Raw genomic sequence first — 144179 nt, 5'->3', positions numbered from 1 at the left:
ATAAAAAAAAATGTTTGGAAAAATAAAGACGTACCTAAATAATGATTAACGTAATTAATGACTTTACTTGTGTTTAAATAATATTCGAAACACGTTTCATTAAAAAGAATGTTTCCCTTATGTATGTTCTGGTTCATAAAAACTAACACATTTTCGTTCATATTTTGAATATAAAAAACTTTGTGCTGAAAACTTTTATTTCAACATTCCTAAAAAGTTTAAAGTTTGTAGTTACGTTAATTTCACACCGAGCCTTCGGACTGTTACTTGTTTATAATAATCGGACGTTAGTTATCTTGTATAATCAGTTTTATGTTAAGTCTAGATGATATCCTTGCTGGTAGAATGTGTCCTACGTCTCCTTACGACATATGGGGAGTGTCTGTTCAAACGGCGCTATTTCCATCATAATAAAGTTGCAGGAAAAAAGCATAAAGCGTAGAATAAAAGACACATGGAACGTACCATGAGCGGGTATGGTACAAATTTTAAGGAATTGCATCTTTTCTTTTGTCTGGATTGCTCATGACATTCGATAGTATTCAACTACTACAAAGCATAAAGAAGAATTACTTATTTTTATTTTGAAGTGGAAATAGTACCTTTTGAGCAGACATTTCTTATATTACAAGCCGAGTTGTTCAGCAGTAAAAGTATTTCAGCTAGATTCAGCAAATCATGAAATCTGAAAAAACTCTTCTAATAAGGTATCACAGGTTTTCCCACGCTCTCACTCTCAGATTTAAGTCCGCAGTTGATCTACGTCTTTCATTTCAAACTAAGTGTGACTGCTCGTAATGGAGCTAGCGATTAAGTGACTGGATTCACTTCTGTGTCTGAAGGAAAGCACTAAAAACAGCTCAGAGAAAGGATAACATCTGGACTTTGACATATTTATATAAAGGCTGTACAGTTTAAAACATAAACTATTGTCAAGAAACTATTACGAGCAAGAAATATACACTATAACAAAACACCATACGATGATAGACTGAATCTTCACTGTTCCTGCACCAGTCCATACGTTGAAAAATTTTCTTCTTCTTCTTCTTCTTGGTCTTTTCTTCCCATTTCATAACGTTGGCACATAGTGTAGACTTGACCCAGTTTTAGAACACAACAGCACCCCAGCGCTCCGAAGCATTCAGTCCACAGCGCTGTCACTCACAGAACTGAACAGTCTCGATCGCTGGCAGAACTGAACCCAAACTAGACTACTGAATCTCGTCCGACCGGTCCTTCCAAATACTTCACGAGGAGTAGAAGCCGTTGGAATTCTCTGGAATCGGAAATCTTTGGGTTCATCTCATGCTGTCAGGGATGCCTACACGGAGCCCAGGGATACATCTTCTTTTGCGTATTCTTTGAGGTACTTGCTAGCGTGATATATTGTAGGTAAATGAAGAAGTGTATTAAGTGGGGACCTACACCTTTGACTGACCAAAAATGCTATTTTTCATTTTTTTCATTTAAAATTGAAATTTTTCCTTATAACTGTGCAAAATTTTTGTTAATATCTCCAATACTTTCGAGTTAATGACCGGAAAACGTGAGTTCTTGTCACCCAAGCAAGGCCTTTATTGGTAAGTTTGTTGCTCGTAACTTTAGTTTTTCAGAACCGTTTCCCTGACAACTCTGAAAGTTTTTAAGATGTTAAGATGAAATTTTGCATGCATCTATATTTCATAGTAAAGAAGAAGAAATGTTAGAATTATTAAGCTAGCTTTATTCGTTAAGTTTAAAAAGTATTTTCATATAAAAATTAGACCACTTGAAAACAACTTCGTGAAAAACATATTCATACTTGATGACTTCACTGATTCTAGTATATGTTGTACTTGTAACATAACTAATCATAATAAAAAGAATCATAGAAAAATATTCATGTGTCCGGAAATTATCAGGGAAGCGGCAAAATAGTGGCCATGATACACCGCCATTTTGAATAATTAATTGTATATTATGGCATAAGTTTATAATTATGATTTCTAAATATGTAGGCATATTATTAAAGAGTACGTTAATGAGTTTGTTATACTAAGTTTACTTTTAGTATTCATTTCCATTGCCGCATAGAAAAATATTTAAAACATCCCATTTTTCTGTGTTCAAATGTGTAGGACCCACTTTAAGACCAACACAACAACCCAGTTCCCGAGCTAGATGAATTAACCATACTCCTTTAAAATCCCCGAACTTGTAGGTAATCGAACTTGGATCCCTGTAAACCGAAGTCCACAACTCTGACCATTCAGTCACGGAGTCAGATGAAGAACATTTTCTATAACCATCAAAATGAAGTACGGTGGTTACTGGTTGAACCACACTTCGACAGCAGCAGCAGCAACACCTTGATTTGTGTTGAAACACTCACTCTTCAGAGTTTTCTTCGGCAGACCAAAGACGTGGTTTCAAGGGAAGAGATTGACCGACCCGTTGGCTGAACGGTCAGCGTACTGGCCTTAGGTTCAGAGGGTCCCGGGTTCGATTCCCGGCCGGCTCGGGGATTTTAACCTTAATTGGTTAATTCCAATGGCCCGGGGGCTGGGTGTATGTGTTGTCTTCATCATCATTTCATCCTCATCACGACGTGCAAGTCGCCTACGGGAGTCAAATAGAAAGACCTGCACTTGGCGAGCCGAACCCGTCCTGGGATATCCCGGCACTAAAAGCCATACGACATTTCAAGGGAAGAGATCGTGGCTGTAAGTCGACTGATCCATAAAACTCCCGTGAGAACTGCGCCGACTGCCCATGGTCGCGTTGTATGCTTGTTGACGTGCAAACACGTTCTGTGGCATATTTCCCGGTCAAAGCACCTTTCTTGCACAAGAACTGAATCCTGCCACGTTTTATTTGTGTATAACATTAATTACGAATGTTGTTTAAACATTTTCCTCTACTTGGCAGACGTATTGCTCAGACTGACAGCATTCTTAGTGTGTTACTAAATAAACAAAAATATCCAATGCTGGCACATTTTTGTTGTACCGTCAGTTATGTTCAGTGTTTCCAGCTCTGTCTTCTTGTTTCTGTTGAGGCCCCTTGAACCACTAACTCCAGTGAGCTCTCTTCTTATCCTGGTATTCCTGATGTTATGCAGCACTATGGGCTGCTTTCCTTTCTTGAGTCCACTTCATTCCCACTCCAGAACGTAGTGTTTTGGAGAGTGTCGGATGTTCTGATCAGCATTCTAAATGTATCCCTATTAAATATATCTTTTTGGATCAATTTAAAAAAATTCTAGGTCTTTTCGAACTATTTTCGTCCATTTAGAAATGGTGCTGAAGACTCTTGACGTCAGTCTCTCGTTGTCCATTCTGACTATATGACCGTATAAGTCTCCTCTGTCTCATGACTGATGCTATGCTCTCTAAATGTTTGTAAAGCTCGTTGTTATACCTAATTCTGTATTCACCTCTCTCTTTAATGGGGTCCATGTTTTTTTTCAGGATCTTACGTTTTTTCAGTTCCAAATTCCTGAGTTGTCCCTTTTTGACCATGTTCAAGTATTCTGAGCCATTTAGTACCGAAGGTCTCATTACGGTTTCGTAGTGTCGAAGTTTGAGGCGAAGAGAAAGGGATTTGGACTTGTAAACGTTCTTACAGAGAAGGAAAGCTCTCTCCAGTTTGGTACACCTGGCTTTTGTGGCTAGATCTTCACTAACGTCCGAGGTTATCCATTCACCGAAATATGTGTAGCTCTGTCTATATATTTATTCAAAGAATCAACAGCTTCCTTCAATTATGGGTTGCCACAATTGACAACGTATAGCGTGTCAAGGTACAGAAATGTTCATCTTAGAGAAATATAGCGGTAGTACGGCTTTAAAATTGTGGACGTGCGAACAAGTGAGATCTCAGAATGTTTACAGATCCACGTATGGTGATGGCAACCGTGCTTTTTATGCTGTTCATAGCCAGCTCGAACTATTTTCCAGAATTCCATGAACAATGCAGTGCCACGATCCCCAGCCATTAAGCCAATAATCTCTACTTCATTCAGCACGTACTTCTTTTTGTAGAATGATATGGTGGTCGATGAAATGCTCTGCTCCTCAAGCTGGACTTCAGTATGTTGGCCGACATAGTCCTCGAATTGGATGGTCGGATCGATAATGAAACCTTTCTTATCACTATATTTTATGCAAGTATTCCAATTCTTCTTGTACTTCCCCTCATAGACAAACCGTGGGCTTCTGCATGTACACGGAATATTTTACTGCGAAGTTCTTCTGAAATCATCGACGTAATCTTCTGGTGACTTTAAGGTTCCCAGTACTTTGCCGTAGGGGCAAGTAGCCAGTAGGTTCCTTTCTCTGCAACGGAGGTTTCCGTCCTGAGTTCTTCTCGGAACATTTCGTACTAAAGAAACATAAAGAAACATAATCTCTATAATACAGTCCTTAAGGATAGCTGTGAGTAAATTTGATTGAATTTCATCCAGGAATACATTTCTTGTAGTCTGATGAACCATGTTATATGTCTGGGGTCCTATTCAGCTCACGTTGCTAATCTGTGTTAATGTAGAGTCCTCATTTGATTTGGAAGCAAACAGGGATACTGTGCGGGTGAAAGAGCTAGAATAAAGTAGATCAGAATGGTTAAGATATCACAAGAAGATCAGAAGAACGCACAATGCAAGATGATGTTCATCTGTCTATTTATCAAAACTGATTTCATTTATGCCTCTCTTCTTCATAATAGTTGAGGTACAGTCAATGTGCTATGCCGTTGCTGTGGATCTGGATTTCATATATAATTTTCATTCCCTTAAAAATATATATCATGAGGTTCACTCACCCTACACAAAAATTGAGTACCAGTTTAATTCGTGGGGGAAAGGTGGCCGAGAGTAGAGCTAACCATTGTACCCCATCAAGAGCCGAGATTACGGATAGTGAAAACCTTAACCTTCTACCCCTTCCAGGGCCTTCATGACCTGTACCACCTCCTTTTAAAATTAGATATCTGGTGTGCGGGAAATGTGCATTAAAATTATTTAAGCCAAAATGTCAACATTAATAATTGCACCTAAAATTATTATAATGTGCCATGGATAGTGGAACCTACAGCAAAATAACAGTACAATATTACAAAATTAGTTCCACATGGAACTTTACAGAATAACTAAGGTAAGGTAAGGGTGTATTCTGCCCGAAGGCAGGTCCGAATCTCCGCAGAGGTGTGCCTGAGCCGGGAATAACTAATATATGTATAAAATATTTGTTAAATCAAGACACATAAGAGAAATGTTCTTGAAACTTGGAGAGTATTCTCATAAACCTGACAGAAACTAGTGCTAAAATTGTTACACTTATAGAATGAATAGTTCGCTAATTTCAAATTTAGTCAAGGATAATTTTAAATATGCATCATATTTATGTTCTTCTGCACTGTTCAAAGATAACAGGTTAGAAATTACATCAAATACAATAAATTTATAATTTTTTAATGATTACAAACCACTTTATCTTTACATTTTTCGCACGTTGGTAAGGGGACCGTCTAATAGGGGAAGAACGTTGATTTTTCGATGAGAATCACGACGAACATTTCTACTGAACGATAATGGATCCGAAACAACGTACAGTACGTAGATTATTACGTTTCCCACACATCAGTAGCTCTTATGAACAAATTCCGTCCGTCTAAAGAGTTTCCACCACAACTATCATCTGGTACTGCCACTGACGTTAATTAGAATGGAATAGAAGAGAATAACATAGAATAGTATGTAAGTGAATAATTTTACTTTCATTAAATAACAACAAGAAGTTACGAGTACATAATGCAATACGCTATCTACATATAGACAAATTAATTGAAAGGTATGTTCTAGAAATTACTGAATTATTTCAGCTATTAAATCCGTGGTTAACTTTGAGGTTTATAATGTCGATGAACGCTGTCATGAAAGACAGCACAGTGCAAGGAATTAATGAAGGAACAGACGCAAGAACTGAAAAATTATCATTTGAGGAAGGAGAGGAGTCCAAAAGCAGCATGATGCATTAAATGAGAAGTTGTAAGATTGAAGATATACGAGACCTGTACATTGGCAATATTGATAGAACGCAATATTCAATGAACTAACAAATAAATTTTCATTACATTCCTCCAATTTAGTTACGTGCAAATTCTACTAGAACCATTGGCAAGGTGTTCTCTGTTGACGACAGCGACGGAGTACAGATGCCTCTATGGATAATTCCCGGTCAGTTCATCGATTGTCTACGGAAACGAGACAAGTCACGATGATAAGCTGATCTTGACGATTGGAGGGAAGACCTGTGCGGTGCAAATCCGTAGTCTCATTCCGACCCGCTCGAAACGTCTAGACCCATCGTGCAACCGCCCTATACGGTAATGCATTCTCGCCACAGGCTTCGCGTAATCCACGATAACACTGTGATGCATTTTTGTCACGGGCAACCTTTATTTTAATCCACAAACGCTGATCACCTTTTGAAAACATTCTTTAGACCGATGAAATCGACACTCTTCACTTCAACGCCACACAGCAACAACATTCCCAACTGCACACTACACATCGATAACAGCGCCACCTGACCGCTCCCATACCCTACTTGCGCATGCCCGTTCTCCTGTGAGAGTCTGGACTATGTTGCCACTTCATTATGTTCAGCTCTCATAGACTCTGCGCGGAGAAAAGCAAGAAAGATGTGATTGACAAGAGTAGGGGCAGAAAGAGAAATTAATAAGAGGAATAGGAGGTAAAATATATTTTCGTGTAATTATAAAGTGAATTACAGGATAATTCAAGACTGGGTGTTCTGAGAACCAACAGAAGATATCACAGGTATATTTTCGCAGTTTTATTGCGTTGTAGTTTACGGCGATTCTGAATGCACTTTCAGTCCCGCCATTACCTACTTTTATTGTGGGAATCAATTGTGAATCATAGTCTTTTGACAACAGCTGCAATAATAACGCAAGTAAGTGGCATTACAATCATAATGATATATTTAGCTATTTTTGTGGCCGTTCTGTCTATACGAGGTCGCTCATTAGCGCTGACAAGAAGGCATATATATATACAACCACTCAAACAGCAGGGAGGACGAAGTGCTTTCTATACTGAAAGGGATATATCAAAGAGATTTCTACTTGTTCCGAGAAAATCAATAAAAGGAACTCGACAATCAGCACAATCTGCCATTAAGACCAATTTGTTGGCATTGGCCAAACTTTTTACTACATTTCCAGTAAACTGAATCCCTTTCTGCCACTTCATACCTTTCCATGTAAACTATAAATAACAAACAACAAACTGAACAACAACAAACCCCGGTAAGTGCCTCGAACCAAGAACTCATTCTACCATCAAGTCTCACCGCAGCCTAATTGTCAACATAAATTCTTTTGATTACTTTTAATAATATGCAATTAATCCAGCAGCCCCCCATTATGGCGAATTAAAATTAATTGCGATAAAATATGAAATGCGAGAAACATGCAATAAAATGTGCATATTCATTATGAGTGACAATCATCACCATCAGACCCTCTACATAAGCCTGGGGACAAGGACGATATTGTCCGTAAAACAGGGTCAGATTCGTACCCAGGACTTCATCAGGATTTGTAAAAGTGGTGGAGGAATAGAAATGCAATTGTGTTGCCTGTATTACCATAGTCTACAACCTCCACTACACGACAGTAAGATAAATTCGATATGACACACAATAAGAGCCATGTTTTGCATGCTTCTCCCTGTCAACAGAAGTCTCCCTACGGAAGATATATATATATATATATAATTTTTTATTTATTTATTTATGTTTGTTTTTTTTTTTTTTTTTTTTTTTTTTTGCTATTGGCTTTACGTCGCACCGACACAGATAGGTTTTATGGCGACGATGGAAGATATATTGTGCTCCTTATATTCTCCTTCAATATTTCGTTCCAAATATTATAAATTCCCCTCCCCCCCTCCCTATTTAGTTTTCTATTACTGTATGACAGGCGACGACTGGTTGTTAAATATTATATTTTATGTTATGAGTTTTGAACACATGATCGTTCTTCACAACCTTAACTTGTGAGATTAATATTACGAGAGAGATCGGTAAATCGGATCACTCACAACTGAAGACCAAAGATGGAAAAGGGATAAATTGCCAGAAACATGTTTTCGAGAAAACGCCAATAATAGAGTCCCCGAGCACAATGGCACTTTCAGCCTTCTCTACCAAAGGAGACAAGGAATTAATGATTACCTTTGAAGTGCAAGTATACTACATCCAATGCATTTTATATAGTTACACGATTATATTTAGCTTCTATAAATTTCATTTCTTTAATTAAGTGGCTTCGAAATTAGAATATACAAGCGTGATAGTACACTGACACAATGGACAGCACAGAAGAGTTGCAGCGCGAGACGCTGGCACATTCACATTTCCCCACCAAACTCAGTTGGGCACGTTGGACTGTGGCTTTACCTATTGAACTTCCTACCAACTAAACTAACGACCTCAGACACATGCACACGTTACTACCGTAAGCGGCATGGCTAATATATCCCCTTATTACCAAAAAAAAGACCCTCATTTTTCATAATTCGGCACTTTCACCCTTTTTGCACCCTTGGTCCTCATTTGGTGTGCGCAAGTGTGTGGTCCTAGGCATTCACTGTATACTATCGAGACCTTACTCTGAGTTCGGGGAACATTTTATTTCCTAGCCATAAAGTAATTGCAGGAATTGCATCACAATATTTTATGCTAACACTCAAATTCCCCAGTAACATTCTCAACTTTCAAGAGTTTGCAGCGCTTCCCTTCTTTTGCGACAGATTTTACAGGAATGTATTGTCGTTTCGGTACAATACAAGGATTAATAAACTAGATGTAATTTACTTTCAAAATCAATAATCGGTGATTTAGTTATCACCCAAGTTTTCTTATTCAGTACTAGATACCCATACCTCAAGGTGACAATTCTGAGAGTGTTTATTTTTGTATCCTACACCAAAATGGAAGGAAATCTGGAGTGGAAACTTCCCTGGTGTGTTGGGTCAAATTACAAACCACATCTCCAAATAATTACTAACAGCGACCCAAGCAGTCCAAAAAGAAGCATATTAATTCCCTGCCCGCCAGGCTTAACTTCAAAATACTGCTCCACAACTGATTTAACGTAGTGGAAAAAATGAGAGAACGCAATTATATCAGGCGGGGTTGATTCTATATAAAGAAGCTGTCAAGAATTAGAATGTTCAAAATTGTATTCAAAGTAAGTTTGAAATATTTCTAAATAAATCAATTAAAAAAACAGTGAATAACCCTTCCAAGCCACTCTTAGCCTCTTTCTGCTTTGACTATCATGCTAAATAACCCACAATCTAAGTTAACGCAGTTATTGCATAATAGATTCCAAGGTCCCAAAAAGTATACCATTACTATTTCCACGTCATATTCGAATAAGTAAATGTACACACATGCATATAGACAGATAGATATAAAGTGAATAGTTGTCTCTAGGTTCTTTATATAAAGTGAAAAGGTCTTATTTACCAAACACAATAGTTTTTTCACGAACCGACAAACCGTAAATTTTATTCATCGGCATTTGTTGTTTGTGTCTGTATTTTCTGTAAACTTCGCATATATTTCCACTGCTTTTCCTTTATCTAAACGATGTCTCCCTTTGTACAAGATCGTCTAGTATAGGGTACATTAGTTGATGTTCTCTTCAGTAGCATAGGGCATTTCGATTAGATGAAAAGAAGTCTAATGTCTCGAAATTTATTTTGCATCTCAATACTCCCACTAGGAAGTAAAACTTGAGATTCTCTGATTACACGTAGTTTGGAGGAGAAAACCATGAGAAAAATGTAAGACTTCTAGGGGAGAGATTACCACGAACCAAAGAGTTTCATTATCTAGGATGGAATATCATGAAGAATGGAGGAATGGAGAGAGAAATTAGTCACAGGACATAGGGTGAATAGGGGATTTGCAAGAAGATGACTGGTGTGTTCAGTGATTAATATATTAGGAAACGGACAAAGGGCAGATTTCTCAAATCGGTTGTGAGGTGACGTCAGCTATGATATAGTGTAGTGGACCAGTAAAGAATGTCCAAGAGGAAAAGTTAAATGTCATGGGAGTGAGGATGTTGAGGTAGATGATTAGAGATACGCGGTATTGTGGAGGTATCAACGTCGGTGTGTGGAGGACGTAGCTCTACCACTCACGCACATGGAGCACTATAAGTAAAGGAGAAGAGATTTTAAAACCATAGGTTGAGAAACTAACCGTTTCAGAGATGACATAACCACATTTGCAACTTTTACAAGGCCTTTTCTTTCTAGTAGCTTTACGCCGCACCGACACAGATAGGTCTTATGGCGACGATGGGATAGGAAAGGCCTAGAGTTGGAAGGAAACGACCGTGGCCTTAATTAAGGTACAGCCCAAGGATTTGCCTGGTGTGAAAATGGGAAACCACGGAAAACCATTTTCAGGGCTGCCGACATTGGGATTCGAACCCACTATCTCCCGGATGCAAACTCACCCTTTTACGAGACTCTTTGTGATTTACATTACCCAGTAACAGGTTCTACATTGGATTTCAAGAGTGGCTTATATTTTTAGCAGTAGTATTAGAAACAATTATCATGGTACCTCACACGTTACCGTGCTACATAGGAAATGGATAAACAAGATGTAATTTGCTTTAATGTAATTCACTCGAATGAAAACATATGCACATCAGTTCCACCTGAAGAGTTAGAATTCTTGAAACGGCCAAGAATCGAACCCGATGCCTCAAAGTAAGAGGCAAGCATGCTACCTCTCCGCCATGGGGCTGGTGAGCTATGTATCCAACGCACTCGTAATAAAGGCTGGAAAAAAATACACCAATGTTCATAAAAATCAGAACACTTTGTAAGATTACAGATAGGAAGTTCATATTCACAAGATATGTTCTTTAGTATGTTTTCCAGAAACGATTACCATTTCAGTCACCTAGGTTCAGCACGTGACATGTTACCTAGTAGGCACTGGGTCCTCCATGGGCACTGATAACTTGTTCCATGCGTGATGGCATCGACGCGTATAAGGCGCTAATGGCATCCTGGGGTATCCATCCATGCTGCATTCACATGGTTCCACAGTTCATCTTTGGTGGTAGGCATTGGACCACAGCGCCACACCCGTCGTTTCACCATATCCCACACATTTATTTATTGGCGATAAGTTCGGCGATCGGGCAGGCCAGGGCAACGGTCGAACATCCTGTGACAACAAGAAGGCACGTGTTTGTGCAGTAACATGTGGTCGCGCGTTGTCCTGCTGATAAATGGCGTCTGGGGTGTCGTGCAAAAAGGGTGTGGCTACGGATCGCAGGATGGCATGGTCACAGTGCCCTGGAAAAGCACCAATTGTGATTTGTGGTTGTACCCAATAGCACCCCACACTATAAGGCCTTGAGCTGGCACTGTATGTCTTGTGAGAATGCAGTCCAAGTGACACCTCTCGCCCTGCCTGCAGCGAATCAAATGCGGCCATCATTTTCAAACAGACGGAACCTGGATTCGTCCGAAAACACTATCTGCTGCCATTTCTGTCCCCAGTGACGTCGTTCAATACACCATTGCAGTCTAGCATGTTTATGCACATTAGTCAAATGTGGACGGCCGGGCTGAGTGGCTCAGACGGTTAAGGCGATGGCCTTCTAACCCCAACTTGGCAGGTTCGATCCTGGCTCAGTCCGGTGGTATTGGAAGGTGCTCAAATACGTCAGCCTCGTGTCGGTAGATTTACTGGCACGTAAAATAACTCATGCGGGGCAAAATTCCGGCACCTCGGCGTCTCCGAAAACCGTAAAAGAGTAGTTAGTGGGACGTAAAGCAAATAACATTATTATTATTCAAATGCGGACGTAGTAAACGGCGACGGACTGTCACTCCTGATAGTGTACGATGTGTTACACTGTTCCACTGTTGCGCCAGAGCCGAGTAGGACGCAGATCTGTCCTGCAATGCCATTCGGATGACGTGTCGATCTTCTTGGGGGGTGGTGTGGGTGGTGCGACCAGATCCATCTCGTCGTGTTCTACGGCCTTCTGTGAACCATTTTGTTCACACACGTTGCACTGCCAACACACTCCGTCCCACATGAGCAGCAATTTCCCGGGTGGAAACATCACGGTCTCTCATGCCAATAACGCGCCCTCTTTCAAACTCACTCATTTGACCGTACGGTCCTTGCATATATCTGCAAGGCAACCTGCACGTCTGCTCAAGTCACACTGATCTATTACCTTCGGTTTATAGCGACAAGGAGAACCGCAGGCACATTTTACCAGTCGGTGGTGGTGCGCCGAGATAACGATGTGGACCTTGAACCTGAAGGTCAACATGGTTCAAGTGCTAATCATTCCTTCAGAACATATTAATACACATGTTCTGGGAATATGAACTTCCTATCTCTAGTCTTTCAAGGTGTTCTGGTTTTTATGAACATGAACATTTATATTTAAAATTTGCTTTACTTCGCACCGACACAGGTAGGTTTTACGGCGATAACGGGATAGGAAAGGGCTAGGAATGTGAAGGAAAAGTCCGTAGCCTTGAATAAAGTACAGCTCCAGAATTCACCTGGTGTGGAAATGGGAAACTACGGGAAAAAAAACATCTTCAGGGCTGCGGATAGTGGGGTTCAGCCCACTATCTCCCGAATGCAAGGTGACAGCTACGTGACCAAAACCGTACAACCACTCGCTCTGTTTAAAATATTCTACTTTCCCCACATAACTTTATATATTTGCTGTCCGGACAGCGCAATGAAAGTTGAGCAAGGAGAGGTCAGAACGCAGAGATGAAAAAGAGGAGTCAGCCGAAAGCATTCCCAGTTTCAGTTCTAATCGATCAATCAATCAATCAATCAATCAATCAATCAATCAATCAATCAATCAATCGGTCAATCAATCATTCAATTAATTAATCAATCAATCAATCAGTCAGTCAGTCGGTCGGTCTATAATCAATCAGTCAGTCAGTCAGTCAGCAATCAATCAATCAATCAATCAATCAATCAATCAATCAATCAATCAGAGTGTCGGTTGGTCAATCAATCAATCAACCAGTCAGCAATCAATCAACCAATGAATCAGTCGGTCGTTTGGTCAATCAATCAATCAATCAATCGATCGATCGATCGATCGATCAATCAATCAGTCAGTCAGTCGGTCAATAATTCAATCAGTCAATCAATCAATCAATCAGTCAGTACGTCGGTCGGTCAATCAATCAATCAGTCAGTCAGTCAGTGAGCAATCAATCAATCAATCAATCAATCAATCAATCAATCAACCAATCAGTTGGTCGGTTGGTCAATCAATCAATCAATCAATCAATCAATCAATCAATCGGTCGGTTGGTCGGTCTATAATCAATCAATCAATCAATCAGTCAGTCAGTCAGGTAGCAATCAATCAATCAACCAATCAATTAGTCGGTCGATCAATCAATCAATCAATTAATCAATCAATCAATCAATCAATCAGTCAGTCAATCAATAAAGCAATCAATCAGTCAGTCGGTCGGTCAATCAATCAATCAATCAGTAGGTCGGTTGGTCAATCAATCAATCAATGTCCGCAATCAATCAAACAATCAATCAATCAATCAATCAATCAGTCGGTCGGTCGGTCGGTTGGCCAATCAATCAATCAATCAATCAATCAATCAATCAATCAATCAATCAATCAATCAATCAATCAATCAATCAATCAATCATCTGTATTTAGGGCTGTCGCCCAGTTGACAGAGTAAATTGTTTACCTCACATTTACATGTATTTATGATTGTTCTCGTAGCCTTCCCTTAAATATTTTCAATTAACTTGGACATTTATCGAACATTTCCCTTGATAATTTATTCCAATCCCTTACTCCTCGTCCTATAAATGAACATTTGGCCCACCTTGTCTCCTCTTGACTTCCAACTTTATCTTCATATTATGTCCTTTCGTACATTTAAAAGCTCCACCTAAGTTTATTCATCTACCTATGTCATTCCACACCAACTCACCGCTGCGCGCTGACAGCTCGAAACATATCACATAGTCGAGTCTCTCGTCTCCAAGTCTTCCCAGCCCAAAGTTTGCAACATTTTAGTAACACTACCTCTTTGTCGGAAATCACCCAGAACAAATCGTACTTATTTCCTTTCAATTTTTTCCAGTTCTCGTACCAAGTAGTCCTGGTAAGGATCGCATTCACTGGGGCCATACACTAACTACGATCTTACCAGAGACTTATACACCTTTTCCTTTACATCCTCATCACCACACTTGTCGACGCGTATGTATCTGTCGCACCTGCCACATGTATACATAATTATTTTCATCCCTGGTGAAATTAGTATTAAACAACCCATGGAGCTGTCAACACAAATAGAGTCAACTTAAAACTATTATCACACTCTGAATTTGGAATGGCAGCGCTGAAGAAAATATTAATCATGAGTGAGTTATTTAATTACTAAGGCACGGTTTTAGTTCATATTTTGATTGTTAATTCTATTAAATATTTTTTTAAGATATTCAGTTTGTGCGGCGGTGACTTTGAGCAGTGAGAGATTGTACCAAATTAATTCTATTATAAACCCTGGCGATAATTACTTCACCTGAAGCGCTCTAGAGCGTCAGTAACGACGTCGCTCTTAATTACTGTGTTAATCACTTTAATACTCGTCACACCTGGAGATCCCACAGATTCAGAGAAAATTTTAAGAAAATCTTTGGTTTTCATTTCATTCCACAGTATTAAATTTGTGATGTGATGCATGTGTTTACGTGCTTCACCTATATGCAACGTAGGTCAGTCACATACAACTTAGTAAGCTGGATGGCCTAAAGTAACAGACTGTAGCGTTGCTACTTTATGTTACTGCCCTCCCCATGAGGTCGCCACATTCTTTGACAGAGGAAACACAGTGTGCAGCACTCTCCGGCCGACAAGGAATAACAAGCTAATATATCTGTGTAAGAGGTCAGAAATGAACAAGGTAGCACGATAATGACTTGATCAATATCGACATTTAGTATCTAATCCTCGAGCCGTAACAGCACAGGAAAACCACGCGTCTGCCACTCAACTGAGGACATAAAACAAAGAATTGTTTCCCAAATATTGGTCCTTTGGTTAGTAAGTTCCTCACACTGTGTTAGAAATCAGACTCCGCAGTGACCTTGGCTAGCGATGATACCGCGTATGTTGGCAACACTCCAGCTGAGCCGAGCGGAATGCAATGCTGTTGGGGGAGTTGGTCAGTAGTGTGCGAGACTTACGATGCTTACTACGGAGGAAAGAACGTTTTTCTGAAAGGTAACAAATACACAGACGCATTGAAAAGAGGATTTCGCGAACGGATTCCCAACTCAGTTCTACTGCATCATGATACGGTGCGATATTTAATAAGTATATTTTTGCTTGCAGTTCTGTATTTATTTATTTATGTATAATGTATTTTTAATTGGGTCCGACTCGTTGGCTGAATGGTCAGCGTACTGGCCTTCGGTTCAGAGGGTCCCGGGTTCGATTCCCGGCCGGGTCGGGGATTTTAATCGCTTCTGATTAATTCTTCTGGCTCGGGGACTGGGTGTATATGTCCGTCCCAACACTCTCCTCATCATATTCAGACAACATACTACACTACCAACCACCACAGAAACACGCAATAGTGCTTACATCCCTCCATGGAGGGTTGGCGTCAGGAAGGGCATCCGACCGTAAAACAGGGCCAAATCCACATGTGCGACGCAGTTCGCACCCGCGACCCCACAGATGTGGGAAAAGCGGCAGGAAAAGAAGAAAGAAGAATGTATTTTTAATTGGCGCGGTTAAGGCTATAGATCTTACTCTTACACTGAAACAACCGAGCTCGATAGCTGCAGTCGCTTAAGTGTGGCCAGTATCCAGTATTCGGGAGATAGTAGGTTCGAACCCCACTGTCGACAGCCCTGAAAATGGTTTTCCGTGGTTTCCCATTTTCACACCAGGCAAATGCTGGGGCTGTACCTTAATTAAGGCCACGGCCGCTTCCTTCCCACTCCTATCCCTTTCCTGTCCCATCGTCGCCATAAGACCTATCTGTGTCGGTGCGACGTAAAACAACTAGCAAAATTACACTGAAACAAATTTAAATAGCGGTACTCTACAAAATGCTATGATCCTAACTTCCATGTACACATATATTTACATGCGTCTAAGTCAGGGCCTCTCAAACGCCCAAAATCTCACGCGTGCAAACTGAGGCGCAGACTTCCTGTACACAGTGCATCGGTCCCACTCTGCTCGGCTCGGACCAATGCTTCGTCTCTGGGCTACTCGGCTAAGATTGGCTCAACTCGGCTCGAATTTGGCGCGCTACGGAACAAGTGAGGAAGAGAGAGACTGGCGGAGCGAGCGAGACAGGCGTGGGGAAAGAGAGAGACAGCGCTAGTGCTCCAAATCGAGGAGTGGGGGTCTGCACTCTGGTCAACCAAGCGAAGTCGTCTCTTTCACCGTGCACAGTGCATTCACCAGGTGCATGCACCCTGAGAGGCCGTGTTCTAAGCAATTATTTACACATCAATTATATAAGCAACAGAAATAAACTTAGATTTAACCTATCATAATACCAGTATCAAGTATTTAAATGCAAGAACTCAACAGAAATATGCAAACAATTACGAACGATGGGTATAGGTCGAAAGTTATTAAAGCAGGCGCCGAATGTACCCCTTGATGATTTAAATTTACACTTCACGTCGGCCGAACCCACTGTAGCAGCAAATAATAATAATAACAATAATTTATAACTGTGCAAATAATAATAATAATAATAATAATAATAATAATAATAATAATAATAATAGGTCTAATAATAATAATAATGTTTCTTCTATGCTAATTCAAGATACATTTGTGTTTAAAGGGGTTGATATAAATGACCTAAAACGAGTTATGTATTCTCTCAGATCAAATGCTGCTGGCCACGATAACATACCTCTGTCTTTCTACAAATACACCATTGGCGCCATTCTGCCGATCGTAACACATATTATTAACTACTGTTTAACTCAAGGAATTTTCCCTGCTGCTTGGAAGGATGCCCTCGTCATCCCAATCCCGAAAAAGGATGTAGCCAGTATTCCTTCAGATTACCGACCAGTTTCTATCCTACCACCCCTGTCCAAACTGCTGGAACTCCTGGTACACGAACAAATCCTTACGTAATTACATAAATATGCTTTATTCGACTCTTACCAATCAGACTTTAAGAAAAAACATAGTACCCTGACAGCTTAAAGTGACAGATGACATTAGATATGCAATGGACAACAAATGTGTGACAATACTTACTCTTTTAGATTTCAGTAGTGCATTTGATACTGTCGATCCTAGGTTGCTTCTTCCCAAATTACAGTCCTTAAACTTTAGCCACGAAGTGCTGGAATTTTTCTACTCTTACCTCACAAACCACCGGCAGTGTGTGGTTGCAAATAATAATAAATCAACGTGTCTGTCTGTGTCTGTTAGGTCATCAGCCCAGAGGCTGCTTGGATCCTCAAATAGCACCACCAAAGGTTATGCGGTTATAAGGAAACCGCAAAAACCAATGACAGCACCAAAATGAGGCGTACTAGGCAAGACGAGGAGTGAGGTAGTTTGCCATTGCTTTCCTCACTGGGTCAGAAAGTGCTATTGCAGCACGACTGACCCTACGAGCAACACCTTTCATAACACTCAGATGCACTAGTCGTGCTCTTAATGTCATTACTCAGCACCACCCATGCCCCAGCAGCTTCCATATTGTCACAGCCATGGATGAGACTGGGACTTCGGTGGAAGCTACACTTTACTCTGGCGTGTGCCAAGAGATGGATACAAAAGTACTGTATCCATCATGAAATGGCAGCAGGCAATCAACGTGGCGAATAAAAAATACTGATGTCCCACAAGGGTCAGTCCTGGGCCCTCTCCTATTTACTTTATATAGATAAATGATATCACCAGATGAATTAAGAACTGTAAGTACCATCTTTATGCTGATGATCTGCAAATGAATTACCACACTAGAACTAATAATATATAACGAGCAATATATAATGAAAATACTGGCCTTGAGCTAATTAATGGCTGTGCAATTAAAAACAACCTTAAATTAAACCTCCATAAAACGCAAGCCATTATCATCGGTACATCAAATAATCTTCACATTTTAAAACAAAATTTCATTCCTCCCATAACTTTAAATAACACTGTTATACCTTATTGTGAACGAGTTTCTAACCTTGGAGTTATTATAGCGGAAACTCTAAACTGGTCAGCGCAAGTTAAGAATATCTGTAAAAAGGTGTATTGTTTCTTGCACCCCTTAAAACGGTTCAGAAATATATTCCCTAGATCACTAAAAATTTAACTTGTTCAGTCATTATTATTTCGCATTTTTGACTACTGTGATGTAATTTTTACGGATATAACAAATGAATTAAGCTTGAAACTACAACGCACTCAAAATGCTTGCCTTAGATATGCTATGGATTTAAGGTATGAAGCTCGAGTTTCCCCCTACTATAAACAATTATCTTGGTTACGACTAGACGACAGGCGCAAACTACATTCAAATACTCTTGTGTACCTGGTACTTTCGGAAGACATCCCTGCTTATCTCTCCACCGCTATCACCGCTTCGGGACAGTGGAATGCTCTTCCCAAAGACATCAAGGATGCTGCATCCAAAAGTATATTTAAAATCTCTTACCAGCAGTTCCTCGTTAAGTGCTTCCAGCAAGGTACCTGCATGAGTGGAACGAGTGAGTGTGTGGGAAAATGATGTTTTGAGTTTATTGTACAATAAAATATTGGGTTAATATGAAAATTTAATTAAATTAAAACACCCGTACTGTATTTACCAAGTATAAGTTAACATAGCTAGTAGTAACTAAAGTATTTAATTTAGATCTAGTATCGCAAGGATAATACAATTAGTTAAATTTCATTTAATATTTTTATTAAGTTTACTAGTATTTTTTACGTTCGTATTTCTTTCGTTGTGTATTGAAATGAGTATTTTTTCAAATATGTATAACGTAGGCAGTTCTTTTTTCTTTCTTTCTTCTTTGTGTGTGTATATTCACATTTTTTCTCAAACGTTAGTGTTATTTGTAGTTCTTAGTATTTTAAGTTTATAAGTGTCATTGTATTAATAAGTAATTTTATGTGTGCGGTTAATTGTAAGAAAGGGTCAAGAGCTCTAACTTCGCCACAGTAAACAAAGGCTTTTATCTAACTATATAGCTATCTACCTATCTATCTATCTAACAATAATGACAAATAATTCTACTTTACAGTCACAAATTGTCTCAAGAATAATAACATATTATTATTATCATCATCATCATCATCATCATAAATTACGCAAATGTTTCTTATATTGCCCCTTGAATGACACGCCTCATGTAATCTGATGTAGTTCTTCAGGTACGGTAATGTGTTCCAATGGCTTGCCGCAACAACGGTAGAAAAGGAATTTGCGTAGTGCAAGATGGTGAATGTTGTGGAGTACCTAGGGTAGTGTTATTTTGAGAACGAGTATTAAGATTATGAAAGGAGGATAGCTTAATTAGAACCGGGTGAGTTGGTCGCTCGATTACGGTCAAGCAGCTGTGAGTTTAAATTCGGGAGGTAGTGCTTTCGAAATCCACTGTCGGCAGCACCGAAGGTGTTTTTCCGTGGTTTCCACTTTCACACCAGACAAATACTTGGTCTGTACCTTACTTAAGACCACGGCAGCTCCCTTCCCACTCCCAGCCCATTCATGTCCCATCGTCGTCATTAGACCTGTCTGTGTCGGTACGACGTAAAGCAGCTTGTAAAGAAAATCTCGTGCTCAAGAATTGAACCATATCGATTCATGGTGATAGAGATATTACGGTATTTAACGCATCAGAAATGCGGTACCGGGAGTCGAAACTGGAAAGGCGCGAAAGAAGCTTGGAGCTCGAAGGGGGGCAAAGCAACCTAGACTGGGCGTGACGAGATGTGTGAGAGAATGAAGAAGCCAGAGGAAAGGATAGAAGGACTCGAATACTCTCTGGAGATTCACAGATACCACACTTATATGAAGAAAAGCGGCATGAAGCAGACATGGCAAGGTATGAAAATATAACGATAATTACTCCTGTGAATAAATTTCGACAAAGTTAAAATAACAGAAATGTTGTAGTAATTTACTGTGTGCTTCGAGCTGATCCGATGTGCTAAGTGTAATTGCCTTTCTTAGTATGATTTGAGCGGGATGAGCATGGGGACCAAGCTTTAATTTGCACTGTTACGGAGATATCCGTGGTAGTTATGCGTGAAAGAAGGTGCGGGCGTGAACGGGTCTCAAACTACGGAATCAAAGTTAATGTAAAATTTAACAAGGTTATATTTTCTTTTCAAAAACAAGGAAATAACAAGCATGGCAGGTACAAAGTAGCAAATCAAAAGGGTAGTTACAATATTTACAGAATTTGGGCTTCGCGCCCTGACTTTACACTGCTTGGGCAATCAGCTCAGTTTTACCCCAAACACAAGTTTCAACAGAGGGGCAGAAAACCCCATTCATGCCTAGGAGCCCTTGCTCCAAATTACACTGAAAAGCCTCCACGAGGCGTACAACACTCAATTTTCAAAAGAGCCACTCGCTCTCAAATTTAAGCCTCTCCCAGGCCACACCAAACTCCACCTTCAAGTTGTCCTCAACGGACATAAACACAGGGGTAAAATACCCAATCTACTGAGGTCTATTAAATGAAAAGCAGGTTAATTAAATGACCTCTAAAATAACAATTTGAGAGGAGGCGAACTTGCGCTCCTAATACACTTTGATTAAGACCTACTTGGCACTAGGCCGTTAATACAAGGGCTAATCCCATACTAAAGAGGTGACTTAAGAAGAGAACAATTTGTTTTACGTTATCGAAGAATAGGTTGAGAAAAATAAGTTCACCTCAAAAGAATATGAGTGGGAGCTCGAGAGGGTTAGCACTCTCTATCCCAGTATGTAGCTTTAAAAGAGAATAAATGAAAAGAGTAGTTACATTTAGGAAACGGTTACATGGTGGAAAGCTTAGAACCCGCCCCGAGAGTTAAACTGCTGAGCTAGCAAAGAAAGAAGATATTAATCGGCCATTACCTTGTTGTTGACCGCTGCCGAGGAAAGAGGCGCTTCCCGCCTCCTGCTATGTACTTAATACACTGAAAGATGGAACAGAAGTGGCCCGGAGACCCTAAAATCAGCCGTTTATATCCTCTCGCAGAAGTTTCTAGGCGTTAGGGGAATGAAAACACCCTCCCGCACATTCTTTATTGGCTAGGGTACAGAAACATATCCAAGTAGGGGGAAGATACATCGGATTGGTCGAGAAAAAACTCAAAGAAATTCGGGATTGGATAAATCTAAAAGAAGGGGAAAAAGAGGGGTATACAGCCAACTTAAACAATAACAGAAAGAAATTTAGCAAAGAACAAACATTTGAAATAAAAATTTCTCCAACAAAATAGTTCTTTGACTTCGCACTAGGTTGCACTATTGTTGATCTTCAGTAGTGTCCTCTAGAAGAGAAAGTTCACACTTCTTACTTCAAGCAAAACAAAAACACATCAAAAATGACACAGTTCAAAAACTCAAAATTTTCCACGTGGTGACATCTTTTGAGAAGGTAGCGAATTAATAGCGTATATAAAGTTCAGACTTCCTCCAGCAGAGGAGTTTCAACAGGCGCAAATTTTAAATTAGCGGCGTGGAGGTGTACCGCCCGGTACAGACCTCCCCCCCCCCCAAAAGTTCCTCCAGGGGTGACACATAAAATTGTTTGAAAACAAGGTCCAAGTTTGATGTAGATATGGAGATTAATTGCCAAAAAAAAATTTATAAGACTTTCTTAATTTGGTTTGATTCAGTTTCAAAATTTTGTTGTTGCAGGTGAAGTACAGTCTTTATGTTTGTAGAAGTTGAGTTCTGAAGATAAACTTTTAATACTTAAAAGTGATGAAAAATTTTGCAATGTCCACCAAATATTGCTGTTGAATTCCCAAGTGTAGTCAATGCTTATAGTAACTGTTCATGTAGTTGATGTTGATGAAGTTGGATGGCCAGACCGGCCGTTGCAGCTTGCGTCCAAAGGAGGCCGCTCGGACCCCTCAAGTACCCTGAGATACCGCTCACCCGCACTATGAGGGGAGCAGTGGTGTTGAAACACGCCGCGCCCGCGGTGAAGGAATACAGGCTGCGGGCAAGTAGCAGGTCGTGCGCCGCACATCAGCCTTGGCCGGGAGGAGAGCTCCGGCTCGCCGTGCACATGTCGTCCTCGCTGGGGCCGAGGGGGCCCGTCCTCGAACCCAGTCGCGGCACAGCGCCGCGCGGCTGCGGGGGCACTGAAACATTAAAGCTAGGCGGCAGAATTGTGTTGGACCATCATCTTTTTGAGGGCACAGGCTTGGTGAAGAGGTTGAGGGGTCAGCGGCGTGCAGTTGTCCATGGCATTTAATGCAATCAAGCCACAGTGTATATTGGAGCAGGAGACGGGAGCGTGGTAATGGCCGAGGCAAGGACAGGATGGCAGTTTAACAAATCGGGGGAGGTTTCACACAAATGCTTACATATAAAACAAAATATTATAGAAGGGGCAGAATGCCTTAAAAGTGAAACTCAAAAAAAATATAACCTTCATATTCCTTTCAAAATAATATGAAGCAAGTTAACACAGAAATTACACCGGTTTCACCTGGGACAGGTGAACTCTAAATATCCTCTCGGTGGCTGGATTACTTAACAATAAGGTAACCGGCGTAAGGAAATCCAGAATAATGCATGGCCCATGGAATCTGGGGGCAAGCTTGCCCGCGGGAACAAAGTTCTTGACCATCACCTGGTCACCTACCTTCAAAGTGGTGGGTCTCCGTCCACGATCATACCTTTCCCTAACCTTTTCATGAGATACCTTAAGATTGGCTTTAGCCTTCTTCCAAAGATCTTTAATGTTATCCGGATCTATTGTCTCGGGTAGAATGTCACTCAGAGACCAGAGGTTAGAGAGCGGCGAGTTGGGAACAAACTTGAACATCAAAGAAGCTGGAGTAAATTTATGTGATTCATGAACCGCCGAATTCAAAGCAAAAGCTAACCAATGCAGGGACGTGTCCCACCTGGAATGATCATCATGATGATAGGCAATAAGTGCGGACCTGAGATTACGATTAACCCGTTCAGCCAGAGATGGTTGAGGGTAATAAGCAGAAGTAGTTACATGAGAGATGGATAAGTCAAAACAGAATTTACGAAAAAGATTTGATGTAAACGCCTTAGCATTATCGGACACAATATATTGGCACGGACCAAAAGAAGCAAAAATAGAATTTAGGCAAGTAATGGTGGACTGAGCGGTAGCCAGCTTAGTCAGAAATAACCAGGAAAATCTTGTAAAACCATCTACACATACAAAGATGAATTTGTTGGCATTTCCCTTCGACTGGGGGAAGGGTCCTACATAATCAATATACAGGCGTTCCATGGGGCGCCATGCTTGATGCGAAGACAAAAGGCCTACCTTGGTGGACATGGTGCGTTTACTGAGCAAACAAGATTTACAAGCTTTTACAAGTTCACGGATTTCACCGTCCATACCTTTCCAGATGAACATTTCACGAATCTTTTCACGAGTTTTAAATATTCCCAGATGCCCCCCCAATGGGGTCTCATGATAGTATTTGAAGATCATAGGCACAAGGACAGCTGGAACGACAACCTTCATCATCTTGTCATGCCTCGAAGGGCAACATAAAACACCATTCCTCAGAACATAAGGGACGACATGTTCCCCAGAAGAAAGGGTTTCCATTATCGGAGCCAGCGTCGGATCTTCACGTTGGTATTTCTCAATATCCCTAAAGAGCATGGGGGCATCCGTTAAGATGGCATTAACATCAGATAGTATGGACTCGGGAGGTGATGAACTGTCGACCGGTTCTTGGGTCTCGACGTCGTTTGAAAACATACGGCTGAGTCCATCAGCGACAATATTTTCGGTACCTCTGATATGTCTAACATCAAACTGGAAGGCAGAAATACGGATGGCCCAACGGGCTATACGACCAGTACGACGCGGCCTACCTAAGACCCAGATTAAGGCTTGATTATCTGTCTCCAGGTCGAATTTAACATGTTCCAGATAGAGACGGAACTTCTCTAAGGCGAATAAGACTGCCAAACCTTCGAGCTCTTCGGCTTCTTGAGCCGACAAGGTCCTAGATGCATAGGCGATGGGTCGCCTCCCTAGTTCAGTCTCTTGAAGAAGGACTGCCGCTACTGCTGACGACGACGCGTCGGTTTGGACGATGAATTTCTTCGAGAAATCAGGCATAGCAAGTACAGGGGCATTACAAAGAGCTAATTTAAGGTCTTCGAAAGCGGCTTGTTGAGAAGGTCCCCACTCGAATTTGATGCCTTTCCTACGAAGAAGGTTTAAGGGCGCCGCTCTATTAGCGAAGTTAGGAATAAACTTCCTGAAGAAATTCACCATACCAATAAACCTGGCGATGCCTTTGATGTCCTTGGGAGGTTTAAAATCACGGATGGCCTGTGTTCTAGAATGATCGACGGCTACACCATCAGGTGACACAATATGCCCTAGGAAAGACATCGAGGGCTTAGCAAAGGCAACCTTGGACAACTTAACATTTAACCCAGCTTTACGAAGGCGATCGAGAACTTCTCGCAGATGATCTAGATGCTCTTCAAAAGTCTCTGAAAATACGACGACATCATCCAAGTAGTGATATAAGTACTCAAATTTGATGTCAGAGAAGACCCTATCTAGCAGCCTAGTGAGTACAGCTGCTCCCGTGGGGAGCCAGAAAGGCACGCGGTTGTATTCGTATAAATTCCAGTCCGTGGCAAACGCTGTAAGGTGTTTAGACTCTTCGGCAAGGGGAATTTGATTATAGGCCTGATTCAAGTCCAAGATAGTAAAGAACTTGGCCTTACGAAACCATGAAAAACAAGAATGAAGGTCAGGAAGGGGCACAGAATGTAACACCACCTTCCGATTGAGAGCCCTGTAATCAATTACAGGCCTGAAGCCTCCTTGGGATTTCGGAACTAGAAAAATAGGCGAAGAATACGCCGACTTAGAGGGCCTAATAATACCATCCTTCAACATCTGATCGATGATTTCTTTTAGAGCCTTCATTTTAGGTGGAGATAGCCTATACGGTGGAAAACGGACAGGAATCGAATCCATGACCTCAATTTTGTATTCGATCAGGTCAGTAACACCAAGAGTATCAGAGAACACCTCGGGAAACGACTGACACAATTTGCGAATATTATCAGCCTGCTCCTCAGGTAGATGTCTAAGGTCTAACAACATCTCATCCTGGGTAGGCGAAATAGAAGAACATGATGCAGAATTACACTTTAATAGAGGGATATTACAATTAGAGGCAAATTTGAAAGTGCAAGACCTACTCTGAAGATCGAGCACAAGACCAGTGTGAGAAATAAAGTCCGCTCCCAATATAATGGGGCAAGACAAGTGCTTGGCCACAAACAATTTAACTTTCCATGTGAATTTAAAAATACGAATTTTGACATATAAGAAACCGAGAATTTCTAATGGAGAGGAATTAGCCGAAACGTATTGGATCGCCGACAAACAATAGTTAGGAAGCTTACAAACAGATTTCAATTTTGAATACCAATCAGCCGAAATAATAGAACAAACACTACCTGAATCTAAGAGAGCTGTTATAGGCTCGTTATTTAACTCAATTTTGAGAAAGGGGACCGGTGCGGGGGTATCCGCCGCAATCCTAAGACACTCTTTGGGACCTTCAAAAGATGAATTTGAAAATTGCTCGATCCCTGAATTTACAACCTGTTTACCAGGGGCTGAGTCTCGGGAAGATGGATTAGTCGACTCAGCCGAAGCCACTAGTCACTTTTTATTATTGGCATAGGTGGAATTTGCACCAGAAGTTGAGCAGGAGGGGGTGCTATTTGAATTGGGACAATTCTTGGCAATATGTGAGAAAGCCCCACATTTAAAACAGCCTTGTGCTGAACCAGCTCCATTATTTGCCCTACTAGTTTTGACCAATGGACATTTATTGCGAAGATGGTCAGACGACCCGCAAGCATAACATTTACGGGGTGTGACTGGTCGGCGAGGTGGAGGCCGAGTATTACTAAACGAAGGAGGGGGTTCTTTTGCCACACGCAAAGAATCGGCGTACCTAACTCCTTCCGCTGAGACGGCCAACGCTTCAAGTTCAGAGAAAGTTTGCGGGCATGCCGCGAAACACAAATATGACCTATAAGATGGTGAAATGCCTTCTACAATGGCTTGTACAATCTGGTCCTCAGGGAAGTGCAGAGCAAACACCCTAGTATAAAACTTAATGTCCTGTATGAAATCAGCCAAGTTTTCATCCAAGCGTTGTACACGGTAATAGTACTTCTGAATAAGGGAAGACCTGGCCCTAGCCGGGATGAAGTTAGCTAGCAAATGGGCATGGAAATCCTCAATAGATGATTGCTCGGCAATGGCTCTTACGATTTTATCTGAGAGAATACCAACAGCATACGGATAGATAATTTGCAAAATTTGACATGGAGAAAGAGAAAACACAAGTGCATGATCCTGAAATTCAACCAGAAATCTTAAAAATGAAATTACTTCACTGGTGGTATTAACCGAAAACTTAGAGATACCTCTGAGCAACATTGCCAATGGATGAGGCAAGCTGCTAAACCCGGGTGACATAGTAGGTAAAGGTTTCAATGGCAAGGAAGTTAATTCCGAACGGATGTTAATCAACGATGCACGGCGTTCAGATTCGTTGTCCAATGGGGCAGAGATAGTTTGAGCAGCAACGGTTATCCTATTAACTTCTCCCTTATGAGGCTCTTCCTCGCTACCTACATTCACTGTGGTGGGTAGATCGCTTTTGGGAGGCACCTCCCCTGTTAACAATTGAGTGACCTTGCTAGATAATTCAGACATATTTTCAAGCAGCGTACTAGCTTCCTTCTTCTGAACGTCATTCAACTTTAGAGACAACAGATCGTTAACTCTATTTGAAAAGTGATATAGCCTGGCTTGCACACGCTTAATTTGATTGGGAGAAGGATCATTTTCATCAAAAAAACTAACTACAGAAGCTAGCCCAGTAATATTCTCCGTGATCGTGGAAAGAGAGTCGTCAATTTCTTTCTCTCCCAAATTGGGGATGGAAATGGGCAAATCTAGTGACTCTCTAAGCTTGTTTGTGTCTACTGCAACCGTGCCTCCAGATTGTACATTTCTAATAGTCAATTCATAGATCAACTCCTCCTTGCGCAAATAGTTAAGATGGAGAACATCGCGAGGGCCGGGCATGATGACAGAACAATTTTGAAAAGGTAAAAAAAAAAAAAAAAAAAAAAAAATCCAGCAACTGAGAAAATTGTTAGAGTTCGGAACAAAACAATGTTTAGCCGTCAAAAGGGGCTAAATTGAGACCCATTCAACCACGCTCTGCTACCACTTGTTACGGAGATATCCGTGGTAGTTATGCGTGAAAGAAGGTGCGGGCGTGAACGGGTCTCAAACTACGGAATCAAAGTTAATGTAAAATTTAACAAGGTTATATTTTCTTTTCAAAACCAAGGAAATAACAAGCATGGCAGGTACAAAGTAGCAAATCAAAAGGGTAGTTACAATATTTACAGAATTTGGGCTTCGCGCCCTGACTTTACACTGCTTGGGCAATCAGCTCAGTTTTACCCCAAACACAAGTTTCAACAGAGGGGCAGAAAACCCCATTCATGCCGTTAATACAAGGGCTAATCCCATACTAAAGAGGTGACTTAAGAAGAGAACAATTTGTTTTACGTTATCGAAGAATAGGTTGAGAAAAATAAGTTCACCTCAAAACAATATGAGTGGGAGCTCGAGAGGGTTAGCACTCTCTATCCCAGTATGTAGCTTTAAAAGAGAATAAATGAAAAGAGTAGTTACATTTAGGAAACGGTTATATGGTGGAAAGCTTAGAACCCGCCCCGAGAGTTAAACTGCTGAGCTAGCAAAGAAAGAAGATATTAATCGGCCATTACCTTGTTGTTGACCGCTGCCGAGGAAAGAGGCGCTTCCCGCCTCCTGCTATGTACTTAATACACTGAAAGATGGAACAGAAGTGGCCCGGAGACCCTAAAATCAGCCGTTTATATCCTCTCGCAGAAGTTTCTAGGCGTTAGGGGAATGAAAACACCCTCCCGCACATTCTTTATTGGCTAGGGTACAGAAACATATCCAAGTAGGGGGAAGATACATCGGATTGGTCGAGAAAAAACTCAAAGAAATTCGGGATTGGATAAATCTAAAACAAGGGGAAAAAGAGGGGTATACAGCCAACTTAAACAATAACAGAAAGAAATTTAGCAAAGAACAAACATTTGAAATAAAAATTTCTCCAACAAAATAGTTCTTTGACTTCGCACTAGGTTGCACTATTGTTGATCTTCAGTAGTGTCCTCTAGAAGAGAAAGTTCACACTTCTTACTTCAAGCAAAACAAAAACACATCAAAAATGACACAGTTCAAAAACTCAAAATTTTCCACGTGGTGACATCTTTTGAGAAGGTAGCGAATTAATAGCGTATATAAAGTTCAGACTTCCTCCAGCAGAGGAGTTTCAACAGGCGCAAATTTTAAATTAGCGGCGTGGAGGTGTACCGCCCGGTACATGCACAAAGGAGAAGTGTTTGTATCATAGGCCTTCCCTGTATGTGGTGTCTCTGTCGACCATATAAAGGAGCCTAGAGAGGAGATGGCATTCACTGGAAGACAGACGATGAGATAGGGTGCGTCGTGAGCTTGTAGCAATCACATAAAGTCAGTGTTAGAATGTATAGTATTCGTCAGTTTTTATCATCTGTATCCTGGAGAAATAGCAATTACACGAAGCTAAGAAAGTAATATTTTAATAAACTTTGATCAGGAAATCAGTGGTCAGGTGCGTGCTTCATTTTTTAACAAATAATTTCTACTTATGATTAAGAGCTCTACGGGACGAATTATAAGTCCGGATGGGAGACATGTTCTATAGTTTCTTATGTCCTAACCCACAATATTCTGAACTAGGAGTGACGGGAGTGCGCAAACAGGCATATTAATTGTGAGCGTAAAATTGTACTTATTGGCGGCACGGGAATCTACGGCAATAGCTGATTAAGCACGAGACCTTCCTACACACCAGCACTCAAGCAGACGACAGCGCGATGGACCATACCATGGAACTGAACCGAGGACCAGCAACCCAAGACGACGCTAGCGAAATGTTGGGCTAAATCCATACACAGTCCAGCATGGGGGAGCCGTGAGGTCGCAATGTAACAGGTAAATTTAAACAGATTGTTTTTGTTTTTTTGTTTTTTGCATGAGAGAGGGACAGTTCAGCTTGGCATATTTCTCCTTGTATATAAACGTTCATTATGCTTTATGGCTATCATTTAAATATGCTTAGGACTAATGCATGTGTTCTCTGTGTTTTTACCTTTGAATCAATTGTGCACAGTTACGAGGGTGTAAGGATTAAATTAGGTTTGCTCTACAGTCATGTAAAGTAGTATTATTCTTATTGAGGATTAATTTATGGAAGCTTATATAGCTAGGATCATTGAAAATTAAAGGACGGAGGTGCCTTATAAGTATCGAATGGGGAGACTATCGAATGGGGAGACTCTTACTGGAGTGCCCGGTGACCTAAAGAATAGGAATTGCACGCTATATTTTGTGTGCATGAGCATTTCAGATTTGCAGAAGAAGCTTCCAGACCATTTTCCTCAAACTCGGAACTCGCTTCAGGACAACCAGAATAGCAAATCCCCTTTCTTCATGCAACGGACCTCGGTTTATGCCACGTGCATAGCCATGTGTTAGCTTGTCGGAATTACTTCAAAAACCCTTTCTAGTGCAACGTTGGGATTTCATATCCTCAGCTTCTTCTGCTTCTGTTACTTATCTGTTACATTGCTACCTCAAGGCTCCTCCATGCTGGACTGCATATAGATTTAGCCCGTGGTATGGTCCCAACTAGAGTATGGTTCCAGTTTATGGGACCCTCACCAGGATTACTTGATACATGAACTGGAAAAAATCCAAAGACAAGCAGCTCGATTTGTTCTGGGTGATTTCCGATAAAAGAGTAGCGTTAAAAAATGTTGCAAAGTTTGGGCTGGGAAGAATTGGGAGAAAGAAGACGAGCTGCTCGACGACGTGGTATGATCCGAGCTGTCAGTGGAGATATGGCGTAGAATGACATTAGTAGACGAATAAGTTTGAGTGGTGTCTTTAAAAATAGGAAAGATCACAATATGAAGATATAGTTGCATTTCAAGAGGACAAATTGGGCTAAATATTCGTTTATAGCAAGGGGAGTTAGGGATTGGAATAACTTACCAAAGGAAATGTTCAATAAATTTCCAATTTCTTTTAAATATTTTCAGAAAAGGCTAGGAAACAACAGATAGGGAATCTGCCACCTGGGCGACTGCCCTAAATGCAGATCAGTAGGCCTACTGATTGATTGAATCTCAAATATATGCAAATATGCATTTATACGCACTATTAAACTTGGTAATTCATCCAATTTCCCCTTCAAACGCACTTCTTTGTCGGTTTTGGAGGTATGCATATTTGCACACAAATATGATATTTAGTAATTATATTACATTATATATATATAATTCGCTGGGGCCATCAAGGACCACGTTATGTCTTGTTGCATTTGACATTGAACTTGGCCTTCTTTAGAGCCCAAATTTCCCTCATTCTTTGTGAGTGGGCCTGCTTACGCTCCTCTGTCCAAGGGGCACCGTGTCTTCTCTTCGGTTGCTCGTCTCGGTTTAGCCCATTCGTCAATATTTTCTTGCGGAAGAGATCTCTGTTAAGGGCGTCTTCAGCTGAGATATGTAGCATTTGCAGGTCTTCTTTGGTATTTCTAAACCAGGGAATTGTGATTTTGGGGTTTGAATAAAAAAAGTGAAAGATTTCCTTAGTTAACTTTCTTCCGTCCATTCTTTTCAGATGACCGTAAAATCGTGCCCGTCTTTTTCTGATTGTGTCGGTAATTTTCTCTATTTTGCTGTAGACTTCCTTGTTGGATCTCTTTTGATGGATTCCATTTCTGTACTTTGATCCCAAGATTCCTCTTACAATTCTGCGTTCTCTTTTCTCCAGTTCTTCAAGGAGTCCTTTGTTGGCATTTAGAGACAGGGTTTCGGCATACAAAACTCTATATTACATTATTATTATTATTATTATTATTATTATTATTATTATTATTATTATTATTATTATTATATAAGTGATCCTGCAAAGGAAAGTTTCTTCATCTACGAAATATTTATTTCACTTTGTTAATGTACTAGTTTTCTCAATTTTCTCTGTGTATTATAATGGTTTCATTCCATATATGGTCCTCAGACTCGTTGCACGTCGGTATAGGCTACTATTAACTTTGAAAGTGAACCTATCTCTCATGAAATCTGCGGGTAGTTCCCATGCCACAGTCTCTTTAAATTTCCCTTGACATAAATAAGAGACGTCCCACATAGCTGGATGTAAATGAACCAACTACTATGAGTTCTTATCACCACTCATCATAAACACTGCACTTTTCATTTAATCTGATGTACCTTGAGAGAAGATAAGGCAAAGCATATCCATTAAGCGTGTTGCTATAAATTCGTGACATGCAATACAAGTCGAAGTAGAAATTGTACTGTCTACCTCGATGTAAATATAGACTACACCCTCGCAAGCTGCCATACGTGTTGAACAAACAAAGGACGCAAGTGACACTGAGTTAATCATACTTTCTTATCCCTTTACTTAGATTAAAATTACTATTCTTTTTAATATAATAATAATAATAATAATAATAATAATAATAATAATAATAATAATAATAATAATAATAATAATAATAATAATGCTAGCCGGTAATGCGGTGCGTACCCCACTTAGGTACCGTATTTATACCCAGCAACAATATATTCGGTCTGCCTCTGTGGTGCAGTGGTTAGTATAATTAGCTGCCACCCCCGAAGGCCCGGGTTCGATTCCCGGCTCTGCCACGAAACTTGAAAAGTGGTACGAGGACTGGAACGGGGTTCACTCAGCAGAGTAGAGGTGGGTTCGATTCCCACCTCAGCCAGCCTGGAAGAGGTTTTCCGTGGTTTCCCACTTCTCCTCCAGGCAAATGCCGGGATGGTACCTAACTTAAGGCCACGGCCGCTTCCTTCTCTCTTCCTTGTCTATCCCTTCCAATCTTCCCATCCCCATCAAGGCCCCTGTTCAGCATAGCAGGTGAGGCCGCCTGGGTGAGGTACTGGTCATCCTCCCCAGTTGTATCCCCAGACCCAGAGTCTGAAGCTCCAGGACACTGCCCTTGAGGCGGTAGACGTGGGATCCCTCGCTGAATCCGAGGGAAAATCCGACCCTGGGGGTTAAACAGATAAAGAAGAAGAAGATATTCGACTCGTTCATTGGTTTTCCCTCCAAAAGCAGTCGAGCATCCATCCTCTCTCTCAACTCAAAATATTCGCCCCAGTCAAACACAAATAAACGCGGAACCCAGAAAAAAATTGTCTAAATCGCGGAAGATATCGAGGATATTATACTCTCTAAAATCCTAGGGAGGCATACCACCATATTGCTAGGTGTCTTCATAATCAAGTTAGTTAGGAGGAAATATACTGGCAACTATCAAGCGCACAAGCGAACTAACCAGCCAGGCTGAGTAGCTCGCACGGTAGAGCGCTGGACTTCTGAGTCCAACTTGACAGGTTTGATCCTGGCTCCTGCTGGTAGACTTAAGGTTCTTTCCAACACGCAGTTTGCTGCCAGTACATGAACGCATCCATATACCGCTCTATACGCATGCGCTGACTTCGTATCGGTTACGGGATTGATACACGATTGGGTTGTGTTGGAATGGATTCTCGTTCATGAACTCAAAGGAATAGGAGTAACGCAATTATGTATTAACTTGGTGTAATGCCGATATTTTCCCATATTGCCCGTAATGTCTTTTATGATGCTCACTTCTTTCATATCGATTTGTAATATCTTGAGCAACTCCTCGTCTAATGCGGAAATGCTCGAAAAACCCATTTTCATTTTTTATTCTGAAAAATACTTCGTATTTCAATTTTATTTTCTTTCACCTAGTACTTTTTGTGCCTTCATAAAGTATAGGCCTAACGTAACACAATACATAAATAACTAAAGAAATTACCGTCACCTAAATAATTTTCATTTATTTTTATTTTTGCGAAAAATAGTACCTCCTCTTCTTCACTGGATGAAGAGTGTAAAATATCGTCGTCACTATCCATCCTAACCTCAGTAACCAAACAGCTGATTAATTTATTAATTGTAGAAGAGCGCGCAATGTGCATAAAAACAGCTGATTAAGGAACTCAGCGTACAGCAGGAGGCAACGATAGTGTTTCTGCGCATGTCACAGAATTGTACGGCTCAGTACATGCTTTAGACTGCGGACTAGTTCCGACCGCCAGGGATCGATGCGAAGATTTAGGTGGAACGCCTGACTGCAGTACACGGACGAATACATGCCTGCAATTTTGACTGTGTTGGAAAGAACCTTTACTGGCACGCGAACGAACACCTCCGGGTCAAAATTCGGGCACCTGGTTGTTACGTGAAAACCAATAACATGATTATTTAGTGAACTAACCGCAACAGAGAATGATAGGTGGAACTGTGTAAGAAATGCTTCGTAACAAGATGTACAAAACTGAAATGAAAATATTGCTATTCACGAAACAACGTTAATGGTTTTATCAAAAATTACTAAATGATCCAGCATCGTAGAAAATAAAATTAGAACTTCAGTCTATGTCACGCAACATTAGTACCATGGTTACCGCTTGCATCGGCAATATCTACGCAAGGTATGACTGTCCTATGTTTATTTCTCTCGCAGACGACTTGCACGACTCGCCGATGCTGCCAACCACTGTACTTAGGAACTAAATGGTACTGAGCCCTGGACCACAATTACATTTGTTTTCACATAGGTTAGGTTAGGTTAGGTTAGGTTAGGTTAGGTTAGGTTAGGTTAGGTTAGGTTAGGTTAGGTTAGGTTAGGTTAGGTTATTTATTTTTCTCGCAGACGACTCGCGGTTAGGTTAGGTTAGGTTAGGTTAGGTTAGGTTAGGTTAGGTTATGTTAGGTTATTTATTTTTCTCGCAGACGACTCGCGGTTAGGTTAGGTTAGGTTAGGTTAGGTTAGGTTAGGTTAGGTTAAGTTAGGTTAGGTTAGGTTAGGTTAGGTTATGTTAGGTTATTTATTTTTCTCGCAGACGACTCGCGGTTAGGTTAGGTTAGGTTAGGTTAGGTTAGGTTAGGTTAGCCCTGGACTATGTTTATTTTTCTCGCAGACGACTCGCACGACTTAGCCGTTGGACGTTTCTCTTCACATTAATACACCAGGGCATTCTATGTCGCTTACTGGTCACGAAATGATAGGATTGATAGAAGCAAAGCCTACTACTTCTTTCTTCGTACATAGCGCATCCAGTGCATCTGGCCATTGTTGATACTGAAAACATGTCTAATTATATTGACATGGCATCGTGCGATGGATGTGTTATTAATGTAACACGTTTTTCAGCGAATTACAAGAACAACTTTAATGATTTACTTCAATTCTATGTACGTCACAATTTGATTTCAAATAGCAGAGTATGTGAATGGTGTGGCCGTCACGTCAAATTATTAGTGAATGAGAAGTTCAATCGCGTTGTTTTTTCGTGTCGTCGCCTAACCTCCACTACAATAAGGTTGGTTCCATTTACATACATTCTTCTTCTCTATTATACATTGTTTATCATTCAGGTTACATTTCCTTGTGATTTTTTCTTCCGGTGTCGGGAACGCTACGTACTACTAATAATTAGGCCTCTATTTCTTTTTTATATTCAATCACAAGTCGCGCGGATTTAAGTCTCTATTTCGTATTCATATTTAAGCATAACTAGCGCTATCTATGGTTTCAAGTGTTTAGAATCGTAATTACTGCATCGAAACGTCTCAACTATTTCATCACGTTGTTATATAATCGTGGCTGGCGTTGGCACGAATGGACTCTGCATCGCCTGAAGATTTGCCCTATGAAATGTCACTACCAAAGTTCAACATAGCCAGATATTCTTACTCTTATTTGTTTCATATGGTTATTCTTTGACATTGCCTCACTCTTAGGTCTTTTCATCGCGTAAGTTGGTCATAACTTCTGTCTGTATTGAATTATGGGAACGACATTTCACTGGACTAGCCATCAACCAATGGCAGTGTCCATTCGCCCACCGTCAGCCATGACTACTATGATACAAACTTGCGTGACAAGGTCTGAAGTTTTACCAAAACAAATTTTGGAAATATGCTTTACCAATACACACTTATCAGTTATGGACTATTCTGAAACTTGGCAGGCATATTGACCATGAATATTCCCGACTAATTCAACATATGGCGTGCTTTAACCTCAAAGATAAGGCACACTGAAATGCAGGAAATGAACTCAATTTATCAAATATCAAAATTAAATTGATCAGAAGAAATTTTATTTTAAATACAGGTTGATTATTGTGCAGTTTCTAAAATTTATCTGTGGAATGGAGCGTTTAAAGTGGGTTAATGTCGAGCAGCTCGTGTACTTGCTGTTAATTCTTCCCGGCCCGAAATTTGCAACATTTTTTTGTAACACTATTCTTTTATCGGAAATCACCCAGATTAAATCGTGCTGCTTTCTTTTAGATCATTTCTCACTATAGTAGCCAACGGCTGTAGCCGTGTTGAAACACCGGATCCCGTGAGATCTCCGAAGTTAAGCAACATTGGGCGTGGTCAGGAGTTGGATGGGTTGCCACGCGCTGTTGGTGGGGGTAAGGGAATGGAGGAGCGGAAAGGAACTGGCCAACCTACCGCACGTAAACTCCGGCTCAGGAACACCTCTACGGAGGTTCGGACCTGCCTTCGGGCAGAACACCCTTACCTACCTACCTCACTATAGTTTCAATTAAACGTGGTACTGGTCCCATATATTGGAATTATACTCTAATTGATGTCTTACCAGAGACTTTTACGCCCTCTCCTTTACATCCTTACTATAGAAGGGTCCAGAAAAATGTAGACACTCTCTGATAGTCAATATTAATGGAACAAAATGATATACCGTTACAATTCTTGTACGGGGGTGAAGGTGTTCAAAGTGAACCCCATTAGCAGCCAAACAACGTCGAAGCCGCTGAACTGCTGACCTAAATTCGGCTGTCAGTGTTGCCGGTGTGATAGCCGCAAAGAACGCCTCGATGGTTTCTCGTAGCTCGTTCAAACCCCATAGGTAGAAGTCAAGAGGTGTAAGATCTGGAAACCGTGGTGGTCACTCAACAGCTCCTGTTCGACCTATCCATCGTCCAGATAGATTTTCATCCAAGTAGGCTCTGACATTTCTGTGGTAGTGAGGCGGAACGCCATTTCCAAACACCTCTCGGATGTCAGGTAAAATAGATGTTTGCAGCCTACAATAACATTCAGATATCAATCCTTACAACACTGTCCCTTCCCAAAATATTTAGGTGTCACATTAGACAGATCCCTAACATATAAACATCATATTAACAACACAGCCGCCAAGATCGAAAGTCGGAATAATATTCTTCAAAAATTAGCCGGCACTTCCTGGGGCGCAAACAACCAAGTGTTGAGATCTACTGCTCTAGCTCTTTGCTATTCAGTTGCCGAATACTGCGCTTCAACTTGGCTGAACAGTGCTCATACTGCGAAGATTGATGCTCAACTAAATCAAGCAATGCGCATCATAACTGGTTGTATTCGCTCTACAAACGTGGCCTGGCTGCCTACACTCAGTAATATTCCACCGCCTTGCTTAAGAAGGTCTGAAGCTCTTCTAAAACTCTGGAAGAAGACCAGCCTGGACTCCAACCTCCCCGTTCACCAGGATATTACTCAACCTGTCCCTCCACGACTTAAGTCTAGATCTCCACCCTGGCGCACTGCACTTACACTGGAAGAATCTGGGTTCTCCATCACGAACGCCTGGTTACACCATTGGCAGCAGTCTTCTGTTTCCAATCAACATCTTGTGACTCTACCTCATGTTCAACCTCCCGGATTCCATCTACCCAGACGTCAATGGAGGACTCTAAACAAGATAAGAGTCAATCAAGGAAGATGCGGCTATACTCTTTATAAATGGGGCTGGCAGAAGTCTCCTGGGTGTGATTGTGGAGCTACCTCACAGACCATCCACCACATAATTGCCGAGTGTCCACAGAAAGCATTTCAAGGTTCTTTGGAGGACATTCATAATGCAACTGAGGAGGCCTTAAAATGGATCAGTGGACTTGATTTGGAAATATAGACTTCTGCTTGTATATATTGTATACTTATTTATATAATCTATCTGTGCACATCATACGATAAATAAATAAATAACCAGTTATGGTCCCTTCAAAGAAGAATAGGCCAATCAAACCTCGCGATGACACACCACACATTAACAGCGGGTAGATTAACATGTTTGTTCACGTGAACGTGAGGGTTTTCTGGAGCCCAGTACTGTACACGTAGTCGTGGTGGTTTACAGTACCGTCCAGTTTGAATTGCACCTCGTCAGACCACATAACCATCCCTGTAAGCCGTTCATCCTCGCGAAGCACGCCTTCAAACCACTCGCAATACTCCTTCCTTCAATCCGTGTCTTCCTCGTTCATAGCATGCAGCGGTCTTGTAATGTACGCCTTCCACTTTGCAGCCTTCAGAATTCGTCGTAAAGTTGATCGACTTATCCCGCTATCACGTGCACCCAGATTCGCAGATTTTTGAGGTAACCTAGTAAAATGTTGCAACACAGCAGTACCGGAAGCTGGACTTTTTGATTTTTTTGGTCGGCCAGACCTTTCCTTATGCACATCCTGAACAATACTGCCGGCTTCAAATTTATTGCGAATACGATAAATTGTTGTTACGTGTTGGTGGCTGAGTTCCGTACACGTTACACCAATTCTGTTGTACCCCCATGTTTTCGTAATTCCAGTACCACTTCACTATGGCCTTGCTTTGCTCGAACGGCAATCTTACTTCATTCATTGCTGCACTGTCATCTGCTGGAAAACGCGCACCAAGATTATCGCGCCATTCACACGACGTTCACGCTATGTTGAGAAAACAATGAAGTACGCTACCGCGTAAGAATTGCAACGATATGTCATTTTGTTCCAAAGATATTAACTATCAAAGAAAGTCTACATTTTTCTGGACCCCTCTGTGCAACTCTGTAATAACTCTGAATACTCTCATAACCATACGAACAGTCCGACTCGTTGGCTGAATGGTCAGCGTACTGGCCTTCGGTTCAGAGGGTCCCGGGTTCGATTCCCGGCCGGGTCGGGGATTTTAACCTTCATTGGTTAATTCCAATGGCCCGGGGGCTGGGTATTTGTGCTGTCCCCAACATCCCTGCAACTCGCACACCACACATAACACTATCCTCCACCACAATAACACGCAGTTACCTACACATGGCAGATGCTGTCCACCCTCAATGGAGGGTCTGCCTTACAAGGGCTGCACTCGGTTAGAAATAGCCACACGAAATTATTATTATTTCATACGAACAGATCTGTAACCTTTATATACAACATAGTTTATGTAACGATATGTTATTTTGTTCCAAAGATATTAACTATCAACATTTTGCTGGACGCCTCTGTGCAACTCTGTAATAACCCTGAATACTCTCATAACCATACGAACAGATCTGTAACCTTTATATACAACCTTGTTTATGTGATTTTTTAACAATTTTGCTTTACGTCGCTCCGACACAGATAGGTTTTACGGCGGTGATGGGATAGGAAAGGGCTAGGAGTGGGAAGGAAGCGACCGTGGTCTTAATTAAGGTACAGCCCCAGCATTTGCCTGGTGTAAAAGCACGGAAAACCATCTTCAGTGCTGCTGACAGTGGGGTTCGAACCCACTATCTGCCGGATGCAAGCTCACAGCTGCGCACCCCTAACCGCACGGCCAATTTTCCAGGTTCTGTGATTTCCCCTATACAGATCTTTCCTTCTGTTATATTACAGTGATCCCCGTGAGGCACATTCATCCCAACAGCACAGTAACTGAAACAGAGAGGACTTTTTCTCTTGGCGAAAGTTACAACCTAACTTTATATCCACCGATCACGATAGCTGCAGTCGCTTAAGTGCGGCCAGTATCCAGTATTCGGGAGATAGTGGGTTCGAACCCCACTGTCGGCAGCCCTGAAGATGGTTTTCCGTGGTTTTCCATTTTCACACCAGGCAAATGTTGGGGCTGTACCTTAATTAAGGCCACGGCCGCTTCCTTCCCAGTCCTAGCCCTTTCCTGTCCCATCGTCACCAAAAGACCTATCTGTGTGGGTGCGACGTAAAGCCAATAGCAAAAAAGAAAACTTTATATCGCTTTTATCATCATACCATTGTCTGCTGTCAAGCTCACAACATTTTCGAGATCTGTTTAAAGTCACTCACAATCCTGTAACTAATTTACCAGCCTATATAATAAGGAATCATCTGCAAAAAACCCTATATCTGATTCCAGTTCTTTATTCATATCATTTACAACATTTACAAAACGTAAAAGTACATTAATACAGCTCCATGGGACCTGCTCTATTCTTAAAGGATCAGACAATGCTTTATAAATTCTTTGAGTTCTAGTTTCTAGAGATTTAGCCACCTATTCAACCCCTCTTTTGTATAGTCCAATAGCCCTAATTTTTGTCAACAGTCGCGTTTGTTTTACCCTATCAAAAGCATTGGATAGCACATTTATAGTCCATCTGACCTTGTAAATCAAAAATATCTGCTATTTCGTGCTGGAATCCCTCAAATTGAGCCTCTCTGGAATAACCTTTCCGAAATCCGAACTGTCTTCAACAAACCAGTTAGTAATTTCGCAAAAGTGTGTAATATAATCGGAAACAGTGCTTATTTATTTAAACGAAACACATGTCAAATTGACTGACCAGTAACTATCTGCCTTATGTCTATCATCTCTTTCCGTGTGCGATGGGGCTATATCAATTTTTCATCATTTGGTATAGCTCCTTCTCGCAAAAAGTAAATAAATAAATATTTCAGACACGGAACTATATCCTAACCCATTACTTTTAGTATATCACCAGAAATCTTATCAATCCCAACTGCTTTTCTAGCTTTTAAATTTAATATTTATTTTGTATTTATTATCACAGGTGAACTTCATTACTTTGCCAGTATTTGTTCCTTCTCTTCCTGGACATTATCCTTATATCCGACTATGTTTACATACTGTTGAGTGACTACTTCTGCCTTTTATACGTCCATACATTTACACTCGTCATGCTCAATAAACTTCTTTTTCTTCTACTACTACCGCTTTTCCCACAGCTATAGGGTCGCAGGTGTGAAATGTATCACACATATGTGGATTTGGCCCTGTTTTAAGGCCGGATGCCCTTCCTGAAGTCAACCCTATATTGAGGAATGTAATCATTATTGTGGGTTTCTGTGCTGTTTGATAGTGTGGTGTGTTGTCTGAATATGAACAGGAGAGTGTTGGAACAAACACAAACTCCCAGTCCCCGAGCTAGAAGAATTAATCAGACGAGATGAACATCACCCTACCTGGCCGAAAATCGAAGCCGGGACCCTCTGAACGGAAGGCCTGTCAATTAAACCAAGAGAGTCGGACTCGTCTTGCTCATTGATGGTCCCTGGAATGTCGTTCCTGGAACCTGTTTTTGTCTTGAAGTACCTATACATAACCTTCCATTTTCCCTAAATTAAATATGACTGCATATTATGTCCGCCATCATATTATTATTAGCTGACGTTTTTGCATAATTAAGTTTTAAGCTTATCTGAGTGTCTTCTTTATCAATTAAGGGTTTTTTACACGTACGATATTAGTCGATATCGGATACGGTTACTTGTTTGCATGTAGCAGGTAATCTCAGAAACTACCGGACCTAATTTGAAATGCATTTTACCATTTGAAAACTAAGATCATTCCGGTGAACATAGGCTATGTGGTTGAAGAAAATATTTCAACAAAATAAATCTGAATGTATGTTTGTGTGTCTTTTCTTCATGTAAATCAATTTGACTGCTGGAACTCAACTTCGGCAAGTTTATAGCTGGTACCTTTCGATAACATATAGGCTACTTACTATTACTCTATCTTTTAAGTGGGCAAAATAGCAAAATAAATTGTGAAACCAGTCAGAGGAAAACGTACGCCTGGGACCCTTAATACTGAATACGCTACATGAACGGTTAGTCTTATTGATCAATGGAGCGCACTACGTGTACTTGAAAATTGATTTACCTGCAAAAAGGATACATGTGTATTAAAACATTCGTGTCCCAATAATTTTCGAGAAAAACATGTGTTTCTCTGTTTTTTTACAGGTGCTTTATTCTTGGTCTCCTTGTCGTGATTTCTTTCACGTAAAAACTACCTGACGACTGTGCCCAAATTTGGCAAGCATACACCTGGAACCTTTGGTTATCATACAGGCAGTTATTATTACACTGTACCTTAAGGGAGTCGTGCAGGGAGATAAAATGTGAATCAAGTCATAAGAAAATGTACTCCAAGGACACTTAAAATGGAATATATTTCCCAAACGTTTAGTTCTATTAAATGATAGAATCATTGAGCTTATTTAAAATTACATTTACCAGAAAAATTTTGATATTAATTTTTTTGTATAATTCAAAGAGTTTTCGGGAAATGAATGCTTTTCTGTGTTTTGCCGTATGCTTTTTTAGGATTGGAGTGTGATGTCCTTACTTTTAACTAGTAAAATAAGCCACAAGACTGTGGAAGCTACACCACTTAATTCGAGAACAGTTACACACATTCGAAGTTGTTATGGCAAATTTCAGCTATATTCAGTGTCTTGGAATCACCTAAGCGCAGGTTAGTTATCCCATATATAATGCAATAGTAAAACATTCATTTTAATCATAATAATTTCTCCTTTGAACTTGTACTAACGCAAATACCTATGTTTCAAATCGCTTTTATTGCGTTAATATTGCTGTCATATTGTTTTCTGTCCATTGACAGATCCTCTAAGTCCTTCTGAAAACTACGGAGACAGTCTTTCTGGGGGTATAAAAGGGCAGGGGGAGAGCAAGTGTCTGCCATTAAAATGAAAACTCCCCAACTCGACTGTGACCGGCAGTAGGTAATGAGGGGTGTCATTACAATTAAAACTCTCTAAGTCAGTCTTCACATGAGAAGTGATGTACGGCGACCTCCTTGACGTGTTTCTCAGGTAACGCTAAGAGGCATGCAATTTATTAAAATCGTAATTACAACGAGTATACTACTTCACCTAGAATTCTGTATACAATGTAGAATTCCGTAGCTAAGCGCGGGTCCCTTTATTAGTATTATACCAGGCGGTCCGCGAGCGCCGTAGCTTCTACCTAAAAATATCCCGCATGGACTGGTGATGCATGGGATGCCTAATTACTTGTTTTCGAAGGAGCGCTACAACATGTTCCATACCAGGGCGCATTTGCAAATACACCAAAAATGCAGAAAAGAACATGTGATAACTTTGTAATATATTCGTGCAGAAATTCGACTCTAAAAAGAGCTGTGTGCATGAAACAAGAATAACACTGTTCGGTGAAATACGTGTGTAGAAGGAAGACGTCTGTTTGGAAACTCCTGTGCATACCGTCTGCGAGCTGCGGCTGCATTCCGACGAGATTCTCCATAGATTAAAATGACGTCTGCGTATTCGTCGTTGCTGAAAACACTAGCCATTACCGATATGAATACAGCAAATACAGTGTCGCTGTACCGTACACCAGCCAAGAACTATGCGACGAAAACGAGATTTACGAATACAAGGGGTTGCATTAGACGGGTAGTGCTGAGGAACATGCTACGAGCGACCGCCCAGTAGTCATCCCTTTGTATCTTGACGTAACCTGCCTGCTGGTAGTAGTGCCCCTGTGAAATTTAGGTAGTAGATATCCCATTCATCATTTGGGAATGCGGGACATTTATAAGTAGAAAGCACGGCGCTCGCGGGCTACCTGGTATACTTTTGGATTCATGACCAGTTAATATCATCACGAACGAGGCTTATAATTTTGTGGGGAAGATTGTGTGTGGCACGCTACGGTAATGGCATATGTACTAATGTGCATGGCATGTCATTTGAACAATATCTCAAAGAGATTCAGGTTATATTATGTATCCACTTTCAGAACGTCTGAATTATATGCGATAAGTTACATTTAATGGCAATGAAGTATAACAGTGAAAGTTATGACAGAAGGCACGATAAGAGCCCCTCGTTAATGCTGCACTTGCCTGATCTGTTATGACTCATTCAGCGACGTGCCTACAACCATCACTATCAGTCCGACCTGAACCTGTCACCACACACATACCAGTTATTATTAGCTCGTTCACTTTATCAAATGCTCTCTTTATTTAGAATATAGTTAAAACTTCGACAAGACTCAAGAACATATTTTGAAGAATATGGAAATAATCATTTGAAAACTGTATTTTTCTTTGAAAACTTTGATTTGATACTTCGAACATAGAGCATGTTGTCAAGATTTAAGTGTTGTACTGACCCGTTGTGAGAAGAGTATGCATCACTTCTGTGTGTTTCACCGTGAGTGTGTGTTTGAATCTGAATTCGTTCATTTAAAGTAGAATTTTACATTAATTTTTTTATTATCTACTCCGAACCAACAACTCTAAGTTAATGAGTATCAGACACAGAGAACCATAGTGCATATGTTATTATTAATAAACTAGAGATATCACTTGACGCTAATAGTAGCACAAGTGAAGTCCTGGAAAGATGAAATCATTATCTACAATATTTGTTCTATCATTATCATTTCACTTCCCAGACCAGTTGCTGGCATCTTTGTTCCTCTTCTCAAAAAGTCTTAATCTGAACTACGATATGTCCCACACACGTGGAATAATTTTGAACAGTGACCATACTAGACTGACAGTGGTAATACCTAGCAACCACGAGCCTCTTATCTCCGGCGCTCTTCTTCGGTTCCTCCACGTGAAGGAAACCTTGATCACAGTAGCTGTTGTATCTCGTTCAGCGTCTATCTCCCACTCGGATATATTCGTTAGTTTCATGGAGACATGCACTGCAGATGCCTTCAATCAAACACTCGGTGATCTGCAGAGTCTGATGGGCTGGAATCGTCGTAAAAGGTTGGTGCTGATGATTTCAAATCCACTGGAGAGCTTCAACAGGAGCGAGATTGATGTTGTAGCCAAACGTTGTTGGTACTATAAAATTTTAAATATTGTCTTCGTCATACCGTTCAACGAGCACAACAGGGATAGAATGATCCTTGGGAAATATATTTTCTTAACGTACAACCCGTTTATAAAGAACAGAAAAGGTCAGTATTCCATTACTATTCGCAGAACCTGTGGCAATTCAAGTAAACTGTTTACAGAAAAATTATTTAACCTACACGCATATAAAGTTCCAGTCGCAGCTTTTCCAAGACCTCCAAATGTATTCATAGAATATGCAACTAATAATACCGTAAAAATCAAAGGTCCAGACGGATATTTGGTAACTACAATAATATCGCATATGAATGGTGAGATTATTCGCGTACCACACGACGGCAAAAATTATGGGGAAATTCTTAAAAATGGAACTGGTACAGGAAATATGGGTGCCATTGTGCGTGACCAAGCAGAAATTGCTGTAAATACTCGTTTCATTGCTCAGCATCTGTGGGTGGACATGTTGTATCCTTATATCAAGGACAACATAGTTCTTGGAGTACCCAAATCGAAGGCTGTCCCCAGATACATGAACTATATCTTACCATTTGATAGCACATCTTGGCTATGTATTGGATGTAGCTTTCTTATCTCTTCAATGAGTTGGTATGTCATCGACCTGTTCACGGGGATTGTCTATAACGAACGTTGTTTGAAAGGATCCTTAATAATCAGGGATTTCAGGGAGAAGACTTTCCTTCGAATAGCCTGGAATACAGTGGCCACGTTCTACGGGCAATCAGTATCAAACATAAGAAAAGAAATTCCTGAAAGAATATTTTTCTTCCTGTGGGTTTTCGCCTCTCTTGTAATAACAAGTTGCTTCAATGGTCTGTTAACTAGTTTCACAACTATCCCGTACTATCTGCCTGAACTGAACTCACTTCAAGAATTCTATGATAGAGGCATGTCAATCCTTGTAGTTCCTAGTGCTGCCAAGCTGTGGGACAATGTAGATGACGACAGCGCATTCTGCAAACTCCGCTCGAGGCTCGAAATTGATATTAGAAACGACAAGTTTCCTGAAATGGCTTCCAAGTCATCACGTTATGGAATACTCCGCACAGTGTACATTGGAGGCTATGACATCAGAAAGAAAAAGTTAGTTCAGAAGGGAGTTCCTCTTTTACATCTGATGAAAGAACCAGTTGTGTCTACCTATTACACTTTCTTAGTGCCCAGAAATTCACCGTTTGCTCCCAGATTCGAGGTACTCTACCACCGCATTATCCAGTCTGGGATGCACAGTAAATGGCAAAAGGATGTCATATATGAAGGAGAGATTAATGGAATTCTCAGTCCAATTATAGATCTTAAAGGTGTGCCGGTGAATCAGCCCTTATGTCTGGATCATCTCCTCGGAGCCTTCATTCTCTTAATGATAGGATTATGCCTCAGTGCAGTGGCTGTCTGTATTGAACTCGCAATATGGTCTGTCCGGTACAAGAAACCTGAAGTTCAGTGCTTCGATTCTAGTTAAATAAATTAGCTTCAATGAAGGCGAAGTTAGGACTCAAAATAATAATAATAGGTAAAGATATTCGTTTGATTAACAATGTTAAGAATGTTAAAGTACAGCAAAATAAAATAAGAAATTGTTTGATCTGATAGAAGCACACAATGAATTAAAATTCCAGTGTACTTTAACTTTACGCTGAAGATTATGATTACCGTTTCACCGGTATAATGTCTACTGTAGATACTTATCTACTTTCTGTGTCCATGCAAAATGCAATATTTCTAAAAATTTAGCAACTTAAACAGCCTATTCGTTTGCCTCCAAGAGATTCTAATTTGTTCGCTGAGTCACCTGCAGACTGGAAGAAGTGTTTGGTCCTGTTGTATCCACACCCGGACTCAGTACCGCTTCCTGTCGAAGAGAGTCCCATACATACCTTGCACCCTCGAAATGCCGGTTATGATTCTGTTGAAGGCTCTCCAGATGGTGTAAGGCAGATCCCCTCCAGAAGACAGCCCTTCTTTAAGTTCCATGGCAGGGAAATTCAGTCTATCCGTACACGTTTGAGCCGATTAGTTTCTTGGGACCCTTGGAGATCTTCAGATCTTGTGAAGTTTGTCCTGTACATGAGCAGTCAGTAGGGAGGACAATGGTCATATAGTATATGACGAGTATTTTGAATTTCCTTCTTAACACCTAGGTCATCGATACCTATAACTCCCCACGGGACACCAATTTTTGGTTTATGTACAATATTTAAGAAACACTTTCTGCATGAAGACTTAAAGCTGACCAAATAATTTATGTTATGAATGATGTATGGAATAAGATTCCATAATTTGAATCCATCTGCGAAAATTTATGGTATGGTTAAAAGAAGAAAAGAGACAAGAGGAAAGGTAAACCTTTGAGGTCAGGTAATGTAGGTTTCTCAGTTAGGGATATAAATACTACAACGGCTACGTGGAGATACTAGTTGTTAAAATTTCATGAGAAAAGTTGATTGCAGTAGGATGTGTCATAGTGTAAAAAAATTGAATACAATATTTAAAATTTGTTATAATATCCTCATTTCCTGATTAGTTGCATCAATGATCAGGGACAGACTGTAAATTCGTGCCTGAAGGATTGAGTCAACAAGCCATATTGTAATATTTAGTGGTAATAGATAATGATGATATTTCGGCGAATGGACAAAGGTTATCGATCAGTTTTATGTTCAACTAGCGAATGTACCCGTGCTTCGCTACGGTATTCTACATTGTATTCGAATATCGAAGTAAATAGTGTGCATGCAGTAAATAAGATTGTTTTAAAATTGTATGTCTCTTAGCGTTATCCGAGAAAGAGCATGGGGAGGTCCCCGTACGTTGTTTCCAATGTAAAGTGTTTGTTACGGATTTGTGATATAACGGCAGGCTCACTTGCCTACTGCCATTCACAATCGAGTTGGGAAGTTTACATTATAATTGCAGGCCCCATTGCATACTTCGCGGACAGAATCGATTTGGGGAGTTTTCGTTAAAATGGCAGCCCCCCTTTCCTACTTCCAGACAGATTACAGTTTTTATTATAATGGCAGGCAATTACCCTACTATCACCCGAAATTGAATTGTGCAATTATCATTATAATGTCAGGCCAATTTTCCTACTTCCAGCCAGCTTACTGCCAGTCACACCAAGTTGGTGAGTTTCCATCAAAATAGCAGGCCACTATGCCTAATGCCAGTCACATTTTAGATGAGGACATTTCTTTATAATGACGGGCACCCTTGCCTACTGCCAAACACAGTCGGGTAGGGGAGTTTTAAACAAAACTGCATGCTCACTTGCCTTCTGCAAGTCAAATCGAGAAGTGAACTATTCATTACAATTGTAGACCTTCCCTACTAATGACAGTTACACAGGAGTTGGAGAAGGAGCCCTTTCATAACGCCAGTCAAAGTCGGTGTGGGGAGTACTGATTACAATAGCAGACCCACCCTTTCGCGATCGCTACAAATCGACATCAGTGAATATATCTAGATCGACATACGAAAGTATATGCGTGTTTACAATATTGAAGACCTTCATTTACAGATTAACTGCTACTAAACGTACGTCATATCGACAAAGGATTAGGCCTATACCATAAGACACGCCGGATTTAGTGGCCTAAATGGCTGGTCCTATGATATGTCATCTATTCTTGGGTCAGATTGAGTTAGAAACGTGGAACAGGGTAACGTTTTTGTAAGATTATCTCACATTACATTACTTTTCGGATAATTATGTGACAGCTACATACATAGCATTTGGCTCACATATGGCTACTGGGTGGGCCAATTTTCGTGAAGAGTTTGATGATTCTGTATTTCATATAAGTAATCGAAAGTATGAATTATGCATGTAAAAATTCCAAATTGACTTAACATCGATTAATAGAGAAAAATCAAACGTAAAAGGGATACTGATACGGCAAAAAGTCATAAGACCAAGGTTGTAGATCATTCCAAATTGAACGGAGATTGTGCAATCTGTTATGTGATAGGAATTTCCGAAGGTCTGCACCATCATTAAAATTGCCTGCATATTTCGATATTCTTCGGGGATAAAAACTGAAAAATTTAATGATCTTGGATGTTTTACGTTCGTTACAGGCTAAAACGTATAATTTTGTCAAATTTCAATTATCTTCTTTTTCTTCTGGCAGATTATGCCGCAATCTGGATTTTGGGCGAGGCGGGTAAAATTAGGACTTTCAGGAAACTAAACCAAAAATTATGCAGATGGACATTATTACCCCTTAAACGGAAAGCTGTACGAAAATTTCGCCAAAATAGTCAGTGTAGAGGCACACAGTCGTAACGATTTGATTTATATAGATAAGGAATCTGCTCCATGTAAAACACCTTTTTGGCTATGTCCGCTGGACTTAACCTGCAAAACTGACCATTCATGATAACTCCCTTATTAATCCTCCTGACGAAAAAATTCACATGAAAAAAAGGTTTAGAGGTGGAATTCCATCACGTTCGGTCGATTTCCAGTCAGGTTGGTCTTGTTCTGTATATATTGTGGAAGAGTAAAATCACCATATCGGTTCCCTATAAACCGCCAGTCCATTCCGGAACATGAAATATTATTTACGTTTAAAACCTACCTTTGGACAGGTGGATGCTAAATATAAATTTTGGTTCGAATCTTCAGTAGTTTTCAAGTTGTAAGGAATACGCTTTTCACGCACCCGCTCGTGAGTCAAGTCCGATGAGACTTGTACAGAAAAACGGTCCGTTAATGATATCTCCCTTATTAATCCTCGTATCGAAATGATGCACATGAGAAAAAAGGTATAGAAATTAATTTCTATCAAGGTAGCTAGATTTCCAGTAAGTTTGGTTGTGTATATTTTGTGGAAGTGCAAAATTACTGTTTCGGTTTCGTATAAACCCCCAGTCAGTTCAGGGATTTAGAAACAATATTTGCCCTAATACCTATCAAGGACAGGTGTATTCTAAATACGAATCTTGGTGGAAATACATCCAGTAGCTTCTAGCACTCGCGTATGTACGGTGTAATTAAGGAAGAAAATAATACAGTTAAGAAAGTTGAAACTAATAGAAAATGGATTATAACTGAGGACAGCCGGATAACGACAAATATGTAAATGCCAAGTGAATATATTGGAAAATCAAATGCCCCTCAATAAATTATGCTAGTGTGAGTTATGGATATAATAAAGCGGTAACAGAGGAGAAATACAGGTCCAGTGATTCCTAGGTAAACAAATAATAAGATGACTAATGGTATTATTACTTAATCTATTCGAGGGCGGTTATAACATCCAACGATATTCCGCCAATATCCCGCAGATAGGCCGATTGACGCCTCTCTTGCCTTCTACCCAAGGAACAACCACAAATTTAAAAGCATGATGAGGAAAATGGCAATACATTACTTCCCTGCTGGCATGCAGTCAGAGACATTGCCATGGTAACCTGTAGGTTCGTTGTCGGTCTGTCGGTCACTCAATGCAGAGCATGATACCAGCGGAAAATTGTAAATTTCTCCGTCATGTGAAGAGTAAGGTGAATTATGAACATAACGAAAGTTGTTTATAATGAAGAGGCGTTTCACGTACGGAAAACGAAGTTTACAAAAAATCAATAGTATAAGAGAAAATGGAGGAAAACCATTCTGGTTTTCCTATAAACCCCCGTCTATTCAAAGATTTTAAAATGATATGCATATCGAAACCTTCTCCGGGATGAGTATACTCTAAATATGAAGTTTGGTTGAGATCTATCCAGCAGTTTCGACGTGATGGTGGAAAAACCATTCTGGTTTTCCTATAAACCCGCCGTGTATTCAAAGATTTTAAAATGATATGCATATCGAAACCTTCCCCGGGATGAGTATACTCTAAATATGGAGTTTGGTTGAGATCTATCCAGCCGTTTCGACGTGATGGTGGAACAGACAAACAAACAGACAGACAGACAAACAGACAAACAAACAGACACGAAACGTAAAAACCACCGATTCGGTCTTGAGTTCACCTAAAACGGATAAATATCTGAAAAATTGGCAAAACAAAAGAAATTACAGACAGCGGACCCCCTACAATTTTATTTATATAGATAAAATATATAATGACGTGACAACGTGCATAAACTCTGACGACATTCAGTATTATCGAAACTTACTGTAACGAAATGAGATACAATTTCATTCGTTAATTTACCACTAAACTGTATTTAGGGCTGTCGCCAAGGGGGCAGATTCCCTATCAACATTGTTTATCTAGTCATTTCTTAAATTAGAAATTGGAAAAACCGAGCTCGATAGCTGCAGTCGCTTAAGTGCGGCCAGTGTCCAGTATTCGGGAGACAGTGGGTTCGAACCCCACTGGCGGCAGCCCTGAAGATGGTTTTCGGTGGTTTCCCATTTTCACACCAGGTAAATGCTGGGGCTGTACCTTAATTAACGCTACGGCCGCTCCTTCCCAGTCCTAGCCCTTTCCTGTCCCATCGTCACCATAAGACCTATCTATGTCGGTGCGACGTAAAGCCAATAGCAAAAAAAACAAAACAAAAAGAAATGGGAAATTTATCGAACGTCTCTTATTCGTAAATTATTCATTCACTATGTCCTCTTGCTATAAACGAATTTTTGCCGTGATTTGGCCTCTTTAATTCCAATTTTATCTTCATATCATGATCTTCACTACTTTGTTTTTGCATGTTGTTTTACGTCACACCGACACAGATAGGTCTTATGGAGAAGATGGGATAGGACAGGGCTAGAAGTGGGAAGGAAGCCACCGTGGCCTTAATTAAGGTACAGCCCCAGCACTTTCCTGGTGTGAAAATGGGAAACCACGGAAGACCATCTTCAGGACTGCCGACAGTGGGGTTCGAACCAACCATCTCCCGAATACTGGATACTGGCCGCACTTACGCGACTGCAGCTATCGAGCTCGGTGAAATTTTTTAATGCTATTTGAACTTGCTTATACCTCCTCTGCTTAGATGGAAAATTAACAGCGTAAGCAGACGACTTTCTGCTCAATGGTTCTCAAAAGCACTATATTCGAAATCAATTTCAATACATAATAGCCAGGAGATCACAGAGACAGTCCTTACCTGATTCTTTCGCCATGAATTTGTTTGCACTAGCAGGTGTTTGATCCATGTTATTATGTGGCATTTTCAGTGACATAGATAGAACATGCCACCAAAAATTCATGGCTAAGATAAAAATCTTCTTAGGTTTAACTGCTCATTCTTGTGATTTTAAATTAAGTTCCTCATATTATTTGAACTTCTACGTCCATGTAGAAGAATTCACAGAGAAATCTTATGTCTTTCAGCTCTTTGGTTCTCAAAATAACTACATTTGGATTGTGTTAAACATATGATTGTGAGGAGAGCACAGAGTTAGTCTTTATATAATACTTCTCCTCCATCAATGTGCTTGCAGTAGCAAGTGTTTAACCCACGTTACGATGTGACATTTTCAGTGACAATGATAGAACAAGCCACCCCAAAATTCATGGCTAGGCTAAAATCTTCCTAACTTTAAATGCTCATTCTTGTAATTTGAAAATAATTTCCTCATATTATTTGAATTTCTGCGTTTATTTAGACGAAAAAGGCTCAAACCATTTAGCTGATTGGTTCTCAAAAGAAGTACTTTTGGAATGCATTTCAACATATAAGAGACAGATCACAGTGATAGATTTTATATAATACTTATTTCGACGTCGATTTGTTTTCACATGAAGATCTTACACCCACAGCATGATGTAACATTTTCAGTGATACTGATAGAAACTTCAATTTGTCCGACTCATTGGCTGAATGGTCAGCGCTGAGGCCTTCGGTTCAGAGGGTTCCGGATTCGATTTCCGGCCAGGTCGGGGATTTTTATTGCCTCGGATTAATTTTTCTGGCCCGGGGACTGGTTGTTTGCGTTTATCCCAACACTTCCCTCTTCATACACAACACACTATACCATCAACCACCACAGAAGCACGCAATAGTGATTACATCCCTCCATATAGGGTTGGCATCAGGAAGGGCATCCGGCCGTAAAACAGGACCAAATCCACATGTGCGACACGCGTATAGGAAAAGCGGTACGAAAAGAAGAAGAAGAAGAAGAAGAAGAAGAAGAAGAAGAAGAGTGATAGAAACTTCAATTTGCTTACACTGTCACACGTTTCACCCATACTATTACTAAACATTTTCAGTGACACTGTTAGAAAAGTCAATTTGTTTTTGCAGTGACTTACATTTGACCCGTGCTACGACGTGACATTTTCAGTGACAATAGTAAGCCAGTGAAACAGTAAAACTTCGGTGACGGTAAAATACCTTCTGAATTTTGCTCATTTAGTTTAGTATTTTAAAGTTAAAAAACAAAAGTTAGTCACAGTACTTTCTGTAAAAAAAACATGACTGTGCTATTATGAAGCGTTAGCGGATGAAATTGTAAGTGCATTGTTTAAAATCTACAATAGCTTAAGTTCACTGCCGTGAATACCAATTTGGAAATATGTGGGAGTGTGTGGTTGAAAATATTACAATTTCATAAGTTCTTGAATGCCTAAATTGTCTTATTTATTTATTTATTTATTTATTTATTTATTTATTTATTTATTTATTTATTTATTTATTTATTTATTTATTTATTGCTTGTTATATTTCTACTTAGTTATGAAGTTTTATAAAATAGTGGGCTTTGGAGAGAGCGATGGGACTGCAATTGCTTTTTTTCTTTAAATTGCAGCTGGGGTAACGAATGTGATCACCGCACGCCTCTGAACTTCACTTTATAAAAGTGCAGAGTATAAGATATGCAGTTTACCTGCAGCCGGTCAGCTCGTGTCTGATTGAATATAGTGACATCCGCAACTTGCTACAAGCGTACTGCTCCGCTGAAATTAACGCCCATAAAAATTAACAAACATGAAGAGTGGAACCACATTTTTTTATTGAAATTATTATACCAGATTACAACATTACGGACTATTTACTATTACAAATTAACTTATTCCATGCCATAATTATGTAAATAGAAGTAAATATATGCCTTAATAGTTATAAAGGATGAGTATTGAAATTTCTTACAATACACTTTTAGAAAGAGCACTTGAATAATAATAATAATAATAATAATAATAATAATAATAATAATAATAATAATAATAATAATAATAATAATAATAATAATAATAATAATAATAAATCTTCAGAAAATTAGTCGACAATCACCACTTTACACAATATCCAAGTACTACCGCCAACAAAACCTGGTCAGAAGATTGCAAGAATAGCCACAGCCAGAAGATGAAAGAAAAAGGCATGTTTGCTTGTAGGACAATCAATCTAAGTAGAAAAGGACTCCCAAAGCTTGAAGACGATAAAAATATGAATAGGGGAGAGTTTGATTACAGTGTGAGTGATATTGGTATTTGTGTGTAGGCTACAAGTGGAAAGACAAGAATTTAATTTCGTTTATTTATTTAATTTATTTAATTTAATTAATAATTATTAATTAATTTAATTTAATTTAAATTCGTCAGTGAACGCACCAACAGAAGTGGCTAGTGTTCAAAAGAAAGATAAGGATGGCAGTCGGAAAAACTTTTCTTGTCCCCAAGGACTGAAGGACTGTAACGGTGACATGAAATTTTTGGATAATCATGACAGACTGAAAAGTGACTACGTACTGGACAGAAAAAGTAAAAAATGGTGCAAAAGATTATTTTTTTCATGTTGTTGACTGCAGTGTATTCAATGCATTTATCATGCACAAATATGCAATATTTCAGCAATAAGGATTTCAGACGTGAAGTTTACAAGGGACTTCTTGCTCCTCGTATTATTGAATGCAGGAAACCAGCGGGTTCTCAAATGTTTTCACCACACATCGTAGCAGTGAAAAGAGGGAAACCTAATGTAAATAAAACAGTTCACTTGGAAAGCAGCAGTCATCAAGCACAACACCGGTAGTCAACAAGAAGATGTGCATTGTGCACCAGTCCGCACAAGCTGGCTGTCTGTAGTTTGTGATGTCCGTCTTTACTTGAGAAATGATAAAACCTGCTTCCAAGATTTATACTCACGTTGTTCCTAAAATTACGACCCTAGTATCCCTTGGACTCTTCCCACTGTACGCACCATGAACACGAGTGATTTCACAGAATTATGAACCACACATACCAAGCCACTAACATTCTACTTATCTTGATTCTTTGGATATTTCTGTTTGTTTTAAGACTTGAATTACCCCACTAATACATTTTGTTACTGGAGCAGAGGTTACAGTGCGTACTCACTTTAAAGCCCAATATATTACCATTGCTATGTTTGAAAACATGAATGTTTTGTAAGTTTTGTCATGTATGTTCATATATCTCAACATAAAGAGAACAAATAACAAAATTTCAATTCTCTTGTCCCTCTCGGAGATATTTTTCCTGCCCTGAGTTATCCTTCAAAGAGACAGTTAAGAGATAGGATGTCAAGAAATAAATATTATTATGAAGTCCTAGGAATAATGTTATTTTACTTCTACCGAGCAAGAGACTGTGCGGTAAAGGTCATGTAGCTATCGTCTTGAGTTCGAAGAGATAGTGGGTTCGAAACCCACTGTCGGTATCCCTGAAGATGGTTTTCCGTGGTTTCCCATTTTCACACGAGGCAGATCTGACGGGGGCAAGAGAAACAGAAAGTTCGGAGAAATATGACTTTAATCATGATGTTGGTTAATCTGGATATTAATGATTTATTTTCCCTTGCTTATACTTTTGTTACTTTCATTGACCTGTCTCAGTCTCATCCTTGGCTTTGACAATATAAAAGTGACTGAGGTATGAGTGATGTTAGTAGTACCATTCCTTATGCAGCCAATCGCTGCTGTGAGTGGTGTAAAAATGTTGCTCCTAGGGTCGGTTGGTGCATACATTTCAGTGGGTTAGGAAGACTGATATGTAATAGCAATTTCTGGTTCAGTGAAGAAAGCAACGGGAAACTACCTCACTCCTCATTTCTCTAGTACGCCTCTTCAGTGATGCCTAGGCCATTTCTGACAGCTAATAGTGCGGCTGTTAAGGATCCAATCAGCCTTCGTGCAGAGGACTGAACATCCACATACATACTTTGTCAAATTAAATTAAATTAAATTAAATTATTGCATGGACAAAAGTGACGTTAGGAAGGAGTTGCACCTTAATTAAAGTCACGGTCGCTTCCTTCCTACTCCTAGCCTGTTACTATCCAGTCGTCGCCATAAGACCTATCCATGTCGGTGCGATGTAAAGGAAACTTTAAAAACAGAAACAGAAACCATTTTGCTGTCAAAACTTCACAAACTCCCCTTACAAATCGAATGCGAGCAGATCATGTGGGACCGGGCGAGTTGGCCGTGCGGTTAGGGGCGCACAGCTGTGAGCATGCATCCGGGAGATAGTGGGTTCGAACCCCACTGTCGGCATCCCTGAAGATAGTTTTCCTCAGTTTTCCATTCTCACCCCAGGCGAATGCTGAAGCTGTACCTTAAATAAGGCCACGGCCGCTTCTTCCCCAGTCCTGGGCCTTTCCTATCCCATGGTCGCCATAAGAGCTATCTGTGTCGGTGCGACGTAAAACAAATTGTAAAAACAAAATAAAAAGATCATGTGGAGTGAGGTGACGTCATAGTGCTGCATCGTGTCTTCATTGAGTGTAAATAGTAGTTAAAATTACAAACAAATATTTTTAAAAATTCACTAGAATCATTAGAATATTAGAATCTTCTGCTAAGCAAGAGGGAATGTTACACGTTGTATCCCGTCTCTTCCCCATTGGTAACTTCTAGGTTTACATTTTGAGTTCGCAGACAAACACGAGCTTGGTACTACAAGACGCATCATTAAGACCTAGACCGTTGTTATCCATATGAACACTGCCGCAGTCTTCGTTGTCGTCGTTGTTGGGTTCTCCGGAACTCCATCTCGTAAACCCGGTAGAGTACAATGGCTGACCTGAAAATAAGAAGAACGGTGTCAAGATTCACTGTCTAGCTTTTGCTGATGATTTAGCGACTCTTCCTATAAACACAAATACATCTGTAGAACAGAGTGGACCGAGCTCGATAGCTGCAGTCGCTTAAGTGCGCCCAGTATCCAGTATTCGGGAGATCGTAGGTTCGAACCCCACTGTCGGCAGCCCTGAAGACGGTTTTCCGTGGTTTCCCATTTTCACACCAGGCAAATACTGGGGCTGTACCTTAATTAAGGCCACGGACGCTTCCTTCCCACTCCTAGCCCTTTCCTGTCCCATCGTCGCCGTAACACCTATCTGTGTCTGTGCGACGTAAAACAACTAGCAAAAAAAAAAAAAAAAGAACAGAGTGGAGTCTTTAAAAGTAGGAAAGATCACAATATGAAGGTAAAGTTGGAATTCAAGAGGACAAATTGGGGCAAATATTCATTTATAGGAAGGGGAGTTAGGGATTGGAATCACTTACCAAGGGAGATGTTCAATAAATTTCCAATTTATTTGAAATCATTTAAGAAAAGGCTAGGAAAACAACAGGTAGGGAATCTGCCACCTGGACGACTGCCCTAAATGCAGATCAGTATTGGTTGATATTCATCGACAGATACATTTTTTGAAACAACAAGCTGTAAAGGCTGGACTTAGGATCTCCTTTGAAAAAAAAAAAAAAAAAAAAAAAGTACTTGACTAATGTCCCCACAGCTCCCCGAGAACGAAAGGCAGGGTATGGTAAAATTGAAATAGTTAATAGCTTCAGGTATGTCGGAGAGATTGTGCAAATGGGATCTAACGAAAGAGAAGCTAACAACAGTAGACGAGATACGATGGCCGCTGCTTTTCGCAGAACACGCGATCTGTACAAGGAAAAGGCAATTTCAATGCAAGCTAAACCCAGACATTACAACATGGTGATTAAACTCGGATGTCTCAATGGAAGTGAATGCCAACGAGTTACTGGAAAGGCTGGTCTGAGAGGAGCTGAGAAGTTTGAGAGGAGGATTCTTCGAAAGATAATGGGGCCAAAAATCGTGGCTGGAAAATACAGGTTGCAAGGACGAGAGGAAGTTTATTAGAAAACCGAACCAGTGATGGAATCAATCCAGACGCGACGACTCAAGTTTTATGGCTACCTTAGAATGGACGACAAGTGATTGACTAAGAAAATGTTTATCCTACTCGATAGTAGACCTAACACATGTGATAAGTGGCTCAGGGAGGTGAGGGAGGATCTGAAAATAATTGGACTAAATCGTGAATACACTGTTAACAGAACCAAGCACCGACACCAGATCAGTAACTTTGAGGACTTTCGTGAACAAGAACAGCAGAAAGGAGACAGGCTGTCAAAGAGAGGATGCAACTATAATGGGCTGCAAAGAAAGCTTCTGAAAGCATGTAGGTAGGTAAGGGTTGTTCTGCCCGAAGGCAGGTCCGAACCTCCGCCGAGGTATTCCTGAGCCGGAGTTTACTTGCGGTAGGGTGGCCAGTTCCTTTCCGCTCCTCCATTCCCTTACCCCCATCAACAGCGCGTGGCAACCCATCCAACTCCTGACCACGTCCAATGTTGCTTAACTTCGGAGATTTCACGGGATCCGGTGTTTCAACACGGCTACGGCCGTTGGCTGAAAGCATGTAAGCGTTGCTTATTTTGGTCTCTAATGGACGTACACGTTTCAAAGTAATAATATTAATATCAATAATAATAATTATAATTGCATTTACAAAAACGTCCCTCACTTGAAGGTTGCAACAATGAACATAACGGGACAATGAAATTTATAATTTCTTCTTACAACAACAAATTTGCCGATTACATTATGCTGATAATGTGGAAAGACAAGAGAGAGAAAGTTCATATTCACAGGACATGTTGATTAGTATATTCTGCAGAAACGATTAACATTTCAGTCACCTAGGTTCAGCATGTGTCCTGTTGCCTAGTAGGCACTGGGTCCTCTATTGGCAATGATAACTTGTTCCATGCATGATGGCATCGACGCGAATGGCGTCCTGGGGTGTAGCCATCCATGCTGCATTCACCTGCTTCCACAGTTCATCTTTGATAGTTGGTACTGGGTCACAGCGCCGCACTCATCGTTTCACAAATATCCCACATATTTTCGATTGGTGACAAGTCCGGTGATCGGCAGGCCAGGGCAACAGTCAGACATCCTGTGACAAGAAGGAACGTGTTCGTGCAGCAACATATTGTCGCTCATTGTCCTGCTGAAATATGGCGTCTGGGGTGTCGTGCAGAAAAGGTATGGCTAAGGGTCGCAGGATGTCATTCACGTTGGTCAAACTGGTCACAGTGCCCTGTGATTTGTGGTTCCACCCAATAGCACCCCACACCATAAGGCCTTGAGTTGGCGCTGTATGTCTTGTGCGAATGCAGTCAATGTGATGCCTCTCCCCCAGTTTGCGGTGAACCAAAATGCGTCCATCATTTTCAAATAAACAAAACCTGGATTCGTCCGAGAACACTATCTGCTGCCATTCCTGTCCCCATTGTCGTCGTTCCATACACCATTGCAGTCTAGCATGTTTATGCCCATTAGTCAAAGGTAGGCGGAGAAGTGGAGACGCGCCGGTAATCCAGACCGTAATAAACGGCGACGGACTGTCACTCCTGATATTGTACGATGTGTTACACTGTTCCACTGTTGCGCTAGAGCCGAGGAGGACGCAGATCTGTCCTGCAATGCCATTCGGGTGAGGTGACGATCTTCTCGGGGGGTGGTCTGGGTGGTGCGACCAGAACCATCTCGTCGTGTTCTACGGCCTTCTGTGAAACATTCTGTACACACCCGTTGCACTGCTGACACACTTCGTCCCACACGAGCAGCAGTTTCCCGGATGGATGCATCACGTTCTCTCATGCCAATAATGCACCCTCATTCATACTCACTCATTTGACGGCACGGTTCTCGCATACATCTGCTAGGCATCCTGCACGTACGCTCAAGTCACACTGATCCATTACCTTCGGTTTATAGCTACAACGAGAGCCACAGGCACATTTTTCCAGTCGGTGGTGGTGCGCCGAGATATCGATGTGGACCCTGAACCCGAGGGCCGACATGGTTCAAATGCTAATCATTTCTTCAGAACATACTAATGTATATGTCCTGTGAATATGAACGTCCTATCTGTAGTCTTTCAAGGTGTTCTGGTTTGTATGAACATGTGTGTATATGAGTTATAGAATAGAGTAATGATTTCTAAGCAAAGAAACTGAACCATGTAAAAATAACAAAGCTATAGTTATCAATTCTGGAGAGTCGAAGTTGAACTGTTTCCAAAAGTTTATATGAATCGAGGAATAGTTCCTCGAGCTCCCACCATTAATCTCATCATGTTAATGTACTTCAGTCCAAATTAGTATTTATAATAAGGCATGGTAAGTTCATAGATCAGCTTCTTTTCCCTATCAACATCTCCTGACTGGTCTGTGGAGATTTTTAAACGAACTGTGGAGTCAATTGTATATCTGATTCCTGCAGGCTATCATGTCAGGTCTCCAAATGCTACCGTTATGGCAAAGTCCGGATACTTCTTTGGGCAACCCTATACCTTACCTTTCTGAAGGAATTTGTTAATAACGACCGAATCTTGTTAGGTCTGGCATTCTCCATTGTCTCTCCATGAGGCAAGACCCCAAAGCATGAAGAAAGGTTTCTATTGGGCAATGTCGACAGAGGTGTACGTTCTGCTGCCAGCCAGGACTTGTTGGATTAGATTAGATTACATTAATTAGTCTGAAAAGATAACAAGGATTAATGCCTCTCTTCCACGTAACCCGAATATACAACACTGTTAAACTACAGTAAAAGCTGTTTTACCAAACACCATCGGGATAGAAAGATTGCTGGCTGTCGCGATTTTCCGGATATTAGAATTTCGTTTCATCATTATTTTCGTAATATACCGTATGTGGATCGATGGCGTATTAGCCGAAGATTTTATACTCAGAATTACATAACAGTATTTCTCTTTGCTTTTTTAATTCTCTGATTCCATGGAATATCATCAAAGCGTCTTTCTCCTTACGTATGCCATGAATAGTCCACGAAATGTACCAATTAATCGGTTTATTACAGTATTCTCGTCGACGGATGCAGAGTCGGTTTTGGCCGTGTCAGTGGCCATGGCTGACCTACACTCTGCAATTCGCCGGATTGTGTAGCTCAGAGGGTAGAGCGCTGGTCGTCTAAGCCCAACTTGGCAGGTTCGATCCTGGCTCAGTCCGGTGGTATTTGAAGGTGTTCAGATACGTCAGCCTTGTGTCGGTAGATTTGTAGCATGTGCAGAACTTCTTCGAGGAAGAATACTGGCGGGCGTCTCCGAAAACCATAAAAGAGTAGATAAAGTGACGTAAAACCAATAACATTATTTATGTATTATTATAAATTAGTATATCAAAATATTTGAATTGTAATATTGCCACAACTTTTAATGAAAGCTAAAACATTGTATTATGTAGTATGAAATCTTGGTCAACAGCGGTATACCAGGCGGCTCGCGAGCGCCGTACTTTATACTTACAATTGTACCGCATGCACTAGTGATGCATGGGATGCCTAATCACTTGTTTTCGAAGGAGTGCTACAACGTGCTTTATTGTTGATATTGTGAAATAAATAGCAGTCATTTTGCTGCACACGTTAACAAGAGTGCATTTGTAAATACGCCAAGGTGCAGAAAAGAAAATTTAATAACTTATTACCCTAATTTATACACGTGTAGACATTCTACTCAATAAAAGAGTCGTTTGTATGAAACAAAAACTAACACTGTTCAGCAAATACGTGTGTAGAAGGCAGACGTCTGTTTGGAACTTCGGCTGCATTCTCACCAGATTCTCCACAGATTAAAATGATGTCAGTTTATTCGTCATTGCTGAACATTCTAGCCATTGCCAATATGCAGACAGCAAATGTAGTGCAGCTGTACCATACACCAGACTAGTACTATGCGGTCGTAAACGAGGTTTACTAATCCAAGGGGTTGCATTAGACGGGTAGCGCTGAGTAACATGCTGCGAGTGACCGTCCGGTTGTTATCTCTTCATATTTTGACGTAACCTGCCTGATGGCAGTAGTGCCTCTGTGAAAATCAGTTAGTAGACATCCCATTCATCATTTGTGCATGCGGGACACAGCGCTCGCGAGCCGCCTGGTATAAACGTGCAAGCTATTAATATGATATTGCATTAGCACAAACGAAGAAACTGCCGGATTACTGTCCATAATCACTTAGTTTCAGGGGCGTAACGGTAGGGCCTGCAGGGCCTGCAATGCAGGCGGGCCCGGGCCTTTAAGGGGCCCCAAAGACTCCTCGCAAAAAGCATATATATAGCCTAATGTCACTCTGCTCGAAAATGATCCGGGCAGTTTTGTAGAGTCAGTCCAAATAGTTTGTTTTACAATCTGTACATAGAAGAATTGCCATCTAGCAGCAGCTGTAAACTGTTTACAGAAATAGTTTGCATGCTTACATCATACGAAATGGAGCGTCGAATGGACTTTTTTCCACCCTTCAAAAATCCGAGTGCCTATGTCAGTTTTGAAGTCGCGAATTTGGGATCCGGAGACCGACGCTCAACTACTGATATACAAATGGAGCTTAAGAACCACTGACCTATTGTGATACTAGCGGATTTCTTCTGCTGTTCTTACACCATTAATTTCAGGTTCATACTTTTTATTTGAATATCAATATATAAACCTTCAGCAATCTCATTATAGGCGAAGATCAGACACTACAACACTTTGATTAAAACGGAATGTCTATATGGTAGTGAGTGCCTCTGAACTACATTACTGGGAAGGCTGGTCTAAGAGACGTTCATAAGCTTGAGAGAAAATTTTTGTACGAGGTAAAGGGTCAAAAAATTGCAAATGGGCAGTATAGGTTAAGGGGGTATTAAGAACTGTGTCGTAAAAATGAACGACTGATGGCGACTATTAGGAAAAGAAGACTGGAATTCTCTGGGAACCCTTTCTTAATGGATGGAAAGCAGATACTTGGTAGTAGACTTTAAGTATCTGGCAAATAGTTCCAGAAGGTGCGGAAGGATTTCAACAAGGCTGAACTAAGGGAAGAGGACATCTCAAATCGAGCACAGTACCGGTCACAAATCAAGAACTTCAAGGGCTTCGATGAAGAACAACAGCAGAGGAGTTGTTGAACGTTGTAAAGACGGTAGACTGCCAAGGAAAGAATTCATTGATTCTGAGCTCCAAAAAATAATTACAAAAATGTGTAACAGATATACAACGTGGTCTTTATTGGCCCCAAGCGAAAAGGAAAAAAAAGCCTTCTAACTCAGAAATGATGTTACCTACCATATATAGTCATAAATTGTCCTTCAGAAACAAGGTCATTGAACCCTGAATGGGCGTACATATCCTCGGGTTTGTAGAGCAACATGAGTTCTCCCACAATACTCGCCTCCTCCTCATCGTTCACGATTACCAGATGAGCGTCCTCGTTCTCACAGATTTGCCGGGCAATAGGCCAGGTAGTTACCGTGGGGTGAAACTTGTAGTACCTACCATTTCGATACTGTATGTAGCCCTTTGGTATGTGAAGTGGTTCTGTAACAGACAGACACATAGATTTACCAACGGATAGTACAAAAATATGAATCAGTACATGGCAGTTCTATGAAACCTTAACAGATGTAACCGAGTCTATTTCGTAGTGATATTAGCGTTTATTTATTATTTATCGTGTGACAAAGCATGCATTACAAGACTAACAGAAAATAGAAACATTTAAATCTACTACACATTATTTACAACATTCACAACGTCAGATCTAATAAGTTTATCCACTGGACTGTGTCAGGAGTCGCCAGCAGGAAGTCGACTCATTCATCTCCATCCTCCCTGAAACAACTTTCAGTTACGTACAATGTGCTGGATAGTTTATTGAGGAACACCACAGTCATATAGGGGAGAAATAAATTTGCCTCACTTGAATCAAGTCCCAGTGCAGAATTCATGGTTATACTGGATCCTGTTCAAAATGCGCTTTCCTCCGTAAGTTAAAACTTCGGACAAGTGTTCTTAATTCAAAACTTCAGGAGTAGTTTTTGAGGTCTATTTATCTATCCTCTGAGCATTAGGATTAAAATGCTCCTCATAAGTGTTTGGGTATGAGAGATCGGTGGTTCCTAGTCCAGAGCGAAAAAGGTTTATGAAAAGTCTCCAGCAAAGTATAGCAGATTCAATACAATTGTTATTTACAGGTGGCACATTATAACTAGAGAGAGAGATGAATGGTACCGTAGCTGACAATTGTCACGCAAATACATAAATAAATAAACAAATAAATAAATGAAAACTATTAAACAAATCTAATTACAGGAATGACATTCACCATAAAAGGTCAAATAAAAAGACTGTAACAAAATAGACAAAATTACAGACACAATCCGCACAATATGTGGACGATTTTGCGGTCACCTCAAGCGAATGGACGAAAACAAATTGACCAAAAAGATCTTTTACATTTCTTATTCGAAACCGAAGAAGCCTTAGTTTAGAAAAACCAAAGAAGACCTTCGAATGCTACAAATCAAACCCGAAGACTTCTTTAACAGAGATCTCTTCCGAAAAATGATAGTCACGAATGGTCTAAACCGAGTCGAACAAGCGAAAAGAAGAATCGATGTCCCTTAGACAGAGAACTCAGAAAGAAAGAATGAGGGAATTCTGGGCTCGAAGGAAATCAAAGTTCATTGGCGAGGCTTAATGAGGTCCTCTATGGCCCCAGAGAATTAATAATAATAATAATAATAATAATAATAATAATAATAATAATAATAATAATAATAATAATAATAATAATAATAATAATAATAATAATAATAATAGATCGACTGACTTTATATTTATTTATTTTAATAATAATATTGGATTTACGTCCCACTAACTACTCTTTTACGGTTTTCGGAGATGCCGAGATGCCTGAATGTTGTCCCGCAGGAGTTCTTTTACGTACCAGTAAATCTACAGACGCAAGGCTGGCGTATTTGAGCACCTTCAAATACCAACGGACTGAGCCACGATCGAACTTGCCAAGTTGGGGCCAGAAGGCCAGTGCCTCAACCGTCTGAGCCAGTCACCCCGGCTTTATTTATTTTATATATACTGTATATTATTGTTGTTACTTATTGCGAACTAACCTGATACATCAGCGCATCTAGGATTCATTGTGACGGCGGGTTAATGCATGTATTAATGCTAACGAAGGGCATTTCAAACGTTTCATGTAAGAAAGAGCTTCATGTGTTATGCTGGTACGTTCTGTTCCTGTGTTTCCCATGATTAATGTACTATCTAGAGTTGTAGAAAAGTTAGTTCTAACATGGAAATAAAGCGTTTCCGGAGCTAAGTCCATATAACATATTTTCTTCTTCTACGTGTAAGGAGTGTGTCCTGTAGAGATGGCTGAAAAATAACGTAGCAGTTACTTTGTCACAGTTACATGCCTATCACTGTTACAAATGCAAACGAGGACAAAAATAACAGGTTACCGATTAACGAAAACTTAATAACGTACTAGTGAAAACAGTAACTAGGAACTGGAAAATGTTACTAGTAGCAGCTTACAGACACAGAATGTGACCTTCGGAGTTTAGATAGTACGCTTGTCTTCCAAGTGAGAGCGCTTTCGTAGGAGATGCTTTAAGTCAAATACACTATAGTGTATTTTTTTAAGTTGCTGCTGTCATCTGGTAACTAAAGTGTTAACTGTTATGACATATTCAACTGCCCATGGATAACCATTGACTCAGACATCACGCAGGACTACCTACATTATAATATTATTATAAGTTTCACCCGTATAATTTTTCTTGTACCATAAATAAATTAGTATGCTAACTATCCATATTGATATTATAGATAACGTAACATTATTTCATTTTACTTAATCTATCCTCTTGTACTTTTTTGTCTTCTATTCTTGATCGGGGCACTGTCAAACTCAGTCCTCTAGATTTCAGAAAAGACGCTATTCTGTCTTCTCATTTCATCCGTTGTCTGCCTCTCGTTAACTTTATAGCAAATAGGAACGCGTGTTTTGCTGCACCGACTTTCAACAGTGTAGTGATGCGTGCGCGCCTATGCAAGCGAATGAATGGGACTTCGCAACACAGCTGTAAGGAGAGAAGCTTGAAACAGTGACCAATAAAAGGTGAGTAACGTTGGGCGTTATTTTAACTGTTATTTTTCACAGTTACTTTATTGTAGCCGTGACAGATGTAGCAGTTACACAAAAATAACCGTTTGTCACACCTCTAGTGTCCTGGAAGTTTGGTCACTCCTTATTGCCATACACTGTATAACAGAGCATTGTCGACCCTAAGAACTAACAGTATTATTGGTTTGGATTATTGACAAGAACGGTGAGGCTAGTGCACCACTCTGTGCTAGATTTCGTAAGTTTGATGTCTACTTCATATTTCAGAGCTTAAGGATAGACAACATACTTGCTGTAGGTTTCTCCGTGACGGGTGTCACTGCTACTGCACTCGCCGGACATCCAGAAATTGTTGAGAGGAGACCCATGGTAGCTACCGAAGTGAGTCGTGTAGTCGCTGTTCCATCTTCCACTGTTGAGCTGATATCCACATCCAATGACAGCCCTCTATCAGCATCCTTAATGTCATCACTCAAGGGAACTTTCTTCGTCGTATCAACCTGTAACAGTGACATTTTATACTTAACTTTTATACCTACTTTTATTTAAACCCAGAAACCTACGATTACGTTCTTATAAAATGAAGTAACTTAATTATTATTAATTATTATTATTTTTTGGACAGTCGGTGATAATACGCTGGATGGACCGATAAGCGGCACTACAACCGCAGTTGTACCACATGATTTTTGGGTCATATTGTTGAGAATTCTTTGGATTGTACTTTTCGAAGGTGTTATCTAAAAGAGAGTGTTCTATCTAACATGACTCCTAGATATTTAGGGAATATATTCTGTCTCAATAACTGATTTCCCAAGTACAGAGCACTGGTTTTAGTCATGCATGACCAGAAACAATTACGAGGCGTGTATTTTAAGTAAGGACCGTTTGAAAATAACTACACAACGAAAGACGATTTTCAAACACCACATTTCCCGTTACGATCTGACTCAACATGTCGTCACCTTCTTCGGCATAACGAGTCAAAAATGTCATCGAACACTCAAATCTTTCATCTTTAAGATTTGATTCGTTATGCCGAAGACGAAACATGGGTTTCGCACGTCGTGCCCGAATCGAAGCAACAGAGCATAGAATGGAGACACACACATTCGCTTGTAAAGGTGAAGGCTAAACAGACTCTGTTCCAGCGCAAGATCAAGATCAAGAACTCTTGGTTATCGGAGCAGGCGGCAAGTGTCTATGAAGAGGGTAGTCAAAACTTAGTTGCACGTATGGTAAGTGTTTAAACAAACTTGGCGGCTACGTTGAGAAAACCGTAAAGTACGTAGAATAAGAAAATAAATGTGGTGATTGAAAATCGTCTTTCGTTGTGTAGTTATTTCCAAACAGCCGTTACTTAAAAAAATACGCCTCGTAGTTTTATCTAAACAGCCTAGATATAAAGATATAAGTTAGTTCGTTTTGTTTTCTTAAATCAGTTAGCATGTGTTTAAGTACTTGTGTGCAGAGATCACTGACCTTACGGGATACACCTTTGTTCAAGCCCTGTGATAACATAGGTCGATCACGACACATATTATAGATATTGTGCAGCACTGAAATATGCAACAGTGCGCTTCCACAAAGAGAGCTGAAGGTCACCTCTCTGATCACTACGGCATAATACAGTAAAATTGATAAAAAGAGCTTTTTATGAAGTGGTGAATATAAAATTATCATCCTCGCGTACACTGCGGAAAGAAGCTGTGCAAGTGTAAAATATGTTGAAGTACGTTCTCAGGACAGGGGCGAAGTATACAACATACAATTGTACGTTTGGACGAAAAGGATACCGTGATGGTCATCTTCTGAGCACTCGGGAGAATAGCAACACGAATGTCAAACAGACAGACGTTTGCATGAAGTAATGATATGATAACTCATCACGGAACACATAGTGGAAGGAGGATATTCACTTGTAATGTATGTCAAGAGAATTTCAACGGAGGATAAGGTCAAATTACAAGAAACGTCTACAACACTCGGAAAAGAAGCTATGCAAGAACGAAGAGTTCAAGTTTAGGCTTTCACCTAGAAGGAACCTAAACCCTCCCTAAGAAAAAAGTGTACACATGTCATTAATGCAACAGTGCGTTTTCGCGAATTGTTGATCCAGAATAACACCGTTGTATTCACTCGGGGATAAGACTACACAAGTGTACAATATGCGGTAATACGTTCTCATGAAACAAACTACAGATTGACCAATATAATAATGCTGTTCAGGACCTGCTCACCTGATGAGCTAAACTGAGCACTGTCCCTGTATTGCAGGAGGCCATAGCCCTTAGGGGATTCACACGGCTAATTTATTTATGTACTGCATCTGTAAAGCCATATGCTAAATTAATTAATTAAATGCATACTGAGTTCGAATTAAATTGGTTCATAGTCGGCCAGTACGAAAGAAGAAGAAATACTTAATATGTTGGTAATTAGTCGCGCTAAGGCATTGAGATTAGTAAAGCATTAAGTGGTGTACTTCTCGGTGTATTGGATGTACGTATGTTTAGCAGTTACTCGCGTCAATCCCTGCTTGTTTGTCATCCTCTCCGACACTGTTATGATTTACCTTACTAACTTATTCTCATGTTAATCAACCTCATCACTGTTATCACATTCGTTTGAAAATGATATTTTCCCTGGCAACGAATCCTCACCATCAGAAACCTCGAGATACCCTTCTGACTGGCAGTCAAATTTGGTTAAGAAGTGTAATTCTTCTGTGTAGGTTACTTTTAACTTGAAAGAGTGTGTTCCATCAGGGAACTCCTGAAACTTTCGAAGCAAATTAGAAGTCTGACGTTCCCCATTTCCTGTCCGTCACTGTGATTTATGCGGAACAGTTCCGTAATCAGACGCCAATGAATTAAGAAGGTGGCCTACTCGGAAGCAACCAAATCTACCAGCCTTATCTTTTTTCCTAGTCTATCACACAAATTCCCCAACTGATGCACGCACTTAATTCCATAAGAAATTCTTACACCTTTCTGAAAATGAAACATAATTATGCGGAGTCAGTTACATCTTGTCCATCTGTTCACAAGTTACCGGGTTCGAAACTGACTGAGATCGGTGATATATGAAGATGTTTCAATAGGACAGATTAATGTAATTGACTTCTGTCACATTCAACAGCATCTGAAGGACACAATTCCGATGTCTTTTTCTTTTCCCACCTTTGACATCTTCCTAGTATTTCTTCAGTCAGCGCCTTTTGTGTAGAGGTCCTCTCCATCTTTCGGGTTTTGTTTCCATCATAAAGCCTTGGTAGCTCTTTACCTTCTTTCTTAATTTGACCCTGTAATTACCGGGCGAGTTGGCCCTGCGCGTAGAGGCGCGCGGCTGTGAGCTTGCATCCGGGAGATAGTAGGTTCGAATCCCACTATCGGCAGCCCTGAAGATGGTTTTCCGTGGTTTCCCATTTTCACACCAGGCAAATGCTGGGGCTGTACCTTAATTAAGGCCACGGCCGCTTCCTTCCAACTCCTAGGCCTTTCCTATCCCATCGTCGCCATAAGACCTATCTGTGTCGGTGCGACGTAAAGCCCCTAGCATATATAATATATATGACCCTGTAATTAATTTCACCTTCTGGTGTACCAATTTCTCTGAGAATTTCTTCACATTCGTGGAAGAACCTCGGCCTTGTTGACATTCGTTTGATCAAATTCCGCATTCTTTTCGTTGTTCGGTCATTTGAAAACCTGAAATTGTGTCCTTTGTAATGCTCTGTTGAGTTCTGCATTGCTGTACACCTATCGACGCATCTGTTACTTAGGATCTTCCTCAATATCCTGTGTTCTCTTTTTTCCACTTGGCCTTGCCCACGCATTATTATAATAATAAGTACTCACTCGTTGTCGAGAGTGATGCCTTCGTAATACATCAAGTTTACTGGTTATGGGTTCATAAAGGCGCACAGGTGCTCAACGCACAGTGAAATTATTCTGAAACCACCGTATAACGTTATAACTTTTCTCGCTGTATCTCCCATAATACTTGAGATGGACATGCAAAAAATTTACTATATTAAGTCAAATTCTTGCTGATTTCATTGTATATTGTATTACAATTCATGGCATCTAAACTTCTCATTTCCTCTAAGCACTTTTTTAAATATGTGTAACTTTTTAAGGTTCCATTGAAACATGTCATTACGTAGATTCACACTCATTATGAAGTATTGGTTCCACTTCTTCCAGATTATTAACACATATTAAATATATTCCCAGCTATATAACTCTTTCGAAGCAAACTCTCTACAGTTCTAAATTTTAATATTTTTATCACTTAACTGTTTAATTAAATATTAATTATAAATAATGTAGTTTTCAACAATATATAATTTTTTTAAATCGCTATTTAGGAGTAACATTAAACATGCTAGAATTTTCGTGTCACATTATAGCCTTAAATGAATGTGCAAAATTTCATATCTATAGATGAAACAGTTCTAGAGCCATGCGGGCCTAAAATTGAAGAACATGATTTTCCGGGAAATTGTAGTTGAAGTTTGTGTTACACTCACTTCCAACTCAGAACATGCCAGGACCGTATTTTTCTTACTGTTGGCTCTCCTCATCGTCTCTCTTCCCTTTCTGATTCCTTAGTGGATTCTGCTTTGGCTTTCTCAGCTTCTTTTCGCACGGTCGTTTGTCGGAAAATAGCCCACAAAGTTAGCAAATAATTGGTTGAAGGGGCTGCTGATATTGAACAAAGAGATCATGAATTCGCTACAGAAATCTGGTCTCTCATTGAGGAAAATCATCTGTCACCAGATCAGTAATTAATACCGAGCAATCAATATTTGATAAAGAATTGCGATCTAGACGAACCCTCACAGTAAAAGGAAGTGAGCACCTCCTCGGTGCAGTTGAATCCATAGCGGCAACTACATACTCTTGTAATATGATAATACCAGGGATTGTGATGGATCAAAATTTCCATCTTTTCCCCTTGGTTGTTTTGTAAATATCTTGTATATATATGAAATATATTTTTATGTAACCTTAGTTTTTATTTAACTTGAAGATGATAGCTGAAAATTTGAACGGCTGCTTCCCCATCCTCCTCTGGTGACAATGCTTCATCGCTCACCGTCATGACACTGTCACTTTCTTCACCTGAGGCTTCCTCAGGATTACAAGTGTGTTCATCCCTGCTGTTACTGCTTCTACAAATTATTATCTTTTTTTTATTTTATTTCAATACAGGCACCTGAGCCAAGGCTCTTCTTGGTGCAATACAGATCAATTACAATTACAATGGCGTCTATGTTCACACTGCAATTAAAAAATAAAATGAATATATAGTGTAACATGATGTAATATATAACACAGGACAAAGCTTCATGAACATAATTACCATACTACTTTAAGCATTTAGTACATTACTGTTGAAAATAGATAAGTTGGTACATTTTTAATATTTTTTGGAAGTGAGTTATATATAGTTATAGAAAAATGCCAAAACGGATTTTGACCATAACTAGTAGAAGGAATCTGACTGTAGTTAATGTTATAAATGATTAAATATGTGAATTGGTAATTATTGATGTGTTTGAGAGGACTAATTTATTTTGAATTTTATACATCATTATTATAGGAGCCTTTATGCGAAGATTTGGGAGTGATGATATATTACAATGCTTATACAAATCTTTAGTCGGTGTCAGAATTGGTAGTTTGAAAATTATTTTCACTACTCCCTTCCTAAGAACGTCTACCTTTCCAAATAATTCTTTATTACAGCATTCCCAAACACGTATCAAATAAAAGATGTATCTTTATATAAGACCATAGTAAATACCCCTCAACAACACACGAGAGAATGTATATATAAATCTACTAAGGATACCAATCACAAGGGTAATTTTATTACAAATAATCTCCGCCTGATTACTCTATGACATATTTTCATCTGTAATCAGTCCTAAGAATTTAGAACTCTGCACTCTCATTACTCTATGATTGAAGAAAATCATATTTATATCCAAATTTAGTGCCTTTGCTGGCGGGACCTAGTGTTTACAGTGCGCTATGTCTTCTGGTATGGGCTAGAGCAATTTTGTTACTTTCATTGATGTAATTTATGTAATAGAATTTTATGATCGACTGCCTCAAAAGCACCTTTTAGATGTATAAATAAACCAGCTGCTAACATACCTGAGTATAAGGTTTGTTGTAGTTTAAATTATAATATCTTCAATAACATTATTGGTACTCGAGTGAGGTAAGAAACCATACTGAAATTGATAAACATATTTATTATTTAACAAAAGGTCTAATAACCTTGTTTAACCACTTGTTCTAAAATCATACGTAAAAGGGGTCATACCGATATTGGCAAGGGCGCTCATGCCTGGGGGCAGGAGGGGGCCACGGCCCCTCCCTAGCTCGCAGGGAAAGGGAAGAATCTAATGTAATCAGGTATTTTTCTTTCAAGAAAATTATTTAATAGTCGGTATTACGTAGAAGTAGTAGTACCGCCACCACCAATAGGCAGGGGATACCTTGGGTGTCATTCTACCGCGGAATACAAGTCGCCATTCATCTTCCAAAATATTAAAAATACTACATACCTACAGGTCTAGGCTCCCTCCCCCCTAAAATCTGTCATATGGGCGCCCATGGATATTGGTCTGTAATCATTAATATTAAATTTATCTATGCCTTTATAGACTGGTACAACTTTGGCGATTTTAAGTTTAGCTGGTACTTTACCGTCTGATGGAGATTTATTAATAATTAATAATTAATAAATAATTAATTTGGTGATATGAAGTATAATAAATTTAAAGAGTCTCTTTATAAGAATATTACTACCAGCAAAATAGTCAACACTACAAATATTTTTTTAGATTACTAATTATTTTTTCGATTTCACTTTCATTAGTAGAGGTTAAAAATAAGGAATTAGATGGGCCAGATTCAAGGTGACGGTATATAGATTGAGGAATGTTTTTAGATAAAGGCATACCACATTGTAGAGATTTTGCTTGAATAAATCACCAACTTATCATTTACTTTCAATTGTATTTCTTCATTATTGCAGTTATTAGTTGCTAAAATATAATTAATAACTTTCCACTGATTATGTTGTTTAACCTATTGATATAATATTTATTTTCTAGATCTCTTTTCATTCTAGTAACCCTATTACATATGTCTTTATAGTCTTGAATAAACTGTAGCGAAATATACCCGCATCCCATACGAAATATCATCCGTTGTCTTTTAATTTTATAATATACACTAGCTGACGTACCCGTGCTTCGCTACGGAATTCTACATTGTATACAGAATTCTAGGTTAGGTTAGGTTAGGTTAGGTTAGGTTAGGTTAGGTAGTGTACACGTTGTGAGCAAGATTTATTAAATTGCATAGCACTTAACGTTACCCTAGAAACGCGACGGGGAAGTCACCAAACGTTAGGGAATTTTCATTGTAATGGTAGTCCCGCTTGCCTACCATCAGTCACAATCAGGTTGTGGGGTTTTCATGATAATGGCAGACATTCGCTCCACCTGCCTTTTTACATCCTCAGAAAGACTGTCTCAGTACTGTTCCCAACTTAAATGAACATAGGTCATTACAATAATGTCAGTAGGAATGGCACGATTGAAAGCAATACTTTCATATGAAATACTCGTTCAAATAAAACACCACACATTTTCTCACTTTTAACGAACAGTAGGCTACTACGCTGCCGATCTGACAGTCCAAAGTTCCAGAGCTGGAATGACCAAGCCACAGACAGTCGTGATCCGTGACCACACTTCGTCTTATTGCGGCCGGGTGGGGGTGTCGAATAGTGGAGACTCCCATGGTAAAAACTATGCCCTTTTACTAATCTTTTTCCTAGGAGTACCCGATGAGTCGGAAAATCTCAGTTCACTACAGAGGCGGCGGAAATATATATCTGACTTGGAGGCAATTTTTTCTTCCAAGCCAGAGGAGAAACCCCCCTTCACTGCTAATTTAGAATAAAATGAGTGTAGAATTTAATAAAAGTGATGAGGAAGGAGCTTAAGTCACGGCTCTTTTCAGGGCTGAATTTTTTTTATTTAGTGAATTGTTGTGCTACAGTATAATTTGGAATAGGCCTAAATTGTAATTCTAGCCCAGGTCAGACTACTACTACTACTACTACTGCTACTAAGTGAGCCTCTGACTTAAGTGCGCACACTGCTCACTCAAAACAGCGCGTAACAGTAGGGATCGAATAGCTGGAATAATATGATGAACCAGTCTGTTACGTACCGGAGTATCAGAAAATATATAAAACAGAGGCATGGCATGCTAGAGAAGAAAGTTTTCTAACTCCCCAGCTATTTCCTGCCAATATTCAGTCAGGCTGTTATACTCGTTACGCAGTAATAATGCCATCTAGCTGAGTTGAGCGGCAGCATAAGAGACAAAGAACATCACAACAATCAATGATCAATGTAATGTTAATGTTGGTCAATGTTATGCGCTTTCAATACTGTAGGCATTCACATTTAGTTTCCTTCCAACTCTGAAATACCACTCTTATCATAGTCGGTACGGTAAAACTGAATGAAACATAAATGGTCGGAAATCGTATTCTCTATAACTGTTGTTAAGCAGTACTTTTCGATAGGACCAATAACATAGGTATTTAAAAATTAAATTTTTGGTGCCTTCCCCTAAACTGAAATTTCATCCAGAGTGAATAACATTGTTTATAACTTATACTGTGGTTTCTTATTCCCCGACTCTATATACCGACTTTCATTAAATGATGTTAATCCATTTTCTCCTAACTCGGCGTTGATATGGACTTGGCAACAAGAATACAAATTCATGAATCTTTCATCAAAGCGGTACGGTAACAATGTATGACAAAAATGATCGGAAATTTAATTATATACAACTTTCGTTATGTAGTATTTATCGACAGGACCACTAATAATATAAATATTTGAGATTTAAATTTTAGGCTTTTCCCCTAAACTACCATTTCACTCAGCGTGAGTAAAATTATTTATAGCCTAGATTGTAGTGGTTCATCCCCCGACTTCACATGCCGATTTTCATTAAATTCTCTTCAGCCGTTTTCTCGTGATGCGTGTACATACATACATACAGACAGACGGACAGACAGACAGACAGACAGAAATTACGGAAAAGTAAAAAGTGCATTTCCTTATTACTATGGACATGACCAATACAGAAATACCATGCTTTTCTAATTCTGAGCAATGTACAGACAAAACTCTTATTATATATATATAGATATATAGATTTCTTTGATTAAATTTAACAGCTCTGAAGTAAACCATGGCAAAACGATCTAACCTTCTTATTTAGATTTCGACTTTTATTTCTAACTAAACCAATACTTTCTTTAAGATAATTTATTTATTTATTTGTTATGATATCAAATCTATCACCATCATTTATAATTAATTGTGTGTTGAGACACGTACTTTTCCATAGATGGGACATGGTATTTCGTAGGTTGCATTACATATTTCTTTGTGTATTCATTTTGGGTATAATATTAATATACAAGATTAACAAATTGTGATCAGGGAGATCAGTTATTGTATTATATATTTTATATTTGCAGACTTTGTTTACCTAAAAATGATCTATACGTGTACTAGTAGTCAATGAAACCCTAGTAGGAAAAACAGTGTTACATGAACTCCAATTACAACACTCACAGTTATTCTGAAGCACAGTAGATATATGACTCTGTTCTAATTTATTTATATTAAAGTGCCAGTAGTAATACAAAACGTATTGCCACATTTATTCCAAATATATTTTAAACATTTTAGAAAATCTTCGGAGAATTTGGTATGAGGGTTATATACTGTCACTAAGCGAATAACATTCACAAAACCTTTTATCTCGATTAATAGAATACTAAATGAAATAGCATTACTGTTAATAGATTATGCGGTTCATTTACATTAATTACAATTTCACCACACATATTATGTGATCTAGAGCAGAAGAGATCAACATACCTAGGCTATTCAATTTGAAATAATTTTCTTCCTCAGGAGAAACCCATGTTTCAATAATTACAATGATCTCAGTAAATTGTGCTTCCTTTATCGTATAAAGTAAATTATTCCAATCATTACGAATGCCTTGGGAGCTGATGTATAGAATTCTAATTCCATCTTTGTTAGTAAGCTCCTATAATTCATTCAGTTGGAATTCAAAACCTCACATGAAGAACAACGTGCATTATTCATGTATCTACCAGTAAATAGCCTACAGTCGTACGAGGAAGAGAGAGCTAAGACATCATCTATGTTTCTGATAAGTATAATGCTAGAATTATCATTTCTCCTTACAAAATTTCTCCCTTCCCTTGACCACACGTACTTGAAGCCTTTTGCTCTAAGGTCTTTAGCTCTCTTAAGAAGACCTTTAGATTTAGTTGTTAGGTGTTGATATAAATAGTGTGGTTAGAGGCATTAATATTAAGTGCAGTGGATGAAATTTGCCTAACATTTTTCTTTGCAACCGTAAGATCATGCTTCTTCCATCTATTCACGTAATTAACCACAATAGGTTTAGGGAGAGATTTATTCAATGTTGGAATTCTATGAGCAACGTCGATGTCTGTTTTTTTGATTTCACAGCCAACTGCTAAACCAATATCCGTGACTAATGTATATACATCTTCACTTTTTAGCTCTGGCTCAACATGAATTTCCACGTTATTGTGTCGTAAGTACTGATTAAGTTGATCAATCTCGTCACATGAGTTGGATTTCATAGTTTCAAGTTCCAGTGGCAGTTCTTTTATTTTTGTATCTTTTTCATTTATTCTTTTCAAAGATCTTCAATAATCTTCGTATTAAAGTCGATGCTATTCCTAAACCTATAAATTACTTTATCAATTAGTCGCTCAAGGATACAATCAAAGAACGTAGAAGTACTCAGTATTTCACGAATAGTTGATTCTATATTGTCAAGTCCAATTTCAGCGACTCCGATGTTAGTTTCGTCCACTTCAAGACACTTTAACTGACTCTGGGGATCCATCATACCGCTGTTCTTCGTCTTTTTATTTTGCTTATTCCTACAATTAACACACAGCGAGAATAGTAAATTATATATTTACACAGCAGTACCTAATTTTTACTTTTAATCGTCACTGGACAATGTACACTACTGTAACGAAGGGAACCTTCAAATTCCTTCAATTCCCCGCCACAAACACTATTTTCAGAGATAACTATACATCACATAATGTTAGAGTCGCCATGTTATTATCATTATCCGTTCGGGCTGAATACCCAACATACACACACACATACTAAAGTAATCCACCAACAATTTCACTATTATCGCCTGTCTCATTGCCCAAGGCGACCGTACTGAACAAAATTACTCACTCTGTAAACACAATCTAGCTGACAATAAAAACTTGTCTTCTTGAGACATTGCTTGCAGGTAGGGAGTGAAAATCTTCTGTTTTTCTTGTGAAAATTAGCGATAAAAAATAACATTCGTAAAGTAGTTTGTTTCGGAGTACTTTAGTTATAACACAAACTTTGATCTATTCCCAGTAGCGAGGCAAGGGCGTTTTGATAACATGTAAAGACATAAAATCCGTTTGAACATTAAACTTGGTTTCTGTCGGAACATCCATCTAAAATGAACAAAATAGAAATAATAAAAATAATAATTAATATAAATTACATGTAAAACGGAAATCCAATGCAATTTCATTCATTTCAATCGTAGGTAACTACAAAATTATTACGATGAATAAATACACTTGATATTCTCGCGTATACATCTGCTTTAATATGATTTACATTCAGCCACACCACACTAACGATATATCCTCATACATCAAACTAGTTTCAAAACGAAATTCGAAGAAAAATCTCTATTGTAACTTTCCTTAAAGAAATAAAAAACCACAGGAAGAACTAAGCTAATCCTTCACATATGCTCATGCTTACTTTCGGACACACCGGACGAGTTGGCCGTGCGCGTAGAGGCGCGCGGCTGTGAGCTTGTATCCGGGAGATAGTAGGTCCGAATCCCACTATCGGCAGCCCTGAAGATGGTTTTCCGTGGTTTCCCATTTTCACACCAGGCAAATGCTGGGGCTGTACCTTAATTAAGGCCACGGCCGCTTCCTTCCAACTCCTAGCCCTTTCTTATCCCATCGTCGCCATAAGACCTAACTGTGTCGGTGCGACGTAAAGCCCCTAGCAAAAAAAAATTCGGACAAACCGAACGCGGCACCATTTGAGATAATATCGATATTTAAATCAAGGTCTGACATTGTCGAATTTCTTGGAACAGAATATAATACATGGTTTATCAACGTATTCACATAAACACTTTCTGTACCGTAACTCTCTAAGTACACCATAAAAAGAGGCTATAAAACACCAAACGTACTAAATCAAGCACAAACATATGGTGCAAAAATGAATAAAAATTGTGAGGATGCCATGCAGGTCACATGTTACTTTCACAGCCTTCTTAATCACCAGAGGGCAGATGTTGGCATATTTGCATGTTTTGTTTGTTTCAAGATATAATATGCCCAATAAGAAATAAATGCGATTCGTACCATTTGAAATCGATTGGCTAAGTTTTATAGTGCATATAAATGCATAATTGCACTTTTTATTATTATTATTTTGTATAAAACAATGTATAATATCCATATTCTATTCAGTACAACAATGCAAACAAATGAATACGTTCACGCCGGAAGCCTTTACAACGCATTGCTCTTGGCTGTCGATAGTAATAACAAGAGTTTGACAACGTGTAAGTATCTTTTTCCGGTGGCGTTTTGTTATTCGGTTCGGATGTTGGAATCATAAATAAAAAATAATACTTTACCAGAGCTAAAGTAGCAGAGAGGAGAGATCCTTCCTCGATGTTTGGCAGAGACCAACCTACCCACCCCAGAAATTATCCTTACTTACATAGAAGAATTAAAATAGAAACAGCCTGAAACTAAACAATGCCACTATTCTCCTTGTTCTTGGTCTTGTCACTAGCAGGACCTAACCAGTTCAGACCAATGGTCTTGTCCAGACCAATATTTCGTAGCTCTAACCTATCTTTACCACTCATTTTTCGTGTTTGTTCGTATCTGTTAATAATGCGCCAACGTTGGCAAGCCTGTTTAGTGCATTGCGAGCTCGCCGGAGCCGCCGCTATGTTGAATCTGTAACCTATACTTTCATTTCTTTGTTGTATGAAGATCACCAATCACTAGAAATTATGTCAAAAGAACAAGCAGCTAAAAGTATTCTGCTGCAGCAGTTGATATTTGGAGAACCAACTTTATACATAGAGGAAAAACAAATATTTAGCAGAGTATGCAAAATTGCATATATTCCTACTTTTTAGTGCATGCATATTTTGTCATATTTAATGCATTTGAATCCACTCTCTATCAATCACATAAAACAGGCACATTTTGAATGTTATCTATCGCTACATGTAATGTCATCATGTGAGGAAGAGGATAAGCAACATACAATAATTAAAATCTTACCAAGACAACCCAATGTCCTGTCTGGTTACGCTGACTGTGTACCGATATGCTGAAGTTGGGATGTACCAATATTGACTCCGCGCGAGCTTTTGTGGAACCCAGAGCTGTGACGAACACCCAAAAGAATATCTTCAGAAACTGGAATCAGATAATAATAATAATAATAATAATAATAATAATAATAATAATAATAATAATAATAATTGTTTTACCGGGCGACTTGGCAGTGCGGTTATAGGCGCGCGGCTGTGAGCTTGCATCCGGGAGATAGTGGGTTCGAATCCGACTGTCGGAAGCCCTGAAGATGGTTTTAGTGGTTTCCCATTTTCACACCAGGCAAATGCTGGGGCTGTACCTTAACTAAGGCCACTGCCGCTTCCTTCCAACCCCTAGGCCTTTCCTATCCCATCGTCGCCATAACACCTATCTGTGTCGGTGCGACGTAAAGCCACTAGCAAGAAAAAAAGTCGGTAGCAGGCAGAGAGGAGGGAAAATATGCGTGGGAATGATTATTATTATTAGTATTAATATTAGAGGAAGAGTGCATTATATGGAATATGCTCCTAAAATGGAATACCCCAATATCTGTTAATTTAAACTTGGCATCGCTGCATGGAAGAGGTTGAAAGATGCACAAGGAAGGGCTCTGTGGTAGCGAGTTGAGGGAAGTCACTTCAGCTGCATTCTTTGTCTGTGAAAGTCGACCGAGTGATTTTTTTTTTTTTTGCTAGGGGCTTTACGTCGCACCGACACAGATAGGTCTTATGGCGACGATGGGATAGGAAAGGCCTAGGAGTTGGAAGGAAGCGGCCGTGGCATTAATTAAGGTACAGCCCCAGCATTTGCCTGGTGTGAAAATGGGAAACCACGGAAAACCATCTTCAGGACTGCCGATAGTGGGATTCGAACCTACTATCTCCCGGATGCAAGCTCACAGCCGCGCGCCTCTACGCGCACGGCCAACTCGCCCGGTCAAGAGTGATTTTTTACCTCCAAGAAGTTTCGAGAAAGTAAGAATTGCAGTTCTTTACAAACCAATGTTTTACCTAAACATTAAAACTCGTATTGGCTGTGCGTAGAGGGTGAACTAACCATACAAACTATATAGTGAACAAATAAATTCGATGAACTGATGCATGTAATTTGTAAGATGGAAATTAAATGCGGCTGGGTACCTAATATTGAGTACTGTGGTGTTCCAATTATGGAATAGCATTCCATATTAGGAGCCATACTTTTTCAATATGATATGCATTTTTTGTTTCCTTCAGAACCATGGCCGGTAGGAAGAAAAATTCGGGAGAGAAAGGTACGGAAGAAATGGAAGGAAGTGGACATGCAACAAGCTATCACTGCAGTAAGGACAGGGAACACGGGTTACAAAATGACAGCAAGGCCATATGGTGTACCAAGAACAACTTTGTTTTGTTTGGCAGCAAAGGAAGAGAGAACACACCGAGTTCGATAGCTGCAGTCGCTGAAGTGCGGCCAGTATCCTGTAATCGGGAGATAGTGGGTTCGAACCCCACTGTCGGCAGCCCTGAAGATGGTTTTCCGTGGTTTCGAAATTTTCACACCAGGCTGTATCTTAATTAATGCCACGGCCGCTTCCTTCCCATTCCTAGGCCTTTCCTATCTCATCGTCGCCATAAGACCTATTTGTGTCGGTGCGACGTAAAGCAAATAGCAAAAAAAATATAAAAAAATAAAAATAAAATAAAAAGAGAGAACAGCAGAGGAAAGATACTTTCCTCAAAGAAAGCTAGACCTACAACTGCGACAAGAGTAGACTTTCAAGAACTCGATCAACCTTCCTGCAGTAGTTTGAGAACAAGTAATGACAGTACGTCTTAGGATAAAGAATCGTTTAACATAAGTGACGAATCATCTGATCTTGATGTAGAGGAACATGGAAAAGTGGACCGAAGCGATGGAAGATGCTACATGCTTCTACTGTGACGGCGAGTATTCCAGTGATAGAAGGGGAGAGGAAAGAATTTAGTGCTTGGAGTGCAGTGTCATATCGAGTGTTCAAGTGCAAAAGGTGATATATTTGTGTGTGAATATATCAAATAATGATCTATTCTTTTAAATTATATTCATGAGTTTCTTATTTGGAACATATAGACTGAGAACTTTCATTGAAATACGAAGCTTAGGAGTAGAATGATAGTATTCCATATTAGGAACACTTTTCTCAGAACAAGATAAGTGAAATTCCCACTGTATGTTGTGACGGAAAAAAATATTAAGTGTTAATCAGACTGAATACAAGTAGCTCAAAAGTCGATAGATTGTAGCAACATGACACGCATTTACAATCATAAATGTCAAAAAGGAGTTTTTATGAAAAAATTATTATTATTATTATTATTTACATCGTTATGCCCTACTCAGGAGCACGGTTGAGCTTGCTTAGCTGATGTGTTGGCCTTCTTTTCCTCCCAAAATCTCTTCATCCTCTCGCTGAGCTTCTTCCTTCGTTCTTCTGTCCAGGTTATAGTAGCTCTGGTGTTGGGTTTGTTTCAAAGTGGTGATTGTCGATTTTAGTTCTGAATTTACATCCGTCCTGTACAATGTCTTCTGAGATGTTGATTTCCTGGAAATCTGTTTCAATTTCACGAAGCCAGCTGTTCTTGGTTTTTAATTAAAGGGCCAGGTTGAGAATTCTTTTTGTTAGCCTGTTAGTGTTCATTCTGATAATGTGTCCATAAAATTTCAATTGTCTTTTCCGAAAAGTGTGAGAAATGTTTTTCAGAATGACAATATATCTCCTGGGATGATTTTTTTCTCCATATTCCACCTACACAAACTGGGCCAAAATAATTTCGTAAAATTTTCCTTTCTTGTTTCTCAATGTCTTTGGTTAAAGATCCACCACCAATGATTAAAGTTTCTGAGGCATATAACGCTTCAGGTTTGATCACTGTATTATATTGTCTAAGTTTTGCATTCCGAGATATTGATGTATGCCTTCTTTAATTTGGAAATTCTTTCTTTATTTGCTTCGCATTATTATTATTATTATTATTATTATTATTATTATTATTATTATTATTATTATTATAACATTTGTTTTATCCCCACTAACTATCGTCTTTACAGGATTCGGAGACGCCGAGATACGGCAATTTTGTCCTGCTGGAGTTCTTTTACGTGCCGATAAATGTGTCGACACAAGGCTGACGTATTTGAGCACCTTAGAATACCACCGGACTGAGCAGAGTTCGAACCCGCCAACTTGACTTCAGAAGGCCAGCGCTGTGTCACTTGAGTTACTCAGCCCATTAATGAACTTTATGTGCCTGGGTGGAGAGAGAACGGACGATTCATATAGGATTATCTCACGTCTTTGTATTTATGATGTATAGATATAATCAGTAAGAGGTTAGATTTGGTTTTTACACGTCTTGATCGTTTCAGGATAATTCCAGGATATTCCAGAAACTGCCAGGCTGAATAGCTCAGAAGGGAGAGCGGTTGGTCTTTTGAGCAGGTTGGATTCCTGGTTAGTACGCTGGTGTTTGAAGGTGCTGAATTACTCCGGCCTCGTGTAGGTATATTTACTGGCATGTAAATGAACTACGGTGTGACTAAATTCTGGAACCTCGGCGTCTCCGAAAACCCAAAAGTAATTAGTACGACGTAAAACAAGCAACATAATGATTGTTCATTGTTTCAAAAACTTCATCCTACCATGTTCTGACACAGGACAAACGTTGCAATGTTACAATTCGACTGTAACATTTGCTATAAACCTAATTTCAATGGAGATACCCGGAATTATGTGCTTCATGCATCCTATAAATCTCCAGTATATTAATGGATTTTGAAGTGGTATATATCTCTCTCTCTCTCTCCCATGGCACTACAACCCTGAAGGTCACTGGCGTACTAAGCGACCGCTGCTCAGCCCGAAAGCCTGCAGATTATGAGGTGTCGTGTAGTCGGCACAACGAATCCTTTCGGCCGTTATTCTTGGCATTCTAAACCGGGGTCGCTGTCTCACAATCAGATACATCCTCAATTCTAATGACATAGGCTAAATGGACCTGAGACAAGATCTCAGATCCAAGTAAAAATCCCTGACCTGTCCGTACTTGAACCCGGCACCTCCGGGTATTAAAGTGATATCTACCTTTAAAAATGTATCCATGAATGGCTAAATTCTTAATATAAAGTTTGGTTGAAATACCTCCTGTAGTTGTCCATTTATAAGTGAATGGACAAGCAGACACACTGACAAAAAACATTTTCCCCACATTGGTTTTCAGACAGCCAGAAACGTGTAAAAAGCTCCTTATCGGAAGTGAATTGTTAAAACACAGACATATTTTGATTTTTTAATATAATTCTATCGATTTCCAAACTGGGATCGACATGTATGCAAACCTGGATCGTCCGGATAGAAAGCAATCTTACCATTACCCTTCTTTACGAGGATTTCTAAGGGGTGATATTGTAATTGAACGTCAGTTGTACTATAAACGCGAAAATGCATACAGAGACTTTCATCTAAGAGAAATGAACTCAATAGTAACTAAATCCAAGATATTTTATCTTGGAATACAGCTGTATAATATTCACTTAATACAGTTAAATTTCATTTCATTTATAGTAAGTGTCCGCATAATACTCATCATCATCATCACCAGTTGAATGATGCATTCCTGAGTGTCGTGACCCCACTGGCATTGTCTTAGCTGGTTACATCTCTGCTGCAGCGTCGCCATCCCGGACGGTCCTCAGTTTTCATCAAGGCACATTGGATATAATAAACCGGTGATAGTCTTCACTTGTCCTGTCCATCTGGTTGCAGTCCTTCCCCGTGGTGTACTGCCCTCAACCTTCCCTTCCATGATTAACTTATCTCTAGGTTGTTTCTCAGTGTGTCCAAATTACTGCAGTATTCTTTCACTGATCCGAGAAGAAAGGCGTTTTGAAATCTTCAGCTCCTGAAGAATGGACGCATTGGTTCATCTTGCGGTTCCAGGCGCACGTAGCGTTCTACGCCGCCACCACCACATTTCAAAGGCACCAATGCGTTTTCTGTCCAGGGCCTTCACGGTCCAGGTCTCACAGCCATACGAGAAAACAGAGAATATATAGGTTTCAACACTGAACGGATTTTTATATTATAAATAATTGTTCTGTTCTTCCAGCTCTTAGTTAATTTCATCATAAAGAATCGTACTAGCAAAATACTTCACCTGATCTCTTTCCCTGATCTTCCCGTAAAGAATACGGTCTTTCAAACTACCTGTGGGCGCGACCTGTGCAGCTCAGACAATCTCCATGAGACTGGACTAACTGAGGTTGAACTCCATCCTCAAGACTACAATCGTCACTCTTGTTAACGTTTCTGAAAGCTGTTTCTCACAGCTGACAAGCAGGATGGTGTTATCAGCAAACAACAAGTTGTTACTTTTTCTTCCACCAGTCGGGATGCCTGCAAGCCAATCAAGTACCTTCCTAATGAGTGATAAGGTACGCACCGTAGACGTTGAAAAGTTGAGAGGACAAGATGCAGCATTGTCTGACGCCACGGGACACACTGAAGTATTCTCATATCTCACCATCTACCTTTAAAGCTACAGTGTTGCAGTCCATATAGACCTTTCATCAGTGGTATGGTGGGACACCAGAACATCTAGCGCGTGCCACAACTTCTCCCTATCAACGCAGTCAAAGGCCTTTTTTTCTAGTCGTTGAAGCAGATGAAGACAGTGACACTAAACTCTCGAACTTTTCTATTATTTGCCTCCTGTTGAAAATATGCTCACGTGATCCTTTGCCTGAGACAAAACAGGCTTGTTCCTTGGATATCTGAGGTTGTATATAAGGTTTTAGGTATAAGATAAAAATTTTACTGGGGCTAGCGAGCCACAATCAAAATTGGACGAACAAGAACTTCAGAGATAAGTGCCAGTTGTGTGAAAAACAGTGCGTCAGATATCATATTATCGAGTGCGCAAAAAGAAACACGTCCCTGAGGGACTAAAGAATTAAAGTTTTCTAATAAATGTTTTTGTACTCTCTTTGCACAATTGTACTCTGTATCTTTTTAATTAGAGATTAATTAAAGTTACTGATAGCTGAGGGAAGGAACGACAGAGGTGCCTCCATACATACAGTAAGTAGCCACTTAATTGACACTTTTCTTGTTGGAACATATGGTAAGGTTTGGAGTTCAGGAGAGATTACTCTATTTGGAGAACTGGAAAAAATGGCGGTAGGCTGTCACTGTGTAAAGGACGCAGGATTTTGAGGCTTTCGTCGACTTAGGTATTAGAAATAACACGCAACTTATAACAGAGTATGCGTGTGACGTCCATCTTTCTTTTCTCACGATTAATTTTGTTATTCTATACAACCGACCACAACGTATCCACAACAACAGCTAACCTCCAATGGAGCGCGAGAGTCAACACAGCGCCATCTTATAACAGAGTATGCGTGTGACGTCACTTATTTAGCACAAGTGATGCCATATTTTGAAGCGCTATTACATGAAAACTATGCTTCATATATTTCTTTTCTTTTTTGCTACAGATACCCCCTCTTTTATCCGTCAATTGAGACATTAAACGTAATCGTAACTTAAATACCCTCGGCGCGTAATCGTAAGTTAAATACCCTCGGCGCATAATCGTAAGTTAAATACCCTCGGCGCATAATCGTAAGTTAAATACCCTCGGCGCGTAATCATAAGTTAAATACCTTCGGCGCGTAATCGTAAGTTAAATACCCTCGGCGCGTAATCGTTAGTTAAATACCCTCGGCGATATACGCGTTCTACCCAAACACTAGAAACGTCTTAATTTTTTTCATTCCATGTACCCGATGTCGAGAAACGTAAATCTACCTTAAAAAACGCAATATGTTGATTTTTCTGATGACGTTTCATGGTGAGCTGTCCTTTTTTTCTATTTGCTTTACCTCGCACCAACACAGATAGGTCTTATGGCGACGATGGGACAGGAAAGGCCTAGGAATGGGAAGGAAGCAGCCGTGGACTTAATTAACGTACAGCCCAAGCATTTGCTTGGTATGATAATGGAAAACCACGGAAAACCACCTTCAGGGCTGCCGATAGTGGGGCTCGAATCCACTATTTCCCGAATGCGAGCACACAGCTGAGCTCCCCTAACCGCACGGCCACTCGCCCGATGAGCTGTCCTTCAGAAGGTCTGCTATTCACCTTCAAATAGCTGTCTACATCACCTTAATATTACGTAAGTTCATGAGTAGGTTCCTTGGATTCGATTTCCATTAACTAATATTTTCAATTGACTCCGTTAGAAACTGCAAACTGTTAGTTGTTAGAAGTAGAAATCCTCACGATAGCCGTTTTGTTTACCTGCATTTTGGTAACCTCCGTCTTGGCTCTTCCTCTTGGCATCATGTTGATTATTACTGGATGTAATGGCATCATCCTCGTAGTAGAGTTCAGTTTATATCAGTCAAAGTTCTCATCAGGGGACTCAGCGCTGCATTCTAAGGAATCCCATTGGCTGACACTATGTTGATCTATGAACCCTAACCTCTAGGACGTTATCATCAGTACGGGATATACTAATTCAGCTCTTGTACAAATCGATACTTAGAGCTCGCTTTCTCTGAATATGACATTCGATATAAATCTCAGATATAATAAAATAACACCATCCCCTAGTTCCGAAACACCTGAAACTGGGAGAGAGTAATTAATTTATTGTAACCCAAATTATTTTTGATACATGGATGATTTCAGTTATCGCTCTTAGTTTGTCTACTACTACATCCTTCTTCTTCTTCTGTTCCTTCTTCTTTTACCGCTTTTCCCACACCTGTGGGATCCTGCGTACAAACTGTACCATACATGTGGATTTTGGCCTGTTTTACGGCAAGATGCCCTTCCTGACGCTAGCCCTATGTCAAGGAATGCAATCAACGAGCTAGAATAACATAGAGAGGCGGAAGCGCTTCCTGGCTGAAGCTAATTGAACGAACGACCGCCATGTTTCCTGTGGTCACACACAGCAAGGGGGCATGGCTCTTGAATGACGAAAAGTGTAGAAAATACGCATTTTAGAATCACTGGCGCAAAATTAAAGACCGTTAGTCGAAAGCTTAAAGCATACTGCAAATACCGCCGCTTTACCATGTTGCGGCACGATCAGCTTATTTTAGGGTAGTTCAAAATCGTCGCACGGAGATATACAAATAGGCCTTGAAATCGAAACAAGAGCGTTGCCCTGCTTGACTGTTGTGGTTAAGCGTTAATTACAATAAAAACCGTGGGCTCAAATATTTATGACTGATATCCTTGAAATAATACGGACCTATAATAGGTTACAACCTCATTCTGATCATATTTTTGAAAGTATTGCATCTCTATGAGTACTGTCTTTCTCTCTTTCTTTCTTTGTTTTTTCTTAATCTGTTTACCCTCCAGTGTCGGTTTTCCTTCGGACTCAGCGAGGGATCCTACCTCTACCATCTCAAGGGTAGTGTCCTGCAACGCGAGGCTTTGGTTCGGGGGATACTACTGAGAAGGAGTACCAGTACCTTACTCAGGCGGCCTCACCTGCTATGCTGAACAGGGGCCTTGTAGGGGGATGGAAAGATTGGAAAGGAAGACAAGGAAGAGGGAACGAAGCGACTGTGGACTTAAGTGGCATTTGCCTGAAGGAGAAGTGGGAAACCACGGAAAACCACTACGAGGATGGTTGAAGTGAGAGTCAAACCCACCTCTACTCTGTTGACCTCCTGAGGCTGAGTCCACGTTCCAGCCCTCGTACCACTTTTCGAATTTCGTGGCAAAGCCGGGAATCGAGTCCGGGTCTCCAGGACTGGCAGCTACTCACGCTAACCACTACACCACAGAGGAGGCCCATGAGTCCTGTACCACTATAATTGTTTAATGTCATTATTTATTATAATATAGGTGACATATAATTTTTTCCCCATTACCATTTCATACTGGAATTACTAGCCGAAAGGTAACCTTGAAAGTTGTCCATTATGAAGTGTAGCCTAATTGTAAATCCAATTGCAACTGACATCTACTGTACAATAAAGGCTGTGTAAATTTCACAGATAGCAGTAAAATACTGTATTTACTATGCTTGGTGTAAGTTTGACCGAAATGGGTGACTTTTCGTGGTTACGTTTCCTTGGCGGTGGGCGCTCCATTTTCTTTGCTTGTATTAATACGAAAACTAAATAGGTCAATGGTTGGAACGGCATTTGCCAGTAATCGCCGTTGGCCATTTGTTTCATACATGTACTTATCTTCGAAATGTACAGAGCATAAGCGTCTGTATTGAGTGGGATACCATTTACCTTTTTTCGTCAACACAACCCATTTTCTCCGTTAATTCCTTGTTTCTTAAAGGAAATCTGAAACATAATCCGACAAATAATTACCGTGGCTATCATTACTTTCGCTGTGTAAGCATTAAAATGGATTTAATTACAAACAGAAATTACAAAAAGTGATCTTGGCTATCATTCAGTAATACTTATTTAAAATATGATATATCCTTGGTTTTAATACTCATATTAGTACAACCGTACACTGAGCATACGGCTGACATTCTTGAAAGTGAGAATCTATCTTTTCACTTCTTAAACTTACGAAAACTTAGGAAATTCAATTGCCATTCACAATCTCCCTGCCACCTTAACATACGTTCTCGCGCAAACTCGCTTTGTTTTGACAACCGTTAACATGGCTGCCCTTTATCAACTTGCTTCCGCACGGAGCGTTGATGTCAGGCATACAGCCGTTCTATGTTACTCTAGCTCGTTGGATGCAATCTTTATTGCTTGGTTTCTGCGGTGGTTGGTAGTGTGTTAATTATATTGTCTGAATATGAAGAATTGATTGATTGATTGATTGATTGATTGATTGATTGATTGATTGATTGATTGATTGATTGATTGATTGATTGATTGATTGATTGATTGATTGATTGATTGATTGATTGATTGATTGATTGATTGATTGATTGATTGATTGATTGATTGATTGATTGATTGATTGATTGATTGATTGATTGATTGATTGATTGATTGATTGATTGATTGATTGATTGATTGATTGATTGATTGATTGATTGATTGATTGATTGATTGATTGATTGATTGATTGATTGATTGATTGATTGATTGATTGATTGTATGGCGACCTGAGTGACTCAGACGGTTGAGCTGCTGGCTTTCTGACTCCAGCTTGGCAGGCTCGATCCTGGCTCAGTCCGGTGGTATTTGAAGATGCTCAAATGTCAGCCTCGTGTCGGTAGATTTACTGGCACGTAAACGAACTCTTGCGGGACTAAATTCCCGCGCCTTGGCGTCTCCAAAAACCGTGAAAGTATTTAGTGGGAGCATACAAACAAATAACGTGATTGATTGATTGATTGATTGGTTGATTGGTTGATTGATTCATTCATTCATTCATTCATTCATTCATTCATTCATTCATTCATTCATTCATTCATTCATTGAAAACCTACATGCGATGTACGGTGTGCTCATTTTATAACTAATCTTTAATTTCAAGACTCTGTGGACAAAATTATGAGGGAAAGAAAAGTAGCTGTTAGACCTATCATAAAACAAGACAGAGAAATGCGTGGGAGGTCAACAAAACCGGCTAAGCTCACCAGAAGATACCCAACAAGGAAACGATGGAACTATCCCATAATGAAAAAGTGAATGAAGCGAAGTTTTTATGGCTCACACAAGAATGGTAAAGGGAAGTGGCAACATCAAGATAAATTTATAATTTAAGGAAAGAGAAGAATAAGTTTTGAAACATCTGATGAAAGTGGGCTTAACAAGCGGATATACTCATTATTATAAAACTGTGGCATGACCATGCCGGCACGAAAAGATGTAGCAAAAAAAATTAAAAATTTCCGACTTTTTCTTAAAGAAATATTGAATTACTTTAAATTTGATAATACTGCATTGCATCTGCTGTATACATTATAATGGCAACTTCTTTTAAAATCACGGTTCTAATGATTTCATGAAACTGTAACTCATGAATCAGTTTCTAAAGTTTTAATTCTAAAACTGGATATACATTTCAAGACCACCACGGAAAAACATGATAATCTACATTTTCTTTCCTTTTTATTAGTGCAAAAGTTAATCCCCTGTTAAAAAGAAATTACTTCAATCGTTCAAGATATTTGTTTTACATCATCCTTTTCTTTCCCCTTCCTCAACAGTACCTTCAACAAAATATCTCTTCTAGACTTAAGTTCCCTACTTCATCCAGATCTTCCTTGTTCGTAACCGTATCAGACCATTTAATTTTGAACAACCTTCTACAAACTCACAGAATTCCCTTTTCCGTATTTCACTTTTCTTGATGGACTAGATCTCCGATCCCTACAACTGTAAACTCCAGATATAACATTTAGCCAGCCGTTTAGATCATTTTGCCGTTAGTCGGAGGCATTTGTTTCCTTCTGAAAGCTTCATTTGCCATCCCAATCCCTGCTCTTATTTCCTTTCGTATCTCCAATCCTATTTCACAAGGGTTACAAGGGTCACAAGAATCTGTTCTGTCCTTTGGTACTCTTTCTTTCCCTCCTCTTTCCCATTTCGCATCAGTCATCGTCTATGACTTCTTTCCATTGTTTAGCACTTAGATATCTTCCACTGTTATATGGTGCAGTATCTGGGTGAGAATGTCACTATTAACTTGAACAGAGCTGTATGTATGTGTTAACTCCAACGCTGGCAGATGTATTTTGTTCGCAGCTTTCCTTTACCATTTTGTAGGTTGAACAGAGTTGTTAATAGACAACGTTCTTATTTACTGAATCTGCTTTGTACTGATGCCTCTTGTTTGAAGTACAAGTTAATGCTAACTTATGAACATAAATAAGGTCTCTCGGCGATTTTGTATTAGTCAAAGAACCAATTTACACATTCATTTTTTCACGCTTGTACAAGACTAGCTGTCGTACCCGGCTTCGCTCTCTCTAACAAGTACGAAGGGTCCAAAGTTTCTGAAGTCCTTCGCCCTATAAAACAGCATATATCTTGTCAGATCATACCGAACAGGCATCAAAATGGTATGTCACACTATCATACGGAAATAATTAAATAGGAATAACTCAACATAGAGAAAGACTGAGGCAATGTACTGTGATAACTATACCTCGGATTTGTAGGTGGTAATAGGTTAGAATGCAAAGTAATTTGGTTTGAAAGAAGTGCTATGCAATCCGTTGTACCAAAATGTAGGAAGAGTAGCATAAATTCAAGGAGTTCTATAGGCTGTACCCCTAATATCTATGCAAATCCCATAGCCTAACCGTTGTACAGTGTAGGGTATACTTGTTACTGGCTTAAGTAAGTTTGCATTCTAACCTATCTGCACCTAATAATCCGGACTCTAGTGATAACGCATAATAAAGCTCCCATTAACACATGAACGTGTATGACGAATGAAAGTTAGTTAAACGAGCAGTATGAAGCTGTGATAGAATACAGAAACATGCCCGATCGTATTACTGCAAATGAGTTAACTGCCGGCTTCTTCTACAAACTGCGACAACACACAATAAAGCTCCTATATATCATTTAATTTGCATTACGTCTACAGAAGGAATTTATAAATTTTACTGAAGTTTCCTTGACTGTGATTTTGTTTGATATAGCATTCTAATTGATATTACGTTACGATGGCCATGGTCTAGGCTAAGAGCAGGTTTTGTTGAGGATATTCACTTCATTTCTCGGCCTGGTAAATAGCGAAAGCAACACTTCGGTGCTTTTCACAATCAGTATGCTAATAAGAGTGTGTAAATGTGGATCGAGGCACAACAAGTAACTCGGCAGATTAACGCGATCTGTGCGTTTAAACCAGGGAGGTGCCCTTCACCACAGCTAGCCTGTAGAGAAAGTGGGCCCACTTCGCAGGATGGGGAAGCCCTTGAGATCACACCCATTCGGGGAAAATGCGATTTAAAATTTTTTCTCTTCCTATTTAAGCACAAGGCACCTGATTATAATACACCCCACTGTACACAAAATTGTAATATTTAAAACTGTAATTTTCATCGAACTAAAGCCGCTCACAGACCACAGATTGACAAGAACAAGCATTGCAGTCGCAGTCCAACTGTGAGCATTACTGTCCTCTGAACTGCGTAACTTTGGTGAAATGCTGTATAATTTTTGTTCCCTGGATCTTTTCATTTTTTATTCAGACTAACCGTCTTATTCGAACGCCTGAAATATCAGTAAGCTGAATAGCTCACTCGTTTGTAATTAAACGTTTTTATTTCAAGTCGTAAAATAAAGTTTTCATAGTTGTCACTTTCCTTATTTTATCCTAGCATTCATTCCTTCGTAATTTTTTAGTGATCATTCTCGTACGTCTCAATGAATCCCTTGTTTTCCTAATTATCAATTTCAACTTCTCTTCTTTCTTTTGACACTGTGCATATTCAGTTTTCTCCATTTTCCTCGTCCGGGGACTGAACACCTTGAATAAACAAATGAGAATAGTATTAGTTAAAATGGGGACTACTGAACTATAATACGAGTATATTGTGTTCAAAGCTCTTCCTATAATAAAATAGGGAATGTTTTCACCTTTTGTACCTGAACAGTATTAATGGCACTGGTAGCCGCCTTCAATACGATATTACTTCAATCCAGAGTACCAACATCCCTTGATTTTGGTTCGTTCCTTTTCTGCAGACCATTGTTATTTAGAATGTCATCCAAACGGAACAATAAAGCACATCAGCCAGTATCTTAATTTAAATCGTTAAGTGATAATTCCCTTAGGTGCTGATGACTGTAAGTAGCTGGGACAGGCAGGGAATACGTTCGGGAAGGCATTCTCTCTCAGTCTCGGCCCAGATAAGTATGTACTATTCACTTATTCAAGGCTAAAGTGCTCCGTACTATGAACACTATCAACACCAAGTGTCCAGGTATAACCTTCATTTGCCCCAAACTTGTTCCTCAGGTGGTACTAAGAAAGCAACAGACAAAAGATGAGACCAAACTGTCAATAAAGACCTCTCGGTCAAAGAATAAATAAGAAGGAGACGTGCGGTCCTTTTCAGGACCTTCAAGTTCGTACAATTGGACCATCTCTGGACATTTGTCATCTAAATATTGAAGGGATAAGTCGAACAAAATGTGAATATCTTTCCAAGCTCTCACGGAAACACGCAGTTGATGTCATCGTACTCCAAGAAACACACACATCAGACGAACTGCAATTACACAGTAGAGGGAAAATACCGGGCTTCAAATTGATAGCCTCTACTTACCATCAAAATGATGGCCTTGCAACCTAGGTCAAGATTCACATACAAAATCCTCGAATGCTATCAGTAAACTCTGAAAATAACATCTGTACTACTACAATTAAAATTGAAAACTTGACAATAGTTAAATGTACACAAGCCTCCTGAGACTAGTTGGCCTAACCCACCTTTACCACTCCAGCAACATCCAACTATATTACGCGGTGATTTCAACAGTCATCATCATCTTTGGGGGTATAACAAGAATGGCCTTAACGGTGAAGCTATTGAGGACTGGATGGAAACTGAAAACATGATGCTAATGACCTGCCGACTTTTTACTAAGCTTGCTATTCTCGAAGCTATACTCCAGATTTATGTTTCACAACTCAACTTCAGTCAAGTGCGACGTACAGTGATCAATGATTTCCCACATAGTCAGCACAGACCTGCTATCTGGGCGGTAGGGATGCCTATTCCTGTTATACGATCACATACTAAACTGAGACGAAACTTCAAAAAAGCTAACTGGACCGATTTTGCAAAGCAGATTTGTTGGGGTTATTAAAGGTGCATCCAAACTTTTCATCCCTAGAGGATACCGTGAAGAGTACATCCCTGGCTGGAGTACAGAGAGTGAAGAGTTACTAAGGAAATGTGAAGAACATCCTACTTGACAAAGCATCAGGTCTCCTCCAATCCCTGGATGAGAGTCGAAGAAAGATCTGGCATGAAACAGTAAAATCCCTAGATCTCATCCACTCTAGCAGGAATGTCTGGTCTCTGATTAGTAAATTAGATCAAACACTTCCGTCAACTTGAATGATTTTGGAAAACATCTACCATCAGTTTCCAAGAATAAAAAAGAAACGCAAACTAAACAGGATATTAAATTACAGCTGAACGCCAAGAAAAGAGCAACCCCCACAGTCTTCAGAATTTGCCAGTCCATTCCTTGAGAATGAAACTAAAGAGGCAATCAAAATTATAAAACTTGGAAAAGCAGCTGGATTTGATGGAATCTGCCCCAAATTTCTGGCTCATTGTGGACAAGCTACAGTAAAATGGTTAACCAGCTTCTTTTCAAATATCCTGCAAACTGGTAACATCCCACCTATGATTAAGAAAGCAAAAAGCCATATTGAAGCCAAACAAAGATCTCACATTAGTGAAAAACTATTGTCCGATAGCACTTCTCAGTGTCACATACAAACCTCTCGAACGACTGATCTACAACAGAATTGTTAAAACAATCAACAACCATATTTCTATAGAGAAAGCAGGATTCAAATCTGGAAGAAGCTGTAACAAGCAGGTATTTTCACTCACTATTCACATCGAAGGGTATGAGAAGAAATATCTATGAGTGGCTGCCTTTTTGGACCTGTCAGCTGCCTATGATGTTGTTTGGCACGAGGGACTTCTTTTGAAATTTGTGAATGCTATCCCATGCCGAAAACTTATGACCTTATTAAACAATATCATAAGAAATATATGTTTTCATATCTACTCCGATAATGATGAAAGTAGAGTGTTTAAACTAAATTATGATTTACCTCAAAGAACTATCCTGCCTCTCCTATTTTTCAATCCATACATACATGACTTACCGGAAACAACTTCAAGAAAATTAATTTATGCTGAAGATATGTGTTTGATGATTCAGTGCTTCGACTTTGCTGACGCTGAAACTATTTCATCCACAGATCTCGAAGCCATGGATGTATACTTTAAGAAATTGTGCCTCCACCTATATCCCCAGAAAACATTTGTATCTGCATTCCAGCTACACAACAGACTGAATTACAAACCAGATGTTAGGTTCAGAAATCAAGTATTCCCGTATTGTAGTACAACAAAATACTTGGGAATAACGCTAGATAGAACTCTGACCGTCAAGCAACATCTCTCGAATGTGGCTGCTAAAATCAAAACTAGACCTACCGTGCGGAAACTCGTAAACAAATTGAGAGGAACTAGTTCTTGACTCGATAAGAAGCGAAGTGTTAAAAGCCTGTACTTAACGAGGGAAAAGTAAATGAAATCGCAGAAAGATTAGAACATACGCCTACAAAATTCCTGAGAGGACTTGGACAAGTATCGGGGGTATCGAAGAGCTCAACATGGCGGACTACGAAAATTTTAAAATTGGAACGGTGCCGGAAATGTCTGGATGCCTGAGGAGAACATTTGCTACATCTCCTGAATACGGTACGGGCTTATTTGCTTAATTCTTAATTACTAATTTTCTTAGTTCTTGTTTTCTTAATTTTAATTGTTCTTTCATATCATGTACGGATAAAGTGAGCGAAGTATTGTCCTTATTGTTATGCCACGGAGCAAATATGCCAAAGTGTATTCTCTAAATATAACGTTATATTACTTAATGTTTTTATTGAAAAGCATTTTAATCCTTTTGGCGATACTTTAAGCCATGTAGCAGGTTTTTAACTGTGGATCACTGCCCATAATTGGGTGAAGGTCTTCAGATGTCTTAACGCTTTCACTGAGTCCAATAACATGTACATTGTTCACTTCAAAAGTAACCTGTACATCTTCCATATGAGCTAATAATGAATGGCCAATTAGGTGGCAACAATGTAACGACAGCGGATGGCTACTGAGCTGCTGTTGCAACACAAGTCCTGTTGAAGGTGGTAGGGACGAATGTGAAGGGGAGGGTAAGGGCTGTGGAGAGGAATGCAGGTCAAAGGTAGTACCGTTGTACTGGTCAGGAAACATATGAAACTACTGGATACTGGCCGCACTTAAGCGACTGCAGCCATCGAGCTCGGTGATCTTCATTCAGCAAACAGAACTGACAGCCGCCAGAAGTCTGCCAGTGTAAAGATAATGCATGCAGTATGATGAAGAATGCTACAGACCTACAGCCCTTCTGCAGTAAGTCAGTCAGTCAGTCAGTCAGTCAGTCAGTCAGTCAGTCAGTCAGTCAGTCAGTCAGTCAGTCAGTCAGTCAGTCAGTCAGTCAGTCAGTCAGTCAGTCAGTCAGTCAGTCAGTCAGTCAGTAAGTAAGTAAGTAAGTAAGTAAGTAAGTAAGTAAGTAAGTAAGTAAGTAAGTAAGTAAGTAAGTAAGTAAGTAAGTAAGTAAGTAAGTAAGTAAGTAAGTAAGTAAGTAAGTAAGTAAGTAAGTAAGTAAGTATGTATGTATGTATGTATGTATGTATGTATGTATGTATGTATGTATGTATGAATGTATGTATGTATGTATGTATGTATGTATGTAAGTAAGTCAGTCAGTCAGTCAGTCAGTAAGTAAGTAAGTAAGTAAGTCAGTCAGTCAGTCAGTAAGTAAGTAAGTAAGTAAGTAAGTAAGTCAGTCAGTCAGTCAGTCAGTCAGTCAGTCAGTAAGTAAGTAAGTCAGTCAGTCACGCAGTCAGTCAGTCAGTCAGTCAGTCAGTCAGTCAGTCAGTCAGTCAGTCAGTCAGTCAGTCAGTCAGTCAGTCAGTAAGTAAGTAAGTAAGTAAGTAAGGAAGGAAGGAAGGAAGGAAGGAAGGAAGTAAGTAAGTAAGTAAGTAAAGATCTTCGAGTTCCCTCTCCATTAGTGAAGGTTGTCTACAATACTGGCGAAGCTGGTACGATCATCTGCTGTTCTCATAAAGTCTTAGATTCCAGTCCTGGTCTGTCGGAAGTTCCTCAACTACGAGTGTCATTGTAGACCTCGGCCTCGTCGTCCATCAATTACTCCTTGCAAGATCAGATTTAGGAGATTATATTTTTTTCATTTCTTGTGATATCGAATAAGTAGGCCATCTTTTTGGTCTTAAGTGGAGGAATATAGAGATAAAGAATACATCATCACAAGATATAGGCCAAGGCCGGAGTAAAGCTACAATTGAGGACGCCGAAGAAAGAAATTCTCGCATGTATTGAATAGCTTACTTGCTACTCGCAATGACAGAATGTTGTTGAGTAATGCATTGCTTTCCTTTCTCAAATCATATTTGTTCCAGGAAGAATTACTTGTTACCGAGTAAGCTATATGCATTTGGGATGGCAACTGAGCAAATAAACATTAAGGATATGAAGGCCTAAATCTCCGACCCAACCGGGAATGGAACTTGGGAACCTTGGACCGAAAAAGCTCAGCATGCTAATCAGTTTTGTACGCAGCCGGACAACCTGCAAGTGAAAATGCATTATTCCGCGTAATTTAGTAGACCACTTTCGAAGAACTTCTCTCCAAGAACAAAGTTTAGAACAACTGTAAACAACGTTCGACGGCTTATTTTCAGCTTTAGTCAAGTTTTCCAAAAATAAATTTAAACTAAATGGACCGTCTGCATACATTACAAGCAGCTTCGAATTTGAGAATATACCCTATTATGAATGTTTAACTGTTCCAAACTAACTTCAACTTAATATACACTAACATAGTGAGAATAGTTGAGACTTATATGTACGCAGTTGTAGAGAGGAGTTATAAAGCTCTCAGAAAAACGAGGGAAGTCTTCCTTCGCAGGAAAGCTTCACATGTAAAGGCTGGTCGGTTCACGCGATGAAAGTCCACAGGTGCGATCATCGCGGAAATTATTATTATTTCCTCATTCGCCATGCCCAACTAAGGGGCGGCTTTGAAATTATTAGCCCTTTTTTGGATTTTCTTCTCCTCTTCCCATTATCTCTTCATCCTCTCATTGTGTTCCTTTTTGCGTTTTTCAGTCCTTCCTGTATTTAGTCTGGTGGGCTTTACAGAAAATTTGTGCTAATTAATGAAGATTCTGAATTTTATTCTATCTTGAATGGTTTCTCCATTAATACCAATTTCATTCAGGTTTTCTCCGATTTCTTTTAGCCAATGATTGTGTTTTTTCACTGATAAGGCTAAGTTAATGTGTGGATTGAGTATCTCATCAACTGTAGTTACCGGTCCCAAGCCCGAATAAAGGAGGAGGGTTGACGTCAGGAATGGTAGCCGGTCGTAAAAATTACTGCCAAGAACCAAACAATAGCCAGAATACACCTTGAGGCAACCTCTAGGGCTCAAAACCTTAGTTGTATTTTTGAGATCGACTACGGTTGATCTGCCCATAACCTTCAACTGATTATTATTATTATTATTATTATTATTATTATTATTATTATTATTATTATTATTATTTCTTCTTCTTCTTCCGTTCCGGCCTTCTAAGGACCACGTTACAATTTCAATTGTTCCTCCTTAGTTGTTCTTTCCTTTTCTTCCTGTATTCTTTCACTGTTTCACTGTGTTTATTTCTCCTATCTTCAGTCCACTTTGTGCCTTATTGTTTATGATATGTATTCTACGTTATTATTATTATTATTTATTATTATTATTATTATTATTATTATTATTATTATTATTATTATTATTATTATTTATACAATATTAACAATAAACACTTATAAGGTAAAAATACTTAAGTTACCCCTTTCTAGCAAGACGATGCTGGAACTGTCTCCTGTCATCTTCCATGCATTTCTGGCACTGCTTATGAAAATAACCATTAATCTCTGCAGTTCCCTCTGAGAAATGGAAGAAATTATTACAGGAATATTATTTTTCAATTCATATGAATTGCTTTATTGCTGTCTGGAGTTAAATATCTCTGGAAGTTAAATCAGGGGATCGATAGGCTCATATGTTGCTAGTGATGATCCTATAGTCCACTATTTGATTACTTACTTGCAAGAAGACACAGTCAATATGTGCCGTGGCAGAATCTTGCTGCAAAGTCGCGAAAATACCGTCTCTTACAGTCAACTCACGGATTATTTATTTATTTATTTATTTATTTATTTATTTATTTATTTATTTATTTATTTATATTTGCCGGACTGAGTGGCTCAGACGGTTGAGGCGCTGGCTTTTGACCCCACCTTGACAGGTTTGATCCTGGCTCAGTCCGGTGATATTTGAAGGTACTCAAATACGTCAGCCTCGTATCGGTAGATTTACTGGCACGTAAAATAACTCCTGTGGGACTAAATTCCGGCACCTCGGTGTCTCCGAAATCCGTGAAAGTAGTTAGTGGGACGTAAAGCAAATAACATTATTATTGATGAATACTGAATTCCCACGACCGCATTGTAATCGAAATCAACTTTCAACCTATTAGGTCGTGTTACGTACATTTAGTACGTGTTGAAGAGATGTTAAGTACAGAAATAAAATGGCCAACCGGACACCAATGGGGTTGTGAGTAATTTCGATTACAGCGCGTTCGTGAAAGTTCAAGGGACTTGGCCCTCAATGGGCGACTTGCACGCACTCTGCAGTGTGATGACGGTAGTGCTAGACCTGTAGCTTAGATCCTTTCCAACAGAACGTAGATGGCCTAGGCCACCCTCCATAGCTTAATTGGTAGATCAATCTATGCAAAATCGGGAGGTTGTGCGTTCGGATCCCACTGGTGTCCGTTTGGCCATTTCTGTTCTGCGCTTAACCCTAACATGAATACCCTGGGTCCACTGGATCCGGAAAGAATTTCAGCAGTTCTTCACTCAGGAGTTTCGCACATCTGGATATTCTTTTATTAGACTTTCCTTGTGCAATCCACTGCGAAGTAACACCTCATTTGTTTCTTCTTTTGAACAACTAAATTGATTTTCCTTCACAGGACGAGTTTATGCAATCTGGGTCTGTTGGACCTTTATATTTCTTGTTTTTATGTTTCCCGGTATGCACTGTCTTGCCAACTACATTCATTGTTGTGATCAACTAGAAGAATGAACTATAGTAACGGTCTCTTTGAGCATTGTTTATGGTCTGCAGTAGAATATAAAGCTTTATTTGGAAGGAAAAGTGCTTCGGTTTGTTTTGTTGATATGTTTGTCATAATCTTACCTTGTTTCACATAAAACCGAAGGAGGCGTGGACGTAATGGATCAGAAAGTAGCCAGCTACAATTGCAAGAGACAAACAAATTGTTGACCGATGACACTGTGGGATAATATTTTGGATGTGGTCGCTGGATGCAGAATGGGTTTCTGCTCACAAGTGGCCACGCCTGGTCCGTAATCAAACAGCTCTGCACTTTGACCGGCCAACCGAACAGAGGAGGGTGGCTACGGCTCTATCTTGTATCTACGCCCCTGCATTCGGGAGACGGGACAGGACGCTCACGGCTAGCCCCAACCGTCGGCTGTCAGGAGAATAGTTTCCCGTGTTTTTCCATTCTCCTACTCTAAGGTGAATTCCGGGCCAGTTCCTAGTATAGGCCACGGCCACCAAACCCGTCACCTTCTCCGAGCATCTCCTTCAACGTAACAAATCTCCCGGCCTGAGAGTCCGCGTTACCGTCTAAGAGGCCCGCCTCCCCCTTCAGGGAAGGAATGAAAACGTTTCAGTTGCAGTAGTAGTAGTTTTGGATGTGGTCGGCGGATGTCGAGTGGGTCTCGGCCTACAAGTGGCCATGGCTGGTCCGTGGTCCGACAGCTCTGCACTCCGAGTGGAAAACCCAGCATAGGAGCGGTAGCCATGGCTCTACGCCACTGCATTCGGGAGACGGAGAGGGGCTGGTCCCCACCGTCTGCTGTCTCGGGAATAGTTTTCCCGTGATTTTCCATTCTCTTGCACTAAGGCGAATACCGGGACAGTTACAGGTTACGGCCGCCAACCCTCTCACCTTCACCGTAACAAATCTCCTGGCCTGAGAGACGGCGTCACCGTCTAAGTGGACCCCTCCCTTGTTCAGGGGAGAAATGAAAACATTTAGCCTAATAGTAGTTGTGGATATGCCAGTTCTAAATGCGTTCACTCTTTATTACTACATACTGTACCGGTTACGTCCTGTACATACGTATTTTTTGAGCATAAGTTACGTTTATTTACCACGCGTAATGTTCCGAGCGCGCCTGGTTTGTTTACCAGCAGCGAGGACCAGCTAGCGAGTGTATGACGACTGTGAGCTGTGACGTAGCCACAGGGGCTAGCTAGACCGCCCGCTCGTCTCAACACGTGTTACCAGCCTTGACTGGTATTTTCTGGATTCCACGTCACTTGTTCTAGAGAGTTCGATGGAGAAAATTTTGAAATTTCTATAATAATGATGCTAGCGAATCGAGCGATATGTCATCTTGTTTGGGATCACCTAAACGTCCCAATGCTCGAGTTTCAAGCAAATCCATCGAGGGATTCGGGAGATATTCAATCAAATCGTATTATGACGTAGACATCCCGGATTGAATAAAAGGAGGACCTACTGTAGCCTATTCACACAGTCTCAGCTGAGTAGTCAGCGGGGACACTCTTGCTGCTACTATCATCGTGGAACTCTGTCACTATACAAGTGTGGGAAGACGATTCTTCCAAGTACTATAAGTGGACTCATAAGACTTCGAGTGTTGTAGAAAATTTTCTAAGTCTTCGTAAATGAACTTAGAAATCTTCTAAGTGTTAATTAAATGGACTTGTATTATTTACGTGCCTTCGAGACTGAAACTTTTCTAAATGTTTGGACTTGTATTATTTACGTGTCTTCGAAGCTGGAATTTTTCTAAGTATTCGTGAAATGGACTTGTATTATTTACATGGGTTCGAGACCAAAATTCTTCTAAGTGTTCACTAAATGGACTTGTATTATTTACATGGGTTCGAGACCAGAATTCTTCTAAGTGTTCACTAAATGGACTTGTATTATTTACGTGTCTTCGAAGCTGGAATTTTTCTAAGTGTTCGTGAAATGGACTTGTATTATTTACATGGGTTCGAGACCAAAATTCTTCTAAGTGATAATTAAATGGACTTGTATTATTTACGTGCCTTCGAGACTGAAACTTTTCTAAGTGTTCACTAAATGGAATTGTATTATTTACGCGTCTTCGAAGCTGGAATTTTTCTAAGTGTTCGTGAATGGACTTGTATTATTTTCATGTGTTCGAGACCAAAATTCTTCTAAGTGATAATTAAATGGACTTGTATTATTTACGTGCCTTCGAGACTGAAACTTTTCTAAGTGTTCACTAAATGGAATTGTATTATTTACGCGTCTTCGAAGCTGGAATTTTTCTAAGTGTTCGTGAATGGACTTGTATTATTTTCATGTGTTCGAGACCAGAACTTTTCTACGTGATCATTGAATGGACTTGTATTATTTACGAGTATTCGAGATTGGAATTTTTCTAAGTGTTCGTGAAATGGACTTGTATTATTTACGTGGAATATTTGCGACTGTTGAGGATCTCATCCTTCTAATAGATAGTGATTGATTAACATTGCTAGTGATGAACTTTAACTTTCCAACGGCTCTAAACAAAATTAGGATTTCACTTGCATTTACTCAAAGACTTGTACATTTGCCAGTGTTGGTTTAAAAGACTAACAAATTTCGTCAGTGAATTTATTTATGTGGAAGGACTTGTGTTTCCGTCCGTGGTCACTCAAAGACTTTATGAATTTCACCAGTGATTAACTTTAAATATATTCAAACTTCCAAGTGAATGGACTTGTGTTTTCATTCGAGTTTAGGCAAAGACTTGCACCTTCGCCAGTAATGAACTTTGAGTTTAACTATAATTTCACAAGAAGGGACTTGTGTTTTTCGTTGCCAAAAGTTATTCAGGGAAGGGAATTTTCCTAGTGATGAACTCTAAAATTATTAATACCACTCATATCGTTTTAGGAGTGTTGGAAGTCTTGATGTACAATTATCAAGAACTCTGCTTATAAGTTGATCATCCAAGGTTTTCATGGACTCAGTGCTACTTTAACATTTAATCTGAGAGTCGGGCTCTTTTACCGGCACAATACCTCGTATCATTAAGGTCATTCTTATAAAAGGAAACTGTTCATCAAGGATCATTCAATCGAAATCATCCAGCCATACAGGATCTGAAAATCTACCAATCCGTTTCTCCTGAAATTTATTTTATCTGGATATAGAGAAGTTTATTATCATACCTGCTTGAGCAAATTGTGACAGGTACAACCAGCGAAGCAACGTGAAATGAAGAGGTGCACACTGCCTGTGCATGCAGCTAAAGACAGGAAAAGCAAAATAGTATGTTCCAAGTGTTCAAAGAGCTTGTGCTGGGAACATAGCTCAGTAATGTGCAATTATTGCACACGATGAGAAGAGTAACCGTGGTGGAACGTTATATGCCATACTGCGTATGCTTCAAGCAAGTCCGTTACGATTTTTAGCACCGGGCGAGTTGGCCGTGCGGTTAGGAGCGCGCAGCTGTGAGCTCGCATCCGGGAGATAATGAGTTTAAACCCCACTTTCGGCAGCCCTGAAGATGGTTTTCCTTGGTTTTCCATTTTCACACCAAGAAAATGCTGGGGGTGTACCTTAATTAAGGCACCAGCCGCTTCCTTCCCATCCCTAGCCCTTTCTCGTCCCATCGTCGCCATAAAATCTGTGTCGGTGTGACGTAAAACAAAAATAGCAACAACAAAAATCAACGATTTTTAGCAATGTAGTTGAACTGTGATGTGGCAACGGATTTTAAGGTATATGGCATACTGCAAAATAAAACAAATTTGTTATTGCAGTGTACCTGTCCGGGGCAAGTAAATAAACCTATTCAAGTAAATAAACCTATTCATTATATACACAATACTCATGTTATTACTTAAGGGTCCAACGGACCCGGGGTATGTAAATGTGTAGGAAAGACAGGGATGTATCCTAGGGTTAACATTTCTTCAACACGTACTAAATATTCGTAACACGACCTAATAGGTTGAAAGTTGATTTCGATAACATTATTATTATGTTTCTTTAACCCTCCTAGTGTTATGAGTCGTTAATAACGACTCATTTATGCCTCTGTGAATTGATAAAGTCGTTATTAACAACTCTTTTTTTAGAACCGTATTGCTGGGCAACCATTTAATGAGTATAATCGAACTTTGGCTATTTCGATTCACCTAGCTGAATTATCGAATAGGTTTCTTTGCTTATATACTATCTAAAACAAATCTTAGCGTCAGTTGCTCGAAGCGCCACACCGCATGGCAGTGTTCTATTGTTGTTCTACTTGATTGATTAGTGTTTCAATAAACTAAAATGTGCGATCCATGTTGTTTTGACAATATTTGGGATATGTTAGAAGATGATTATGAAAATTATGTTTTCAGTGATGACAGTGATTTGCCAGGTGACAAAATACCAGAAGCAGTTTCTTTGAGTAGTGACTCGTCAGAAAGATCCTGCCATAATAAGGAAGTGAAGCAAATTCTGGTGCCCTAAGTGTATTTTTGGCGTCCATCCCACTTGGTACCATAAGTCGAAACACTTCTACAGGCCCATAGTAAAGGGGAGGAAAAGAAAAACTCTTGCAAGTGACTTGAAGTAAAAAATTATGCCTGAAGAGGAGATGTACATAGTTTCGGTTTTTTTGTACATAACTTTCTGTTCTTTAGTTTTCGGGTAAATATGTACTGTAAGTCTTTTGTTGCTAAAAAAGATGGACATCATATACATTTACCTTTTTTCGGTCTTTTATAGTTTTGAAGCTATGTACAGTGAAATTTGAAACTTTTTTTTTTTTTCAAAAGTGAAAAATTGTAATTCACCACCCCCAATAAAATGGAATCAAGGTCTGTACCCAATATTATTACACAATCACATTCTCTAGTTTATACTGAACAAAAAGATTTGTAATATGATATATTTTACTGTTATTTTTTATTTCTTATGAATTAAAAAATCTTGCACGAAAACGTTACAGTCGCTTATCACTTAAGGGTTTATTATGTATCACTTGGAGAGTTAAAAATGGCCTGTCTCTCTCTCACCGTCGCATCGCACTCGCTTCCTTCGATCATGCAGGAGTTCCTCGTGAAGCAGGTGAGTTTTTAACTCCAATATAGATAGATTTTGTGAATTACTATAGGCCTACCCGTTTTGATTGAACCAAGATTCATCCTTGAAGGAAGCTAAAATCCATTCATTTAAATATTCTCCTGGATGCAGGGTCATCCATTTAAAGTTCTCGCACTACAGTAATTTTATAGGGCTTTAACTTAAGTAACTTAATGGCCGTTCGAACAAAGGAAGAGGAAGGTCCCATTAAATGAGAAAGACGTCGAAATTATTTTGTAGGGGAACGTTCTAATCTAGACCATGTCCAATATTATCTGCAGTTTCGTCTATGAATACTGTAGGTGGCTGTGTACGCTTTTTATCAGTAGTGCTTGCCATTGCACGAAATATAACCGAACTGTGAATAGAACTTCAACTTGTAAGTTGAATATCAAGGAATTTCTCTTGAAGCAATCTTCGTGCAACACGAGCCGATTCTATACGCACGTACGAATCCGAAATAATAACTTGCTCTTTGAGGAATAGAATACGAAAGCCTGAATTGAGCTATTCAATTAATACACCTCATTACGCCTAATGATTATTAAATCCACTGTCAACTAATAAACAGTTAACACACACGTACATTACTAGAGCTAAATTTGAGCTGACTTCCTCCCTTCTTGGCTTCCCGGCCGGTTCTCAAGCACTGCAGAGCTCGGTCCAACTGTGCGTGAAGCTGTCTCGCGAAGGATTAATCACCCAATAGTAGCATTCAGAACATTTACAGCTAAGATTTCTCTCCTTCCTTCGCCCTGACGAAACAGGATTGTTGTTTCCGGACGTTCGTAAATCCGTGAGCTGGCCGGCTTGCGCTGTTCTGAAACCCCAGGTATAGAACTGATTTACTGTAAATGGAAATAATGTCACACTCAGCTAGCGGTTAAGTGCACAGCGTGAGGGGAGTATCCCGTGTTAGTAACCTGGTATTATGATACCCTGAATCTACCGAGACGTTGCAAGCGGACTGCTTTAACCCGCCAATGCACGGGTTGGGTCTGTGAGACCCATGCGCTGGTATTTCCAACATTTTCTGATAGACGGTGATAGCTGCATACTTTCGGCTTCTGCTACCTTCCTTTTATCACCGGTGTAGTATTCCTGCAGACGAACATGGAAGTGATTGCTTTAGTACGTGAGCAGTGGTAAGTTAAAGTGCTCTGTGGGCCTGTGAGACCCAACCCGTGCAGTCGTGTAAGTTTTTTTTATCATCAGCATTTTAGTCTTTCCATATTAACCGTGAACATAAAGAAGATTATAGGATGATTATTACTTAGCGTCTTGTCCAAATTCGTGGTTTAGCTAGCCTGGCTGTCTTTCACCTTAGTTCCTTGGGTTTTAAGTACAGAGGTGAGACTGAAAATGGGTTGACCTAGGCTAATGAGTTCGTTTCTTCGTAGGTCTAAGAAAAAGGAGTGTTATGATGTCAGCAATCCACGTGATATGGAACGAGTTGCCGCATTATTGGAGGAACCATTATCAGATGATGAAATTTACTGTGGTTTTCCTCTCGTCGATGCACAACGACGATAAAACTGAGGAAAGTATAGAAGGAAAGAGGAAGCCTGTAATAGTCACATTCTATAATTCAGGTAAGGGTGGTGTAGGCTGTGTAGACGAAAGGACGGCTCGAAACACTATAAGTTGGAGAATGGTCGTCTTCTATGCGTTGCTGAATATTACAGGCTTTAACGAATATTTAATATTCAGAGCCAACAATACTAACTCTCCGGACGCAAGGAACAGAATAATTTTTTTGAAGAGACTCTTGTTTCTTCTAACTGAAGAACAAATAAGAGAAAGAGCTGTCTCAAGATATCTTCCTAAGAGCATTCGCGATACTGCAAGAAGGATATCTGGCTTGACGGCAGAAGCAGGACGTGAAAATAAAGAAAATAAAAGAGGACGTCATGCATACTGTAGTCAGAAAAGACCCGCTACTCGTGCTGTTTGTGCAGAAAGTAAATGTATCTTGAACCCTCCGTATTTGTGTGCAGTGAATGTAAAGCTAAAATTTGAATGTTCCAGTGAACATTCTGGATCGTGAAGATTAGGTTATGACGACTTCATAAATTTTTACTTGATAAGTTCTGAATTTTGTGATCAAATAAAATATTGTGTGTAAATTTGCAGTGGTTAGAGAATTGCTTTGTATAATGTTAAGTAAGTGTTAATCATCAAAGGTTTTGTGACGGCAATGTGTTTATGATGTTATCGGAATAGGAGGGAATGAATACTGAAAATTAAAATATATTAGCATACTATGAAAAAGAAATATGATGATGGGTCTGTGAGACCCAACCCGTTTACTCATGTAACTTTTTGTGACCCGTGCACTGGCGGGTTAAATACGATCGGACTGAGTTTGATGGATCACGATTACATGGAATTGGATTACCAGTGCTTCTACTCTTTGAGTAACTGTCCGACTTCTTGTCATATCCCTTCTCTGATAAGACAGTGTTTACTGCACACTATATAATATTCTGTTATTAGCAGGATCAAGTTTGTTGTTTGTCACAGCCTTGTCTTTGGCCTGAGTATTAGAGGTGTGTGTGATGCCAGTGATACCATTCCTTATGCAGTTTGCTACTGTGATGAATGATGTTAGAATGTCGCTCATAGGGCTATTTGGTGTAGGTATTTCATTGAACTTTCAGGACTGACATGTAACAACATATTCTGCCTCAGCTCTGTATTTCATAGTATCAGAATCGCCTTGCCTGTCTTAGAAGATGGAGAAAAATCGAACATCGAACATTTATTTATTTATTTATTTATTTATTTATTTATTTATTTATTTATTTATTTATTTATTTATTTATTTATTTATTTATTTATTTATTTATTTACCGAGCTCGATAGCTGCAGTCGCTTAATTGCGGCCAGTATCCAGTATTCGGGAGATAGTAGGTTCGAATCCCACTGTCGGCAGCCCTGAAGATGGTTTTCCGTGGTTTTCCATTTTCACACCAGGCAAATGCTGGGGCTGTACCTTAATTAAGGCCACGGCTGCTTCCTTCCAACTCCTAGCCCTTTCCTGTCCATCGTCGCCGTAAGACCTATCTGTGTCGGTGCGACGTAAAGCAAATTGCAAAAAAAAAAAAAAATTATTTATTTATTGACATATATATACAGATACAGGAAAGCAAGTACATTCTATTTTAATGTCCAAAGATGTTATCCATTCTAGAGCCTCTGCATTGGCCTCTAGAAAATTAAACCAATTTCCGGGGTGGGCTCTTCTGCTACACTCCTTTACAGTGTGTTCGATGGTTTGAAAAGGAGCACCATAGTTACATTCGAGGGATTTTATCATTTCCCATTTATACAGGGAAGCAGCACAGACTCCATGACCACATCGAATCCTATTAACGATGGTCCAAGTTCTTCTTGGGAGATCAGACCTCGAATTAGGCAGGAAGAAAGGCCAGAGATGTTCACCTGTTTTTGAGATCCATTCTTCCTTCCATTGGGCATAGGGGTTGAAATTGCCTTCTGTGAGCTTCTGAGCGAACTTAACTGGTGGATGTCTAGATTTCAATCGGTTCATCTGAACGTCAGAAATATTGGAGTGGATGGGCAAGTCAGGGTTCTCATTTATCTTGGAGTATTCTCTCAACAGTGCTTGTGCTCTACGGAATAAAGGAGGCATGATGTTGCTCAAAACAGGAAGCCAGTGGGTAGGAGTTGATCTTATTACGCCTAAATAATCCTCATCGTGTTGTTGAGTTGAGTGTCCACAAGTTTCACATGGCAGTTGTTGATACACACAGGAGCACAATATTCTGCCGCAGAGAAAACTAAACCAAGGGTAGAAGATCTCAAGGTAGTTGAAGAAGCACCCCAGGTTGTATCACACAACTTCTGCAGAATGTTATTACCACTCGTAATCTTTGCTGCTGTATTTACTAGATGTTGCCTGAAGGAGAGTGTCCGATCTAATCTTATACCTAAGTACTTTGGATAGTTATTGTGTCTGAGGACCTTACCGTTAAAAGACACTTGGAGAGTACAGCTTGCCATTTTGTTATTTAAATGAAAGCAGGACACCTCAGTTTTGCTATTGTTTCGTTTGAGTCTGCATTTCAGGAAATAGTCACTAAGAATGGAAAGGTCATCAGTTAAAATGTTCTCCGTTTCTTTCAGGTTACTATGACTTGTAGCTAAAGCTATATCATCAGCATAGCAAAATTTTCTAGATTTCGTTGGTGGCAAATCTGATACATTCAGATTCAACAGGAGAGGAGCCAAGACTGATCCTTGAGGGAGACCATTATTCAATCTTCTCAGCTTGCTAGTCCTATTCCCTAGAAAAACCTGAAAGGGTCTATTATTAAGAATGTTTCCAATTAATTGTACCGTAATAGAAACTAGAACTAGACCTAGCAAACCTAACACTCCCGTGTTTGGAAGACATAAAGTAGGAAAGATGAACGTAAGGAGGTTGGGCTCACTGCATAAGAGATGTGTATCATATGGAATCACGTATCCACTAGTGAATCTATTGTAGCTATGCTTTCTATCTGTGTTACACTCCAGTCACCTTTTCTTTACGATATCAGTTGGCGTAGTTAAGATTGTTTGCTTCTCCGACAGTGATAAGTTCATGAGGACTAGAATATACAGATATATTAGAGAATAATTCCTATGAACAGCATAATACTAATAGCATTACTAATTGTCAGTGTATTTAATTATAATTCCATTAATTACAAAATTACAGGCAGAGAACTTGTTGTCATCAACATGATGTAACATTTCTTATCGAATATTAGTGTATAATTTCCCCTCAACAAATGAATGCAGATAGTATTCATGAGTCTTTCAGTTCACAGATAAAAAATCTTGTAGATTCACAGCCCATGTCGTTAAGTCCTAGATCGTCACCGTTCTTTTCAATATTTCCGCAGTCTTCATCGCCATTCGCGTTATCGGGTTCACCGCTAGCCCATTTGACGTAAGTACTGGACAGTGGCTCACCTGAAAAAGTAGAGCATGAAGTATGAGTGTCTAGCCGATTATTGTTGTGATTTGAATAAGACAATATATTTCTTGTTCACAATAAATACTGAGACTCCTTAACAATTTTTAACTCGTCCAATCTGATTCTGGAGCTACTGGTTTAAAGCTGACAATGAGAGAAGAGTCCTTCTCTAAATTTCAGATCAGCTGTGGGGAAAATCCTACCTTTCGACTTGTGAATCAGATGCTGATAAATAAACGGTGTTTTGTGAAGTGGAAAGGTTATGGCGAACAGAAACTTTAGCATGTAGGCCTACGTCTTCTGTCAACTTAAAATTATATTATGTCCCTTGACACAGTTTCAGAAATGTGTATATTTGTGGAATTTTCAACAAAAAGACACAATATTTATTCAAATGCATTATACTCTCTTTATAATAATAATAATAATAATATTAATAATAATAATAATAATAATAATAATAATAATAATGAAGGGCATGGAAATTAGTATTTTCAAAGTTTTAGAACGATCAGATGAGAAAATTAAGTTTATCAGATCGTCAAAAACACATATTGTTTAAATCATACACTCAAATCATCAGTGCGAGAGAATTAAGCTTTTCCTGGCACCTAGTGCAATGAAGTATATAACTATTAATTTGGAAATGAGTGAATAATCGATCCTACTATCTGCATCGATATCTCAATAGGGTATGCTCAATCAGTGGAGATGGAGAATGAGAAAGAGGAGATTTATGATCCTGCAGTACCACAAAATTTCAAGAAGAATCCCCTAAATTACATTTAATAATGTGTTATTTTTACCAATTTTATTGTTTTTATTATTGTGGGATTTATGCATGGGGAAATAAGTACTCAAGGCACAAAATATTATTACATGACAATAACGAAAGGATCACTTCATACAGTCCTCATAAGAATCTCTATCTCTGGTCTCTACATATACGAAAGTGCTTTTCTCATGTGTTTTTCAAAGTTTGTATAATTTCCAGTGCCTACTGGATAGCATCTCCACACTATTTTAACATCATGTGTTATAAATTATTAATAAAATACCACAGGCCGTAAAATAATTTTTACTCTTGGTACTATTAAATTGATGTTAATTGTAGCCAGCGGGGGGCTTCAAGGTGGTACTAATGATGAGGATATGTGGAATGGAGACTGATTACTTTTTACTAGTGTCTAATAGACAGGACCTAGCAGAGAAGAGATAGAGCACACGACAAATATAAACAGACGGTCGGTGTAATATAATGGCAACATCTTAAACTCAGACGTTTATGTTCGGAAACGAAACGTCATGAAATTTTGTTCTCGGGTCAGTGGCAATTACTCTGCAAAAGTAAGGAGTACTTTTAATGTCGATGTATCATTTCATAGGTCGGTTCTTAAGACTAGATAGATAATCTCACCGTGCTAACACCATCAATTCGCAGAGGAAGCTGCCCTACGATCCTCTGATTTCAAATGATTCAGTTCGCTTCGAACTGTTGCAACGTACGAACGACTCATCTGATCCTGCAGATTCTGGTGTCAATTCGTGCGTAATTGAACAAAGAAACTCATACAATAACCGAAAATGATAAATAATAAGAGCACATAGTGACTTTATGATCAAAATAAACATTTGATTTGCACGTTATGAACCTAATCCGTGATTGACACTCAGAATAACAATTCAGGCCTCCATGTGAAATAACATTAGAACTGTCTATGACCTCAACATAATGGCACAACAATAGTTGTCCTATGATCCCTAGGGAGAAATCATGTCAGTATTTTCCGGGCTTCTAGGTCGTGGTCCAGGAGCATATGATAGTCCCGACGATTCACCGAAAACTGCGTTCGACATTATCTCACAGTGGAATGACTTGGTGTCGCAAATCCACTTCAGTATATTATAGTACAGGCTGACTGCTTCAATGTGTACAGTGTCCTGCGTGTTGGCGGAGGGAGTGGAGTGGAGTGGAGACGATCAGGTTTGCCAAGGTTTTCTCTTTGACTGCTGCTGTGGTATACAATAATAAAGTTTTATTATGAATCCACCTGTTCAATACATTATAATGTTGTCACATTTAAAATAACTTCATTAGTTAAAAAGTTATATATGGGACATGTTTCGCTCCCTTACAGAGCATCATCAGCCAAATCTGAATCTCGAATAATTGTTATATACGTAAATAATGACTTAAGAACTATTAGAACATTTTTGACAAACTTAAAACTTACTCTATTAGAATATCATAAAATATAAAATCTTTGTATTAATTACATGTGCTTAATAGGAAGATACATTAAAATTTTGGAAGAGAGAGTACTAAAATATTAATAAAATAAAATATATATATATCATTTCCGAAATCTTAGAAAGACGTGAAAATCAATCTTAGGAGCTAAATTTGAGGATTTTCTTGGCAATGAGATCTGGTAAAAAAGTTATTTATCCCTTGTGGATAAGAGTCTATAAAGATTCAAATTTATCGTCAATTTGATGATGGAACTTGTAACAGGATAATTGTTGGTCTTCAAGAAATTCAGATGCTGTTGTCATTTGACCTCGGCGAATGCTGTTGAAAAGATATGTTCTTATAGATGTCAATGACCTTTCGTTGAACTAATGGATTTGATAAGGATGATTGAAAGGGACGTAAATCAACGCTCGTATTTAAAAGCTGCTGCTTGGTTTATCTTGTTGAATGTCCCTCCAATTGCTGTTTGTCGGTTTGGTGTTGTCCGAGGTTATGTGGGGACCACATCTTTTGTGGGGACAACATATCTTTTCAACAGCATTCGCCGAGGTCAAATGACAACAGAATCTGAATTTCTTGAAGACCAACAATTATCCTGTTACAAGTTCAATCATCAAATTGACGATAAATTTGAATCTTTATAGACTCTTATCCACAAGGGATAAATAACTTTTTTACCAGATCTCATTGCCAAGAAAATCCTCAAATTTAACTCCTAAGATTGATTTTCACGTCTTTCTAAGATTTCGGAAATGATATATATATATATTTTTTATTTTATTAATATTTTAGTACTCTCTCTTCCATAATTTTAATGTATCTTCCTATTAAGCACATGTAATTAAGCCATGTATACAAAGATTTTATATTTTATGATATTCTAATAGAGTAAGTTTTAAGTTTGTCAAAAATGTTCTAATAGTTCTTAAGTCATTATTTACGTATATAACAATTATTCGAGATTCAGATTTGGCTGATGATGCTCTGTAAGGGAGCGAAACATGTCCCATATATAACTTTTTAACTAATGAAGTTATTTTAAATGTGACAACATTATAATGTATTGAACAGGTGGATTCATAATAAAACTTTATTATTGTATATCAACAGATTTCAATACGGATTAAAACATGAGATTAGTCACTTGCAATGCTGCTGTGGTTCCAAAAGAAAGGAAACCGTGGCAAGAAAACGCGAAGTGAAAGAAGAACTAGAATCAGGCCAATACAAGATTTCTGAACCTGGTCCGAAACTTACAAGTCGTATTAGGTCGGTATTCAAGCCTGTGGTTGACGGTGATGGGAAATACATTCATTTTGTGTGTTGTACGACCTGCGTTCAACTGGATGCACACACTAACAGGTTGACCAGTATGTTGCACAATTCTCATCATCCATGCGTATCTAATAACAAATCATCTCCCGTAAAAGAAAATCGTCCGCCTAAATCTGCTCAAGACTTAATTGTCGCTAAATTTGTTGGTATGTATGTGTACTCGAGACATGTTCCGACAAAACAATACAACTGTATTGTTCGTTGCACACACACAAAATGCGAAACGTCTACGAGATTCGATTATGCGGGAGGTACTCAATCGTATGCGTGGAAGAGAATGCGCAGCCACCACGGATATGTGGAAATTTAGTGCATTGTTTTGTTGAATGGGAACTCAAGTCTCGTGCCTTGTTCACGACCAGGTTTCCAAACGAGGCTAAAACAGGTGATCATTTTCAAAGAGAACTGCTGAGACGATGTATTGTGTTTGGTGTCACCAAGACCGTACTAAAAGACGAGTGTTTTACAATTGATAATGGTGCCAACATAATCGTCACACTGCGTGATTATATACGAGACTGAATTCCGCCTGTCATATGCCCAACACGATGCTGAGAAAGCTTCAGTTCTATGCCCTTACATTGATGCCCTTATGTCTGCAATGAAAGGACTTCTTACCACATCAAACGAAGCGGTCTAGTAAGCACTCTTGAAAAATCATTGGAACTATCCAACGACACTCGCTTGAACACTCGTTCGACGATCTGTACAATGTCAGTATTCGGGTCTCTGAGAAAAACTTTCTGGAAAAGGTCAAGCAGTTGTGAATGGAATCGATATCAGGCTCAATCAAACAGTCAATAGTGATCTGCATTTAGAGCAGTCGCCCAGGTGGCAGATTACCTATCAGTTGTTTTCCTAGCCTTTTCTTAAATGATTTGAAAGAAATTGGAAATTTATTGAACATTTCCCTTGGTAAGTTATTCCAATCCCTAACTCCCCTTCCTATAAATGAATATTTACCCCAATTTGTCCTATTGAATTCCAACTTTATCTTCATATTGTGAAGATGAACGAATTGATCACACTCCTTAAAATATGTATTTTTTATGTTTTGTATGTAACCTACTGCATACTTACGCTTCGACATTTGAAATATCGGGCAATGATATTCGTTCCATGCGCTAAACTTGATACACAATTTAAGTAAGCCTATTTTACAGCCCTTAAGAGTTACACTGCGAGAAGTTACCTACATTTCACCTTGCCTTATCATGGAAAATGGCGCTTCCACAGCATCTGATTCAGGAACCTCATACCGGGTATGTCTCCGAAATAGAACCTATGCGGAGTCACATCAAATCGTATATGGAAGTAACGTTCATCATTCGTAAGTACCATAAGTTCGCGACGTTCCTGTCGACATTATCATTTCACCATCTGAAAATTATATCTGCCAATGAAAATTGCGATGTAACAGCAGAGGCAAGGCACGGAATGGACTAGTTTGAATATGATCTTATGTGTTCTTTAGGACAATAGTGTGTTCAGAAATCAGATGTATTAGTATTCGCTTTGTTGCTGACTGATTCGAAACTTCTTGTGTGAAAATAGCTTACGTAATGATACAGTCTGTACCAATTGCTACAACTCTCTGTTTACGTAATACGTTTGCCTTACACGAAGCAGTTTGATGCCAGCTTACTTAGCGACGTATTTGAATTTTTATTTTTCTGGTTAGGTTGCGGCGTTACAATTAAGTGCACAATTTTTATTATTATAATTCTGGACATGTTCGTTAAGCTTCGGTCTCAAACCGTTTAAAATCACCACATTATTGTTGTCTGGAACTCTTAATTAGTGATTGGATTAAATTATAATATAACTGTGGGCCATCGCTTCGCCGTTGGCTATTTTAATTGTACATTGTTGTCTATGAAAGGGGCAATTAAATTTATTGTAATTTAGGACATTTTAAAACGAGAGAGTTATTCTCGCCAAATTCAAAGCTTTCTGCCTACTATGAACTATTGACCGTTTTACTGTAACTGCCTGTGATTGGTAATGCTGCTAATTCTTAATTCGTCTGATATTGCGTAGCTCTTTACTCTTTGACTCCGCTGCGCGATGTTCAACTGGTAATTGGTCTGCTCTCTAGCGGTTACTCCTTGAATTTGGGACTTGTGCTTCGTTCGTCTTAGAAGATGCTTGGGATGAGTGCGTCACGCCGTTTCTGTTTGGTTATGGAGAGGCAGAACAACTAATTTAATTCCGTAAAGGCTACGTTTCCAACAGGCTAAAGTGCCTAACAACTATAAGCTGCTTTAATTTTTGCATACTTTAGGCTATTTACTGGTGGTGTGATAACACGTAATTTGGATGTTGTATTTTTAGTGTGATTGTTAGCGACGCCTCGTGTCGAATATGTAAGTTTATTTCTACTGTTAGTATCCTGTGACTTATGGAACGGTGAAATTTATGGATAACTAGCTACTGTATATTACCCGGCGCTGCAAGAGCACTTTATTCATTGTTTACTTTAGGTATTTAATTACTTGTTAATTATGTGTGAAGCGTCCGGCTCCATGGCTAAATGGTTAGTGTGCTGGCCTTTGGTCACAGGGGTCCCGGGTTCGATTCCCGGCGGGGTAGGGAAGTTTAACCTTAATTCGTTAATTTCGCTGGCACGGGGGCTGGGTGTATGTGGCATCTTCATCATCATTTCATCCTCATCACGACGCGCAGGTCGCCTACGGGTGTCAAATCGAAAGACCTGCATCTGGCGAACCGAAATTGTTCTCGGACATTCCCGGCACTAAAAGCCAGACGCCATTTATGTGTGAAGCGATTTCTTGTAAATTTCCTTATTGTGACATTGAATGATAATTCAAGAACTATTTTGTAGTGTAAGAGTTATTGTTGTGTGTTTCATTTCAAGTTTATTTCGTTTCTCGTCAATTAAACTAATCTCGGGCAGTTCGGACATTTTCTTTATCACCACTTCTCACTATACCTATGCAACTGAACTGGTACTTAAACGGCATCCATATTGTCACAATACATCTCAGTGACCGCGGGAACTATGAATTCGACACTAATATTGGTCGTTTTCGATTATCCTTGTATGTCATTCCCTCTTCCAGGATTGCTAGGGGTGTCTGACCCCTCCAGTATCTTTCCGAGATAGTAATTCGTATTTGTACGAAGTTTGGTGTAGAGATATTCTGACAGATACTGTATGTACCGAGAGGTACACCTCTAAGCTGCACATTTAAATCTTGCGCCTAAAAGAACTTCTCTACAGGAGAAACTGTGAACTTGAAACTAGACCTACTTCAACCTTTACTCAGAAGATGCCACTACAGTAATTGGACGTAATTTTCTTATTGTGAAGTCTCATGTACTGTATGAAATTCTACGTGTTTTGTTCCCCAGTCATCAAGAAGTTTGGACCTTCTTCAACAGAGGTCACTGCTAAAAAACTATCATGCACCCTGGTGCGAAGTGGAAGAACCTTGATTTAAAGAAGTTTTGTATTCACAAGTTAGTTTTTTTACTAAATTATGTTAATTCATTTTTGGGTTGGCAATATTGATCTTTTCTTTCCGCAAGTTTTGAATTTAGCCAATCATGAATTTCTGTAATTAATTTTCTGCCTATCACAGGCTTCTTCATCGATTCTGAGTGTCACTTTTGATGTTATCCAATAAAATTGAGAGGGTGTGGTTGGTTTATTCATGAAAGGTCTCGAACTTTCCCCAAGGCTTTATGAACTGCGGATTTTCACGTCTCTTGGCCATTTGATCAACATCTAACTAAGTGTGTATGTGTCAAGCAGGAGGCGGGTGGCGCCTCCTTCATCAGGCAGCCGTTCTTTAGCAAGGCAATGGCCTATTAACATCTTTATTTCTTGCTAGCTCTGCAGTTTATCCCGAGGGGGAGATCCGAAACTTTAACTATGTAACCTACTTTTCTGAAAATGTAATTTCTGCCGGCTTGTGTAAAAACTTCATAAAATTTTTAACTGTAAATCGGGGATAGAGAGTGATCTACCCTCTAGAGCTCCCCTTCATATTGGCTTGAGGTGACTACGTTTTGTAACTGGTCTCTTTCCTTTCCGTAATGTCTTAATTTATTCTTATACGAGTCACTTCCATAGTTTGGGAACAGCCCCTGTTTCATCGGCCTAGTGCCCTTTAGGTTTTAAGAATTCACATCTAGGAGTACAATATTTTGCCTCCATTCATTTTGTGCTTGGGCCATTTACTTAACCTGTTCTTTTCTGCTACGGCCCAATAGGTTGGGTACTAGACACCCCTGTTTCAAAGTTTGTAAGTTGTGCCTTGATGGCAAGTAATAAAAAATTTCTGATATTGCCTTGAGTAGGCTTGAGAACTGAGAGCACGTTAGCTCTTTTTCAAGTGTTGTAAAAGTGCCTCTGGGAGGCCGGATTTGGTAATTGCTGGAGCAAGGGCTCCATGTATTAGAGGATTTCTGCCCTTAAGTAAAGTTGTGATCTTTGTAAATTTGAGGATGTAGCTCAGGAAAAGTTAGCGAGGGGCTTGAAGCCCAGGACTTGTAGAATTCACTACCTTGTATTTTACTTGACTCATTTCTAACTTGCCTATGGGACTTGTTATATTGTTATTTGTTGATTTTTTAATTCTAAAAAAGAAAAGAAAATATAACCTTTGTTAAAGTTTTAAATTACACTCTTGACTTTGTAGTTAGACCCATTCACCCCGGCACCTTATTTCACCTCTGCGTCCACGGGTAACCCCGTAACATTCTCTATATCTACAATGTCGGCCATTTTGGTCATTTTCTCTTTCACACATTTTACTCGTAGAAGTTGTATTACCTGTTTGAAGTTATTTTTAAGAGTCTTTAATTCTGACGTTGAGAGTTAATCCACCTGATAGCCGCCCCAATTAATGAATCGAAAGATCGGCCCTCTAATCAGTTCATATGAATGACATTTATTTTATATGGTGTTTGGATTAAACAGGCCTTGAGTTATAGCTCAAGATTACTATTGCCACAATCAGGCAGATTATCTCTTTCAGATTGTATTTGAGAAAGAAAATCCAATACATGGTACTTCAAGTTAGAGAGTACAAGTGGCACCTTATGGCAGCCCAGATTGTCTGGGAAGTAGTTGGTCCTTTCAAACAAATAATAAAAGTAAGTTATAACGCGTCGCGTTATAGATATAACTAGCTGATGTACCCGTGCTTCGCTACGGAATACTATATTGCATATAGAAGTGTATGTTAGGTAGAGTACACGTTGTGAGCAAGACTGTATTAAATTGCATAGCTCTATATGTTACCCTTGAAACGCAAGGGAGAAATCACCAAACGTCTTTTCTAATATGAAACTGCGTTAGGGAATTTTCATTGTAATGGTAGGCCCGCTTGCCTACCATCAGTCACAATCAGGTTGGGGAATTGCATTATAATGGCAGACACTCACTCTCCATCTGCCTGTTTACATCCTCAGAAAGACTGTCTTAGAGGTTTCCACAACTGAAATGAACACAGGTCATTACAATAACGTCAGTAGGAATGGCACGAGTAAAAGCAATGATTTCACATGAAATACTCGATCAAATGAAAATCACACATTTTCTCACTTTTAACGAACAGTATTACGCTGCCGATCTAACAGTCCAAAGTTCCAGAGCTGGAATGACTAGGCCACAGACAGCCGTGATCCGTGAACACTTTTAACCTTTTTAGGGGGCGGGGGGAAGGGTGTCGAATAGTGGAGAGCCCCAGAGCAAAAACTACGTACTTTTACTAATCTGTTTCTTAGGAGTATCCGATGAGTCGGAAAATCTCGATTCAGTACACTGGTGGCGGAAAAATCTATCTGACTTGGAGGCATTTTTTCCTCCAAGCCAGAGGAGAAACCTACTCTTCACTGCTAATTTAGAATAAAATGAATGTAGAATTAAATAAAAGTGAATGAAAAGAAGCTCGTAAGAAACGGCTCTTTTCAGGGTTGAATTTTGAGTTATTTAGTGAATTGTGGTGCTATAATTTGGAATATGCCTAAATTGCAATTCTAGATCAGGTCATACTACTACCACTACTAAGTAAGCCTCTGTCTTAAGAGTGCACACTGCTCATTCAAAACAGCGCGTCAGAGTAGGGATCGAATAGCTGGAATACTATGATGAACCAGTGAGTTACGTACCAGCAGTACGGTATCAGAAAATGTACGAACCAGAGGAATGACATGCTAAAAAAGAAAGTTTGCTAACTCCCCAGCTATTTCCCGCCAATATTCAGTCAGGCTGTTGTACTCGGTACAGAGCAGTAATCCCATCTATCAGAGTTGAGCGGCAGCATAAGAGACAAAGAAAATCACCACAAATAATGGTCAATGTAATGTTGTTGTTGATCAATGTTATGCGCTTTCAATATTGTAGGCCTTCACATTTAGTTTTCTTCCGACTCTGAAATACCACTCTTATCATAGTCGGTACGGTAAAATTGAATAAAACATGTATGTATGTTGGGTATTCAGCCTGAAGGCTGGTTGGATACTCAACAGGTTCACCATTAGCTGTCGTAGATGGCCTAGGTGTCACTGAAGAGGCGTACTAGGGAAATGAGAAGTGAGGTAGTTTCCCGTTGCTTTCTTCACCGAGACAGAAGTTGCTAAATGGTCGGAAATTGTATTCTCCATAACATTTGTTATGTAGTACTTTTCGATAGAAACAATAACATAGGTATTTGAAAATTAAATTGTAGGCGCCTTCCCCAAAACTACAATTTCACACAGGGCGAATAATATCGTTTATAACTTAGACTGTAGTATCTTATTCTCTGACTCTATATAACGACATTCATTAAATTCTGTTAACACATTTTCTCGTGACTCGGCGTTGATATGGACTTGGCAACAAAAATACAAATTCATGAATATCTGTGTTATCAAAGCCGGTACGGTAATAATGTATGACATAAATGATCGAAAATTTAATGATATATAACTTTACGTCGCTGCCGGGACAAAACCTCCTATGTGTAATATTTTAGCTTAGAACTTTGGCCCGTAAGGTTCTGTCATCTAAGGTGCAATATTGTGTGAATATTGTCAAGGCATTCTCGCTCTTCATAATGTATGTGCTGCGGGTCAGTATATCTCCAAAAAAATATTATCACATAGGAGGTTTTGTCCCGGAAACGACGTTTAGTTATGTAGTATTTATTGATAGGGCCACTAATAATAGCTATAAATATTTGAGAATTAAATTTTAGGCCTTCCCCTAAAATACCATTTCACTCAGCGTGAGTAAAATGATTTATAGCCTAGATTGTAGTGGCTTATTCCCCGACTTCACATACCGATTTTCATTAAATTCTCTTCGACCGTTTTCTCGTGATGCGTGTACATACGTACAGACAGACAGACAGACATTACGGAAAAGTAAAAAGTGCATTTCCTTGTTACTGTGGACATGACCGATACAGAAATACCATTCTTTTCAAATTCTGAGCAATGTACAGACAAAATACTTATTTTATATATATATATAGATGTTCATTATCCCAACTGTAACTGGGACTGTCACCAATCAGCCGAGGGACCACGAAAATTGTATAATCAACACCAATCTCGGTCAATTTGGACATTTTCTTTACCACCACTTCTGAATCACCGTGCCGATCCCACTGGCCCCAAAAGCAATGTATTCGACACTAATATCGGCCATTTTCGATTACTTTTAATGCCATCCCCTCCCTAGTTTTGCTAGGGGTGTCTGACCCCACATAATTTTCCCAGATAGGATAGTAAGTCATATGTTAACAAACCTTGGTTGAAAGCTATGATATAATGTAACACAACCATAATTTCGGCCATTTTCAACGTTCTTTTTCATCCCTTCTCAACCTTCATTTCGACTGGGCCTGACTGTGACGTAACTGGCAACCGGAGTGTCACAGTGTTTGGGGAGTCCTGCCCCCACAGTTATTTTTTCAGAGAGTAAGCCGTATGTGTACCATGCTTGCTTGAGAAATATGCTGGAACACATACAATCATCCCTTATCTTGGTTATTTTGGATACTTTCTTTTCCACACACACCGCCCCCCCCCCCCATCCCGCCATCCATTTCCCATGCCGATGAGGGCTGAACTTGGCCTTAATCGACATGTGGAGTGTCACTGTTCATCTCACTGACCCTGAAATCTACGGAATCGACACGATTTCCGATTATTTTTATATGCCAGCCCCTCCCCATCTCTACCCCTAGGGGTGACTTGCCCCCAAAGTGATTTTTTCCAGATAGTCATTGTAGCAGAATCTCTCCTTTACCTCGCCTACATTCACACACGTGCCTACTTCCAACACCAGGCCTGCATTATACTGTAGAATCCTTAGCTGACGTTGCCATGGTTACTGCTGGTCATTTCTTCATCTGATTTCTCGAGCGGGGCGGTGTGATGCCAATATCTCCATAACGCTTGTTTTAGGCCCTTAAAACATGATTTTCGGGGCCCGCAGGGCGTTATCGAGTTGTTCTTTATCTATATTAATACAGGTAGCGATGGGGGGAGAGGGGCGAGGGGGAGTGAGATATAAACATATTAATAATAGAAAATAGAAGTCGAATCCATAGTCTCGGGGTCGCTGAGATGAATAGTGACACTCCGGAATTTTTGAAAGTCCAAGTTCATCACCCTTTGGGGTGGGGGGCGAGGGGGAATGATATATAAAAATAATCGGAAATAGTGACGAATCCATAGTTTTCGAGGTCGCTGAGATGAATCGTGACACTCCGGAATTTTTGAAAGTCCGAGTTCATCACCCTTTGGGGTGGGGGGCGAGGGGGAATGAGATATAAAAATAATCGGAATTAGTGACGAATCCATAGTTTTCGAGGTCGCTGAGATGAATCGTGACACTCCGGAATTTTTTAAATTCCAAGTTCATCTTCCCTTTGCGGTGGGGGGCGAGGGGGAATGAGACATAAAAATCGGAAATAGTGACGAATCCATAGCTTTCGAAGTCGCTGAGATGAATAGTGACACCCGCGATTTTTTTAAGTCCTTTGGGATAGGGGACAAGGGGAGAGTGAGATAGAAATATAATCGGTAATAGTGCCAAATCTACAATTTTCGGGGTCGCTGAAATGTATAGTGACGCTCCGAATTTTCTTAAACACCCTTCGGGGTGAGGGACGAGGGGAGAGTGAGATATAAAAATAATCGGGAATAGTATCGAATCCATGGTTTTCGATGTCGCTGAGATAAATAGTGACACTCCGGATATTTTAATGCCCATATTCAGCACCTTTAGGAGGGAGAGCGAGATGGGAGTGAGATGTAATAATAGAAGTTGAATCCATAGTTTTCGGGGTCGCTGAGACGAATACTGACACTCCGGAAATGTTTGAAGTCCAAGTTCAGCACCCTCAGAGGTGAGGGGGGGGGGGGGCGAGGAGGGAGTGAGATATAATAATTATAGTAATAGAAAATATAAGTCGAATCCACAGTTTTCGGGGTCGCTGAGATGAATAGTGGCACTCCGGAATTTTTTAAATTCAGAGTTCATCACCCTTTGGGGTGGGGGTGAGGGGTAATGAGATATAAAATTAATCGGAAATAGTGACGAATCAATAGTTTTCGGGGTTGCTGAGATGTATAGTGACACTCCGGATTTTTAAAAGTCCATGTTCAGCATTTCAGAATTTCGTAGTGTTCCCTATTGAAGTGAGTTCAGTAACCTTGGGGGGGGGGGGAGTAAGACATAAAATTAATCGAAAATAGTGTCGAATTCATACTTTTCGGAATAGTTGAAATGAATAGTGACACTCAGGATATTTTAATATCCATATTCAGCACCCTTAGGGGGGAGGGCGAGGTGGGAGTGAGATGTAATAATAGAAAATAGAAGTCGAATCCATGTCGTTTAAGACCAAGTTGAGCCCCAGTAAGCAGGGTTGGGAGAAGGGGTGAAGAAAAGAAAATGTGCAAATGACCAAGATTTTGGGTGTTTGTATGTATCTTCCAGCATAGGTATCAACTAAACTTGGTACAAATATTATCTACAATCTGTAAAAAATACTGCAGGGGCAAGACACCCCTAGAAGCCCTAGGGAAGGGGGCGAAATATAATTATAACTTAAAACGACCGATATTAGTGTTGAATCCATAGTTTTCTGGACTACGGGAGAGATTTCAGCCAAACTTGGTACACTTATAACTTACTATCGTGAGACAAACTGCGAGGAGGTATGGTAGACCTAGCACGCCTAGGGTTGGGGTGGGAAGGGCTGAGATATAAAAATTATCGAAAATAGTGTGGAGTAGTGAGACGAATATTGATAGTCCGGGCGTCGTTGTGTGTATGTTTCTTCCAACATAGCCCTCATACAAAATTGGTACACATATGACTTACTATCTGAAAAAAATACTATTGGGTAAAACACCAGTAGCACTCCTCGTGTAGGTGGTGAAATATAAAAATAAACGAAAATGACTGATATTAATGTTTACGAGTTCGCTGAGTTGAACTGTGACACTCTGGATGGGTAAGTCATACTTCACCGCAATTGGTATGGAGGTTGAGAAGGGGTGAAAATGAATGTAAAAATAACCGTCAAAAATGGGTGTATGTGGGTATATTTCAAAATAGCTCTCAACAAAACTTGGTACATATATGACTTACCATATGGATATAAAACACCAATCCCCGCTGGGGGTAGGGAATGGGAGGGCATGACATCTTCCATTATTTAAAAATAATAGAAAATATCCTATATTAATGTCGAATTCATTGTTGTGACCCCCTGAATATCGTTTAAGTCGACGTTCAGCCTCCATTGGGACGGTACACTCGAAGGGGTTTTGTAGTGAATAGTATAAAGTGACCGAAATTAATATTGAATCCACTGCGTTTGGGGTCTCAAGGCTGATTGAGCTCTCTCGTATGGCTAAAACCATGACACATGTCCGTTGTTTGGTGCCCCACACCAGGGGAAATGAACCTAACTTATACTGAAAATTTTGCTATAGATGATAGGCCTATATTTCACTAACATAAAGAATAGAAGAAAAGTATTCTTACAGAAACTATGCAATCAAAGTGCTGTGGTTAACGACGGACGTCCTTCCGAAGGATGCTTACAATACATTAAACGGAGACCATCGTGTTTTTTGTCCGACTCGTTGGCTGAACGGTCAGCGAACTGGCCTTCGGTTCAGAGAGTCCTGGGTTCGATTCCCGGCCGGGTCGGGGATTTTAACCTTAATTGGTTAATTCCAATGGCACGGGGGCTGGGTGTATATGTTGTCTTCATCATCGTTTCATCCTCATCACGACGCGCAGGTCGCCTACGGGAGTCAAATAGAAAGACCTGCACCTGGCGAGCCAAACCCGTCCTGGGATATCCCGGCACTAAAAGCCATACGACAATTCAATTCAATCGGGTTTTTTGTGTAAACCAGTTAGTCTATTCAAGTCTGTTTCTGAGATACCATAATATTGATCATTTCTACAGGCAGTGCCAACCTCTAGCAAATCTACTAAGGTGCATCAAGTCTTCCATTTATAGTAACCCGCTCTAACTTACTTCTGAAAAGGCTGAGTCAACAGTGAACTATATTGTACGACTATTCTCTTAAAATGTGCTGTGTGGGCAAGGTGAACAAGTGAGAATTCAGTTAATACTTCAAACACACACAGAATGAATATTTTCGCATTTCTGCGCATATCCTTCTGGAAAGACGTCCGCCTTACCTGGGTTTTTAAGATACCGCCCTGGCTGGTGAGAAAGTAGGAAACCACGAAAAACCATCTGCAGGGCTTCCGACTATGCTGTTCAAATCGAGTATCTCCCGAATGCAAGCTGATAGCTACCTGGCCAAAACCCCAAAGCTCGTGACATATTCCTTTCAATAGCATCGTTGAGTTTGACGATTAAGTTTTCATTACGTACCGTAGATTGTATAATACTCTCCTTCGGTCACTAAGTCGTCGAACCCTGCGTGGACTCCTGCAGCCATCTCTGCATCCATCATATCTCCAATCACTTTCAACTCTTCCTCTGAATTGATGATCACCAAATAAGCATTTTCATTCTCACAAGTCTGCCGAGCGACATTCCAAGTGGCATAAGTGGTGTGTAGCTTGTAGAAGCCAAGGTCTCTGTACTTACGGTAACCCTCTGAAACATACAAACAGAATCACTAATCACCGGTTGAACAATTTTCGTTATTGGGAATGTTATATTTTACCCAGGAGAAGCAGAGAGGATTCTAAATAACCTACTGCACAATGAAGCAGTAAGGATTGATGATGTTCGATCTGAAATGGTGAAACAAATGGGAAACACGGGGGTGAAATTACTTCATAGGATAATAGGTTTAACTCAGTATTTCAGTAAGGTACCTTCAAATTGGACGAATGCAGTGATTACACCTGTCTACAAGGAAGGGAAGAGAAAGGATTGCAACAGCTATCAATATTGCTACGTACCAGCCCTATGGTAGCGCCTTACGGTACTTCGTGGAAGGCACTTGTGAGTCACAAGACCAATGAGCTCCCAGCCGGTCTGGATGGTGTGGCCAGCCTTTCCGTGTATTGTCCTGTTCATCTGGCTTTCCCGTGAGATTCTGCGAGGTGCAGCGAGAGTGGTCCATCTCTAGATACATCACGAATATTCCGGTACGCATCACCCGAGCTATAAAAAGCATGCTAGCCACGAAATGTCAGTCATTGTGGGAGTCAGTGTTGGGCTCAGTGTGTTGGGGTTCGGTTACTGTGCTGAGGGTGACATTGGTGTTGGATGTCGCTGGTGTCCTACCAGAGTATGAACGAGGGGTTGCTGTTGCGTCGGAGTGTAGAATGAGTAACTGGACTGAAGACGACTGTTGACTACCGTCATTGTCCCCCCCCCCCCGAGTCAGAGTATCGTCGGGTGTAATTGGAGCAGTATTAATGGTCATTGTTGTGTGGAGTATTGTTCTGCTGATTGGCACTGTTGATCTGTTGTTGCGTACTTGTCAGTGCTTAGTTGTTCACTCTGTCTGACTGTGTGAATCACAAGATTGTCTCTGGAGTCGAACCAAAGAACAATCATCATGTGTTGTGTGGCGACTAGCCTTGTGTCCAAACCTAGCCGTCTACACGTAGTTGCTGCGTGGGGTGACTGGACTCGTGTGCACAAGTGAAAGGCCTGTTAAGCAGAATTACCGTCTCGCGAGCAATACCAACGACTTCATGCTGTGTGAAAAGAACAAAGATTTCTAAATAACCAGCAATTAGTAAATGCGGTCATTCATGGCTGAATAGAATTATACGTGTGTGGTTGGATTTATTGGATCATCCTGAAGTAAATTAGGAGTAATAAAACAATATAGTTTATTGAGCAAACTACAAAGCAATGTAGTCCTGGGCATTTTGTAAAGTAGGGTGCGTGCGATCAATGGTCGAGACTGAGCTGAACGAAAACATGTGTGTGTTCAAATTACAAAGGGGCTGCGAGACCAGGTTTTTTTTTTTTTTTGCTATTTGTTTTACGACGCACCGACACAGATAGATCTTATGGCGACGATGGAATAGGAAAGGCGTAGGAATGGGAAGGAAGAGGCCGTGGCCTTAATTAAGGTACAGTCCCAGCATTTTCCTGGTGTGAAAATGGGAAACCACGGAAAACCATCTTCAGGGCTGCCGACAGTGGGGTTCGAACCCGTTATCTCCCGGATGCAAGCTTACAGCTGCGCGCTCATAAACGCACAGCCAACTCGCCGGTACCAGATTTTTTGAATATGTCAAGGAATTGAATACGGCCACGGAGGGGGAATAGAATTAATGTTTATGCTTCATAGAGCTGGGGAAGGTAAATCACAAACTATGTTGAGCACATTGAAGGATTACGGAATCACGGTTAGGTTATTGCGGGGAATCAAAGACGTTAAGGTTGACAAATAAGGGCACAATGAAAATTTATAGTAAAATGATTTGTTGGTTCATAGTAGTTACAGAGATTTGAATAGGTTGTACTCTTTCCCCTTTATTTTTTATAGTTTACCTGGATCATTCACTGAAGAGAGGTATTGATTTGAATGGAAATGTAGTCAGAAATTTAGCCGATGCAGACGAGTTAGTCTTAATGGCAGACTGTACTGATAGCATACAAGAAATTTTTAAAAGAAATACTCCGAGCATGATATGAAAATTAGAACTCCCTAGACTAAACTGATGTCTTTGGAGAAGACACTAAGAAGGATTTTACATCAAAATACTGCACGACACTCGAACTGATCGATCATTTCTACTGCTATGATTTGTGTTCGTAGTCTTGTGTTACACTGTTACTAATGTAGACTCACGGTGAGCAAACCTAACCTCAAGATATTTCATAGCGGGAGCAGACCAATGAATCATTTATCAATTCTTAATTCGTCCAGCGGCACGTCCTTGAAATATTTTTCCTTGTATTCCTTCGTTACTGTTGCGAAATTAAGTTGTCCTGGTCAGGATTATTGTAGTGTTATTCTGATTACTGTCTACAAGCAGTTCTGATTGACTCTCCTTTGCATGACCTAATGTTTCTGCGTGGACAGGGAGTCGTCCTACGAATGATATGGGTCGAGGAAGGATAGATTTACATGGTAACTAGTTATTCTCGAGGCTATTTTCCCACTTTGAGATAAACTTTTGGTTTGTAAACTAGAAGAAAACGGACACGAAATATCACAGTGTGAGTTTTTATGTGAAATATAATCCATACGCTTGGCTTTTTCTAATTTCTTTCCCCACACTCGTTTGTATTTAATACGCCTGTAGTTCTCTTCAGGTTAGCTTATGGCATGCTCCTACATGTCTTTCACAGTGCTATTTATCATTACAATGTAGAAATAATCCATGTGTCAGGGGACACTTGATCCCTTTTAGGCGGCATCTTAATGATACTGTAATTTTGAGTTACCACGCCATCAGAGAAGGAATGGTTTTGTTGTAGATTTATTTTCCTCTCAAGGGATATCCTTTCTTTCAACAGTATACTTTTATTCTTTTATTGGAAATGGTCGGAAAGAACTTTTTTTTTTTTTGCTAGTTGCTTTACGTCGCACCGACACAGATAGGTCTTATGGCGACGATGGGACAAGGAAGGGCTAGGAGTTGGAAGGAAGCGGCCGTGGCCTTAATTAAGGTACAGCCCCAGCATTTGCCTGGTGTGAAAATGGAAAACCACGGAAAACTAATTTCAGGGCTGCCGACAGTGGGGTTCGAACCTACTATCTCCCGAATACTGGATACTGGCCGCAATTAAGCGACTGCAGCTATCGAGCTCGGTGGTCGGAAAGAACAGACCCCTTGAAAATACCAGGCGTAGTCCCAACTGAAACGCTGGGAGCAAGGCCACTATTCCAGTTCGATCACAACCTACAAGCTCCCAAGAAAACTTCTTCTTTATCCGGTGTGAAAGTCTAAGGTGCATTATGCATTGCTCAGTGCTTACCTCGTAACCGTTTATCAGGCCCAGCATGATGACGCCTTGGACATGTTAATGAAAAGCAACGATTCTTGTTCAATTCTCATATAAAACTCTAGTTAGTATTACTATTATTATGCCAAGCTGATGGCTCATTTATCCATTCATTCGTAAAAAAATGTTTTTAGTAGAATGGGATTCATCATCATCATCATCACAGGTTGTTCTGCCAACCAGCAGGTCCAGTCATGGCTGTGACCTCCATATCTCTCGATCTTTTGCCCCCTTGTTCACTTCTGAATAATCTTCCTTACTTTTTCTAATGCTGTCTAATAACTGGTATCGTCTCCTTCCCCTTCCTCGTTTTCCCTTTTACCATGGGAATGGGATTAGTCCATGTAAAAATAGGAATACCTTTCTAGACTCCGCATAAGTGTCATAAATTTTAACACCTGAAGGGTATTAGAGTTTGTAGTAAAATTACAGTATTATTTCATCTCTGCAGAGTTAAAGTTCTATGGTGTTCAAGTTTGCTGAAGGAAAATGTTATTATTGATTAAATAATGTTTTTGTGTTAAATTATGTGTTTCGTAAATTTTCTTTTTTCAATCATTTCACTTGTCACTGCTGGCAAAAATTCATCTTTTCTTGCAATGAGCGTCTTTGGAACTGTGGTATTCACCCAAGGAAGTGCTCTTAGTAATTGAATGTAGTAAGCAGTGAGCTCATTGCGATCAACAGTATTCTGTAAGAAGGAAGTCAGATTCCGGACGAAACTATCTTTACATCGGTCTGTTTTCAGACCAACTTTGCTTTACGGGAGTGAAAGCTGGGTGGACTCAGGATATCTTATTTATAATTTAGAAGTAGCAGACATGGAAGTAACGAGAATGATTGCTGGTACAAACAGGTAGGAACAATGGCAGGAGGGTACTCGGAATTAGGAGATAAACGCTAAATTAGAAATGAACTCGATTGATAAAGCTGTACGCATAAACCGGCTTTTGGTGGTCGGGTCATGTGAGGTGAATGGAGGAGTATAGGTTACCTCGGAGAATAATGGACTCTGCTATGGAGGGTAAGAGGAGTAGAGGTAGACCAAGACGACGATGGCTAGACTCAGTCTCTAACGATTTAAAGATAAAGAGGTATAGAACTAGGCTAAATGAGGCCAAAGCACAGTGGATTGTGGTGACGTTTAGCAAATTCTCAGAGGCTTGCGGACTGAACGCTGAATGATGATGTTTGATGTATCTATGCACTGTATATTATTATTATCCAGTAAGTCTCAGAGCTGAAATGTGAATCTATGGACATACGGAGGCAAAAAGTCCAATGTATACACAAACTATGCAACTGGCACACGTATAAACTATTCTATTTTATTCTATTCTATTCTATTCTATTCTATTCTATTCTATTCTACACCGTTGTACGGTTATATGTTCTATTCTATTCTATTCTATTCTATTCTGCACCACTGTATTCTATTCTATTCTATTCTATTCTATTCTATTCTATTCTATTCTATTCTATTCTATTCTATTCTATTCTATTCTATCCGGCACCACTGTATTCCATTCTATTCTATTCTATTCTATTCTATTCTATTCTATTCTATTCTATTCTATCCGGCACCATTGTATTCTATTCTATTCTATTCTATCCGGCACCACTGTATTCTATTCTATTCTATTCTATTCTATTCTATCCTGCCCCACTGTATTCTATTCTATTCTGTTCTATTCTATCCTGCACCACTGTATTCTATTCTATTCTATTCTATTATATTATATTCTATTCTATCCTGCACCACTGTATTCTATTCTATTCTGCACCACTCTATTCTATTCCATTCTATTCCATCCTGCACTATTCTATTCTATTCTATTCTATTCTATTCTATTCTATTCTATTCTATTCTATTCTATTCTATTCTATTCTATAACGTATTTTCGTCAACCATAGTGTGCCTTACAAAAGCTCCATCAAGCTTAAATAGCCACACGAACTGTCTATGATACATACCAAAAAAATTCCAAGTCATAAGTTAAATAATGAAAATTATAAAGGAATTCCGTTCTATTTTGGACTTGAAAGATCGAAAATGATGCATTTGTTAAACGCTGTGTGAAACTTGTATCTCATTTACATACGAAGAAATACATACCTGGGATTTTGTTTTCGATCTCTGTTGATTTTATTTTGATCACCAGCAATTGCAGGCACAATATCACCAGTCCCAAATTCATATTCATCCTGCAAAGTAAACATGTTCATTGTAAGTAATAATAATTTATTGTCGTTGTTGGTGTAGTCCTTATCTTTGTAAGGCTGGGTGCAAACGGAGCCACTGGCCAAGCTGTATTTCGTATACAGTTTTAACCTTAAACCGATGTGATGTCTAACAAACCTCTGATTTACTGTTAAATTAAACAATGTTGTCATAATACTTTATGGTTTATGGGTTCTAATTTATTTCAAAATGTATTTCACTTACTTCACTGAAGAACGTATAAGAAACAAGGAAAATCCATAAGAAAAAGCAAAAGTATTAGAAATGAAGCTCCGGAAAGTTGAACTTTCTATTTTTTCTCAAAATCTGAAAAAAAAAAAAGTTCATGATCATATCACTGCTATATCAGTCGTTTACATAGAACGTAGAATCGGTCAAATAAATACAATTTTTGAAATCTACAGCTTGATGTCCAATATCATTATTGGTTAGTGCGCACAACTTTCCTGATCCTCGACACTATTATCTTTTTCACGTAAATAACTCTAAATTCATTATGACACTGGAAGAAAGGGGATTAACATGGAAAGTAGTCATCCCACATGTGAGAATTAAAAGAATCAGCACAGACAGGAATTTCGTAGTGGCCCTTTCAGACCACTTGCTGCGGTACTGACAGTGAGTACGTTTACATCATCATCATATGCAGTTTCCGGCTGTTGTTCAGGTCTACTTGGAACATAAGCCTCACCATCTTGTCTTCCCAGCACTTCTCCCTCGTCACTCTTGCCCAGTCCTCTCCTCTTCTGTGCAGACACTCTTCCATTCCTTTTTCCACCTGTCTCTTGGTCTTCCTCTCGTTCATTTTCTGTTATCTCCATTTCGTGCATCCTCCTCGGTATCCTTTTATCTGACATCCTCTTCACGTGTCCATACCATCCAAGACTAGATACCTCTATCCTGTTCTGTAGTGTCTCTCCTTTTACTTTATCTCTAAGCTTCTCATTTCTCATCTTACCCATTCTTGTCACTCCTATCTTGCTTCTCAGAAAGTTAATTTCACTTGCATGTGTGCTAATCACGGCTCTCTGCCTCATTACTCAAGATTCTGCTGCATACGTCAGAATAGGTATATACACTAACTGAGCAAATGTCATGGGATAGCGGAGCACTGATGCGCAGGTGTGTTGTCTGCGCACCACACGCTCCCTGTGCCAGCGGCAGTTGTATAGGAGACCTTGTGAGCAGTGGCTATGCATGTGACAGGTGTAACATAGAACGTCGTCGTGAGCTGACACCGTTCGAACGGGGTATGGTGGTCGGTGACCGACGGATGGGAAGTGCGATTTCGGAAGTGGTGCGGGAATTCGACTTCACACGATCAACCGTGCCCAGGGTGTATCGTGAATGGTTGAATGCGGGTGTCACCGTCCACAACAGACGAACGACCGGCTGTCCAGCCACCCTCGATGACCGTGACCGGCGACATCTGGGACGGATTGTCAATAGTGACAGACGGGCAACCGTGCAACAAATCACGACTCAGTTCAACACAGGCCGTGCTAGACACGTCTCCCAGTGGACAATCCGTAGGAACATGGGTTCTATGGCAATGGGAGCCGGCGCCGCACACGGGTGCCACTGTTAACCCAACGTCATCGGACACAACGACGCGCATTTGTTGCCAGTCACCAGAGATGGACACTGGAACAATGGCGTAACGTGATATGGTCGGACGAATCACGATTTCAACTGCGCAATGCCGATGGGAGGCGCCTTGTATGGCGCAGACCACATGAAGCGATGGATCCCGCCTGCATCGAAGGTGTGGTCTAGGGCGCTGGTGTCTCTGTTATGGTCTGGGGTGCATTTTCCTGGTATGTAATGGACCCCCTAGTTGTTCTGGAAGAGACTTTGAATGGTATAATAATTTCGTGTGGCTATTTCTAGCCGAGTGCAGCCCTTGTAAGGCAGACCCTCCGATGAGGGTGGGCGGCATCTGCCATGTGTAGGTAACTGCGTGTTATTGTGGTGGAGGATAGTGTTATGTGTGGTGTGTGAGTTGCAGGGATGTTGGGGACAGCACAAACACCCAGCCACCGGGCCATTGGAATTAACCAATGAAGGTTAAAATCCCCGACCCGGCCGGGAATCGAACCCGGGACCCTCTGAACCGAATGCCAGTACGCTGACCATTCAGCCAACTAGTCGGACACTTTGAATGGTGCACGGTATGTTGAGCTGCTCGGAGACCATTTCCACACATTTTTGACCTTCCAGCGCCCAGACGGTTCTGCGGTGTTTCAAGATCACAACGCGCCGCCACATCGCTCCCACGTCGCCCGGGAATGGTTCCAGGAACAAGCAGTGAAGGTCCAACGACTGCCATGGTCACCCAGGAGCCCCGATATGAACCGTATCGAGCATATCTGGGATGTCCTGGAACGCAGGCTCCGTTCCATGGATCCTGCACCCACGAACAGACCAGCATTGGCGGCCGTTCTGCAAACAATTTGGTATCAGCTGCGTCCAGAGGACTACCAGGGACTTGTCGACTCACTTCCACGGCGTCTCACTGCAGTTCGCAGGGCCAGAGGAGGCCCCACACGCTATTAGGTGACTATCCCATGACATTTGCTAAGTCAGTGTAGTACGTCCTGTATATCACTATTTTGCTTCTCTGAGGGACATCCTTGCTCCAAACAAGGCTTCTGACATATTTCAGCAACGCTCCTGCTTGTATTTCACGCTGGATTATTTCCTTATCATTTCTTCCACTTACATCTATGATACTTCCCAGTTTGTTGAAACTCTTTACCTTCCTAAGACTCCCTCTTTCTGGTTGTGATCACTATCTCGCGCAAGTCCAACCCCTCGTCCACGCCGTTGGATATGGGCAACGTCATCAAGTAGTGAATAGCCAGTGCAGAGCGCGTATGCCTACAGACCGCTACGGTAGCTATGAAGGCCCTACAGGAATCTTGATAAAGATGATGGCTAACGGGGCTCTGGTGAAGTCACGACAGGCCTAGCAAGTCGGTGATGGATATCAACTTCCTTTCAAGAAAATAAGTACGTTTACATGTAGGATTCATATCGATTTGAGTACAATTTCCGTATTGAAAACGCCACGTAAACCAAGATTCAGTGCGGATTGAGTTCCAAGGTCCATACGGTAAAATCTGGTATCGTATCGTACTCGGTTTGAATTCAGTTCCATGTAAACGCAGATCTTGTTGGGTTTTTTTTTTTTTTTTTTTTTTTGCTTTACGTCGCACCGACACAGATATGTCTTGTCTTATGGCGACGATGGGACAGGAAAGGCCTAGGAACTGGAAGGAAGCGGCCGTGTCCTTAATTAAGGTACAGCCCCGCCATTTGCCTGGTGTGAAAATGGGAAATCACGGAAAACCATCTTCAGGGCTGCCGACAGTGGGGCTCGAATCCACTATATCCCGATTACTGGATACTGGCCGCACTTAAGCGACTGCAGTAAACGCAGATCGTAGTGAGATCGTAGTAAAAACGACCGACTACATTCCATGTTTTGTTTCGTCGAAAATAATTTCAGTAATGGAATATGCGCTATTAAACTCTAATAATAATCGGTACCCTATTGAACATTTACAGGCAACAGAATTACGAGAAAATGACAAACATTCCTCAACAATTAACTTCCCTGGGCTGTTTAAAAAACATCTATAAAAACAGAAATATTTTCTTCACATGAGGCTGGAATAATGCAAACGTTTGCAAGGAAACCGATATTCAGTTTTTGTTTGCTTTTCGCATAGTGACATTAAGTGGCTATAATCACAAGACGAGACTCATATTGGTAGACTTGTGAATAATTGAAGCAACATAATTGTAAAAATGAAGTAAGGCACAAATAGGATACAAAGACCAAACACCTAGAAGGGGCTGACAGGATGTAGTGACAACAGAAATACCGAGTTTTGTTGGACATCAAAACAGTCATACAACAGGTTTTTTTGCAAGAAGCTTTACGTCACACCGACACAGGTAGGTCTTATGTCGACGATAGGACCACGGAAAATCATCTTCAAGGCTGCCGACAGTGGGGTTCGAATCTACCATCTCCCGAATACCGCATACTGGCCGCACTTAAGCGACTGCATCTATCGAGCTCGGTAAATGGAGTCTATCTTCAAAAAAGAGAGAAACAATGGGGGCAGTTTGGTGTGTGCCCGAGTCAACAAGCAAAAAAGGTTTAGAAACCTTCTTTTAAAAACATTTCAGCTTCCAAATAGCATGAAAGAAGTCAAAAGCAGCAAGAAGAGCTCTCGAGAAAATTTAACTGATCCGGAAGGACGATAACAAAGCTATCACTCCAGGAAAAGTGAAGCCTTTGATACGCGTATACCGTGAAAAATGGCGAAACGCTAACAAAGCGGTGGACAGTTGTTGAAAGTATATTGGACAGCGTGACAAATATTGAGAGCGCAGGTGTTAGTAAGCAACGGGTTGCCAGCCAGAATTGAGCAATCAATGAGATAGGTCCGGGAGGCGAGATATGATTATCATTGGAGGACACAATTGGAGACAGAAAGGGGGAAGATTTCAGTGAGGACAGCGGAAAGATGTTAAATAGACAGAATCTTAGCGTCCGTCCGCCTCTGTGGTGTAGTAGATAGCGTGATTAGCTGCCACCCCGGAGGTCCGGGTTCGATTCCCGGCTCTGCCACGAAATTTGAAAAGTGGTACGAGGGCTGGAACGGGGTCCACTCAGCCTCGGGAGGTCAACTGAGTAGAGGTGGGTTCGATTCTCACCTCAGCCATCCTGGAAGTGGTTTTCCGTGGTTTCCCACTTCTCCTCCAGGCAAATGCCGGGATGGTACCTAACTTAAGGCCACGGCCACTTCCTTCCCTCTTCCTTGCCTGTCCCATCCAATCTCCCCATCCCTCCACAAGGACCCTGTTCAGCATAGCAGGTGAGGCCGCCTGGGCGAGGTACTGGTCATTCTCCCCAGTTGTATCCCCGACCCAAAGTCTGAATCTCCAGGACACTGCCCTTGAGGCGGTAGAGGTGGGATCCCTCGCTGAGTCCGAGGGAAAAACCGACCCTGGAGGGTAAACAGATTACGAACGAACGATCTTAGCGTCCTGTACTTATCCATTCAATGAATTAGGCGAGCAGGTAATTCTCAGTTCAGCAATATCGCAGGGCTTCACAAATCTCGGCATTACTAAACCTTAAGAAATACTTAGAAATGTTAGAAGATGAAAGTCTTAGAATTATGGAAGCCAGTAGACACTTAAGCCAGTGACTTATGTGAACCTCATGGGTATTCACTCCGAAGTTAAGTTCTGAGTTCATTTTGAAAGTTAGGTGACTACGAATTGTATTTTTTCACGTGTCATGTAGAGACAGTCAGTGAGCATCATGCGGTCCGGGACGATGATGTATAGACTTAACAATTTGTATTTGTTGTGTCTGGGAACACAATAGACAATACAAACAAACCGTCACTACAGTCGAACTCGGATGGGAGAAACAAGTGGAGTCGGAACTGACAGTGCAAATTTTCAGTATTAATGGGGAATAGTTATGTAAGTGATGAATATAGAGAGGTCGTCAGAAGGGACACCGTATATCTACGAGGTAGCGAAAGTTGCGAATAACTTGAGAGAATATTCCTTTATGTATGAGCCCGAATATCAAAACCGCAGTACAAAAACGAAACTTACGTGCGGGAGTTTCTGACCGATAGCCGCGGACCGGTAAAATTGATATTGAAGATCCTCAAGACTGTAGGAGTGTAGTGGTAAACAAATAATCCACGGGAAAGGAACACGATCGCCATATGAAACAATTAACAAGTACAGTGGAACCTCGGATTGCTAGTAACTTGGTCTACGAGTGTTTTGCAAGACGAGCAAACATTTTAAATAAATTGTAAGTTGATAAGCGAGTGAGGTTTCGCAATACGAGCTTCACGTGTACGTACGTTTCCACCTCCCATGTTCCTTTGTCCCCCCCCCTGCCACTCTCTTTCCGGGGAAAGTGGACTTCAGTTGGCGTGCCTCGCTCGCATAGTCAACACCGTACGAGTGTACATGTTTTGTTTCTGTCATTGGTGATATAACTGTTCCGCAACGATGGGCCCTGTGAACGAAAAGAAGGCTAAAAAGGAATTCGGTCGGACGAAGGAGATGATTACAATGGAATTTAAGAAGGAAATGATCGAAAAACACGAACGAGGTATGCGAGTGGCTGATATCGCGAGATTTTATAACAAGTCTACGTCTACAACAGGAGGAGGTTATGGAGATCTCGTCCGAGGATGAGGAGGAGGAAAAGTCAATGGAATCTCTCACTTCAACTGAGATTCCCTCACACCAACAATGATTCTATTGTAAGTTAAAGTGCGGTTTAATTGTTTTACGTTATATTTTGTTTTAGAAATGTTAATTGAATAAATGTTTTTGTGGGCTTGTGTTGTGGACAAATCATCCGAGTTTCAATAGTTTCTTATGGGAAAACTTGTTTTGATATACGAGCGATTTGGATTACGAGCATGTTGCGGAACGAATTATGCTCGCAATCCAAGGTTCTACTGTAATTAAGTTAATGTATGAATGAGGTACGAGTGCTGCAATAACTGTGAAGTATTAACCTCGTTTATTAAACAGCTTCAGAAAAATGAATATTCATCTCATCAAAACTCACCCCCAGTTAAAACCCTTCAAGGGTGTGTTATTTTAAGTCTACTTCTTATTAAAACTGTAAGGCATACAGTAGCAACTATCAAGTGCACTTTCAACTACGTATGTCAAACAGTTCCAGAGAACTAATATTTTTGTCATCAGGCTTCAAACCCAGGTCAAAAGCCCGTAGGAACATATTGTTTCAAGACCACTTTTTACTTAAAATTTACAGTGTATAGAAACAACAATCATGTGATATTTCAACCTAGTATGTAAAACGGCTTCAGAAAAATTAATATGTTTGTCGTCCCACACCATGCACAATCCCCCAGTCAAAAACCCTTAAAGGAGAATTGCTTGAAGACCACTTCATATTTACAATCCACGACACTAAGCAGAAACCATCATTTGTAATTTCCACCTCGTATATCTAGCAATTTCACAGAAATGGATACTTTTGCCATCAGGCCTCACAACAACCCCAGTCAGACACCTTAGTGGTGTATTGTTTTAAAGACCACTTTTTACTTAAAATCCATAACATATAGGAGCAAACATCATGTGAAATTTCTATCTCGTGAGTCAAATAATTTCAGAGATATGAATATTCATGTTTTCAAGCCTTACCCTCCCGGTCACAACACCTTGTATTACTTTAAAACCACTTTTTATTTAAAATCTAACACATGTAGGACAAATATCATGTGGAATTAAAAGCTTGTCAAACGGGACGAGAGAAATGCGTAACACCCTTAGGGCTATATTATCTTAAGACCAGTTTTGTTTAAAATCTATTCCATATAGGAGCAACCTTAAAGTGAAATTTCAACCTTGTACGTCAAACTGTTCAAGAGAAATGAATATTTCTGTTTTCGGATATTAACCCCCACTCAATCCTTAAGAGCTGAAATCTGTTTCTAAACTTGTGTTATTTAACATCTAGTTCATAAAAGAGCAAGAAAAGAGTGAAATTTCAATTTTGTTCTGTGAACAATTCGGATTAATTTTGGTGTTCGGGATGTTACCCCCGTTTAATTCCGTTAGAGGTTACAGGTAAGTATACTAATAAAAAGACTTCGAAGACTTTTTCACTTCTTTTCACCCGGCACCTTAAGTGGATTTTCCGAACACAAAGACGTGTGTTTCTTTAGTTTTAAAGAGGATTCCATATACCATTTTCACGTCTGTAAAATCTTCAGTTTTATGAAATAACTGTCCTCAAAAAATAATTCAACTCCTCCTTCACTTCTTACCACCCCTCTCCCATGACCTAAAGTCAATTGTCCAGAAACAAAGAAATACTTAACGTAAATAAATAAATGGATACTGGATTAAAGCCACTATGTTTATTTAATGAAGCCGAGCTTTCAGCCATATTGCATTGCCCTTCATCAGGGCAAGTTAAATTATGCTTCCTTGTTTTTTTTGTTTTTTTTTGTTTTTTGTTTTTTTGCTAGGGGCTTTACGTCGCACCGACACAGATAGGTCTTATGGCGACGATGGGATAGGAAAGGCCTAGGAGTTGGAGGGAAGCGGCCGTGGCCTTAATTAAGGTACAGCCCCAGCATTTGCCTGGTGTGAAAATAGGAAACCACGGAAAACCACTTTCAGGGCTGCCGATAGTGGGATTCGAACCTACTATCTCCCGGATGCAAGCTCACAGCCGCGCGCCTCTACGCGCACGGCCAACTCGCCCGGTCTTCCTTGTTTTTAAGGAAACTCCAAACACCAATTTTCGTATCAGTTTTTGTGATTTATGTATCCTCATTAAAAGAATTCAATCATTTTTTCAGACCTTTTTTTTCCTCACTTAAGTAGATTTTTTGAAAAAAAAGAAGTACTTGCACCTATGCGGGACTAAACGCTAAGAAAGAAGAAAATGTACTTGTTTCTTTTTATTTTTAAAGGGGATTCCAAATACCAGTTTTCACGTGTATAACCTGTTAAGATTTTCCCATACACACTTTAAAATTTCAAACCCTTTCTACCTTCTTTACCCCTTAAGTGGATTTTCCGAAAACAAAAAAAAAGTAAATGTGTGTTTCTTTACTTTCAAAGGAGATTCCAAACCCTAATTTTTATGTCCGTAACATCTTCAGCTTTTGAGATATAAAAAGGGTTCAACCACTTTTTCACTTCTCTTCACCCCTTTTAAGTGGATTTTCCAACAACAACAAGTACGTACTTTTAAAGGAGATTCCAAATATCAATTTTTAGATCTGTAAACTATTAAGTGTTGAGATATAGATACACTCATTAGAAAATTTCGCATCCTTTTCACCCCATACCGGAGGAATATCCACTGTAATAGAAATGTAACCCCAAAATTGAATTCCTTTTTGCCCATTAGTTTTGGGTGGGCGTTGATTTAGAATCAGTCAGGACATCCTTTTATATACGTAAATAAATACCTTACTGGTAATGAAAAAATATTATAAATAACACGCGAACAAAAGAATGTTATACCCTTGAAGAAAGTAGTGCTAATATATTCAGTAGTGGATAAAATGCTAATTTACTCCCTTATCAACCAAAATAGTCCGCCTCTGTGGTGTAGTGGTTAGCGTGATTAGCTGCCACCCCCCGAAGGTCCGGGTTCGATTCCCGGCTCTGCCACGAAATTTGAAAAGTGGTACGAGGGCTGGAACGGGGTCCACTCAGCCTCGGGAGGTCAACTGAGTAGAGGTGGGTTCGATTCCCACCTCAGCCATCCTGGAAGTGGTTTTCCGTGGTTTCCCACTTCTCCTCCAGGCGAATGCCGGGATGGTACCTAACTTAAGGCCACGGCCGCTTCCTTCCCTCTTCCTTGCCTATCCCTTCCAATCTTCCCATCCCTCCACAAAGCCCCTGTTCAGCATAGCAGATGAGGCCGCCTGGGCGAGGTACTGGTCATACTCCCCAGTTGTATCCCCCGACCAAGAGTCTGAAGCTCCAGGACACTGCCCTTGAGGCGGCAGAGGTGGGATCCCTCGCTACGTCCGAAGGAAAAACCGAACCTGGAGGGTAAACAGATGATGATGATGATGATAATCAACCAAAATAATTATTTTGAACATTGGTCTTCGGAGAGATTGAAACGTGTAGAAATGTAAAATCTTGCGTGATTTCACAAAAAAAATCAAGAACAAAAAGAGCTTTGAATTGTAGACATATTCACCTTAATGAGTAATGTCTTCCTTCGCGTCTCGTTGTCTAATGTCCTGTGAAGAAACTGTTACGTAGGATGTCTTTATATAGGAAGTTGTGAGACTTGTGTGCACAACATATCAAGAGAGTCCAATTATCTTGAAGAATAATATTACATCAAGATAATTTCAAGTACGCAGTGTTTTCCCATGAACTATTAAATTTATAAACAGACTCCTTGACATAATTATGATAATTATCAGTACACATGGAGGTCAGATATGATTATTTTACTTGCTTCTTGGTCCAGTAAATGAGAGTACCTTTTCTTGACCATAATAATAATAAAATATATTTCTGTCTGAATTTTGTTGAATGCAATTATGACAAGCTATAAGGTGGTGGTGACGGTGGTGACTATTGTTTTAAGAGGAAGTACAACTGGGCAACCATCCTCTATTAACATCAATCAGAGGGACCGAGCTAGATAGCTGCAGTCGCTTAAGTGAGGCTAGTATCCAGTATTCGGGAGATAGTAGGTTCGAACTCCACTATCGGCAGCCCTGAAAATGGTTTTCCGTGGTTTCCCATTTTCACACCAGGCAAATGCTGGGGCTGTACCTTAATTAAGGCCACGGCCGCTTCCTTCCCACTCCTAGCCCTTCCTTGTCCCATCGTCGCCATAAGACCTGTCTGTGTCGGTGCGACGTAAAGCAACTAGCAAAATAATAATAATAATAATAATAATAATAATAATAATAATAATAATAATAATAATAATAATCAGAGTGAAGAAACTGAAAGGGACCAACACTTCGAAAAATGCAGCTATCGGGCAAAGAAAGAGAAGGTGACGAAGATCGTGAAAATTAAAGCCTCCCTAGGTCGGAAACCTAATACCACCGGGGTCGGAAGAGAACCAGAATTAACCAAGGGAGGTCGGATAAGACAGATGAAATTGAGGAATATGGTACAAGTGAGCGGAAACAATGCACGTTCTTGAATATTGAATTTTCACGACCGCATTGTAATCGAAAGCGACTTTCAAACCTATTAGGTCGTGTTACGTACATTTAGTACGTGTTGAAGAGATGTTAAGTACAGAATAAAAATGGCCAACCAGACACCAGTGAAAATTCAATATTCACTGACTTGGCCCTCAACGGGCAACTTAAACGGTCTCTCCAGTGTGATGGCAGTAGATCCTTACGTCCTTTCCAACAGAACAAAGATGGCGTAGGCCACCATAGCTCAAATGGTAGAGCAACCGACGCGAAATCGGGTGGTTGTGGGTTCGGTTCCCACTGGTGTCCGGTTGGCCATTTTTGTTCTGTGCTTAACATCTCTTCAACACGTACTAAGTGTACGTAACACGACCTAATAGGTTGAAAGTTGTTCGAATGCAAGTTCTCATCTAAGGGCCCCACGTTCGCCAACCCACGCTTTTCAAGTCCACACTACTGGTGTTTCTTCTTACAGCCATTCCATAATAGTCTTGTAACGGATCTATTTCTTTGTCACTAAGCCTACCCTTTCCTGATAGTAATTTACCATCTTCCAATTTTTTTCCCTTTGTATTCACTGCGGAGTCTCCGGCGACGGGACCCCATTCGTTTCTGGATATGACCAATACATTCCAGTTTCTCAATAATTATTTCCCCATAAGGCTTCTTTTGGACAACACTTACAAAAGCCTTGCTGTCCCCATCCCCTAGATATTTAAAAGAAACTAATCTGGAAGACTAAAAATATTGCAATTACCAGGCCCGAAGGCGTGGCTCTCTTACGACACGTGGCATTTAAATGGACTTTAAATGGTGTTTGGGGGTGTTCTTCAGCAAAAAACGCATGCACATTATAAAACGGACCTCCAGCTACCAAAATTACCAAAAATATAAAAAGGGGTTTTTTGCATCCAAAATAGCTTACAACCTCCCCTTAAGGATGTGTTATATCCGTTCGTTTATGCCACATACTTTTACATCGTACGACGGATAATAACGGCGATGCTTACGAAAAATCGGATATTTAGTCGAAGTCCTGTGCGACACTTGGAGCATGTCACTTCATGGTGGGTTCGGGAAGAACTACAGAACTACTTTACTCTTTTTCATTCATTGAGCCGATAAGAAGGAAAATATCATCGACGGTGGGTCTCACGAGGCTTCAGCGCCTAGCCAGTGGTCAAACAACAATATGTAACTGAGAGAATTTCGCACATACTCGGATCAAGAACAGTTCTGTACTACAAATTCGCAAATTGTCCTCATTCTGTCAAGACTCTGTTCAGCTTTATTGTACTTCACGTTACTATCACGTGCTTTCGGAGAGAACGATCAATTTAACATCATCATCATCATCATCATCATCATCTGTTTACCCTCCAGGTTCGGTTTTTCCCTCGAACTTAGCGAGGGATCCCACCTCTACCGCCTCAAGGGCAGTGTCCTGGAGCTTCAGACTCTTGGTCGGGGGATACAACTGGGGAGTATGACCAGTACCTCGCCCAGGCGGCCTCACCTGCTATGCTGAACAGGGGCCTTGTGAAGGGATGGGAAGATTGGAAGGGATAGGCAAGGAAGAGGGAAGGAGGCGGCCGTGGCCTTAAGTTAGGTACCATCCCGGCATTCGCCTGGCGGAGAAGTGGGAAACCACGGAAAACCACTTCCAGGATGGCTGGGGTGGGAATCGAACCCACCTCTACTCAGTTGACCTCCCGAGGCTGAGTGGACCCCGTTCCAGCCCTCATACCACTTTTCAAATTTCGTGGCAGAGCCGGGAATCGAACCCGGACCTCGGGGGGTGGCAGCTAATCACGCTAACCACTACACCACATGCCGTATTAAATGTGCGAATATGTCCATGTAACATCGGATAAAT

At 40.0% G+C, this 144179-nt stretch overlaps 2 protein-coding genes across 2 annotated transcripts; both read right to left on the bottom strand.

Moving 5' to 3' along the window:
* Positions 1-53414: 53414 nt before the first annotated feature.
* LOC136879142 (hemolymph lipopolysaccharide-binding protein) lies at positions 53415-86645 on the bottom strand. Its single transcript, XM_067152895.2, has 5 exons — positions 86593-86645; positions 79233-79370; positions 65989-66199; positions 62834-63085; positions 53415-56470 (listed from the first exon to the last, which is right to left on the bottom strand). Exons 1-5 carry the CDS (start codon positions 86635-86637, stop codon positions 56307-56309), a joined length of 810 nt encoding a protein of 269 aa, XP_067008996.2. The 5' UTR covers positions 86638-86645; the 3' UTR covers positions 53415-56306.
* A 23326-nt stretch (positions 86646-109971) lies between these two features.
* Positions 109972-141395, bottom strand: LOC136879141 (hemolymph lipopolysaccharide-binding protein). Its single transcript, XM_067152894.2, has 4 exons — positions 141331-141395; positions 131439-131527; positions 125768-125995; positions 109972-110280 (listed from the first exon to the last, which is right to left on the bottom strand). The coding sequence occupies exons 2-4, from the start codon at positions 131524-131526 to the stop codon at positions 110114-110116; spliced, it is 483 nt and encodes a 160-aa protein (XP_067008995.2). The 5' UTR covers position 131527; positions 141331-141395; the 3' UTR covers positions 109972-110113.
* Between the last annotated feature and the right edge of the window lie 2784 nt (positions 141396-144179).

The sequence above is a fragment of the Anabrus simplex genome, chromosome 8, assembly GCF_040414725.1.
Source record: "Anabrus simplex isolate iqAnaSimp1 chromosome 8, ASM4041472v1, whole genome shotgun sequence".
Taxonomy (NCBI): domain Eukaryota; kingdom Metazoa; phylum Arthropoda; class Insecta; order Orthoptera; family Tettigoniidae; genus Anabrus; species Anabrus simplex.
The sequence above is the reverse complement of the archived record's forward strand: the minus strand, read 5'-3'. Positions and strand labels throughout refer to the sequence as shown.

What these genes read in the sequence shown, in the direction of transcription:
- LOC136879141 (XM_067152894.2), bottom strand. Translation starts at nt 131,526, where the DNA reads ATGAATATGAATTTGGGACTGGTGATATTGTGCCTGCAATTGCTGGTG. An exon ending in GATCGAAAACAAAATCCCAG is followed by an intron (nt 125,996 to 131,438) that starts GTATGTATTTCT and finishes TGTATGTTTCAG; the next exon opens with AGGGTTACCGTAAGTACAGA. An exon ending in AGAGTATTATACAATCTACG is followed by an intron (nt 110,281 to 125,767) that starts GTACGTAATGAA and finishes CTACTTTTTCAG; the next exon opens with GTGAGCCACTGTCCAGTACT.
- LOC136879142 (XM_067152895.2), bottom strand. Translation starts at nt 86,637, where the DNA reads ATGATGCCAAGAGGAAGAGCCAAGACGGAGGTTACCAAAATGCAG. An exon ending in CACGGAGAAACCTACAGCAA is followed by an intron (nt 63,086 to 65,988) that starts GTATGTTGTCTA and finishes TGTCTGTTACAG; the next exon opens with AACCACTTCACATACCAAAG. An exon ending in ACAATTTATGACTATATATG is followed by an intron (nt 56,471 to 62,833) that starts GTAGGTAACATC and finishes TCTTATTTTCAG; the next exon opens with GTCAGCCATTGTACTCTACC.